Below are 144,179 nucleotides of genomic sequence, written 5' to 3'. Positions count from 1 at the left end.
CAAGAATCAAAATTGAAATAAGTGGTTATTTTAAAAAAAAAAAAATTCATGAGGTAAAACATATGCCATTGTATTGTTTTGAGTGTAATACAGGTCAAAGATTATATGCAAATTATTGCTTTCAGGTTTCATTTCATTTCAGTTTCAACATACTGTCCCAACTGTTTCCAATTTAGGGTTGTACAAGAAAGACAAGCAAACTGCTAAGCTTCAGCTCATTCTTAAAGTATGTTATTTATATATGTAGCAAGGAGAAAATGTGGGAATAAACAAGGTAGTGTCCTAGAATTCAGAGGGGGGCACCATCTGGCAGCCTGGAGGGGAAATGTCCAAACAGGATGTCACAGAATGAAAGGACCAGTGAAACGATGGGTGTTCCTCAATGTCAAGGAAGGATCCTTAATGGCTGAATTTCAAGGCTGCCACATCATCAAATCCTGCCAAAGGACTGTTCCAATGTCTAGGATCCTTTGAATTCTACCAAGGACTGAGTCCTTCATTCAGAGAATTTTTCAGGGATGCCTGTGTGTATCCTCAGTGTCCTTAAAGCATCCACAATCTTATGTGCATGTACAAGGTAGGATCTTTTCAATGAAACACACCTGCATACTCACTAGACTGTTCCATTACAGTATGTGTTCTCTAGGGAGGAGTCTTGCCTAGCCTCTGAAGGACCTGATTTGGAACTACTGTATGTATCCTACTAAAGAAGCATCCTTGACTTTGAAATGTACCGGTGGGATGGAAATGTTCTGTCTTCTAGTTTACAGAGAAATGCATCCAGTCTAATTTAGAGTACCTTCATCATGAAGCAAGACAATGACACAAAATACAGCAAAGGACTTCATCAGGGTTTAAAAAATACCTGGAATTTTTTGGCACATCAGGTAAGGTAGTTCAACGAAACATCAGCACTGAAACAAAGTGATGTCCAGAATGAAAGAGATGGCTTTGGTCAGGCCACAAGTGGACCTACCTGGTGTACGGCCATAATTTCAGAGCAAAGAAAACTGGTTGTTGAGGAGTTGCAGAGGCAGAAAAAGGCAAATAGGATCACAAAGGCTATCTCACTGGCCAAGCAGGGGCAATGGATGCAGTGGGAAAGTGTTGAAAAGAGGAAAATCACTTGGAAGGAGATTTGGGATATGGAGGCCACCAGAATAAGTTTCCTAATTAGAGTCACATATGATGTATTTCCTTCACCAAAAAATCTCCAACAGTAATTTGGCATGGATCTAATCTGTGCTGAATACCCAGCTCAAGTACATTCTGATCAGCTGCAAAAGCAAGCTCACACAAGGCCATTAGCCTTGATACCACAACCAGGTCTTGAAAAGTCTGGCAGAAGCAATAGAGACCAAATGGCTGACAACCAAATCCTTGCCCCCTTTAACAATCAGTGTGCTCAGGCCAATAGCATTCATTTGGAAGGGAGAGAAAGGAACAATAACATGCCCTCCTAAGCCAGAGGCAGAAGATTTAAACCTAACCCATGAATAGAAGATGCTGGTAGATGTCAACAAGCAGCTCATTTTCCCAACAGAGGTTGTTACCGCCAGCCTTAGGCCAGATCTAATTCTTTGGTTCACTTTACTATTAAGGTCTGCTATGTAGAAATGGGATTTGTGGCCACATCTTCCATCAAGCTACTAAGGGAACTAGGGATTCATTGTAAAGTTCTCCAGCAGATCATCAGAGCTGCATTGGAAGCAGCTGAAAGATGTAGTCAGTGGCAATGGATCAGGTGCAAAGACCTATAGTATGCTGGGCCCTAAATAACAAATGACTACTTGTAACACCAGTCAGCACTAGTGAATAGCAGGCATGTAGTTGGTGAACAATGGGCTGCTGAGGGCTGATCATCCTTTGGGTGGACCCATCATCCTGAGGACATTTTGAATGTGCTTTTTGAATATCCCATTCCAGATTTAGTCCACTCTTTTGGGAAGTCTTTCCACTATATTCATACCCAATCAAACCATAAGGTATATCCGCAAATCTTACAGATTTTTAAATTTTTGTCAGGCTTATGGGTGTATTTTAATAGTCTTACAGATTACTAGTGTGGTGAAAAAATAATAAGGCTTGAGTCGAAGGAGAATCAGAATACCATCTCATTATCTCTAGCCGCTTTATCCTGTTCTACAGGGTCGCAGGCAAGCTGGAGCCTATCCCAGCTGACTACGGGCGAAAGGCGGGGTACACCCTGGACAAGTCGCCAGGTCATCACAGGACTGACACATAGACACGGACAACTATTCACACTCACATTCACACCTACAGTCAATTTAGAGTCACCAGTTAACCTAACCTGCATGTCTTTGGACTGTGGGGGAAACTGGAGCACCCGGAAGAAACCCACACAGACATGGGAAGAACATGCAAACTCCACACAGAAAGGCCCTCACCGGCCACGGGGCTCAAACCCGGACCTTCTTGCTGTGAGGCAACAGTGCTAACCATTACACCACCGTGCTGCCCAGAATCAGAATAAATAATATTTATTGGGAGTGTTGTATATGCATACAGAAGACTCGTGTTCTCTGCTAGAAGGTATCCAGTGGAATGCACTAAGGCATTTAGGGAGCGAGAGCTTCCGCTTCTCACTGCCGCCTTATATGGTAGTGTGTGTGTGTGTGTGTGTGTGGCTGTAACACACAAAGACATCTCTTCTTCTGGCATGCAAAAATGAACTATTTTAGCAGAGAGGAGAGCAAAGGCATTTTTTTGTCATATACTTCAACTATGTTTACAAAAAAACCCCACTCTACTAGTCAACAGATTAAACAGTTATACAAACATACTTGGATAAAATGAGGCTATGGTTTAACACAAATGTTAGCATTAATGTTATGATTAATATATTTCCAATACATCTCCCCCCTTTTTATCAATTTTAATAAGCATAAAAGACATGAGGAATGTGGCTCATCCACTTCTGTGCCCCATGTTCTGGTTTAAACAGATGCTCCATTCACTTCTTCATTGAGAAACGATATACTACCTTTGTTTTGTGAGGCATAGACAACTCTGATGTTTACCTCATACAGTGTCTTGCAAAAGTATTCATCCCCCTTGGTGTTTGTCCTGTTTTTGTTGCATTACAAGCTGGAATTAAAATTGATTGGGGGGTTGGCACCATTTGATTTACATAACATGCCTATCACTTTAAAGGTGAAAATTGTTGTTTATTGTGACACAAACAACAATTAAGATGAAATAAAAACAGAAATCTGAAGTGTGCATAGGTATTCACCCCCCAAGTCAATACTTTGTAGAGCCACCTTTTGCTGCAATTACAGCTGCAAGTCTCTTGGGTTATGTCTCTATTAGCTTAGCACATCTAGCCACTGAGATTTTTGCCCATTCCTCAAGGCAAAACTGCTCCAACTCCTTCAAGTTAGATGGGTTGTGTTGGTGTACAGCAATTTTCAAATGATGCCACAGATTCTCAATTGGATTGAGGTCTGGGCTTTGACTGGGCCATTCCAAGACATTTAAATGTTTCCCTTTAAACCACTCCAGTGTAGCTTTAGCAGTATGTTTAGGGTCATTTTCCTGCTGGAATGTGAACTTCGTCCCAGTCTCAAACCTCTGGCCAACTCAAACAGGTTTTCCTCCAGAACTTCCCTCTATTTAGTGCCATCCATCTTTCCTTCAGTCCTGACCAGCTTTCCTGTCTCTGCAGATGAAAAACATCCCCCACAGCATGATGCTGCCACCACCATGCTTCACTGTAGGAATGGTGTTCTCGGGGTGATGGGAAGTGTTGGGTTTGCGCCATACATGGCATTTTCCATGATGGTCAAAAAGGTCAATTTTAGTCTAATCTGACCAGAGAATCTTCTTCCATGTGTTTGGGGAGTCTGCCACATGCTGTTAGGCAAACTCCAAATGTGTTTTCATAAGCAATGGCATTTTTTCTGGCCACTCTTCCATAAAGCCCACTCTGTGGAGTGCACAGTTTAAAGTAGTCCTATGAACAGATACTCCCATCTCCGCTGTGGATCTTTGCAGCTCCTTCAGTGTTATCTTTGGTGTCTTTGTTGCATCTCTGATTAATGCCCTCATTGCCTGGTCTGTGAGTTTTGGTGGATGGGCTTCTCTTGTCAGGTTGGTAGTGGTGCCATATTCTATCCATTTTGCTATAATGGATTTCATGGTGCTCCATGGGATTTTCAAAGTTTGGGATATTTTTTTATACCCCAACCCTGATCTATACTTCTCCACAACTTTGTCTCTGACATGTTTGGAATGCTCCTTGGTTTTCATGTTGCTTGCTTACTAGTGTTGCAGAGTCAGGGTCCTTCCAGAACAGGTTGATTTATACAGACCTGTGACAGATCATGTGACATTTTGATTGCACACAGGTGGATCTTAACTAATTATGTGATTTTTGAAGCAAATTGGTTGGACCAGCTCTTATTTAGGGGTTTCATACAAAAGAGGGTGAATACCTACAGTGCCTTGAAAAAGTATTCATACCCCTTGAACTTTTTCATATTTTTCCACCTTACAACCACAAACTTAAATGTTTTTTATTGAGATTTTATGTGATAGACCAACACAGAGTAGCACATACGGGTAATTGTGACGTGAAATGAAAATAATAAATGGTCTTCAAAATTTTAAACAAATAAAAATCTGAAAAATGTGGTGTGCATTAGTATTCAGCTCCCTGTACTCTGATACCTCTAAATACAATCCAGTGCAATCAATTGCCTTCAGAAGTCATCTAATTAGTTAATAGAGTCCTACTGCGTGTAATTTACTCTCGGCATAAATACACTTGTTCTATGAAGGCCTCAGTGGTTTGTTAGAGAACACTGAAGAACAAACAGCATCATGAAGACCAAAGAACTCCCCAGACAGGTCTGGAGAAGTTTAAAGCAGGGTTAGGTTATGAAAAAATATCCCAAACTCTGAACATCTCAAGAAGCACTGTTCAATCCATCATTCAAAAATGGAAAAAGTATGGCACAACTGCAAACCTACCAAGACATGGCCATCCACCTAAACTGACAGAGCGAGCAAGGAGAGCACTGGTCAGAGAAGCAGCCAAGAGGCCCATGATCACTCTGGAGGAGCTGCAGAAATCCACAGCTCAGGTGGGAGAATCTGTGCACAGGACAACTATAAGTCGTACACTCCACAAATCTGGCTTTTTTGGAAGAGTGGCAAGAAGAAAGCCATTGTTGAAAGACAGGCATAAGAAGCCATGTAGGGGACACAGCAAACATGTGGAAGAAGGTGCTTTGGTCAGATGAGACCAAAGTTGAACTTTTTGGCCTAAATGCAAACGTAGACGCTCTCCATCCAATCTGGCTGAGTTTGAGCTATTTTGCAAAGAAGAATGGGCAAAAATTTCAGTGTCTAGATGTGCAAACCTGCTAGAGACATACCACAAAAGACTTGCAGCTGTAATTGCAGCAAAAGGTGGCTCTACAAAGTATTGATGCAGGGGGGCTGAATACTAATGCACACCACATTTTTCAGATTTTTGTTTAAATTTTTGAAGACCATTTATCATTTTCGTTTCACTTCACAATTATGTGCTACTCTGTGTTGGTCTATCACATAAAATCTCAATAAAAAATGTTTAAGTTCGTGGTTGTAAGGTGGAAAAATGTGAAAAAGTTCAAGGGGTATGAATACTTTTTCAAGGCACTGTATGTACACTTCAGATTTCTGTTTTTCATCTTAATTATCATTTGTGTCACAATAAAACAATAATTTGCAGCTTTAAAGTAGTAGGCATGTTGTGTAAATTAAATGGTGCTAACCCCCAAAAAATCCATTTTAATTCCAGCTTATAATGCGGCAAAACAGGACAAACACAAAGGGGGCTCAATACTTTTGCAAGACACTGTACATATATTCAGACAGAAATGTTAAGCTTTTACTAATGTTTCCCTCGAGTCTTTATACTTCCTCGCAGTTGGCAAAGGGTGGATCATGTTGTTTGTCCGGAGAGAGTGGCCAATCCGGCAGCTCATCTGGATCTATTTTAACTAACTGTTAACCCTGGATCTGTGTGTTGACAGTTCTCATGACCACAGTCTGTAGGCATTGGATGATGCATGGACCTAACAGGCAGAGCAGGGCTAGGACGATCAGCACTGGAATGACCATTAAGGAGTAGGCCGTCCATCTTCCAAACAAGTTGTGCAGCCATCCCCAGGCATCTTCTCCATGTTCGTCCAGATGTAGCTCCCTCGCCACCTCCTGCATCTGTCTGAGGGCAGTCATAATTTTTCCGTGGGCATCATTTGCAGGCACATACTTGCAACAAGCATCTATCATGGCACATACTCCACCTTCCTTTGCTAGTAAAATATCAAGTGCCAAACTGTTCTGAGTTGTCATTGAGGCAACTGCCCTGATACATGTTTGAGTCCCTGAACCATCATATTAACATATGCTATTGCCTGTAGAGTGTCATTCATCTCACTCTCTGTAGATTTAAAGGGAAGGGTTGGTGGGTAGAGCGTGGCAATACTGTATATTGACCGTAGTTGTGAATGTGAGTGTGAATGGTTGTCTGTGTCTATGTGTCAGCCCTGTGATGACCTGGCGACTTGTCCAGGGTGTACCCTGCCTTTCGCCCGTAGTCAGCTGGGATAGGCTCCAGCTTGCCTGCGACCCTGTAGAACAGGATAAAGCGGCTAGAGATGAGATGAATGAGATTGTTCGAGTTCTAGCTTTGTTTGCTCATTTTTTTTGTTTCATCACTTCCAATTCCATATTTTTCAGCTGCAGCAACTTGTCATGGTCCAATTTGATCAATAACAACTCTTTTTGCTGTTCAAATGTCAAAGCCTCAGGGGTGCCTGGAACTGTTATTTCATATCAGACAAAATCCACATTTCCATCAATTTATTTTTCAAGAGATTTTTCACATTATCTTTCAAACATTTATCACTCACCTCAACACCAAAGTGTTCAGCAATTTGTAATAATTGTTCCTTTGTACATTGATCAAATAACTCCAGTGAAGGAGTCTTAAAGTCTTCTATAGCGGAGCTCATATTCAAAATCACTTACCCACCAGTAGAGGACGAAAGCCAAAAATCAACTTGAGAATGGCAAAACTGGAGTTCAAACCCCCAACCTACCTCAACAAAATCTATCTAACTCACCCTAGTCTTTGAGTGGCTAATTGTGGGGGGTACTTATACACTATAAATCAATGGGGTGGGAAGGCAACCAGTTAAGCTAGTGACCCCCCCCCCCCCAAAAAAAAAAAACCATGGTGTTCCCGAGCAGAATGCTCTACCCATGTTCACCACCACACTATGGTTGAAACAGATTCCCTAAACAGAATCCACTGTCTAAAACCTAGCAGGGGGAAAACTGCATAAACAAAACCAAAGCCATTCCTTTTAAGCCAGCACTGCATAAAAAAATTTTAACTACTAGAGACTGACCAAACTCTCTCCCCAAGGCCAAACCCAAATCTGTGTGTATCTCCCACAACAATTTACACTAGTTTAATTTACTAGACTTCACAAAGTAGCACAGAATAAAGCACAATTACCATGTGCCACCACTACAAACAAGGCCAAAAAGCCACTAAACTAATCCAATTAAAATGGACGAGCCCCCATTTTGTCATGAACCAGCTCAAATTCAAGATAAAAATCAGGGAGACCACACAAATAATCAAAGTTAACATATAAACTAAGTTTATTTAACTAATATTAAAACAAACACAAAAGAAATAAAATTATGCAAGTCAAGAAGGTCAGTAGTGTAGTGAGTGTGTGAATGAGAGGAAAAGTACTGTAAACAAGTACTTTAAATAAAGATAAGACAAACCACACCCAAAACAAAACCTAACCCAAATGTCCAGCCTGATGGAAGGAAGGAGAAGGGGGGAGGGAAAGAGAGAGAGAGCATTGACTGCATCAATCTTCTTATATAGTAATCAGGAACTGAGTAGGTGCAGGTGTAACTCCCAATCTCCTGATACCACAGGACCACCTCCTAAAGAGGAAGGAAAAAACAAGGAAAACCAAACAGCAAAAAAGGGGTCATCACAATGGGTAGATTGTAAAACAAACGAGAGTTCTGCACAGTAATGCAACATTTCATCATCACACAGTCTGGTGTCTATTTGTGGTGTGGGTTTTGGACCTATCCCAGTATTAGCTGGTCTGCCAAACTGTACTTCAAAGGGGCTTAATTTCACTTAAGCCCTTACATGCGTCCGCATGCGCAGTAGCACAATTGCCAAGGCCTTAACCCAACTCAGTCCTGTTTCCTCACAACATTTAGCCAATTTGTTTTTCAGTGTGCTGTTCTCCCTTTCTAAAGGTAAACTATGCACATGACTCAGGCCCATAGTTTTTAATCATATATGTACGGTAGTTATAACTCCCAAGTCAGATTTTCATCCATGCAAGTCACAATATCCATCGAGACAAGAAGCAGTGGATGGCATGACATCTGTTTTGCTACAACATCATGGAGGTAAGTTACATCCTGTGGTTCATGGGCAGCATGACTGAGAATGTCCTTCAACTTTGCCATTTCCCAGGTGATACAGCTGTCTTTAGTTTGCTTGCAGATTTCAGGCTTGATCCCACTTAAAAAGGCATTTTTAAGGTGTGCTTCATAAGGTGTCACATTGTTTGCATTGTCCATGTCTGCAGGTTTATCTAGCCCAGAATGAGCATCGTGAACTTCAGTGAGTTTCTGGAGACACTGGAAAACCATCTCTCCAGTCTCTTGCATCTTCACAATTTTCTCCATCATTTCTTGCTGTTGTGCTAGGATTCTACTCCATGCTTCTTTGTCAGGTTCCAGCTTATTCGTCGTGTGTTGAGCTATTGAGTAGTTTCCTGCTCAGCTCCACATGAGATGTTTTCTCTGTGCTCACCGGAGTCGAACTGGTCTGTGTGTGGACAGGTGGTGGGGGTCTTGGAGGAGTGGAGCTGGTTGTATTGGCTGCAGAGGTTGTGGATGGGGCTGATTTTGCACAGGAGGGGGAGGCGGCGGATGCGGGAAGGAGCCGAGGTCAGAGCACAGGTGAAATGACTCTGTGTGTGGCATGCAAATGACAGGAAGAGAAGAAAGTTAGAGCATTATCATCAACCATGCTCTTTTTGCCAGCACCATCTTGGACCATGCCTTTACTCTTGTTAGTGGGATTAGTACACTGATGCTGCACTGATACCTCTGTCTTCCACTTAATAAAAGCATCCTAATTTACTTTTACAGGATATTTCCTTTCCCGCTTCTCATTGTCAATCTCAAATTGCTGAAGTCTTCCTTCCAGCACCTCTATTTGCCTCTGGCTAAAACGACCCTTATCAGAAAACCCACAATCTGTGACCCAAAATGCAAACTGTGCACATGACTCAGGCCCATAGTTTTTAATCATATATTGAACATTTGGAAAAGATGGAAGTGGTACCAATATTTTATTCTCTTTCGACTTAGGCTCTTGTTGACCCATAACACAATACTAACCTTCACAGTTACTATGCACACAACATTATTCATGTGTTCCAAACAAGCGCATATGTATGCTAAATACTCAGACACTTGTCAGTGCCTAGGTAGGGTTCCACAAACCTTACTTAAAAGATCTTACTGTTCTCAAAAGTATTTGGATGACCCTGTTGCTCCAATATTGTGTGACAAATAAAGTGAAGGTATAATGTTCTCACCCAATGTTCTTTGATACCAGTGGCAGCAGGAACTTCCAAACAATTTCACTGGGTGGACAGATCTGTCTCTGGAGAGCTTCTCAGATCACTTCATGCCTTCTTGGGGGGAAAAAAATCCCACTACTCATGGCATCCTATCCTCATTGCCAAGAAATTGTGGTGGAAAAATAATGAGGCCTGAGTCAAAGGAGAATCAGAATAAAGGACATTTATTGTGAGTGTTCAATATGCATACAGAAAATGTGCACTTTGTTATAAGGCATCCGGGGTGCATGCACATTCTGTGTGACTTACTTCCTGTTTTCCGAGTTGTTTGTTTGCAACAAGTCTTTTTTTCATGAGTGTTGGCATTAATTGTACAGATGTTCAGTGTAATAGCACATGTGGTCCATAGGTGGCACCTTTAAGGTGTGTTGAGAAGGTTGAGCAGTGTAGAAGAAGTGTGTGAGTTTGTTTTGTTTTTATGAAGCGCGAGTAAAGGAAGTTGTGTTCAACTTACCTAAAGTCTCTGGAGTCTGCTTTCATGCACATAAACGCTTCTACATGGTGTCAGAAAGAGGCGAACCTACTGTGAGTATAAAGTAGGTGCTAGCGGTGTTAATTGAGTAAAGTTAGTCTGAGATAGTCCAGTAGAGACCGTCACTGTTTACCTGGCCGACGGGGAGGCTGAGCTAAAGCTACACAGAGCCCGGACAGAGATGGGGAAATGGCGGATCATATATTCTCCATCGCACCTCCTGGCAATTTCAGCTTCGAGGAGCCCAGCTCATGGCCGCAATGGATAAGATGATTCAAGAGGTTCAGACTGGCATCAGGATTAGATGGAAAAGAAGACGGTTACCAAGTCAACTCCCTCCTGTATGTAATGGGCGACAAGAGCAATGACATTCTCAGTACATTACCACTAACGGACCAACAGAAGGCAGTTTATGCAGAGGTGACAAAAGCCTTTGGTGAACATTTTGTTGGTAAGCACAATGTCATTTATGAACGTGCTAAGTTTAATAGCAGACAGCAACAACAAGGCGAGTCTGCAGAGAACTTTATCACAGATGTGCATAAACTGGCAGAACACTGCAAATTTGGCACCTTAAAGGAGGAAATGATAAGAGACTGCATAGTGGTCAGGATAAGGGACTCCAAGCTGTCAGAGAGACTTCAGTTAGACCCAGACTTGACGCTGGCAAAAACAATAACCTGGGGGCATCGTGGCTAAGGTGGATAAGGCGCCATACCATAAATCCGGGGACCTGGGTTTGATTCCGACCCGAGGTCATTTCCCGATCCCTCCCCGTCTCTCTCCTGCTCATTTCCTGTCTCTACACTGTCCTATCCAATAAAGGTGAAAAAGCCCAAAAAATATCTTCTAAAAAAAAACAATAACCCAGGTCAGGCAGCAGGAAGAAGTAAAGAAACAACAACAACAACTTCTATGAGGGACACACACAGAAATTAAAGGTGCTGATGTGGATGCCATAAACACAAACAGAGAGAGAACACATTATAGACAAGCTCCCCCACACAGGCCAGAGCAGTCTACGTACAAGCCAAGCACTGTCAAAAAGACATACTACAATGATAAATGTAAAAGATGTGGTAAAACGCCAGGACACCCATGGAAACAGTGCCCAGCCAAAGAGGCCGAGTGTCGTAAATGCAAAAAAAAAAAGGGACATTTCGCTGCGGTCTGCAGATCATCTCAAAGAGTGGAAGCTATTGTGGACAGCGACACAGAAAATGACATAGTTTTCATGGGGACAGTTAACACAGAAGGAACTGAAGAGGAATGGTTAAAAGAAATCAGCCTCAATGGAGAGAAGGTGACATTTAAACTGGACACAGGTGCCTCAGTTACAGCTATTCCATCTTCCATGTACTCAAAAGCACGTGATGGCAGTCGTATGACACCACTTAAAAAGATTAAAGGTCCAGATAACTGTCCTTTACAGGTTTTGGGCATCATGAGAGCACACATTAAAACTGAAAGAAAAGAAACAAGGCAGAATGTATACATGGTGGCAAACCTGGTGATGTCACTAATGGGACTCCCTGCTTTAATAAATTTGAACGTGATTCAACAGATAGCTTCAGTTCAGGAGGAGAAACAAGAGAAGAGCCATCAGTACAGAGCTAAGTTTCCGAAAGTGTTTTCAGGGCTTGGAAAGCTACAAGGAAGCTACAAGATAAAATTGAAAGATGGAACAATTCCTTATGCTCTCTCAGCCAAAGTCCCATTACCTATGAAAGAACAAGTTAAGGAAGAGTTAGATAGGATGGAAGCAATGGGGGCCATAAGAAAAGTTGTGGAGCCAAATGAATGGTGCACGGGAATGGTTGTTGTCCCCAAGCCAAATAAAAAAAACCCGCATATGTGTGGACCTTACCCGGCTTAATGACAGTGTGTGCAGGGAGTGACACATACTGCCCGCAGTTGATGAGATGCTGGCACAGCTGGAGGGGGCAAAAGTCTTCTCAAAATTAGATGCAACATCTGGTTTCTGGCAGGTTCCTCTACACGAAGAATCACAGCCTTTAACAATTTTCATTACCCCCTTCGGAAGATACTGCTTCCAGAGGCTCCCCTTTGGTATATCTTCCGTGCCTGAACATTTTCAGTTGAGAATCTCCCAAATCATCGCGGGGTAAAGGGCGCTCTGTGCCACGCGGATGACATCTTAGTCTATGGAAAAGACAAAACAGAGCATGATGAAAGACTGCAGGAAGTACTTAAAAGGTGTGAAAGAGCGGGCCTCACCCTCAATGAAAAATGTGAATTTGCTGTGGAAAAAGTGAAATTCCTGGGACACAACATAAGCGCAGCAGGAATTGAGGCTGATCCAGACAAAATCAGCGCCATCGAAAACATGCCAGAACCTCGCAATGTGGAAGAGGTCCGCTGGTTCATGGGAATGGTAAATTATGTTGGCAAGTTTTCACCCAGCCTACCAGCTCTCACAAAACCTCTACGTGATCTGTTAAAAAGTGACAGCACATGGACATGGGACACACAACAGAAAACAGCCTTTAAAAAAAATTAAAAAGAGCTGAGTTCTCCCCCAGTCCTAGCACAATACAGTCCCAAGAATGAAACAATGGTATCTGTAGATGTGTCTTCATATGGACTTGGGGCGGTCCTCCTGCAGCGGCAGACGGATGGTAGATGGAGACCGGTTGTGTACATATCACAGAGCCTGACACCCACAGAGGTCCAGTACGTGCAAATAGAAAAAGAAGCACTAGCAGCAACATGGGCCTGTGAGCAACTCAGCTCAAATCTGCTAGGCTTGGAATTTACACTGAGAACTGATCACAAACCTTTAATCTCCCTGCTTGGCTCTCGGTCCTTAGATGATTTACCTCCAAGAATTCTCAAATTTAGGCTAAGACTGATGAGGTTCAACTACAAAATCATGCATGTCCCGGGCAAACAACTTGTCACTGCTGACACTCTCTCAAGAGCCCTCCAAGGACTGGAGGACAGAGAGGCCAATATCAGCTTGCAGAATGAATGCTGTGCCTACATTGATTATATTCTACAGCATCTACCTGCCACTGAAAGTAAATTAGCTCACATCAGGGAAACTCAGAGTACAGACAACATTTGCAAGCAGCTGAGAACATTCACAGAAAAAGGCTGGCCCTCTCATAGGAGAAGTGTCCCTGAGCATCTTCTGCCATTCTGGCCAGAGAGGAATGACAAACACATGGCAGAGGGCCTGCTTCTCAGAGGAAGGAGGATTCTGATCCCTGGATGCATGCAGGGGGAAATGATGGAAAGGTTGCATGAAGGCCATCAGGGAGTGACTAAGTGTGTATCAAGGGCACAAGAATCCCTGTGGTGGCCAGAGATAACAAGGCAGATTAAAGAGATGGTGGAAAGGTGCGAAATCTGTTGTCAGTATTCACAGACAAAGACAGAGCCTTTAATGACCACGCCCCTACCAGCACGACCATAGCAAAAAGTGGCAGCAGATATCTTTCAGTGGAAGAATGGACATTATATTGTGGTGGTGGACTACTACTCCTGATACATTGAAGTAGCAAACCTCCCAACCCTGACAACATCTACAACTGTGGATCGGCTGAAGGTAATCTTTGCAAGATTTGGAGTACCTGAAATCTTAGTGACTGATAATGGCCCTCAGTTTGCTTCCACAGATTTTGCCATTTTTGCCCAGGACTATGGTTTCAGTCACATGACCAGCAGCCCTCACTACCCCCAGAGCAACGGGGAAGCAGAGAGAGCTGTCCGCACAGTTAAACAGCTGCTCAGCAAAAGTCCAGACCCTCAGAAAGCTCTCTTAGCTTACAGAGCTACACCACTGGCTCAGGGGCTGAGTCCAGCACAACTGCTGATGGGGAGGAGGATAAGATCAACAGTTCCTACCACCCCACAAGCATTGAAACCAGCCTGGCCAAACCTCAGAGCTTTCAGGGAAAAAGACAAAGAACTAAAAGCGAAGCAGAGAAAGGCATTCGACCAGAGGCATAAGACAAAGGACTTACCCGTTCTGGTTCCAGGACAGAGAGTGTGGGTTAGAACAGCGCAGACCACAGCTACTGTCCAGGGACCTGCTTCAACACCAAGGTCTTACAATGTGGAAACAGACCAAGGGAGCTTAAGAAGAAACAGGGCTCACCTGACAGTGCTCCCTGAGAGAGGTCTGCCCTCTTCTGATGAAACAGTGACTGACCCAAGGCAGAAAGATTCAGGTGAAACAGTGACCAGGTCGGGAAGAGTTTCCCACCCTCCAGATAGACTGGATTTGTGAACATTCTAGTTGACCGGAGAGTTTCCTCTGGCCTTTGGAAAAATGCATGCACCTTACAGTTTGTTGTTCTAAAACAAAGGGTGATAGGTTGGGTAATGTTATTGATTGAGAGTTGAATATGCTCAGTTAGGAATACCTGATTAAGATTGAAGTAACTATCATTTTGGAATTATTTTACTTTGGAACAGTTAATCTTAAATCTCCAATCTTAAAAGTAAAGAAAAGAGGTTTACAAGCTGGGGGGGGGGGGGGGGGGTACAGATGTTCAGTGTAATAGCACATGTGGTCCATAGGTGGCACCTTTAAGGTGTGTTGAGAAGGTTGAGCAGTGTAGAAGAAGTGTGTGAGTTTGTTTTGTTTTTACGAAGCGCGAGTAAAGGAAGTTGTGTTCAACTTACCTAGTCTCTGGAGTCTGCTTTCATGCACATAAACACTTCTACATTAATCACTAATCTTTTTTATTTTCTCTCCAATTAATTTTCCAGTATCTTTTTTTCATTTTTGATTGTACTTTCACTTTCCTTTTTCTGCATTTTAAATTTTTTCGGAAGAATGCCAAGACCAGAAGTTTTTTTCCTCCCATGCAAAGACCGCAAGCGGAGGCCATCCACATCGGATCTGCTTTAATATCAACAGATCTTCGATTAACATACATAAAGCCATTCATCATGGTACACCCTCAGCTTGTTCAGTGTGCTGAGTGCAGGATGTTTAGTCATTCTTCCTCCGTCACTAGTGATAGCCAGAGGTGGGTAGAGTAGCCAAAAATTGTACTCAAGTAAGAGTATTGTTACTTTAGAATAATATTACTCAAGTAAAAGTAAAAAGTAGTCGTCCAATTAATTACTTGAGTAAGAGTAAAAAGTACTAAGTGAAAAAACTACTCAAGTACTGAGTAACTGCTGTGTAACTTCTTTGTTTATTGATCAGGATGTCATAACAGGCAGAGATTTCATATATATTTCACACAAACTGTGTGTGTGTAGTTCTGTGTATTAACAATAACAACAAGAAGCTGAAGGCAGTCTGAACATAAACCATAACACTGTGTGTGTGTGTGTGTGTGTGTGTGCGTGCATGCGCGCATGTTCACTCCATGAAGTGACTGTTCAGCTTTAACAGCAGCAGGCTCTCAATTTTGCACTGTGAAGCTGTGACCTTTTAGCCGTGCACAGGTGAAAACAATAATAAATTAAATATTTAAGTAACATAACAAAACAATGGGTAGAGGTTACAAAGAAAAAGAAGAAAAAGGCAGTCTGTACATAAACCATAACACTGTGTGTGTGTGTGTGTGTGTGTGTGTGTGTGCGCGCGCATGCATGTTCACTCCGTGAAGTGACTGTTCAGCTTTAACAGCAGCTGAACATCACACGTAATATCTCCTCGTACGAAAAAGACTGGAAATAATCCTGTAAGATGCGATCAACGATGTTAATCCTTTCATCTCCCAAAAAGTTGTTTACTGGATCCATCTCACAGAGGAGTTAGCAAGTGGAAGTAACAAGCAAAAAGGTTGCTAACTAGCTGCCAGTGCCCAGCTTGGCTGGGTGGTGGTGGGGATTGCTAGCAAGTGGTCAAGCTAACAAGCTAATGCCCTTCCTTTTGTGAACAAGCACTTGTAGACAAATAATAAAACAAATCTCACAGAAAAAAAAACACCTAAAGTCTTCACAGATCCCTCTAATCCACAACAAGTACAGTAGCTTGAAAAATGGAGATTTCACAAACGATATGTTACGTGTTTTGTTATTTAGTAAGTTTTCACCAGTCTTCCATTCCCAGTTTTTGACCAGAACCGTGTACAACTGCAACGCTATTGAGGAGCTGACATTAGGCGAGCAACCTTATTTTCATGAGCATTTTTTGGTTTCACATCAATAAAAAGTGATTGTTAGGAAGATTTTTTGTAGTTTTATTTCTTGGTTCTCTGGTGTGTGTGTGTGTGTGTGTGTGTGTTATCTTGCTGTCTGAGGCCGCAGTGCGTCAATACATTTCCACAAAACAATGTATTTTACAGTTATTTATGATGTTACAACAGGGCTAACGTCTGCCTACGAAGACAGCCAAAAGCACACAGCCTACTTACCGCAATGTGTTTCCTCAAATTCGACGTTGAGGTTTTATAAGCTGAAACGTCCACTGGTTTGGGGAGACACGTGACACCGCATAACATAACTATTATTTTTTGTTGTTTGGAGAGTGAACATGGTTTGTATTTGTGGCCAGGGGTGTGCCTCTTCAGCTTGATGAGAAACGCTGGCCGCTGTCTCTGCCATTTTTCTTCTGCTTCCGTGCTCTTTTCCACCTGGACTGGTCTTGCCGTGGGAATTTTGTGTGCGGGCGGGCACGCGTGGCGGCTTGGCTCTGTTTGATTGGCGAAACAGAGTTAAACCATAGCTCCTCCCACTATGGCTCTGGCTGCTACATTTGATCGGTGAGATGCTGTCATGTGACAGAGCCTCTGCTGGAAGTCTCGACAAAACAAACAGACCACGCATCGCACAGATCAATAAAAATAAAGTAGCGAGTAATGAGCAGAATATAGCCCAATGTAATGGAGTAAAAGTACCGCTTCTTCTTCACAAATATACTCAAGTAAAAGTAAAAAGTATGCTGCATTTAAACTACTCTTACAAGTACAATTCATCCAAAAAGTTACTCAAGTAAATGTAACAGAGTAAATGTAGCGCATTACTACCCACCTCTGTTGATAACTTTATTTGTGATAAATGCAGATTAGTTAGTTCTCTGACTGAGAAGATTGCAGCTTTAGAGGTAATACTGAGGTAAAGTTTGGTGTTCCACAAGGTTCTGTCTTCGGCCCACTGCTTTTTTCTTTATATATGTTACCTCTGGGTGATATTATTCGTAGGCATGGTATTAGTTTCCACTGTTATGCTGATGACACACAGTTGTATGTTTCTGCAAAGCCAGATGATTCTATTAAACAGCAGCTTAATAGAATTGAGGAACGTGTAAAAGGACACTAGACACTGGATGCTTATTAACTTCCTTCTGCTTAATTCTGACAAGACAGAACTACTTGTACTAGGACCCCATGCACCTAGAAGTAGGTTTTCTGATTACACAGTAACTCTGGATGGCCTTTCTGTTTCTTCACATGCAGCAGTAAAATACCTCAATGTGATCATTGACTCCAGTCTTTCATTTGAAACTCATATCGATAACATTACCCAGATAGCTTTCTTTCATCTCAGAAATATTGCTAAGATAAGAAATATAATGTTAATACATGATGCAGAAAAAAACTAGTTCATGCTTTTGTTAACTCTAGGTTGGATTATTGTAATGCCTTACTGTCTGGCTGTTCCAATACAGTGCCTTGCAAAAGTATTCATCCCCCCTTGGTGTTTGTCCTGTTTGTTGCATTACAAGCTGGAATTAAAATGGATTTTGGGGGGATTCGCACCATATGATTGACATAACATGCCTACCACTTTAAAGGTGCACATTGTTTTTTTTTTATTGTGACACAAACAGTAATTAAGATGAGAAAACAGAAATCTGGAGTGTGCATAAGTATCCCCCCCAAGTCAATACTTTATAGAGACACCTTTTGCTACAATTACAGCTGCAAGTCTCTTGGGGGATGTCTCTATTAGCTTAGCACATCTAGCCACTGGGATTTTTGCCCATTCCTCGAGGCAAAACTGCTCCAACTCCAAGTTAGATGGGTTGTGTTGGTGTACAGCAATCGTCAAGTTATGCCACAGATTCTCAATTGGATTGAGGTCTGGGCTTTGACTAGGCCATTCCAAGACATTTAAATGTTTCCCTTTAAACCACTCCTGTGTAGCTTTAGCAGTATGTTTAGGGTCATTGTCCTGCTAGACCGTGAACCTTCGTCCCAGTCTCAGACCTGGTGCCTCGTCTCGTCTTCTTCCGCTTATCCGGGGCCGGGTCACGGAGGCAGCAGTCTGAGCATGGAAGCCCAAACTTCCTTTTCCCCAGACACCTTGGCCAGCTCCTCGGGAAGAACACTGAGGCATTCCCAGGCCAGCCGAGAGACATAGTCCCTCCAGTGTGTCCTGGGTCTTCCCTGGGGCCTCCTCCCAGGGGGGCATGCCTGGAACACCTCCCCAGGAAGGCGTTCAGGAGTCTTCTGAAGAGATGCCCGAGCCACCTCAGCTGATTCCTCTCAATGTGGAGAAGCAGTGGCTCTACTCCGAGCTCCTCCCGAGTGACTGTGCTTCTCACCCTATCTCTAAGGAAGCGCCCAGCCACCCTGCGAAGGAAACTCATTTTGGCCACTTGTATCCGCAATCTTGTTCTTTCAGTCATTACCCAAAGCTCATGACCATAGGTGAGAGTCGGAACGTAGATCGACCGGTAAATCGAGAGCTTCGCCTTTTGGCTCGGCTTCTTCTTCACCACGACGGACCGGTAAAGCGACCGCATCACTGTGGAGGCCGCACTGATCCGCCTGTCGATCTCACGCTCTATCCTTCCCTCACTCGTGAACAAGATCCCAAGATACTTAAACTCCTCCACTTGAGGCAGGACTTGTCCACCAACCTGGAGAGGGCAAGCCACCCTTTTCCAGTTGAGAACCATGGCCTCTGACTTGGAGGTGCTGATTCTCATCCCAGCCACTTCATACTCAACTGCAAACCGCCCCAGTGCATGCTGAAGGTCCTGGTTTGAAGAAGCCAACAGGACATCATCATCTGCAAAAAGCAGAGATGAAATCCTGTGGTTCCCAAACAGGATTCCTTCTGGCCCCTGGCTGCACCTAGAAATTCTGTCCATAAAGATTATGAACAGAACCGGTGACAAAGGGCAGCCCTGCTGGAGTCCAACATGCACTGGGAACAGGTCTGACTTACTGCCGGCAATGCGAACCAGACTCCTGCTCCGTTCGTACAGGGACGGGACAGCCCTTAGCAAAGAGCCCCAAACCCCATACCCCCGAAGCACCCCCCACAGAATACCATGAGGGATACGGTCGAATGCCTTCTCCAAATCCACAAAGCACATGTGGACTGGTTGGGCAAACTCCCATGAACCCTCGAGCACCCTATGAAGGGTATAGAGCTGGTCCAGTGTTCCGCGACCAGGACGAAAACCGCATTGTTCCTCCTGGATCCGAGGTTCGACTATTGGCTGAATTCTCCTCTCCAGTATCCTGGAGTAAACCTTCCCTGGGAGGCTGAGAAGTGTGATTCCCCTATAATTGGAGCACACTCTCCGGTCCCCTTTCTTAAAAAGAGGGACCACCACCCCAGTCTGCCACTCCAGAGGCACTGTCACTGACCGTCACGCGATGTTGCAGAGGCGTGTCAGCCAAGACAGCCCCACAACATCCAGAGACTTGAGATACTCGGGGTGGATCTCATCCACCCCCAGTGCCTTGCCACCGAGGAGCTTGCTAACCACCTCAGTAACTTCGGCTTGGGTAATGGATGAGTCCACCTCTGAGTCATCAGCCTCCGCTTCCTCAATGGAAGACGTGACAGTGGGATTGAGGAGATCCTCGAAGTATTCCTTCCACCACCCGACAATGTCCCCAGTCGAGGTCAACAGCTCCCCACCCGCACTGTAAACAGTGTTGGCAGAGTACTGCTTCCCCCTCCTGAGGCACCGAACGGTTTGCCAGAATTTCTTCGAGGCCGACCGATAGTCCTCCTCCATGGCCTCACTGAACTCCCAGTTCTGAGTTTTTGCCTCCGCAACTGCCCGAGCTGCAGCACGTCTGGCCTGCCGATACCCATCAGCTGCCTCAGGAGTCCGGGAGGCCAACCTGGCCCGATAGGACTCCTTCTTCAGCTTGACGGCATCCCTTACTTCCGGTGTCCACCACCGGGTTCGGGGATTGCTGCCATGACAGGCACCACAGACCTTGTGGCCACAGTTCCAAACAGCTGCATCGACAATGGAGGCAGAGAACATGGTCCACTCAGACTCAATGTCCCCCGCCTCCCTCGGAAGCTGGGAGAAACTCTCCCGGAGGTGGGAGTTAAAGACCTCCCCGACAGAGTGCTTGGCCAGATGTTCCCAGCAGACCATCACCATACATTTGAGCCTGCCAGGTCTCTCTGTCTTCCTCCTCCGCCAGCGGATCCAACTCACCACCAGGTGGTGATCAGTTGACAGCTCAGCCCCTCTCTTCACCTGAGTGTCCAAGACATAGGGCCGGAGATCCGATGAAATGACAACAAAGTCAATCATCGACCTCCAACCTAAGGTGTCCTGGTGCCACGTGCACTTATGGACACTCCTATGCTCGAACACGGTGTTCATTATGGACAAACCGTAACTAGCACAGAAGTCCAATAACAAAACACCACTCGGGTTCAGATCAGGGAGGCCGTTCCTCCCAATCACGCCCCTCCAGGTGTCACTGTCGTCACCCACGTGAGTGTTGAAGTCCCCCAGTAGAACAATGGAGTCCCCAGTCTGAGCACCTCTCAGTACCTCTCCTAGGGACTCCAAGAAGGCTGGATACTCTATACTGCTATTCGGCCTGTAGGCACAAACAACAGCAAGAGCCCTCTCCCCAATCCTAAGGTGCAGAGAGGCGACCCTCTCATTCACTGGGGTAAACTCCAACACATGGCGGCTGAGCTGGGGAGCTATAAGCAAGCCCACACCAGCCCGCCGCCGTTCACCATGGGCGACTCCAGAGAAGTGGAGAGTCCAGCCCCTCTCGAGGAGCTGGGTTCCGGAGCCCAAGCTGTGCGTGGAGGTGAGCCCGACTATCTCTAGCCGGTACCTCTCAACCTCCCGCACAAGCTCAGGCTCTTTCCCCCCCCAGCGAAGTGACATTCCATGTCCCAACAGCTAGCCACTGTGTTTGGGGATCAGGTCGTCAAGGCCCCTGCCTTCGACTGCTGCCCAATCCACACTGCACCAGCCCCCTACGGCTACCTCTTTGGGTGGTGAACCCACAGGAGGTTGGGCCCACGTCACCACTTTGGGCTGAGCCCGGCCGGGCCCTGTGGACAAAGGCCCAGCCACCAAGCGCTCACATACGAGCCCCAACCCCGGGCCTGGCTCCAGGGTGGGGCTCCAGCTGCGCCATAACGGGTGACGTCATGGTCCTCGATAGATTGTTACCCATAAGGGGTTTTGGTGAAAACCTGGTGCTCCCTGGGATATTTTTCTGACCCAACCCTGATCTATACTTCTCCACAACTTTGTCTCTGACCTGTTTGGAGTGCTCCATGGTTTTCATTTTGCTTGCTTAGTAGTATAGCAGAGTCAGGGTCCTTCCAGAACAGGTTGATTTATACAAACATTATGTGACAGATCATGTGACACTTTGCACATAGGTGGATCTTAATCAACTAATTATGTGACTTATGAAGTTAATTGTTTCGACCAGCTCTTATTTAGGGGTTTCCTACGAAAGGGGTGAATACTTATGCACACCCCGATTTCTGTTTTGTTCATCTTATTGTTTCTCATACAATAAATAAAAAAGTGCATCTTTAAAATGGTAGACATGTTGAGTAAATCAAATGGTGCTAACCCCCCCAAAAATCAATTTTAATTCCAACTTGTAATGCAACAAAACAGGACAAACACCAAGGGGTTTGTGCCACCTTCGAAAAAGCCAAACCAACATGCAGACAAGCACTCCTCTGAAAATAATCAAGGTGATGGAACACAAGCTAGCCAAAATTATAAGCATGCTACTAGCAACGTGCTGCTAACCCTGGCTGACATGGAGAAACTTCTCAAGTCAGTGGAGGACCGCATTATAGCCAAATTTTCTGACCAACTCTCTGCTGACTGAGCAACTATTGACCGGCATGACCAGACAATTCAACAAATGGAGACGTCACTTAATGACATGGATACCAGACTGGCAACCCTTGAGTCCACCTGCACAGCCCTGTCCAAAGAAAACAATGCCCTCAAACTTAAGATAGACAACCTGGAAAACAGATCGAGGCGCAACAACATCTGTATAACTGGCTTACCTGAAAAAGTTGAGGGCTCGCAACCAACCGCTTTCATGGAGGTATTCCTGAGAGAAAAGTTTGGTCCAGAGGCCTTTCCTACTCCTCCATCTGTCAACAGGGCCCATAGTGTTGCCATCCTCCATAAGAAACAAGATGACCCTCCATGTCCACTCATTGCATGGATTCACCACTACCAGACCAAGGAGCGCATCCTGAAGCTGGCAAGAGAGGCTGGTGGATCCCTTTCATTCTGTGGGTCTGAAATACACATCTACCATGACTATAGTGTTGAGGTCTCCAAGAAAAGAGCAGCATACTCAACGGTCAAGTCACAGCTAAGAAGCGCCGGTCTCGTCTATAGGATGCTCTTCCCCGCTAAGCTCCAAGTCACCGACAAGAACGGACAGAAACTGGTGTTTTTTTCACCCGAAGAAGCTTCCTCTTTTCTTCATAACAGTCGGCCAGCCTCATCTTACACCCTATCTCCTTCATAAAACACTGACTGTTGGAAAGTTGCTCGGGTCCTAATGCAGCCACATTTAAAGGTATCTACCAAATGGGCCTTGTTTCTTCTTATGAATAGATGAACGATGTGACACTGACTATCCATCCATCCATCTTCTACCACTTATCCGGATCTGGGTCGCAGGGGTAGCAGCCTAAGCAGAGCAGCCCAGACTTCCCTTTCCCCGGCCACCTCCACCAAGCTCTTCCGGAGGAATCCCGAGGCATTCACTGCTGATGCTGCCCCGATCCATCTGTCTAACTCCCATTCCCCCTTACCCTCTCTCATGAACAAAACCCCGAGATACTTAAACTCTTCCACTTTAGGTAGCAACTCCCCCCTGACCTGGAGTAGGTACTCCACCCATTTCTGGCTGAGCGCCATGGCCACGGACTTGGAGATGCTGATCCTCATCCTAGCCGCTTCGCACTCAGCTGCAAACCATCCCAGCACATGCTGTAAGTCACAGATCGATGAAGCCAACAGGACCACATCATCTGCAAAAATAAAAATAAAAATCTGGTGGCAGCAGTGATCCTGCTGCCACCAAACCGGACACCCTCCACCGCTTGGCTGAGCCTAGAAATTCTGTCCATAAAAGTTATGAACAGAACCAGTGACAAAGGGCAGCCCTGGCGGAATCCCACATGCATTGGGAATGAGTCCGACTTACTCCCAGCAATGCAAACCATACTCCTGCTCTGGTCATACAGGGTCCGACTGGCCCACAGTAGTGGGCCCTGAATTCCATACTCCTGAAGCACCCTCCACAGGGCACCATGAGGGACACAGTCATAAGCCTTCTCCAGGTCCACAAAACACATGTAGACTGGTTGGGCAAACTCCCATGCACCCTCCAGTACCCTTGCAAGGGTAAAGAGCTTGTCCAGTGTTCTATGACCAGGACAAAAACCGCATTGTTCCTCCTGAATCCGAGGTTCAACTATCGACCGGACTCTCCTCTCCAGTACCCCAGCATAGGCTTTCCCAGGAAAGCTGAGAAGTGCGAGAACCCTATAGTTGGAACACACTCTCCGGACCACCACCCCAGTCTGCCAATCCAGAGGCACTGTCCCCGACCTCCACGCAATGGTGAAGAGGCATGTCAGCCAAGACAGCCCAACAACATCCAGTGCCTTCAGGAACTCAAGACGAATCTCATCCACCCCTGGAGCCTGGCCACTGAGGAGCTTTTTAACCACCTCAGCAACCTCAGCTCCTGTGATGGGTGAGTTCTCCCAAGCACCCTCAGACTCTGTGTCCTCCTTGGACAACATGAAGGTGGGATTGAGGAGATTCTCAAAGTATTCCTTCCACCGTCGACGATGTCCCTAGTTGAGGTCAACAGCACTCCATCCTCGCTGTAAACAGTAGGGACAGAGCACTGCTTCACCTTCCTGAGCCACCGGATGGTTTGCCAGAATCTCTTCAAGGTCAACCGAAAGTCACTTTCCATGGCCTCACTGAACTCCTCCCACACCTGAGTTTTTGCTTCAGTGACCGCCAGAGCCATGTTCCACTTGGCCCGTCAGTATCTGTCAGCTGCTTCTGGAGACCCACAGGCTAACCAAGCCTGATAGGACTCCTTCTTCAGCTTGACAGCTCCCCTCACTGCAGGTATCTACCACCGGGTTCGGAGATTACCGCCACAACAGGCACCAACAACCTTGCAGCCGCAGCTCTGCACGGCCACCTCAGCAATGGAGGTGCGGAACATGGTCCACTCTGACTCAATGTCCCCATCCTCCCCTGGTATGCAGTTGAAGCTCTGCCGGATGTGGCAGTTGAAGATCCGACAGACGAGAGCCTCCACTAGATGTTCCCAGCATACCCTCACTACACGTTTGGGCCTACCAAGTCTGTCCAGCCTCCTCCTCCACCATCTGATCCAGCTCGCCACCAGGTAGTGATCAGCTGACAGCTCTGCTCCTCTCTTCATCCGAGTGTCCAAGACATACAGTCGTAGATCAGGTGAAAGAACTACAAAGTCAATCATCAATCTACAGCCTAGGGTGTCCTCGTGCCACGTGCACTTATGGACACCCTTATGCTCAAACATGGTGTTCATTATGGCCAAACCATGCATGGCACAGAAGTCCAACAACTGAACATCACTTGGGTTCAGATCGGGCAGGCCATTACTCCCAATCACACCCCTCCAGGTCTCACCATCATTGCTCACATGAGCATTGAAGTCCCTCAGTAAAACAATGGAGTCCCCTCATGGTGCACTGTCTAGCACCCCACTCAAGGACTCCAAGAAGGCTGGGTACTCTGAACTACCATTTGGCGCATAAGCACAAATGACAGAGACCATTCCCAGACCCGAAGGCGCAGGGAAACAACCCTCTCATTCACTGGGGAGAACTCTGATGTTAGCGTGCCAAACTGGGGGGCTACCAATAGCCCCACCCCTGCCCAGCACCACTCACCCTTGGCAACTCCAGCATAGAAGAGAGTCCAACCCCTCTCCAGGAAATTGGTTCCAGAGCCCAACTATGCATTGAGGTGAGCCCAACTATATCTAATCAGTACTGCTCAACCTTACACACAAGCTCAGGCTCCTTTCCCACCAGAGAGATGACAGTCCATGTCCCAAAAGCCAGTTTTGTCAGCCGGGGATCAGTACGCCAGGGCGTCCACCTTTGGCTGCCATCTGATTCACAGTGCACCGGACCCTTACGGCACCTCCTGCAGGTGGTGGGTCCACAGGAGAGTGGTTCTGTGTTGCTCATTTGGGCTGGGCCTGGCCGAGCCCCATGGACATAGGAGTTCACCAATGAGCCCCTCCCCCAGGCCTGGCTCCAGGGTGGGGCCCCGGTATCCCTGGTCCGGGCAAGGGTACCTGTTTTTCCTTTCATAAGGGTCATTCTGAACCGCTTTGTCTGACCTCTTATCTAGGACCAGTTTGCCTTGGGATACCCTACCAGGGGCAAATGCTACAACAACATACAGTGCCTTGAAAAAGTATTCATACCCCTTGAACTTTTTCACATTTTTCCACCTTACAACCATGAACTTAAACATTTTTTATTGAGATTTTGTGTGATAGACCAATACAGAGTAGCACATAATTATGAAGTAAAACAAAAATGATAAATGGTCTTCAAAATTTTAAACAAATAAAAATCTGAAAAAATGTGATGTGCATTAGTATTCAGCCCCCTGCATCAATACTTTGTAGAGCCACCTTTTGCTGCAATTACAGCTGCAAGTCTTTTGTGGTATGTCTCTACCAGGTTTGCACATCTAGACACTGAAATTTTTGCCCATTCTTCTTTGCAAAATAGCTCAAGCTCAGCCAGATTGGATGGAGAGCGTCTGTGAACAGCAATTTTCAAGTCTTGCCACAGATGCTCAATGAGATTTAGATCTGGACTTTGACTGGGCCATTGTAACACATGAATATTCTTTGATCTAAACCATTCCATTGTAGCTCTGGCTGTATGTTTAGGGTCATTGTCTTACTGGAAGATGAATCTCCTTCCCAGTCTCAAGTCTTTTGCAGCCTCCAACAGGTTTTCTTCCAGGATTGCCCTGTATTTAGCTCCATCCATCTTCCCATCAACTCTGACCAGCTTCCCTGTCCCTGCTGAAGAAAAGCATCCCCATAGCATGATGCTACCACCACCATGTTTCACAGTGGGGATGGTGTGTGCAGGGTGATGAGCAGTGTTAGTTTTCCGCCACACATAGCGCTTTGCATTTAGGCCAAAAAGTTCAACTTTGGTCTCATCTGACCAAAGCACCTTCTTCCACATGTTTGCTGTGTCCCCTACATGGCTTCTGGCAAACTGCAAATGGGACTTCTTATGCCTGTCTTTCAACAATGGCTTTCTTCTTGCCACTCTTCCAAAAAGGCCCGATTTGTGGAGTGTATAACTTATAGGTGTCCTGTGCACAGATTCTCCCACCTGAGCTGTGGATTTCTGCAGCTCCTCCAAAGTGATAATGGGCCTCTTGGCTGCTTCTCTGACCAGTGCTCTCCTTGCTCGCTCTGTCAGTTTAGGTGGACGGCCATGTCTTGGTAGGTTTGCAGTTGTGCCATACTTTTTCCATTTTTGAATGATAGATTGAACAGTGCTTCTTGAGATGTTCAGAGTTTGGGATATTTTTTATAACCTAACCCTGCTTTAAACTTCTCCAGAACTTTATCCCTGACCTGTCTGATGAGTTCTTTGGTCTTCATGATGCTGTTTGTTCTTCAGTGTTCTCTAACAAACCACTGAGGCCTTCACAGAACAAGTGTATTTATGCTGAGACTAAATTACACACAGTAGGACTCTATTAACCTTCATCCTACCAAGTGGGGTCCATCTGAACCCTGCACCTATATGTTTGTCTGCCATTTTAAAAATATGTGACATACTGCCTTACCGTTTTATGAATTTGTCGGAATTTATGTCTTAATTAAAACACTAAAGCACCAGAAGATCAGCTTTTTGCATTGTGAAGGTATAATTAATTTGTTACTGGGGTCCAACCGGACCCCAGAGTAAAGTTTATCTGTCTTTCATTTTATAATTGAATAGCACACTGAAAGGTAACTTCTTTTATTTATTTTATGTTCCATAATGAAACTACCAAGGCATTCCTTCTTGGGGTCCATGTGGACCCCACTGCTGCAATAAGCACAGGCTGCAAAACAAAAGCCCTAAATTATTTTACAATTACTTTTTTTGTTTTAAATTCTGTAAGAAAAGACCTAAGTTGTAATCCAGAATGTTTTACAGCTGCATGAGCTGCAAAAATCATGTATATAATGCCTTTTTTTTTTTGGCGCTATAATTTGCTACATGTATGCTAGTTATTGCAATATTATTGCAATGTTATTGCATTTATAATACATCATTGATATTCAGCCATAGTGGATTTTGTTCTTCAATAAAGTTATGTCTGTTTGCTGCATTGAATTGGTTCTTACTGCATTGATTTCAAGGTATTCGCTCCTGGGGTCCATACGGACCCCGCCTGGTAGTTTGTGTATGTAAAATTGGCTGGTAGGATGAAGGTTAAGTGTGTTCTTTATGCCTTGGGCCCTTTAGTGTATTGCTGTTATTAATACAAGATGTTCTGAACAAAACTTATCTGGTGATTTTGTCTTTATAAGCTTTAATTTTAAAGAAAAGTATTGGGGTCCAAACAGACCCCACATGGTAAGATTAAGGTGTAAAATAGCATGGTAGGATGAGGGTTAACTAATTAGGTGACTTCTGAAGGCAATTGATTACACTGGATTGTATTTAGAAGTATCAGAGTACCGGGGGCAGAATACTAGTGCACACCACATTTTTCGGATTTTTATTTGTTTAAAATTTTGAAGACCATTTATCATTTTCGTTTCACTTCACAATTATGTGTTACTCTGTGTTGGTCTATCACATAAAATCTCAATAAAAAACTTTTAAGTTCGTGGTTGTAAGGTGGAAAAATGTGAAAAAGTTCAAGGGGTATGAATACTTTTTCAAGGCACTGTAGCTCCTAGAATCCCTGAGGCACTCAAACCCCTCCACCATGTTTAGGTGGCGATTCAAGGAGGGGTTCACACTGACTAAATGCATGCCAAAGCTCTCTTACAGATGAAATTAAAGACGTTTGTTGCATTCGTAATGCATCCATTCTATTGCAACTGCTGTCTTATATACACATCTCTTTTAAGCTCTAACCAGCCAACCAGGCACACCCTCTGGTGTCTATTCATAAAACTCTCAATGTATGTAAATGGGTGCTAGTGAAGAAATGAGAGTAATGTAGGCTGAAGCTTGATGTATCCTGTTCATACACAATACTTCTTCATTGCTATGGCTGTGGCTATTGTATGAAAATATTGTCTATATATGTTTGTGGCAGTGGGGGCGTGGTCAAGCGTCGGTCTGTGACCAGAGGGCGGAGTCAGGGAAGGTAAGTGGCAGAATCACTACACCTGATGTGAATTAACCTGTGTTTGTGTGTCTTCCCAGCAGCCGCGCCCTATTTAAGGAAGAGAGCGAGAGCAGAGCGGGCTCTCTCCCGACCAGAACACATGAGTGTGTGGTGTGTGTGTGTGTGTGTGTGTATATATATATATATATATATATATGAATAAACGTGTAGAAGCTGAAAAGCTGACAATAAAAGAGTTATTGAGAACTCAGTACTGGCCTGCCGTGCTTCTGTGCTCCACCCACCTAGAACGCTTGCTACAGTGGTGCCGAAACCTGGGAATTGGAGCGCCGAAGCAGAACAGCCCCATGGAGTCCTCCCCTTTCGCTGAGCTGGTCCATGCCCTCGCCACGGCCCAGCAAAGCCAGCACAAGGCACTAGTCGCTCTCCGGAAGGAACAGGAACAGCGGTTCGAGGCCCTGGTGCTGGCTCAGCAGGAAGAGCGACAGGCGTTCCGGCACCTCCTCGCATCGGCGGGGTCCACTGCCGCGGGTCGTCCCCCTTCACCCTGCCGAAGATGGGCCTGCAGGACGACCCCGAGGCCTTCCTCACGTTCTTTGAGCAGGTGGCAGAGACCTCGGGGTGGCCGATGGAACAGCGCGCGGCGCGCCTCCTCCCCCTGCTAACGGGAGAGGCGCAGCTGGCCATGCTACAGCTCCCCACCGATCGCCGGCTGGCCTATGCGGACCTTCGCTGGGCCGTCCTCCAGCATGTGGGGCGCACCCCCGAGCAACAACGGCAGCGCTTCCACGCTTTGCGCTTGGAGGAAGTTGGCCAGCCGTTCGCGTTTGGCCAGCAACTCTGGGACGCCTGCGGGTGGTGGTTGAGGGCCGACAACTGCGACGCCGAGGGGATCATCAACCAGGTGGCGCTGGAGCAGTTCATCGCACGCCTACCAGCCGGAGCTGCAGAGTGAGTCCAGTGCCACCGACCGGCGTCGCTGGATCAGGCAATCGAGCTGGCTGAGGACCATTTGGCGGCTGTCCCGATGGCAGGACAGCAGACAACCTCTTCTCCCCTCTCTCTCTCTCCCTCCCTCTCCTCCCGTGTCTCCTCCTCGCCCCGTTCCCCCACTACAGAGGCGGGGGCTGGCCCCACCCCAGCCAGCCCGCCGCACCCGCGGTGCCCTCCCGTTTCTCCCTTCTGTGTCTGTCTCTCCCCCCCCCCCACATGAGTGAGCCCCAGAGCACCAGTGCAAAGAGGAAGCCCAGGCCGGTTTGCTGGCGCTGCGGGGAGCCGGGCCACCTCCAACAGCAGTGCACGGTAATGGAGGTGGGCGCGGTGGTTCGGATCCCCGATGCGCCAGGAGCCGCCCTCGATTGGGCCGGAGCGTATCGCATACCGGTGAGTAGCCAAGGGGATACATATCAGGTGTTGGTGGATTCTGGTTGTAATCAGACCTCAATCCACCAAAGCCTGGTGCAAGACAAGGCATTGGGGGGAGCACAATTGGTGAAGGTGTTGTGTGTGCACGGGGATGTTCACAGCTACCCTTTAGTGTAAGGTCCACATTTTTTTCGAGGGGAAAAATTTATAGTGAAGGCGGCGGTTAATCCTCGCCTTACCCACTCGATAATTTTGGGGACGGATTGGCCGGGATTTGGGGAATTAATGAGGCACCTAGTAAAGAGTGGGTCCTGCCGTAGTTTAATAAGGGGAGGTCCCGGTGTCGCGTTGGCGGGAGCAGCTGTCACAGAGCTGTCTACGTCAGCTCCGTGTCAGAGTGAGGAGCTGCTGGCGCCTCCTCTCTCTCTTGGGGAATCCCTCGCGGATTTTCCATTAGAGCAGTCGCGAGACGAGACTCTGCGGCATGCATTTGACCAAGTGAGAGTAATCGATGGTCAAATGCTCCAGCCAAATGCCACCCCGTCCTTCCTCTACTTTGCGATTATGAAGGATAGATTATACCGAGTGACGCAGGACACTCAAACTAAAGAGCAAGTCACGCTGCTTTTGATTCCGAAAAGCCGCTGGGAATTGGTATTCCAGGCGGCTCACTTTAATCCCATGGCTGGACACTTAGGGTAGGATAAAACACTAACCCAAATAATCGCCCGGTTCTATTGGCCAGGGATTCGCAGCGATGTCCGTAGGTGGTGTATGGCGTGCCGCGAATAGTTAGTTAGTTAGTTAAACCCTTCGCCCCCGTGGGGCATAGGTCACTGACGAGAGAACGCCACTTCATCCTGTCCTGGGCCACCATTTCCAATTGTCCCCACGAATAACCCGCCTGTTGTGCTTCTTGGACAGTTGATCTCCTCCATGTTGTTCTAGGCCTGCCTCGCTTTCTTTTCCCTTGTGGGTTCCACTTCAGGGCTTGGCGTGTGATGTTAGTTACTGGCTTTCTCAAGGTATGACCAAGCCAACCCCACTTTCTCTTTTTGATCTGAAGGTCAACTGGATCTTGCCCGGCTTGCCTTCACAGCTCTTTATTTGTGACTTTGTGGAACCACTTGATATGTAAAATCCTTCTCAAGCATCTGTTGAGGAAAGTCTGTAGCCTTTTTGTGGATGCTTTTGTAGTGCGCCAGGTCTCGCAAGCATACAGGAGGGCCGATTTCACATTTGTGTTGAAGATCTTCAGCTTTGTCTTTATTGGTGCAGTCTGTGAGTTCCACAGTGGGTTTAATGCTTTGAACACCACTGTGGCTTTTCCAATCCTTGTGCAAATATCTTTATCAGTACCACCCTCTTTGTTCACTACACTGCCCAAGTAGGTGAAGTGTTCCACGTCTTCCAAGTCCTCCCCCTTTAGCTTGATAGTGTCACCGCTTTTGTTGTTCATTCTCAGCACCTTTGTTTTTCCTTTACTGAGGTGAAGTCCCAATTTTCCAGCTTCATTTGACATTTCTGTTATCTTTTCCTCAAGGTCGCTGTGGCAGTGTGACAAAAAAGCAATATCATCTGCGAAATCAATATCTTCTAGCTGTTTGAACAGCGACCACTGTATGCCTCTGTTGTGTCCCTCTGTTGTCCTTGTCATGATCCAATCCATGGCGATGAGGAAAAGAAACGGCGATAACAAACACCCCTGTCTAACGCCTGTGACGATGTTGAAAGGCTCTGTGAGGGTCCCATTGTGTATCACCTGGCAGTAGAAGGCTCATAAACTGCTTGGACCATGCTGATGATTTTCTCTGGAATGCCATGGTGTTCCAACAGTTTCCACAGTGTTGTTCTTCGTGCCGCGAATGCCAGTTAGTAAATCCAGTGGCCATTCCAAAAGTGCCTTTGCGCCCTCTCCCATTAATCGAGACCCCGTTCGAAAGAATTAGGATGGATCTCGTCGGGCCATTAGATAGGTCAACATGAGGGTACCACTTTATATTAGTTCTGGTGGACTATGCAACGCGATACCTGGAAGCGGTGCCTCTCCGCAATATCTCAGCACGCAGTATTGCGGAGGCACTCTTCTGCGTTATCACCCGAGTTGGAATCCCAAAAGAGATTCTGACTGATCAAGGCACCTCGTTTATGTCATGTACACTAAATGAACTGTATAGGTTGTTGGGTATTAAGCCAATCCGCACCAGCATGTATCACCCACAAACGGACAGTTTAGTTGAACGGTTCAATCACACCCTCAAGAATATAATTAAAAAATTCGTAAGTGAGGATGCACATAATTGGGATAAGTGGCTCGAACCCTTGTTGTTTTCAGTGCGAGAGGTCCCCCAAGCCTCCATGGGGTTCTCCCCATTTGAATTGTTATACGGGCATAAGCCGTGCGGCATTCTAGATGTGCTGCGGGAAAATTGGGAGGAGGGACCTTCACCAAGTAAAAATGAAATACAATACGTTATTGACCTGCGCGCAAAACTCCACACCCTCACCTACCTAACCCAGGAGAATTTGCAGCAGGCCCAAGAATGACAAACCCGCCTGTACGACAAGGGTACGTGCCTCAGGGAGTTCGCAATGGGAGATAAAGTACTCGTACTGTTGCCGACATCGAGCTCCAAATTAGTCGCCAAGTGGCAAGGACCCTTTGAGGTCACACGGCGAGTCGGGGACGTTGACTATGAGGTGAGGCGAACGGACAGGGGTGGGGCACTACAGGTTTACCACCTCAATCTGCTCAAACTCTGGAATGAGGAGGTCCCCGTGGCGTTGGTGTCAGTGGTTCCGGAGAAGGCAGAGCTGTGGCCGGAGGTTCAAAAGGGAACATTGGCATCACGTACCTCTCCGGTCCCCTGTGGAGACCACCTCTCCCCGACCCAACTCGCAGAGGTTGCCCAGTTGCAGAGCGAGTTTTCAGATGTATTCTCGCCCCTGCCCAGCCGCACCAACCTCATAGAGCACCACATTGAGACGCCCCCGGGGGTGGTAGTGCGTAGCCGCTCTTACAGGCTACCCGAACACAAGAAAAAGTGGTTCAGGAAGAACTCAAGACCATGCTCGAAATGGGCATCATCGAGGAGTCCCACAGTGACTGGAGCAGCCTGGTGGTCTTGGTTCCCAAGGCTGACGGGTCGGTCCGGTTCTGTGTAGACTATAGGAAGGTCAATGCGGTGTCTAAATTCGACGCGTACCCAGTGCCTCGTATTGATGAGTTGCTCGATCGACTAGGCACGGCTCGCTTTTACTCGACACTGGATTTAACAAAGGGTTATTGGCAGATCCCCTAGACTCCATTATCCCGAGAAAAAATGGCCTTTTCCACACCGTTCAGCTTACACAAGTTTGTCACACTTCCTTTTGGGCTGTTTGGGGCGCCCGCTACGTTTCAGCGGCTGATGGATAGGGTCCTTCGCCCCCATGCAGCAGCCTATCTTGACGATATCATCATCTATAGTAATGACTGGCCGAGGCACCTCCAACATCTGAGGGCCGTCCTTAGGTCGCTGAGGTGGGTGGGCCTCACAGCCAAACCGAAGAAGTGTGCGATTGGGCGGGTGGAAGTACGGTATCTGGGCTTCCACTTGGGCAACGGGCAGGTGCATCCCCAAATTAACAAGACAGCGGCAATTGCGGCCTGCCCAAGGCCCAAGACCAAAAAGGGGGTGAAACAGTTCCTGGGGCTGGCTGGCTATTATCGTAGGTTTATACCTAATTATTCGGACGTCACCAGCCCGCTGACTGATCTCACTAAAAAGGGGGCACCAGATCCGGTCCAGTGGACGGAGCAATGCCAGCGGGCTTTTTCTGAGGTAAAGGCTGCACTGTGTGGGGGGCCACTGTTACACTCCCCTGACTTTTCTCTCCCTTTTATATTGCAGACGGACGCGTTGGACAGAGGACTGGGGGCTGTTTTGTCCCAGGAGGTGGAGGGGGAGGATCACCCAGTGCTGTATATAAGTCGAAAGCTGTCAGTGCATGAGGGGCGCTACAGCACCATAGAGAAGGAGTGCCTGGCCATCAAGTGGGCGGTCCTCGCCCTCCGTTAGGGCGCGTAGTCTGAACAGAGGGTGAAAGGGCATCCCAGCCCTTTCACCCTCTGTTCGGACTATGCGCCCCTCCAGTGGCTCCACCACATGAAGGATGCCAACACACGGATCACCCGTTGGTATCTGGCACTCCAACCCTTTAACTTCAATGTAGTCCACAGGCCGGGGGCGCAGATGGTCGTGGCGGACTTCCTCTCCCATCAAGGGGGGTGGGGGAGTTGGCTGTGGGCCGGACGGCTCCCCGCCCTGAGTCGGGCGGTGGGGGTATGTGGCAGTGGGGGTGTGGTCAAGCCTCGCTCTGTGACCAGAGGGCGGAGTCAGGGAAGGTAAGTGGCAGAATCACAACACCTGATGTGAATTAACCTGTGTTTGTGTGTCTTCCCAGCAGCCACGCCCTATTTAAGGAAAAGAGTGAGAGCAGAGCGGGCTCTCTCCCAACCAGAACACGTGTGTGTGGCGTGTGTGTGTGTATATATATATGAATAAACGTGTAGAAGCTGAAAAGCTGACAATAAAAGAGTTATTGAGAACTCAGTACTGGCCTGCCGTGCTTCTGTGCTCCACCCACCTAGAACGCTTGCTACAATGTTCTACTGTTGTAGCTGTAATCCCAGCTACTATTCTCAGTGTTTGCACAGAGTTTCTGGTAAACTCTGTGGGTTTCTTTTTTTCCCTGTCCTTTTTGTGGAAACAGAGTTTGTGTAAGTTAGGTGTTTTCTTTACATGCTAGTAGTTAAGAGCACTGTTCAAGTCCCTTGTTCCCATCTAAATGTCTTCCTTCATGTTATTTTTTATAAACTCTTATTTCATCACTGCAATTTTGTTTGTTTTACTTGTATTAGCCCCCCACACACACACACCTGCCACTCACATCACCAATTCCATTGCTTCTTAAAATATGACAACTACATCTAATTGCAATCAAAACTGGTCCATTCATTTTGTCTCCTTAAATGCTAAAAGGTATGAATAACTGGGGGTGGCACGGTGGTGTAGTGGTTAGCACTGTCACCTCACAGCAAGAAGGTCCTGGGTTTGAACCCAGCACCCGGCGAGGGCCTTTCTGTGTGGAGTTTGTCTGTTCTCCCCGTGTCTGTGTGGGTTTCCTCTGGGTGCTCTGGTTTCCCCCACAGTCCAAAGACATGCAGGTTAGGTTAATTGGTGGCTCTAAATTAACTGTGAGTGTGAATGGTTGTTTGTCTCTGTGTCAGCCCTGTGATAACCTGGCAACTTGTCCAGGGTGTACCCCGCCTCTCACCCATAGTCAGCTGGGATAGGCTTCAGCTTGCCTGCAACCCTGTAGAACAGGATATGTGGCTACAGATAATGGATGGATGGATGAATAATTGGGTGAAAAGACAGAAAATAGTATCCTACCTACAACAATTAAATTCAGACATAACTTTTCTACAGGAAACCCACCTTAAGAATGACCATATCAACTATCTTAAAAAAGGCTGGGTTGGGATGGTATACCACTCATGGTTCGACGCTAAAGCCAGAGGGACAACAATTCTCATACATAGGGACAGTCCATTTCAGGCTAAGGTGGTCATCTCTGATACTAATGGGAGGTTTGTCATTGTTACAGGTTAGTTGTTCACCAGTTTTGTCATTTTGGTCAGTATTTTTGTCATTTTGGTCAGTAAACCATGATGATTGTAACTTTTTTAACAAGCTGTTTTCCACCATATCCACTGATAATAATTACAATTTGATAATAGGAGGTGACTTTAACTGTGTGCTCAACACCGTATTAGACAGATCATCGAACAGGGCCCAATCTCTCACTAAATCTGCCAAAGTTATCGATGAATTCATCACACAGAATGGTGTTTTGGATATTTGTTGATTTAAATTTAATAACAAAAAAGTATTATCCTTCTTCTCCAATGTCCACCATATATGCACTCGCATTGATTACTTTCTTGTTGATAAGAGGTTACTGGGAAATGTTAGCTCTGGCTCATACTACAGCATTACTATATCAGATCATGGAGCCATCTAATTTCTTGTAACATTACTCAACTGCTCCAGGCCTTCTCGCAACTGGAGACTTAACCCCCTCCTTCTAGCTGACGAACAATTTGTCAATCATGTTTCCTCTCAAATTCTTTTTTTTTCTAGAAATTAATGCCTCCCCAGATATTTCCCACTCAACACTATGGGAGACCATCAAGACCTATCTCTGTGGGCAAATAATTGAATACTCCTCCAGGGTTAAAAAAGCAAGAGATTCCAAGTTTAATGACATCTCACGATCCATTGCAGAGATTGACAGCCAATACCCATCGTCCCCCTCCATGGCACTTTATAAAGAAAGACTGCAGCTACAGACAGCATACAACTTACTCTCCACTGACAGAGCCATATACTTACTCACAAAGGATCGATTCAACATTTACGACTCAGGTGATAAGGCCAGCAAATTACTAGCCCAGCAAGTTTGTCAAGCTCAATCCACTCATCTTATTCCTAAAATTCAAGGCACAACAGGTGAAATAGTTACAGACCACATGGAAATCAACAATATTTTCAAACAGTATTACAGCAATCTATACAGCTCAGAATGTAATGATAATTTTTCACAGCTTAAGCACTTCTTTGATAACTTCACTTTGCCTTCTGTTCCAGCAGAACAAAATCTTTACTGAGAAGTTAGATCTCCAGCACAGAAATTCTAGTAGCCATTAAATCTCTGAAATGCAACGAGTCGCCAGGCCCCGATGGCTATATCTTAGAGTTTTATAAAAAAAAAATAAACTTGTTTGATCGAGTTGAATAGCAGTATTTGTTCTTAGCCCTAAAGAAATTTGGTTTTGAGGATTCTTTAATCTCCTGGATAAAATTCCTCTATTCTCAACCTTTAGCAGCTGTAATTACAAACAGACAACAATCTGAGTACTTCTCTTTCGTCAGAGGTACTTGCCAGGGCTGCAATCTATCCCCTCTACTCTTTGCCATCACGATTGAGCCTCTAGCTGTTGCTATTAGACAATCCAATGACTTTCTGGGCATAGAGCAAGGGAGTCTTACATAATATCCTTATACACAGACAACGTTATTTTATATGTTTCAGACCCACTAAAATCCGTTCCTTCTATTCTTAACACTCTTGCCCAATTTGGACAACTGTCAGGCTACAAAATCAATTAAAAAAAAAGTGAAATGTTTCCTCATCGTGAAATTCCTGCATCATGTTTTCCATTTAGAACTGTCAGTAAGGGCTTTAAATATCTTGGGATAGAGATCACACCTACTTTCCCATCACTTTTCACTAAGAACTTTGGCACTCTATTTGAAAAATGTAAAAAAGATGTGACTAGATGGATGAACCTCCCACTGTCTGTAGTTGAATGAGTTAATCTCATTAAAATGATTGTGATACCAAAATTCCTTTACCTTTTCCAAAACATCCCCATCCTGATAAAAAAAAAAATCATTCTTAAATTCACTGGAGATGAACTCATTGGAGCATCGTTCATCTGGAATGGTAAACCATCAAGAATTAAAAGAAGTGCCCTTCAACGACTTAAAAAGCTTGCTGGCCTGGCCCTCCCTAATTTTATTTATTATTATTTGTAGGAATGGGAATTGATAAGAATTTAGCAATTCCGATTCCATTATCGATATCACTTATCGATTCGATTCCTTATCGATTCTCTTATCAATTCTCATTGGGTTAGGAAATAAAATATAGTAGAAATGGGTTTGTTTACATTAAGTCTTTAATGTAAAGTATATCAAAATTAGAATAAAATTAAAACTGGCATGAAAAAATAAGAATTTACAATAATTTTTGCGCAGAAAAATTAGTTTGTTAAGGCTTTACCCCGTTTAAAACAAAACAAAAAACAAACAACAAAGAAAAAAACTCTCATATATACTAACCCTGATTAACCTGTATACCCTGTATGCCCCCACATTTTGTATGCTGCTGAATCTGTCCTTTTTTCAGTAGCTTTGTATAAACAATAACCGCTAAATGTAATGCAATAAGGTGATCGCCTAGGCATTCTCATTGTGAAAAGTAAGTCACATGTACATGGACTGGCATTTAATGTTGTATTTGTTCCTTTCTATTTGTTTTTTGTCTGTTCATATTCTTTTTGGGGGAGTAAAGTCAGTTTAAAAATGACGTTAAATGCATAGGCCTATAGGCCAAGTTTAATGACCTTGAGGTTATCAGAGGTCATATGTCGTTTTACAAATGAAAAATTAATTCAGCACCCAAACATTTAACAAACAAGGCCATTTGCTAACTTCATTAATCATTTTAGTACATTTCATTCCTTAGAAAGCTGAGAAACTGGGTTCAGCTGAGACGTTTACAGGCCCAAAGTTCAATGACCTCTAGAGGTCAACAGAGGTCAGATAGAGCTCGGCATATTGCAGATTTGAATTCGGCACACGCAAATTGACAAAATAAGACTGTTTGCCGACTTTGTCTCAAAAATGCCTTTAACTCCTTAAATAAGCACTTTTTTAATTTTGGTACCAGTCTAATGTGTTTGGACTGTGGAGGAAACCCACACGGACAGGACATGCAAACTCCGCACAGAAAGGCCCTCGCCAGCCACGGGGCTCGAACCCGGACCTTCTTGCTGTGAGGTGATAGCGCTAACCACTACACCACTGTGCTGCCTCACTCCAAACATGTCAGAGACAAAGTTGTGGAGAAGTATAGATTAGGGTTGGGCAATAAAAAAAACAAGAAAACATGTTTGGAGTTTGCCTAACAGCATGTGGCAGACTCCCTAAACACATGGAAGAAGATTCTCTGGTTAAATGAGACTAAAATTTAACATTTTGGCTATTATGGAAGCGCCATGTGTTGTGCAAACCCAACACTTTCCATCACCCTGAGAGCACCATTCCTACAGTGAAGCATGGTGGTGGCAGCATCGTGCTGTGGGGATTTTTTGTTTGTTTTTTTATCTGCAGGGACAGGAAAGCTGGTCAGGACTGAAGGAAAGATGGATGGCACTAAATACAGGGCAATTCTGGAGGAAAACCTGTTTAAGTCAGCCAGAGGTTTGAGACTGGGATGAAGGTTCATGATCCAGCAGGACAATGACCCTAAACATACTGTTAAAGCTACACTGGAGTGGTTTAACCTCCTAGGGCTTAGCGGTCACATGCGTGGACAGCACTTTATGGAAATTCGGAACAAGAATCCACATATGTGGACATACTTTTTCTCTAAAAGTACATCTTATCAAAAGATGATGCTTAGTTTTTATTCTAATCAGGTTCTAATAAGCCCAAATAGCAAAGAGAAATAAAAAAAATGCATGTAAAAAAACAGCTTGGGCCTTAGGAGGTTAAAGGGAAACATTTAAATGTCTTGGAATGGTCCAGTCAAAGCCCAGACCTCAATCTGAGAATCTGTGGTATAACTTGAAGACTGCTGTACACCAACACAACCCATCTAACTTGAAGGAGTTGGAACAGTTTTGCCTTGAGGAATGAGCAAAAATCCCAGTGGCTAGATGTGCTAAGCTAATAGAGACATCCCCCAAGAGACTTACAGCTGTAATTGCAGCAAAATGTGGCTCAACAAAGTATTGGCTTTGGGGGTGAATACTTATTCACAGATTTCTTTTTTTCCATCTTAATTGTTGTTTGTGCCACAAAAAAAATGCACCTTTAAAGTGGTAGGCATGTTGTGTAAATCAAATGGTGCTAACCCCCCCAAAATCCATTTGAATTCCAGCTTGTAATGTGACAAAACAGGACAAACACCAAGGGGGATGAATACTTTTGCAAGATACTGTAACTTTGTTTTTGCAAAGTCTGCTGCTTCTTCTTTCAGCTGCTCCTGTTAGGGGTTGCCATGGCAGATCTGTTCCACATATTTGATTTGGCATAGGTTTTACACCAGATGCCCTTCCTGATGCAACCCTCTCCAATCTATCTGGGCTTGAGACCCGACGCTCAGTTTCCACTGGCTTGTGCAACCCCAGTAGCTGGGTATATTACATAATCTGCATGTCTTTGAACTGTGGGAGGAAACTGGAGCACCCGGAGGAAACTCACACAGACACAGGGAGAACATGCAAACTCCACACAGAAAGGCCCCCATCGGCCATGAGGTTTGAACCTGGAACCTTTTTCAAAGTGCTGAAAAAAAAAAGTCTAGTGTGATCAAGTATAAACCATGTCAATTCTCACCAAAAGCATTTCTGAAGAAGTTTTATTCATCTTTATTCAGCAGTCTCAAGTAGCTCTTGTATCAAACCACTTCAGTTTAGCTATTGTTTAAACCCCAAATGTGAGCAACCATGGAATAATGGGTGCTATATTTCTTTTGCTGATTTGCTATGGTTTATATTACCTATACATTCTTGGAGTGATCCTGTATTCCATCACCTTTTCTTTTAACAACACTCAGTAAGTGGTTGGGAACTGAGGACACTAATTGTTGTAACTTTTAAAGTGAATTTCTTTCCCATTCTTGCTTGAAATATGACTTCATTTGCTCAAAGGTCCTTGGTCTCTGTTGTCGTATTTTGCACTTCATAATATGGCACACATTTTCAATGGGAAGCAGGCAGGTCAGTTTAGCACCTGCACTCTTTTACTACAAAGCTACGCTGTTGTAACATGCAAAATCTGGCTTGGAATTGTCTTACTGGAATAAGCAGGGATGTCCCTAAAAACATTTTGGCTGGATGACAGCATATGTTGTTCCAAAACCTGTATGTACCTTTCAGCATTAATGATGCCTTCATAAATATGCAAGATACCGTACATATGCCATAGGCACTAACACACCCCCATACCATCACAGATGCTGGCTTTGAACTTTGTACTGGTAAAAATCTGGATGGTCCTTTTCCTCTTTACCCTGGAGGACACAATGTCCATGATTTCCAAAAACAATTTTAAATGTGGACTTGTCAGACCACAGCACACTTTTCCACTTTGCATCAGTCTATCTCAGATAAGCTTGGGCCCAGAGAATTCAGTGGTGTTTCAGAATTGATGTTGATCTATGATTTTTGCTTTGCATTTGTAGATGCAGTATTGAACTGTGTTTACCAACAACGGTTTTCCTAAATGTTCCTGAGCCCATGATTTAAACAATCATGTTGGTTTTTAAGGCAGTGCCACCTGAGGGATCTCAGATTACAGAAGTTCAATGCTGGTTTTCTGCCTTGCACCTTTTGTCCAGAGATTTCTCTGGATGCTATGAATCTTTTAATATTAATGGATTGCTGATGGTGAAATCCCTAACTTCCTTGCAATTGTACACTGAGAAAAGTTGTTCTTAAATAGTTGGACAATTCGTAGGGTGACCAGATTTCCCGAGTCTAAAACCAGGACACTTTGCGTGTGACTGTGATACTTGTGCATGCACACGCGTTTTGATGTAAACATGCGCCGGCTCAAACCATGGCTCAGACAGGTGCTTTTATCATTTTGTAGAAGCTCACTTTTATCAACATTTCAGAGAATAATCAAGTATTTATCTACATGTATTTCTATCACAATTCAGTTAAAGAAAATCAGATGACAGATGTGATGATAGGGAATAGGCCAATAGCCTAAATTTCAACTGATTTATTTCACCTTTGTGAAAACGCCAAGAAAATGCATTGTTTGCATATTAACATCAACATTTTATGCGATTAACTTTTTTTTTTTTAAACAATAGGCTATGCATTGTAACAGGAACGAGCGCATGAGCCTAATCGTTGTCACCTCCGAACCTTTACCCAAAATGCCGGCCACTGGGTTCGAACCCGGAACCTTCTTGCTGTGAGGCAACCGTGCTAACCACTACACCACTGTGCCACCCCAGTAAATATATTATTGCATATATTTACATGATGAGTGAATTTGCTCCAGTAGCGCTTTATTGCCCGAGAGCCTGCTGTGAAACTGCGAGCAAGTATTGTCGAAATTGGCCCGGGTAATGAGCAAGGCTTTGACAGTAGGCATGGTCATGCGATTCCTCTCGTCAGTCCAGGTGTTGCTCATGAGTGAAAATATTCACTCAGCTGGAGCATTGGTGCCAGGTAGGCACATGGCAAACTGGCAAAGCTGGCTGACATTGCTGTAAGGAATCTCCCTACTCTTGAAGTGCGCGAACATCTCCGCCCAGCGCTCATCCGTTCGGCATTGTCGTGTAGTAGTTGACAGCCGCTAGCGAAAAAAAATGTTATAACGCGGCCGCTATATTGCAACATTATACAAATAGATACATTGTAAGGTTGATTGCGCACACATGCACATTGATGCTGAATTGCTAGAAGCTTTATTGACATCTCATTGGCTATATATGATCGCTGTAACCTGGACAGTTTGGTGTAAACCAGGACATTTCAGAGTCCCGACGGACCTTTGTCGGGACTGGGGACACGCAACTCAAAATCAGGACTGTCCTGGTCAAACCGGGATGTCTGGTCACGTTAACAATTCTTCCACACAGTTTTTCACAAAATGATGAACCTCACTCTATCCTTGCTAGTGAACAACAGAGCCTTTCCAGTCACCAATTAACCTGTTTGCCTGTAGAATGTTCCAAATGTGGTTTTTGTTGTTGAGCATCCCACAACTTTCCCAGACTTTTGTTGCACCTGTCCCAACTTTTTTTTTTTTTGGAACATATTGCAAGCATCAAATTCAGAATGAATGTATATTTATAACAAACACAAAGTTTATCACTTTAAACATTATTGTCTTTATATTGTATTTAACTGAATATACAGCAAAAATAATTCACAAATCATTGCTTTTTTTTTTTGAATTGCAGTTATATGTAGCTGTCCATGCAGGGTTTTTTTCATATATTTTATTAATGCCACCAACCTGAGAAACTAACAATGTGGCTCAGTCTGAACTGATATTTTTTGAAAAATGTTTTGTATCCGTTTCTGTAGCAAGCTCTTTTGTATGAGCCTACACTGTGTGCACAATTATTAGGCAAGTAAGTATTCTGACCCTACCATTATTTATATGCATATTTTCCAACCCCAAGCTAAATACACTTGAATGCTAATTGGATTTAAGCATTCTCCGGTGGTATTTGTGTAATGAGGGTGAGTGTGGCCTAAAGTCATTAACACCCTATATTAAGGTGTGCATAATTATTAGGCAGCTTCTTTATCTCAGGCAAAATTGGCCAAAAAAAAAAAAGATTTAACAGACAAAGACAAAAATTGTAAAATGCCTATCAGAGGGATTAAACTGGTACCAAAATTCAAAAAAAGTGCTTATTTAAGGAGTTAAAGGCATTTTTGAGACAAAGTCGGCAAACAGTCTTATTTTGTCAATTTGGGTGTGCCGAATTCAAATCTGCAATATGCCGAGCTCTATCTGACCTCTGTTGACCTCTAGAGGTCATTGAACTTTGGGCCTGTAAACGTCTCAGCTGAACCCAGTTTCTCAGCTTTCTAAGGAATGAAATGTACTAAAATGATTAATGAAGTTAGCAAATGGCCTTGTTTGTTAAATGTTTGGGTGCTGAATTCATTTTTCATTTGTAAAAAGGACATATGACCTCTGATAACCTCAAGGTCATTAAACTTGGCCTACTGAGGTATTTCACCTGACGTCACAGGGTCACATGACGCCCCGGTGTCCGCCATTTTGAACATCAAGCTACATACTAATGCTGCAGACAGAGAGGGAGAACCGGCTTAAAAAAAAAACGTGTTACAGACACCTAGAATAGATTAATTTGTCAGTAAGCACTCTATAAATAGCCATGGTGTTTGCTTGTTGTGCTGTGGGCTGCCACAACAAACAGGGACAGCGTGCAGGACGCTCCTTTTACCGGTTTCTAGTGATGGGAATTTCGGCTCTTTTTACTATAAGGAGCTGGCTCTTTCGGCTCCCAAACTCGGCTCCCACCGAAGAGCCGGCTCCCGTCGTTCACTTTAAAGAGCCGGCTCTTTGAACCGGATCGTTCGCGACCGACACATCACTACCGGTTTACTACTGACCCAAACAAGAGGGATTACAGCTGTGAAGAGACAGGATTGGGAGCCAGCAGAGTACTCCAGACTTTGCAGTGATCATTTCATTTCAGGTTAGTTTATCAGTTAGCGCAATTTTGATAAACTATATAGCAAAAAGTAAATGGGTCAGTGTTTGTTAACCCATCTGAGCAGTGAAACAAGGCAGTGTTAATTTGTCTAGGGTTGCATGTAGCAGACATCAGACATAAAACGCAATAACAGAGGCTAGAAAGAAACGGGACACAGAAATAAACAGGGAAATTAAGTAAAAAGAAAGAAAGAGGAAAAAAAAAAGAAAAAAGAGCGCGGATCTCCAAACACATGAGAAGCCTATCTTACGCACATATCACACGGACTCCACACACGCATCGCGTCTGAAGTCATAACTCATCAGGGGAAATCGTGTCCGCATTGGCATGTTCAAAAAACAACCTCGCGTCAACAATGATACCACACGCAAGAAAAAAAAAAAAGTCAGGCTACTCAACAACCAACCTGGCAGCAGCAGTCGTTGTCATGTAAACACAACACTTCGGATATGCAAATGCTTCCCGTTACACACGATTGCCATGTCAATAAACATCATTTTGCCAATATTTTAGAGACCCCTCAACATTTCCCAAATCATGTTTTCAAAGGATCTCATGTCTGTTTCAGGGGATCTCGGATCCCCCGAGTAACAAGACAGTGTTGTGAACATAGCCTACCTTGTACCGTTTCAAACTGCTGGGGTCATCCTTCATCAAACTGTTGACTTCTGTCGACAACCTTGGCTCCATACCAAGGCTGGGTACAGTGTTTGTGATAAAAGACAGATCCAATTTAACACGAATCACAGCTTACTTTCTTGTTAAAATGTGCAAAGGTCTCCACCATCTCATACCGCCTTGCACTGAAGGACTTAAGCATGCCGTCCAAAATGGCTGCATCACGTGACTTGGTCACGTGGGTGAAATACCTCAATAGGCCTATGCATTTAACGGCATTTTTAAACTGACTTTACTCCCCCAAAAAGAATATGAACAGACAAAAAACAAATAGAAAGCAACAAATACAACATTAAATGCCAGTCCATGTGACTTACTTTTCACAATGAGAATGCCTCGGCGATCACCTTACATAACATTGCATTACATCTCATTATCTGTAGCCGCTTTATCCTGTTCTACAGGGTCGCAGGCAAGCTGGAGCCTAGCCCAGCTGACTACGGGCAAAAGGCGGGGTACACCCTGGACAAGTCGCCAGGTCATCACAGGACTGACACATAGACACAGACAACCATTCACACCTACGGTCAATTTAGAGTCACCAGTTAACCTAACCTGCATGTCTTTGGACTGTGGGGGAAACCAGAGCACCCGGAGGAAACCCACGCGGACACAGGGATAACATGCAAACTCCGCACAGAAAGGCCCTCGCTGGCCCTGGGGCTCAAACCCAGGACCTTCTTGCTGTGAGGCGACAGCGCTAACCACTACACCACCGTGCCGCCCGACATTGCATTACATTTAGCGGTTATTGTTTATACAAAGCTACTGAAAAAAGGACAGATTCAGCAGCATACAAAATGTGGGGGCATACAGGGTATACAGGTTAATCAGGGTTAGTATATATGAGAGTTTTTTTCTTTGTTGTTTGTTTTTTGTTTTGTTTTAAACGGGGTAAAGCCTTAACAAAAAACAAACAACAAAGAAAAAAACTCTCATATATACTAACCCTGATTAACCTGTATACCCTGTATGCCCCCACATTTTGTATGCTGCTGAATCTGTCCTTTTTTCAGTAGGTTTGTATAAACTATAACCGCTAAATGTAATTGTAGAGGTCAGAGTAGGTGGGTGGAGCACAGAAGTATGGCAGGACAGAACTGAGTTCCAAAAGCTATTTTATTTTGCTCTTTTCAGTAGCAATATCCACTCTCTCAGCCACATGCATACACACACACACAAGTCATCTGGTGCGGGAGAGAGCTCACTTCCTCTGCTCTCTCTCTCCTTATATAGGGCGTGGTTCCTGGGAAGACACACAAACACAGGTTAATTGCTCTCAGGTGAAGTGATTCTGCCACTTACCTTCCCTGACTCCGCCCTCCTGTCACAGACCGGCGCTTGACCACGCCCCCGCTGCCACATACCCCCACCGCCCGACTCAGGCCGGGCACCTGTCCGGCCTGCAGCCGACTCCCCCCCCCTTGACGGGAGAGGAAGTCCGCCACGACCATCTGCGCCCCCGGCCTGTGGACCACCTTGAAGTTGAAGGGTTGGAGTGCCAGATACCAACGGGTGATCCGCGTGTTGGCATCCTTCATGCGGTGGAGCCACTGGAGGGGCGCGTGGTCTGAACAGAGGGTGAAAGGGCGCCCCAGCAGGTAGTAGCGGAGGGCGAGGACCGCCCACTTGATCACCAGGCACTCCTTCTCAATCGTGCTGTAGCGCCCCTCACGCACTGACAGCTTCCGACTGATGTAAAGGACCGGGCAGTCCTCCCCCTCCACCTGCTGGGACAAAACGGCCCCCAGCCCTCTGTCCGACGCATCCGTCTGTAACGTAAAAGGGAGAGAGAAGTCAGGGGAGTGTAAAAGTGGCCCCCCACACAGTGCAGCCTTTACCTCAGAGAAAGCCCGCTGACACTGCTCCGTCCACTGGACCGGATATGGCGCCCCCTTTTTAGTGAGGTCAGTCAGCGGGCTGGTGACGTCCGAATAATTAGGTATAAACCTACGATAGTAGCCAGCCAGCCCCAGGAACTGTCTCACCCCCTTTTTGGTCTTGGGCCTTGGGCAGGCCGCAATCGCTGCTGTCTTATTAATTTGGGGACGCACCTGCCCGTTGCCCAAGTGGAAGCCCAGATACCATACTTCCACCCACCCAATCGCACACTTCTTTGGGTTGGCAGTGAGTCCTGCCCGCCTCAGCGACCTAAGGACGGCCCTCAGGTGTTGCAGGTGCCGCTGCCAGTCATTACTATAAATGATAATATCATCTAGATACGCGGCCGCATAGGTGGCGTGGGGCCGGAGGACCCTGTCCATCAGCCGCTGAAACGTAGCGGGTGCCCCAAACAGCCCAAACGGAAGTGTGACGAACTGGTGTAAGCCGAACGGTGTGGAAAAGGCCGTTTTCTCCCAGGATAATGGAGTCAAGGGGATCTGCCAATATCCCTTCGTCAAATCCAGTGTCGAGTAAAAGCGAGCCGTGCCTAGTCGATCGAGCAGCTCATCAATACGAGGCATTGGGTACGCGTCGAATTTAGATACCGCGTTGACTTTTCTATAGTCCACACAGAACCGGACCGAGCCGTCGGCCTTGGGAACCAAGACCACCGGGCTGCTCCAGTCACTGTGGGACTCCTCGACGATGCCCATTTCGAGCATGGCCTGAAGTTCTTCCCGAACCACCTTTTTTTTGTGTTCGGGTAGCCTGTAAGGGCGGCTACGCACTACCACCCCCGGGGGCGTCTCTATGTGGTGTTCTATGAGGTTAGTGCGACCGGGCAGGGGCGAGAACACATCCGAAAACTCGGCCTGCAACTGGGCGACCTCCGTGAGTTGGGTCGGGGAGAGGTGGTCTCCACAGGGGACTGGAGAGGTACGTGATGCCAATGTCCCTTTTTGAACCTCCGGCCCCAGCTCCGCCTTCTCTGGAACTACCGACACCAACGCCACGGGGACCTCCTCGTTCCAGAGTTTCAGCAGATTGAGGTGGTAGATCTGTAGCGCCCCACCCCTGTCCGTTCGCCTCACCTCATAGTCGACGTCCCCGACTCACCGTGTGACCTCAAAGGGCCCTTGCCACTTGGCGATCAATTTGGAGCTCAACGTGGGCAACAGTATGAGTACTTTATCTCCCGGTGTGAACTCTCTAAGGCGCGTACCCTTGTTGTACAGGCGGGCTTGCCGTTCCTGGGCCTGCCGCAAATTCTCCTGAGTTAGGTGGGTGAGCGTGTGGAGTTTTGTGCGCAGGTCCATAACGTACTGAATTTCGTTCTTACTTTGTGAAGGTCCCTCCTCCCAATTTTCCCGCAGCACGTCCAGGATGCCGCGCGGCTTACGCCCATATAATAATTAGAACGGGGAGAACCCCGTGGAGGCTTGGGGGACCTCTCGCACTGAGAACAGCAAGGGTTCGAGCCACTTATCCCAATTATGTGCGTCCTCACTTACGAATTTCTTAATAATATTTTTGAGGGTGCGGTTGAACCGTTCCACTAAACCGTCCGTTTGTGGGTGATATACGCTGGTGCGGATCGGCTTAATCCCCAATAACCCATACAGTTCGCGCAGTGTTCGTGACATAAACGTAGTGCCTTGGTCAGTCAGAATCTCTTTCGGGATTCCAACTCGGGAGATGACGCGGAAGAGTGCCTCTGCAATACTGCGTGCTGAGATATTGCGCAGAGGCACTGCTTCCGGGTATCGCGTTGCATAGTCCACCAGAACTAATATAAAGCGGTACCCTCGTGCTGACCGATCTAATGGCCCGACGACATCCATCCCAATTCTCTCAAACGGGGTCTCGATTAACGGTAGAGGGCGCAAAGGCGCTTTTGGAATGGCCGCTGGATTTACTAACTGGCATTAGCGGCATGCCGTACACCACCTACGGACATCTCCGCGAATCCCCGGCCAATAGAATCGGGCCATTATTCGGGCTAGTGTTTTATCCTGCCCTAAGTGTCCAGCCATGGGATTAAAGTGAGCCGCCTGGAATACCAATTCCCGGCGGCTCTTTGGAATCAAAAGCTGCGTGACTTGCTCTTTAGTTTGAGTGTCCTGCGTCACTCGGTATAATCTATCCTTCATAATCGCGAAGTAGGGGAAGGACGGGGTGGCGTTCGGCTGGAGCGTTTGACCATCGATTACTCTCACTTGGTCAAACGCATGCCGCAGAGTCTCGTCTCGCGACTGCTCTAATGGGAAATCCGCGAGGGATTCCCCAATAGAGAGAGGAGGAGCCGGCGGCTCCTCACTCTGACGCGGAGATGACGTAGACGGCTCTGTGACAGCTGCTCCCGCCAAAGCGACACCGGGACCTCTCCCTGTCAACTGGCAGGACCCACTCTCTACTAGGCGCGTCATTAAACCCCGAAATCCCGGCCAATCAGTCCCCAAAATTAAAGAGTGGGTAAGGCGAGGATTAACCGCCGCCTTCACTATAAATTTTTCCCCTCTGAAAATAATGTGGACCGACACCAAAGGGTAGCGGTGAACATCCCCGTGCACACACAACACCCTCACCCCTTGTGCTCCCCCCAGTGGCTCGTTTTGAACCAGGCTTTGGCGAATTGAGGTCTGATTACAACCAGAATCCACCAATGCCTGATGTGTAGCCCCTTGGATACTCACCGGTATGCGATATGCTCCAGCCCGATCGAGGGCGGCCTCTGGCGCGTCGGGGATCCGAACCACCGCGCCCACTTCCATTGTCGTGCACTGCTGTTGAAGGTGGCCCAGCTCCCCGCAGCGCCAGCCAACCGGCCCGGGTTTTCCCTCTGCACCGGTGATCTGGGGTTCACTCACCTGAGGTGGGGGAGAGACAGACACAGAAGGGAGAAATGGGAGGGCACTGCGGGTGCGGCGGGCCGGCTGGGGTGGGGCCGGCCCCCGCCTCTGCGATGGGGGAATGGGGCGAGGACGGGACACAGGACACAGGAGGGGGGGGGGGGGAGAGAGAGAAGAGGAGAGAAGAGAAGATGCCCTCAGCCACTGCCAGCAGGCGTCCCGGAGCTGCTGGCCAAACGCGAACGGCCGGCCGACTTCCTCCAAGCGCAGCGCGCGGAAGCGCTGGCGCTGCTGTTCTGGAGTGCGCCCCACACGCTGGAGGACGGCCCGGCGGAGGTCCGCGTAGGCCAGCCGGCGGTCGGCGGGGAGCTGTAGCGCGGCCAGCTGTGCTTCTTCCGTGAGCAGGGGGAGGAGGCGCGCCGCGCGCTGCTCCATCGGCCACCCCGAGGCTTCGGCGACTTGCTCAAAGAGCGTGATGAACGCCTCGGGGTCATCCTGCGGGCCCATCTTGGTGACAGTGAGGGGAGACGGGCCCGCGGTAGGAGCGCTGGTGGACCCTGCCGACGCGAGGAGGTGCCGGAACGCCTGTCGATCTTCTTGTTGGGCCAACACCAGGGCCTCGAACCGCTCTTCTTGCTCCTTTCGGTGGGTGAGTAGCGCCTGGTGCTGGCTTTGCTGGGCCGTGGCAAGGGCGTGGACCAGTTCAGCAAACGGGGAGGACTCCATGGGGCTGTGAGGCTGCTGTGCTCCAGATCCCAGGTTTCAGCACCACTGTAGAGGTCAGAGCAGGTGGGTGGAGCACAGAAGTACGGCAGGACAGAACTGAGTTCCAAAAGCTATTTTATTTTGCTCTTTTCAGTAGCAATATCCACTCTCTCAGCCACATGCATACACACACACAAGTCATCTGGTGCGGGAGAGAGCTCACTTCCTCTGCTCTCTCTCTCCTTATATAGGGCGTGGTTCCTGGGAAGACACACAAACACAGGTTAATTGCTCTCAGGTGAAGTGATTCTGCCACTTACCTTCCCTGACTCCGCCCTCCTGTCACAGACCGGCGCTTGACCACGCCCCCGCTGCCACAGTAATGCAATGTTATGTAAGGTGATCGCCTAGGCATTCTCATTGTGAAAAGTAAGTCACATGTACATGGACTGGCGTTTAATGTTGTATTTGTTCCTTTCTATTTGTTTTTTGTCTGTTCATATTCTTTTTGGGGGAGTAAAGTCAGTTTAAAAATGCCGTTAAATGCATAGGCCTATAGGCCAAGTTTAATGACCTTGAGGTTATCAGAGGTCATATGTCGTTTTACAAATGAAAAATGAATTCAGCACCCAAACATTTAACAAACAAGGCCATTTGCTAACTTCATTAATCATTTTAGTACATTTCATTCCTTAGAAAGCTGAGAAACTGGGTTCAGCTGAGACGTTTACAGACCCAAAGTTCAATGACCCCTAGAGGTCAACAGAGGTCAGATAGAGCTCGGCATATTGCAGATTTGAATTTGGCACACCCAAATTGACAAAGTAAGACTGTTTGCCGACTTTGTCTCAAAAATGCCTTTGGGTGTCACAATTCTGGATTTTGGTACCAGTCTAGGTGCAGCCTTCTTGAAACAGCTACAGTGGTGCTTGAAAGTTTGTGAACCCTTTTGAATTTTCTATATTTCTGCATAAATATGACCTAAAACATTATCAGATTTTCACACAAGTCCTAAAAGTAGATAAAGAGAACCCAGTTAAACAAATGAGACAAAAATATTATACTTGGTCATTTATTTATTGAGGAAAATGACCCAATATTACATATCTGTGAGTGGCAAAAGTATGTGAACCTCTAGGATTAGCAGTTAATTTGAAGGTGAAATTAAAGTCAGGTGTTTTCAATCAAAGGGATGACAATCAGGTGTGAGTGGGCACCCTGTTTTATTGAAAGAACAGAGATATATCAAAGTCTGATCTTCACAACACAAGTTTGTGGAAGTATATCATGGCATGAACAAAGGAGATTTCTGAGGACCTCAGAAAAAGCATTGTTGATGCTCATCAGGCTGGGAAAGGTTACAAAACCATCTCTAAAGAGTTTGGACTCCACCAATCCACAGTCAGACAGATTGTGTACAAATGGAGGAAATTCAAGACCATTGTTACCTTCCCCAGGAGTGGTCAACCAACAAAGATCACTCCAAGAGCAAGGCCTGTAATAGTCGGTGAGGTCACAAAGGACCCCAGGGTAACTTCTAAGCAACTGAAGGCCTCTCTTACATTGGCTAATTTTCATGAGTCCACCATCAGGATAATACTGAACAACAATGGTGTGCATGGCAGGGTTGCAAGGAGAAAGCCCCTGCTCTCCAAAAATAACATTGCTGCTCATCTGCAGTTTGCTAAAGATCACGTGGACAAACCAGAAGGCTATTGGAAAAATGTTTTGTGGACGGATGAGACCAAAATAGAACTTTTTGGTTTAAATGAGAAGCATTGTGTTCGGAGAAAGGAAAACACTGCATTCCAGCATAAGAACCTTATCCCATCTGTGAAACATGGTGGTGGTAGTATCATGGTTTGGGCCTGTTTTGCTGCATCCGGGCCAGGACAGCTTGCCATAATTGATAGAACAATGAATTCTGAATTATACCAGCGAATTCTAAAGGAAAATGTCAGGACATCTGTCCATGAACTGAATCTCAAGAGAAGGTGGGTCATGCAGCAAGACAATGACCCTAAGCACACAAGTCGTTCTACCAAAGAATGGTTAACGCATATACACAGAACCATGGCCTCACTTTCATTTATAGATGCCTTGAGACCTCAAGAATGGCACAGGAATAGTTTTAAGCATTAAGAATAAATCTAATATAGTCATTTTTATGATAAAAGTGATTTATATAGGTCATGGTCTGAGTGAATGACCTTGACATCCATAACGTCGCAGCAGGAAGTCTATCGGTCTCGTCGGCATTTCCGCTATACTAAAACACAGAGCTGAATGCAACTCCGATCCTCCATTTTGAGCTAATTTATTGCCATGCCACGTAGATGTGTTTTTGGCTGCTGCAGCAACATGACAGAAACTGGATTTGAGCCATTCCACTGAATCGGTGCCATTTCCGTCCCTAGAAAATTATATGTATAAATGCACATAAAAATGTACTTTAAAATACATTTCCTTATTACGCAGAATGTCCTGCACATTGATCTGATTTCAAATTTAAGATATATAATTGTAAGGATTAATAAAAACTACCTAAAACACTGAAAAATAGCATGTGTTACCTGTCTCCGCACTCTAACTTTATACTTAACTATGAAATATTATGATTAAAATCCTTCAGAAACAGTATTTCTTTTGCACTGTTGTGTGACTCCATATCCTATCCATGGTTTAAATACTTTTCATAAGAAGTCCACAATATCTTAGTTAAAATACACATTTTAGTCGTGTCCCTGGGTTTTCACTCAGTCCTGTTGCCCAAACATATTACCCCATCTGACAAATTTGGAACAATCCATAAATCACATGCTCAACAGGAAGTTACATCAGTTGTCTTCTGAAGGCCATGGGAAGACCAAAAGTAAGTAAGTAAGTTAGTTAGTTAGTTAGTTAGTTAGTTAGTTGGGGGTGTTGTGGCTCAGATGGCTAAGGCACCATACTATAAAATCCAGGGACTTGGGTTTGATTCTGACCTGAGGTAATTTCCCGATCCCTCCCTGTCTCTCTACACTGTCCTATCCAAAAAAAAGACCAAAAGTTAGTTCTCTCATTTACTTTTCTGTATATTTGATGATTTTTTAACTTTGACTGATAAGGTCAATGTCAACATACTGTCCTGTTACTTAAATTATTTCTTAGATGATATTTGTTTATTTTAAAAATACAGATTTTTGGTAAATCACTAGAATGTGCTAAGTGTGGTCATGCTATTAGCGATGACGCCATGTGGCTTAATTCCATGTATTAGCTAATCCTAGGCTAAAAACTCAGTTCCTGTTACTTTCAGTCCTGTTACTCATATAAAGAGTATGCAGCCATCTTTGAATTCCAAACCTTGTAAAAAAATAAATAACGTAGCCTGAGGTTGACCAATACACATTTTGAATAGTTAAATGTGTGTTATTATAATCAGTGTTGAAAAGATATAACAAATTAAGTTTAATTTGGGAGTGGTACAACAAGCAAATGGCACCCATTCAGTGGAATGTCCCATTTACATTGCATTCATGGTCCAAGAATGTTCAAACTGCAAAGATTTGGACGTGTTTTGTGAGAAGTTCATGGGCACAGTCCTCCCAGAGTGAGCCGAGGGTTGTTGCTAAAACGCGGGACAGAACAGGACGGGACATATCGCTCGGGCAGTGACCTCCCTGCAGTGGTTGCTAAAACCGGTGACATCCCGTTCCATCCTGGGTTTTAGTAATTGCCTGAGCCCAGCAGTAATGGCGGACTACACCGTATGAAGAAAAGTGAATGAGTGGAGCAGCCGTCTTATTTCTAAACTGGATATTGCTGCCATCTTGCCCTTACGTGGAAGAAGTGAATGAACGGAGAACTGAACGAACAACTGAAAGTCAGATTGTTTCAAAACAATCGGCCTTCAAGAAGCGAGAACACAGACAGGTAAGCTACGACTCTCATTTGGATAAAAAAAACAACAAGTTGTTTACCTGCATTTAGATTAATACATGTAACTTGTATTGTGTGTTAAAGTTACCAGTATGAGATTATTTAATTTGCTTCAGAATGTGATTGTCTCAGTTCATCTGATTATTTAATTAGCCTTTTACGTTTTATCAGTGAAAATGCATGCATGTACATGCATGTTGCATAAGTTATAACACCTATCCTGTTTTAATGAGAGTCAACCCACAATCAATGAAGTCAAATCAGTCTTAGTTGAGCAAGTTGCTAACGGTATTTCTTACTTTCACCATAAATTTTTATTTATATGACTTTGGTCTATAGCTGTCAAAGGCCTCAGCCTTAAAACCGGTTCCTGCTGTGGTATCACGCACGAAGCGCGCAGAAGGTGTTAGTACGCCTGTCATTATAGTGCGGACTTTCCATAGCATAGAAAATCACTACGTTTCAATTTTTTTAACTGAACTTGTTTCATGGCACTGGTCATATAAACCTATGTAAACAGGAAAAATGCGGAAGAGTTTGGTCACATCTAACTACAGCCCCAAAAAATACCGTTGGCCATGCTGAGCCTAGCTACATTGCTAACAGGAGTGACAGCGCGTTGGACTGCGTCTGACTAACTGGGAGGTCGCGCAAAGCTCGGATAGGTACGGAGCAGCTTGTCTCAATTCAGGTAAGAGCATATTTCATTATGGAAATACGGTGGACTGTTCCTTTAACTTCAATACATTTGAAAGGCAAATACTGTACTTTTTACTCCACTACATTTCTCTCAGGGTCCTCGTTACTTGTTACTATGAAGCAGCTTTGAAAGTGGATTTTTCTTTTCTAAAACATGATTGTTTTTTTTTCTGCGGGTGACACTGAGACAGCCCATCAGTAATCACTAGGGTCACATCACGTCCATAGACTGTATAAAATCAAGTTCAATGATTTCTCAGCAGCATTATTTGAACACGATCAGTTGATGGCAGAATGGAAGGAGGTGGTTCTTTTGGGGAATGCATGTGCTCATGAGTATAGCAAGAACCCATGTTTCAGTTTTCTGAAAGGAATAAAGAGTTGTTTTGTTTTAAATGTTTGCTGAAAACAAACCACATCACAGCCTACAAAAACTTGCCATCCAACCTGTGGAAGCATATTGAGGTATGTAAATGTTTTATTCCAAGAGAACACTTGCAAAGCTGTTGTCTATGCTTTTAGATCTAGCGATAACGTTGCAATAGCTATGCAGTCTGGTTAGTCAAAGGACTTTCTATGGATTTGCCCACCAAGTTGCCATAGCCTTGTCCATGGCTAACAATAACAAATAGCTAGTTAACTTGGACACTGTTAGTTAGCATGTAAAAATGGAGTTACACCAACATGAATAACGTTAACTCATCTGAAGTCCTTTCAGAAATGTTTTAGCATAATCTTGCCAAATAAACAGAACGTAGAAATCTTTCTTTTCTAGTAGCATTAACTACCCAATATGATTTCGAGTTTGAAGTGTTTGCTTGCATGTCAGGCGGAGTTTCACTGACTAGCTAGCTTAAAGTGCATATCACGGGTAAATTCAGAAGCAAGATCAATGTAATTCTCCTATTTTATATTAAACTTTGGTCAAATATCTGTCACATTTTACATTTTGTGCAATTTTTTTTACCTTGCGCAATACCAGAAAAATTCAGTTGAAATTAAGCCATTTGAGGCGAATTGGTCCGCCTCTGAAAAAATTTGGCAATTGGATTTCCCAGGAAACACTGATTTTCATGACATCATGTGCAGGACGCCTCCCTCTGAATCCTACATCAGCGTTGGTTTGTTTATGAGAAAATGACCTGGTGGTTTTCTGCAAATTTCCTCAACGTTATCACGTAATTATTAAAATGGTTAACAGATGTATCGTAGGAGGGTGTAGCAACATTACATTCTTCATCCAAAGGTGAAGTAACATTGTGCTCAGGTGACAATTCCATATTTCAATGCAAAATCACTAGCTGCTAAACTTGGTCTACACAGGCTGTGCACTGAAACCGTGCAAGCTCTCGCAGCCTGCTGGCGCTTCCACAGGTGATGTCACAATCTGGCTCCAGACTCTCTTGGGATTTTTTCAGACGCGTTTTGTTATTTTATTTTTTTCTGCTGTAGACAGATGGCCTTGTGCAAAATTACCCTTCTGGATGAGTGTGTAAAAGGACATTCATAAAAAAAAAAATTTGGTCCAGGATATGCACTTTAATGTTAAACCACCATGGTGGCACAGCATGCATTCATTTTGTGAATTCACATGTCTTTGGTCACGGCATTAGGTTTTGTAAGTGTTATGGCAATAACACAACAATCCGTTGACAGAAAATGTACTTTTAATACTTGAGTATTTTTAAAAGCAAGTACTTCAGTACTCTGACTCAAGTAAAAAAAAAAAATTGCCTGTACAACTTTCACTTGTATTGGAGTAACATTTGACTAGCAGGATCTGTACTTTGTCTTAAGTAATGAAGTTGGGTACTTTGTCCACCTCTGAATGAGAGTGACTCTTGATGGACCAGATGGATGGGCCTGTGGCTGGATAACTAACAGACACACAGCACCACTTCAACTCAGATGCCAGCAAGGTGGAGGAGAGGTACTGGTATGAGCTGCTATTATTAAGGATGAGCTAGTTGGACCATTTTGGGTTGAAGATGGACTTGAAATCAACTCCCAAACTTACTGCCAGTTTCTAGAAGATACATTCTTCAAAAACAGTGGTACAGGAAAAAGTCTGTATCATTCAAGGAGGCCATGATTTTATGCAGGACAATGCACCATCACATGCATCCAAGTACTTCACTGCTTGGCTAGCCAGCAAAGGCCTTAAAGATGACCATAATGACATGGCCCCCTTCCTCACCTGACTTAAACCCTATTGAGAACTTGTGGGCCCTTCTTAAACGGGAGATTTGCAGTGAAGGAAGACATCACTCTGAACAGCATTTGGGAGGCCATGGCTGCTGCTGCACAATAAGTTGATCGTCGGGGGGGGGGGGACTCCATGGATGGAAGACTTATGGCAGTTATTGAAAAGAAAGGTGGCTATATTGGTCACTGAATATTTTGAAAATGCCAAAAGTGTTTATTTGTTAATTCTGAGTTGTTTGTTACACTTTAAAAATTACTCTAAAAATTAAAATAAACAAATGAGATGGGAAAATTTTAGCTTTTCATTTAGTTGCATAATAATTCTGCACACTAAATGTTGTCTAATAATTGGGCACACTTGTATATTCCCCTGAGAAAACCTAAAGTCTCTTTTCCTTTGTTAAACATTTGAGTTTTAGGTTTATTAACAAATTGGATTGGCTGAGGGCACTGTATTTGTTCAGCAAATAAAATTAATCCTCAGGAATACAACTTACCTAATAGTTGTGCAGTGTAGATACACCTCTTGCCAACCAATCAGAAAGCCCCATAAGCTGTCTACTGATCAAGCAGTTAGTGCGTGACCACCATGAAATTACCTTTGCTAATTTACTTATGCCAGTGTTCTCAAAATAACTCAAACTTAAAACATTGTGCCATTGTACAATTCTCAACTAATCATGTGCACTCAAATTCGAATTACAAACATTGCAATGGTGAATTGTTAATTAAAAAAAAAAAAAAAAAAAACTTAGCTACACTATATGGCCAAATTTTGGGAACACCTGACCAGGACACCCATATGAGGGTCTTTCCCAAACTTTCACCACACGCTTACAGTATATAGGATGTGTGTCTATATGCTATAAAATTGCAGTTACCCTTCACTGGAACAAAAAGGCCCAAACCTATTCCAGCAATGTGTGTCCTTGTACACAAAGTGAGCTTCACGAAGACATGACTTGCCAAAGATGGAATGGAAGAACCCAAGTGTCCTGCACAGAGCCCTGACCTCAGCCCCACTGAACACCTTTGGTTGAATTGGAATGCTGACTGCACACCAGGCCTTCTCACTCAACACCAGTGCCTGACCTCACTAATGCTCTTGTGGCTGAATGGGAAAGTCCCCACAGCTATGTTCCAAAACCTAGTGGAAACAGCAAGAGAGGACCAAGTCCGGAATGGGATGTTCAACAAGCATATATTGAGTGTGATGGTCAGGTGAACACAAACATTTAGCCACATAGTGTATTTATTTGCAGCAACCCAAGTACATTCAATAATTATACTCTGCAAATAAGAGCACTTGGTCACTAATTCACAGATACAATCAAACATTAACAGTAGATTTAGGGGAGAAAATCAGAGTGCATTCAACACGCCCCAACTCAAACTACATGCACTGTAACCTACAAATCAATAATATGCATGCACATGTGTATCCATGCATGAAGTGTTAATTTTCTACAACAGTCGGATTGACAGTCAAACACGTTTATATTAATATTTTATATTAATTAACATTAACTGCTGAAAAGAAAAATGACAATTGTTGGCAAATTGCTGTGGTATAAGAATAAAACACTTCAATATTTGGGATTCCCCAGTGGTTACCACACAAGCATCTCGGTTCCATGAGATGTGCAATGAGAAAATACTTCAGAAATGTGTTTCTTGTACAATATTTATTTTAACTTTGTTGTGACTTCAATTTAAATATATAAATGTTTATACACTTTATGTATACTTATGCATATACTGAATACTTAATACATATTAACCCCTTAAATTCCCAAGACATTGTCTGGACCTGCAGGAGACAACATTCACTATTGTAACTACCTCACTTTCCTCTTAGTTTTACTGAAATTACTAAGCAATTCATGGCAGTTGCTACATAGTGTACTTTAAGATGAATTACAGAGTAATACTCCAGGAATTTAAGGGGTTACATACTATTCAACATGATCAAGTCATTAAGAAAAAAAAAAAAAGACTACAAAACAGACAAAACCCTCAATATTTTCATGGCGATGATATCTGTAAGAACACCACGAGCCTACACCTGTGACTTAAAAAAAATATTAATACATATTAGGAAAAGCATAACACGTGTGCCATTAGGTCGAAAAATAGGCAGCATTTCTGGGCTACCTGGAGGAGCCTTTATTTAAAACCAATCTGGTCCTAGGGCCTTGGTTACCCATTTCACACTTTAAAACACCATATAGTGTGATCACAAACCATGATAAAAGTGTTGGGCAATTGTTAGAATATGAAGATTTATCATCAGTATATGATCAGATGAAGTCTAGAAAAATCTGGTTGGAGGTTAACACACATCAGTTAACATAAGTCATTATTTTGTAACATTACATTATTGTGTAGCTCTGCATTAAATTTACAAAGCAGCAATTTCCTGAAAATGTATGCATTAGGAGCGCACACAGTTGTGTATATTTCAAATGTTGGGTCAAAACCAAATGATCTCTCTCTCTCACACACACACACACACACACACACACAGAAGACAAAGATAAATAAATGATAAAGAAAAAATTAAATAAGGAGAAAAAAACAAGAAAAATCAAGAAAAAAAAGACAAACGCTAGAGAAATAAAATGAGAGAAATACAAACTTGATGCTATACCCCCAATTCCCACTAAATCACCTGAACAGTAGGTGCATGGCTGAGTGGGAGTGTCCATTTATGTGTCAATTAGAAGCTGGTCTCGTTCATATGTGGTTTAGGACTAGTTGGTGGTGGTGAAGAAGGGCTTTCTAGCTTAGGCCCTGCATCAGGGGGAGTGGCTTCGCCTACAGGCAATGTGGGTCCTCGTCGTGGAGATGTGGGCGTCTGTGATCTGACTGGGCTCAAATTTGATGAGGAGGCATGGCTTGGGATAGAGGGGGCAGGCCTCCTGGATGATGATGGTGGTAAATGAGGTCTGAGGCCGAGACGAGCTTCTGTTCCTGCAAGGTCTGAGATTTTGGCTCGTTCCTGACATCGTTCTACAAAGCTGCCTCTCCGAGGAGCAAAAAGACCATCTCTGTCTCTCTCTCGGTCCTGGTGTCGCTCCCTCTCTCGTTCACTCATGTTGCTGTTCAGAGAACTCATGCTGAGGCCAAGATGAGGAGGAATATCACGTACTCTTATAAACGCTTGCTGAGGTCTTGGAAGAGTTACACCACGAACACCAAACCCACCAACACGAGCACTCTCACTCAACTGGGACTGCAAACTATAGGACAGCAGAAAGGAAAAAGAGTGAAACAATTTCAACATTGTATTGTCTATATAACGGGGGGGGGGGGACACGACCCTCTCATGCCCACCCATAAACCAAAAGGAGTGAAAACCATGAAGAAATAAAAGGAAGGAAATGCAAAGAAAATAAAGCAAAAAAAAAAAAGCTGCCAGAAAGAATAAAAGAAAAAGAGAGGTAAGAAAACCAAAAATTAAGGAAAAGCAAACAAGAAAAAATTTTTAAGTCAAACAAAACCCAAAAATAAACACTGTTTGCCTATCACGGCAAGTGCCCTAATGTGCTCTCTGCAAGTTTAAATTAAAAATAAAATGTAATAACAATGTATCCATTTTAAAAGTTATGATACTGCTAAAAAATAGGCTTCATGGCTGCAACCATTTGCACTGAAACCAGATATCCGGCTGTGCCATTAGTGGCACCCTAGAACACTGCTTACCTTCATTACACAGAACCATCAAATAAAGGCTTCCAATTCTTAAAAAAAAAAAAATTCATCAAATCGCTGGCTGTCTTTGTCCTGTGTTTTTTCACTGCTTCAGATGGGTTAAAATCAGAGACAGAATTTCACTGTGCTGTAATGTACAGTATATGTGACAAATAAAGGCTTCTGATTTTAAAAATAGAATAGTAATAATAATAATAAATTCCGTAACAATGTGATTTTTACTGGCAACAAATCCATGAAATCAACAGACTTCACTTTAATGAAGTTTAAATCTAACTCGGCTAAATAACGCATGCACAGTACTGACACAGATACTCGTATACCATCTAAAAAGATTGCTTTTCTCAGTGCATAAAAAAAACAAAAGCATGTCACATAAAATGATCAATGACCAGGCTTATTTTTACACCCCAACACTTGACGGTGCTGCAGTGGAGAGGGTGAGCAGCACCAAGTTTCTGGGTGTACACGTCACTGAAGACCTGTCCTGGAGCAACAACACCGCATCACTGGCCAAAAAAGCCCAACAGCATCTGTACTTCCTCCACAAACTGAGGAGAGCAAGAGCCCCGGCCCCCATCATGCACACTTTCTACAGAGGCACCATCGAGAACATCCTGACCAGCTGCATCACCATGTGGTACAGCATCTGCACCGTGTCCTCCTGCAAGACTCTGCAGCGCATTGTGAGAGCAGCTGAGAGGATCATTGGTGTCTCTCTCCCTTCTCTAATGGATATTTATAACTCCCGCCTCACCTGCAAAGCCATCAGGATTGCAGGTGACCCCACCCACCCATCTCACAACCTCTTCAGTCTGCTGCCGTCGGGGAGGAGACTGCGGAGTCTCCGGGTCAAAACCAGCAGGCTCAAGAACAGTTTCTTTCACCAGGCGGTCAGGAGGCTCAACTCCCTCCCTGTTCTGCCCCTCCTCCCCCCCCACCCCAGATTCTGCTCACACACACCCCTGCCCCCCCTTCAGCATCTGATGTGTCATCCTCACAGTCCCCCCCCCCCCAAAACACACATACATACGGTACATCTCATCGTTCATTAACACACTGAACTCAGGGACCGCACATCTCACTTTACCTCGCTCATTTGCACTATTCCACACTACTTCACCTTGTTTATACTGCTTATTTCATGTTTACCTGCTATACCTCAAGTGCTCTTGACTGTTTGTTTATTTGCACCAATTTACGTATATATATATATATATATATATATATATATATATATATGTGTGTGTGTTTAGTCTACTTCTAGTTCTTATCTAGAGTGTTTATACTGTTTATATTGTTTGTTTTTTCAATTTTTTTATTTATTGCATTGCCTGTTTGCACCGTGGATCAGAGAGGACTGAAATTTCATCTGTGCTGCATGTCGAGCATGTATAGCATATTTGACAATAAAGTTGACTTGACTTGACGCTTGGGCATCTTTAGGGTTCATCTCATCTCATTATCTCTAGCCGCTTTATCCTTCTACAGGGTCGCAGGCAAGCTGGAGCCTATCCCAGCTGACTATGGGCGAAAGGCGGGGTACACCCTGGACAAGTCACCAGGTCATCACAGGGCTGACACATAGACACAGACAACCATTCACACCTACGGTCAATTTAGAGTCACCAGTTAACCTAACCTGCATGTCTTTGGACTGTGGGGGAAACCGGAGCACCCGGAGGAAACCCACACGGACACGGGGAGAACATGCAAACTCCACACAGAAAGGCCCTCGCCGGCCCCGGGGCTCGAACCCAGGACCTTCTTGCTGTGAGGCGACAGCGCTAACCACTACACCACCGTGCCGCCCATCTTTAGGGTTGTTTACGACAATTTATAAGTGATATATCCATGAGCTCCACTAGCCTTGGTAAGGCATGTAGGGTGTAGGTAACGTCACGATTTGTACTCGGAGCACGGTATTTGAACCTTGGAGAGGGTAAGATGGCAGCACACAGGGACAATGTTTTTCTTTTAAAATAAAATCTGTACACAGTATACAGATATAAATATGAACAAGTGAACACTAGTGCCTTGTATGGAAATTATCTGTCAGTATAAAGGAGTTTTATTTTTGGGCTTTGTTTGGCTTTAAGGAAGGGCAAGCTTTGGATGGATGGATGGATGGATGGATGGATGGATGGATGGAAAAGAAAAGGTTAGAAATAGGAGAATGATTAGAATGACTGAAGAAATGAAAGAAGAAAGGAATAAAAAAAAGAATATGAGAAAATAAAAATGAATAACTTATTTTAAATTAAGAGAGAAACCAGGACTTCCTCTCTAGTCCAATAGGGCCCTCTGGTGAGATTTTCTGTCTGGCCAATCATTAATGAGCTTGTAATCATTTTATTTATTTATTTGTATTTCAGGAAGCTCATCTACAAAGCCGTACACAGACTAACTGTAAATGTGTATGTAGATGCATTTCCTAAAAAGTTCCTACCAGTATCACTTTACACTGGGAGCTCAGTTTATTTCATTTAAAAAAAAAAGTAAAAACAAATTGTGTGGATATGAACAAACACTTCAACTCCTCCTCACATGGTGAGACACATAATATATAGATTTAGGCACTGCCTAAAAGCGGAGCTCCCATCTGTTTCTGGGTTGTAGAATTTTCTTATATCATAGCCAGCCTCTTTTGTTTTATTTTTCTACAGTTATAGTTACTATACTGTTTCCTTATGTTGCACAAAATGTCAGGCGACAACAGTGACAAGTTACTCACTACTATACTGTCCTGACTACTACTCTACTTCACTAGTTGTTGGGTTTCCTGTGGTGGCAGGCACACCCACACAGAACCAAAACCATCAGAAAACAACTCGATGAGTTACTCACTACTCAGCTGTTGGGTTTCCTGGGGTGGCAGGCGCGCGCGCGCACACACACAGGACCGAAACCATCAGAAAACAACTCGACGGGTTATTCACTACTCAGCTGTTGGGTTTCCTGGGGTGGCAGGCACACCCACACACAGGACCGAAGCCATCAGAAAACAAGTCGATGGGTTTCTTTATGTATCCACACTCTATGCCTATGGGGCTCCACTCACGTGGGCCAAAGGAGCTCCACTAATATGAAGATTTTACATTTAATTACAGATAGGAGTGTGGTTCAGTTAAAGGTTAAACTGATTTCCATGGTGAGTAAATACTGATATAGCTAGTTTTGGTGTGGGGATGTTCTAAAGCAGTCTGCAAAGCATGTAATCTAGAATGACGAATACGCACAACTTGCAGTTGCTGCTCTCTAATAGCTCCAATACAGCTAGTCAGCCGTTTGACACAGAACACAGCACATCGGGAGTTGTCATTTTCATCTTTGGCACTATGTCCATCTTAGAAAATCACTGTGCTAGCAAGATAATTTGCTATCTGACATTATTTCTGTGGACTGAGCGTGACAGAAACCACCCCTCCCCCATCCAGTTTTTTCCTCTGCTCTACACCAAAATCATAGGTGACATACTTTCTTATTTTGAACACAGAATGGCAAATTTCGCCGAAAAGTAAGGAAAATATATACAACCCTGATTCCAAAAAAGTTGGGACAAAATACGAGTACAAATTGTAAATAAAAACGGAATGCAATGATGTGGAAGTTTCAAAATTCCATATTTTATTCAGAATAGAACATAGATGACATATCAAATGTTTAAACTGAGAAAATGTATCATTTAAAGAGAAAAATTAGGTGATTTTAAATTTCATGACAACACCACATCTCAAAAAAGTTGGGACAAGGCCATGTTTACCATTGTGAGACATCCCTTTTTCTCTTTACAACAGTCTGTAAATGTCTGGGGACTGAGGAGACAAGTTGCTCAAGTTTAGGGATAGGAATGTTAACCCATTCTTGTCTAATGTAGGATTCTAGTTGCTCAACTGCCTTAGGTCTTTTTTGTCGTATCTTCCGTTTTATGATGCGCCAAATGTTTTCTATGGGTGAAAGATCTGGACTGCAGGCTGGCCAGTTCAGTACCCGGACCCTTCTTCTACGCAGCCATGATGCTGTAATTGATGCAGTATGTGGTTTGGCATTGTCATGTTGGAAAATGCAAGGTCTTCCCTGAAAGAGATGTCGTCTGGATGGGAGCATATGTTGCTCTAGAACCTGGATATACCTTTCAGCATTGATGGTGTCTTTCCAGATGTATAAGCTGCCCATGCCACACGCACTAATGCAACCCCATACCATCAGAGATGCAGGCTTCTGAACTGAGCACTGATAACAACTTGGGTCGTCCTTCTCCTCTTTAGTCCGAATGACACGGCGTCCCTGATTTCCATAAAGAACTTCAAATTTTGATTCGTCTGACCACAGAACAGTTTTCCACTTTGCCACAGTCCATTTTAAATGAGCCTTGGCCCAGAGAAGATGTCTGCGCTTCTGGATCATGTTTAGATATGGCTTCTTTGAACTATAGAGAGTTTTAGCTGGCAACGGCGGATGGCACGGTGAATTGTGTTCACAGATAATATTCTCTGGAAATATTCCTGAGCCCATTTTGTGATTTCCAATACAGAAGCATGCCTGTATGTGATGCAGTGCCGTCTAAGGGCCCGAAGATCACGGGCACCCGGTATGGTTTTCCAGCCTTGACCCTTATGCACAGAGATTCTTCCAGATTCTCTGAATCTTTTGATGATATTATGCACTGTAGATGATGATATGTTCAAACTCTTTGCAATTTTACACTGTCGAACTCCTTTCTGATATTGCTCCACTATTTGTCGGCGCAGAATTAGGGGGATTGGTGATCCTCTTCCCATCTTTACTTCTGAGAGTCGCTGCCACTCCAAGATGCTCTTTTTATACCCAGTCATGTTAATGACCTATTGCCAATTGACCTAATGAGTTGCAATTTGGTCCTCCAGCTGTTCCTTTTTTGTACCTTTAACTTTTCCAGCCTCTTATTGCCCCATCCCAACTTTTTTGAGATGTGTTGCTGTCATGAAATTTCAAATGAGCCAGTATTTGGCATGAAATTTCAAAATGTCTCACTTTCGACATTTGATATGTTGTCTATGTTCTATTGTGAATACAATATCAGTTTTTGAGATTTGTAAATTATTGTATTCCGTTTTTAGTTACAATTTGTACTTTGTCCCAACTTTTTTGGAATCGGGGTTGTAAAAGTTCTCAAGGTCTTTGGTTGAAATTTTTACCCTCATGGGCCAAGTTGCAACAGGAGCTAATATTAAAGCTAAGCTAATGGAGCTCACACAGTGCGCAGGCAGCCTTTTGCCATGACTTTACCATCAGCTGACCTGTCGCTAGTGTATTGCTATTTTATTTCCTTGTCCATACCGTTTGAATTGATCAGTATAACTGGTTTCATAAGCCATGCTCGTCATTAATCACTGTTTGCCATAACTTCATTTTCATGCATTTAACTTTGCTGTGTGGAGTGCAGGGAAAGGCCTAGCGGCATTTTTGGATACCAAATGTTTGTCATGTCTCGTTCAAAATGCTCATTTGAGGGGCGCTAGTAAACCGCAATGGAGTAAGACGCACTTTTGTGAGCTCCTGCAGAATCTCAACTATTAACATATATGACATCTACGCTCGAAAATATAAACTAAATGTGATAACTGTGTAATTAACACCACTCGGCGAGGTCAGAGGGTTGCAAAACCGGCGCTGATGGCAGCAAATCTCCGAAAATACAAATACGAAGGTTAGTCTAACACAAGGCCTAAAACCTCCTCAGCTAAAAGTCCAGACAAATTCGACCTGACCCCACCTGTACCTGAAGTAAGCACAAGCACGGACACCGCAACAATCAAAGCTGGCATCCTCTCCTCATTGAGAGAAGATATATCGTCAGTTATTAGAGAATTGAAGAGCGCACTGGTGAAGGATTTTGAATCGCTGAAGAAGGAAATAAAAGACATGAAAACTAAGATAGCTAACAACACAACCGTTATCCGCGCAGAGGTTGAGCATATGAAAGCTAATGTGAAGGCTGTCGAGGCCTGACTGTCAGTGTGGTCCGATGAAGTTGTATCGGTGCAAACTACAGTAATGGACCTCAAGAAGCAAGTCAAAGATTTAAAAGAAAAAAGTGTGAGGACATGGAGGGCAGAATGAGGAGAGGAAACATTCGGGTGTAGCTGAAGAGCTGGGGTCAAGCTTTCCCACCGCGGTCTCCAAACTCCTCAAAGAAGTGTTACACCTGGACGGAGAGGTATTAATCCAACGCTCACACTGCAGCCTGACACAAAGACCTGGAGACAAGCCCCATGTAATTATTGTGAAGCTACACAACGAGGGAAATGCCATGGACATTCTGAGGAAAGCCAGAGACCGGGGCGGCCAACTCAACTACAATGGAAACCCAATCGCTATATTCCCGGACTACACTGCTAATGTCACCAGAGCCAGGGCAGCATTTACGGCCACCAGAAAGATGCTTTGAGGGAAACCTGGGGTCCGCTACATCCAGCCAGGCTCCGCATCAACAATAATGACGAGCCAAGTCAAGTCATTTGTAGAGCGCTTTTAACAATAAACATTGTCGCAAAGCAGCTTTACAGAATTTGAACGACTTAAAACATGAGCTAATTTTATCCCTAATCCTGGTCTGGTGGACATTTGGAGAAGCAAACACCCTAAAGGCAGAGACTTTACCTTTTTTTTGCATAGGCATTTTTCATACTCCAAAATAGACCTCTTTTTCACTCCTAAGGCAGAATCTTATAGAGTAGTTGACATAAAGATCCTCCCAATTACACTATCCGATCACGCTCCTCTTGTATTATCATGGAACATTGGTAACAAGCCATCAACTAAACAATGGCGATTAAATGAGTCGCTCCTTAATGATAGAGAATTCATTGCATTTATAAAAACTGAACTAAAAAATTATCTTGATACTAATACCTCGCCTGAAATATCACCCCTTACTCTATGGGACTGTGCAAAAGGCATATATTAGAGGCCGAATCATTTCCTTTACAAGCGCCAGAAAAAGAAAAAGGGAAGAAAAACAGCGAGAGCTAGAAGACAAAATAAGGCAGCTTGAGCAGCAATACAAAAGAAACCCAACCTCAAGCTTATTGAATAATCTTAAAGAGGCGCGCAGGGACCTAAACAGCTTAATTAATGAAAAAAATAGAGGGCAATTTAAGGTTTACTAACCAAAAATACTACAAAAATGGTAATAGGGCGAGCAGATTACTAGCATTAAGACTTAAAAAACAACAATCATCTAATATAGTACAGAAATTAAAGGATAATTCAACTCTCACAAAACCAGATGAAATATCACAGTCCTTTGCAGAATTTTACAAGACCCTGTACAAAAAATACAGATGCTTGCACAAATGATGAGGAATTGGCACAATTTTTAAAAGACATCAAATTAAAAGAGCTACCTGAATCTATGGCAAAAATATAGATGCTTGCACAAATGATGAGGAATTGGGACAATTTTTAAGAGACATCAAATTAAAAGAGCTACCTGAATCTATGGCACAAATGAGCGACTCTTTAAGATTATTATCTGACGTATTTCCAGGTTCGTGATTGGACGAACCAATCACGAACCTGGAAATACGTCAGATAATCTCCACACTGAAAAACAATAAAAGCCCTGGCCCAGACGAGTATATTAATGAATTTTATAAAGCTTTTATAGAGATTATATTTATTACTACACGCTTACCATCATGCATTACAATCTGGAACCATGGCCCCCTCTTGGAGAGAGGCTACTATAGTGGTAATACATAAAGATGGCAAAGATCCCACCAAATGCCAATCATACAGGCCAATCTCGTTATTGAATACAGATTTATGAATTTTAACAGCTATTCTGGCGAAACGTGTCAATAAAATTACTACAGAAATTATCCATCCCGATCAGACAGGGTTCATAAAGGGAAGATACTATGGGGACAACATCAGAAGGTTGTTAAATTTAATGACACACCCAAAAGTTAAAGAAGAGGAGTTAATGATACTATCCTTAGATGCCATGAAAGCATTCGATCAAGTATCCTGGCAATACCTATTTCAAACTCTGAAACGATTCCAATTTGGCCCAAACTTCATCAAATGGATACAAACCTTATATTCGAATCCACAATCTGCAGTTAAGGTGAACAGGTTTCTCTCAGACCGCTTCACCCTAGAACGTGGGTGTAGACAAGGTCGCTCACTATCTCCTTTGTTATTTGATATCAGTATCGAACCACTAGAACAGCTGATTAGGGATGACGATAATATAAAGGGGGTTATGATAAATGGAGAACAGCATAAAATTTCAATGTATGCAGATGACATACTGCTGTATCTTACAAAACCTATAACAACAATACTATACTTAAAGGACATCATTTTCACGTATGGATACTTCTCAGGCTACAAGTTAAACATGGACAAAACAATGGCCATGGATATAGGTGGCAACATCTCAGATACAACTAAATTGCAGAGTGGGTTCAAATGTCCAGTAGATGGCATTAAATATCTGGGCATTCATATACCACCTTCATTAGAAAAACTGTACAATTTCAATTACAAAAGTTTAATCCAAAACATTAGTAAGGACTTGGACCAATGGTCAATACTGCCCCTCTCTCTACTGGGCCGCATCGAGAGTGTCCGTATGAATGTGCTGTCTACTGTATCTGTTTCAAATGTTACCTATTGACATCCCCAAAACTATATTTGATAAATTGGACAAACTAATCTCAATACTTATCTGGCAGAGAAGGCGACCAAGAATCAGACTAAAAATGTTACAGTTACCTAAAGCAAAGGGAGGGCTCAAACTACCTAATTTGAGATATTACCTCTGGGCTGCACAACTAAAACCATTAATAATATGGATTCAGGACCTATCATATACACGTTGGCTCGATATTGAAGACAGTGTATGTGAAAGACCTTTATAGACCTTGCCATTCCTAGATGTCCATTCAAGTAAAATAAATATGGGAGAATGGACCAAAATCACGTTAAAAATATGGAAGACAATAAAATCTACATTTGGCCTGTCTAAAACAATTTCAGCACTTTCAAATATTGGATATATAAATGATTTTGTGCCCTCTAAATCAGATAAAGGTTTCAGAAAATGGTCAAAGTATGGACTCACCAACTTACATCAACTCCACGATGCTGGCAACTTTAAATCATTTGCACAGCTATTGGAGGAATTTAAGCTACCAAGCACAGATTTCTTCAGGTACTTACAGTTAAGGGATTTCTTATTAAAACACAAAGACTGGGTCAAAGTTGCTAAAGCAACGCTAATTGAATTATTGATGAAAGTACAAACAAGAAAGTGGGATAAGAAATTAATAAGCTACTGCTACCTTGGCTATTCTTGGGCATGAATTTGAATAATACTACACAGATTAAAGAGAGATGGGAAATTGAAATTAACTCCAACATATTACATGATATGTGGGAAGAAATGTGTACTGAAGTACATCTGGTAACTAATTCGAATGTATGGAGGGAATTTAAATGGAAGGTAATCATGAGGTTCTTTCAGACACCTGAAATTATGGCTACATTTAGCACTACACACTCAAATAAATGCTGGAGAAACTGTGGCCCACACATTGGCAATCAGATCCACATACTTTGGTTATGCCCGAAACTGGAAATGTTTTTGGGAGGAAGTGTTTGAAACACTTAATAAAGTATTTGGTGGAAATATTACAATGGACCCAATGGTGGCTCTACTAGGTCTATTACCAAGAGGCATCGAAGGAAGAGCCAAAAAATATCTTTTATAGATACTGCTAGCAACAGCAATTAAATGCATTACAGAAAGGTGGTTGAAGCCTGACCCTCCCAACATACAATATGTGGACTGGAAAAATAAAGGAAATATATCAAATGGAACAAAACATTCCCTGAGACTTCAAAAAGATATATTCACTAGAAGGTGGAGCCCTGTCATGGGTATACTGTTATAGTGACGAACCCATACAATATGAATCCGATCTATATTAGTAATCTGATTTTTTTTTAATTCTATTTCTTTTATCTTATGTTTTATTCTATTTTGTTTTATATTTTTCTTTCAGTCATTATAGTCTCCGTCTCCTCTGTTGTATAATTGTTACCATGTGTATTTAAAAACTTGAAAAACAGCAGTTATGATGAATACGAGTCTGTATATATGATTTTGAATGAAACTGAAATAAAAACTAAGTTAAAAAAATGCTCATTTCATGCTCATTGTCATTTACATATCTCATCTGTGTTAACGTTGTCTAATATCAAGAAATGCAAATGTACACACAGGCTGTGAAAAACATTTATTGGGTAAAACTTTGTGATTACATTTCCATATTCACTTTACTCACCGGCATTCAAACTCCGGTACTTCCTGTTTTATGTGGGGAACCCGAGGGACTGTACCACTTGGGTAAGCTAGAGGGGTTTCGTGGGTGGAGGGTGGGTTGAACCATTTTGACAGGGGTGGGATTTATAGCAAAATGTTTTGAAAACAAAAGATACACAATTCATGAAAACACTGACTGGATTCAGGTCAACTTGTCGGATCCCGAAGGATTTTGCAGTGATTTCAGAATCAACATCACTATTTAGAATTAAATTCCTACAACTCATCGTTTCTATTCATTCATTTTTTACACGTTTTCTTTTTCTTTCAGCTTGTCGCTTAACTTGTGAAAGATTTCTTTGCCTTTCTCTCGCTCTTTCACATCTTTCCTTTTCTTCCTCTGTCAAAACTCTCTTTCTCTTCCCGGTTTTGACTTCATCTTTCTCTCCTTGGTTAACTTGTTCTGACATCTTTTTAAAGTTTGTAAAAATGATTATTATTTTGTTGCGCTGTTTGAGTTGTTGTTGGTGGAAAAACCCGATAAACATGAAATTATCTGGAGACAAAAATAAGTTACGTAGGCGCGCTCGCACTTCTAGTTCCCGCCAAAATCAAACAGGCAATCAGAATCGCGAGGGGCACGGACGGATGGACGTACACGGCTGGGATCCCTGTGTGTCCATGAAAAATCAACTCGATAGGTTACCATAGTTTCTTAAGTATGGAGCTCCGCTATTAACAGTTAGAAATCGTTAGATTTTTTTTCCCCCCCAAGTGGCTCTTGGTAGTTACTCATAAGCTACTCAGGAACATGGGAGAAAAAGTCTAATCCATCTTGGGAAGCAGCTTCTCTTAAAATCTAATGACCATCACTATCTTTGATGCAATTTAACTAATATAATACATAGTTAGAGCTAACTAGTTAAGTGTTAGCTAGTAAGGTACAAGCTGGTTTGGAGTTAACTAGGAGTTATTTAGCTAGTTAGACACTGGCAAGCATAAGGTACAGTAGGAATCTACCTGATCTGATAAGGAGCCTTTGGCAAGCATTCATCTCCCTCTTTACATATACACACACACACATATATATATATATATATATATATATATATATATATATATATATGTGTGTATGTATGTATGTATGTATGTATGTATGTGTGTGTGTGTGTGTGTGTGTGTGTGTGTGTGTGTGTATGTATACCTGCAGGTAGAGTTACGAGAAGAGTGTGTGAGCGATGCAGCAGGACTCATGTCTGGTGTCCTGGTCAATGCTAAGTCACACTGATCCAACAACTCCAACAGCTCCTCCTCAGTCGGGCCTCCTAGTGCTACACACAGACAACCATGATTTTAAATATTAGAATAAAGTTTGGAACATTTGCCTTGATATGCACTAATGGAATATTGATGCATTTTAAATTTCCTTTATTTCCTTTGTCCATTTGGTGAGTACTTTTTTCTTTCTTCCTTCCTTCCATCCCTCTTTCTGCTCCATAACTTATTCAATCTAAAAGAAGCACAATTTTTTTTTTTTACAATGTAACTTTTTTTTTTTTACACCTTAATCTTTCTTTCCTTCCACAATCAAACCTTTGAAGACACATGATTTCTCCAGGAGGTACACATCTGAAGAATAATTCACATGCCTTTTATGTCCACCTTGGCTGCGATCTCCATTGCTGTTGTCAGGTCCCACATCTGAATGCTGCCATTGCCATGGCCACTGAACAGGAAGCGGCGTGGCCGTGACCCGATGCGGCTTGACCCCTCACACTCGTGAACCACAAAAGCTGTGATAGAGGTTCCATCCACAGAGCGCACCTCACACACTCTGCATGCACACAAAAACACATACTGTATACACAATTTTTAATTTGATAATGTGCATTGTGCGATCCCTCAACAGATTTTGTTTGTGTTAATATTGTCATTTCCCCGTGTTTTCTCCGAATATCCTAGCCCACACAGCTTATAGCACAAACTCTATTTTCTAGATAATTTTATCAAGGAGAACTGGTGAATTTTTATAACTTCCTATCCCCCTGCTTTCTGTTTTTCTCTCTTCTCTTTCCAATTCAATAGAAAAAGATGGATGGAAATAGTAAAAAGGTCTTTCCTACCTTTTGCCATTAGAGGACAGCCGTACATAGAGTTTATCAGTGTCAGGAACGACGCGCTGAATAAACACCTGCTGCTCATCTCTCTCTCCATATGGACCTGACAAACATGAGCAGGAAACAAATCTCAACACAAGAGTTCCACTTAGAGATTTGGCAGAACGGACACTAAAGTTAAAGGAGCAGTTTCGTCAAAATTTAAATGTAAACAATGCTGTCCTTATCCTTGATATCAAAGGTTCATGTTTGATGTCTGATGTTATTTAGTTTGGCACCGGAGCTCTGATGCTCATGTAACTAATATATTGTGGTTTCTGATACTACAGTATAGGGCACTGTTGTCCATAAAAATAGACTAAAGGAATTTGGAAAGCTAAGACAGTAGTACTGACCAGGGTTGTAGTTGAGTCACTAAAACTCGAGTCCGAGTCCAGTCTAGTCTCAAGTCCCCAGTGTTCAAGTCCGAATCAAGTCCAAGTCATTAAAAAAAAATTCGAGTCGAATCCATTATTGATCCGAGTCGAGTCCGAGAACACCACTCCAACTGCACCATTTGACGGTGGCTGTTTTAGCGCCATTAACATTAGTTTGTTCCTAAACACGACATACGTATGAACAGGTGAAGGTACATCCTCTTTTTCAGGGAGTACGAAGTATTGTCAGAGATGGTTGGGAGACAGAAGTAAGTGCAGAAGGTGTGTTTATTAAAAAGTGTATGTAATGCCTCTAAACCCCACTTTTTTTCCTTGTACAAAGCAACAGTCATTATGTTGACTGACCATGTATTTGAACATCCAAACACAACACAGCGCTTTCCTATTGTTATTTTTGTAAGATTCCTACACAATATCCAATTTCAGTGAATAAACAAGCTCGGAGTCAAATGAACCGAAATGACCCAGATAACCGGGGTTCCATGTGTGACCTCATGCGAGGCTAGCCCTGGGATAAGGCTGCCTTTTTCCAGGATCCAGAAGCTGCAATTTATCGATAGTTTTGTGCTTGATGATAAAATAATTTATATTAATTTCCCCCCTGCTTTATTAATTCATTTTGGTAATTACTAATGATGCATATTCATTTTAAAGCATTACAATAAGGCATTGCATACACTTTAATACAAGTAAAGACAGGTGAACAATCCAGAACGGCAGGCAAAATCGTAAAACAGGCAATAGGTCGAACGAGGCACGAACTGGCAGAATCAAAGACGAGAAACAGGAAATCAGGGATCAGGAAACCAAACAAGGAAATAAGGCTTGGTAATGTTTTCATAGTTTTTATACAGACACGCTGATTCTGCCTTAATCTTGTGCAGGTGCGAGACGTTTACAGCGCACATGAGAATCCACTTGGCGCATGGGCTGTCCAGAGCATGCCTGAGAGTCTATCTGATGCACATACTGTACCAAGGTGTGCAAGTGTGACACTCTTGCACGAAATTAGTACAAAAAGTAATGTAGATATAAAGATCTTATGCCAAATTATTATGGAGTGCTACAAAAAATAAAGAAAAAAAATCTGAGTCCTCGTGTCCAATTTATGAGTCCTAATGTAGTTAATGCACAAGTCCGAGTCATCAGTGCTCAAGTTCAAGTCGAGTCACGAGTCCTTAAAATTAAGGCACAAGTTTTTAAGACAAAACTGCACATCAGGAGTGATTCAAATCATAATATAGTTCCTATTTTTGGGAGTTTTGCAATATATGATTCTATTTTTTCTTTCTTTTTATGAAAGAATGCACGATTATGAGTGATTGGGCGTGCATTTGCACAATGATAAATTCGTGTCTATGTGCTTCTTTTTCTTATGAGATATATTAGACAGACTTGTCTTGGCTGATTGACTACTTTTGGGGTAAGGGCAACATCAGGTGCCTTTCCCTTTTGTAGAGCTGCTTACCAATCTCAGTGCCAGCACTGCAGCCTGCATGTCCATCAATATCATCCAGTGAGAGTATTTTAAATGAGCTGAGAGGGGTGGAGCCTGGTTGGGTGGAGATCATTCCTCTGAACCGTGTTACAGTCCAGGTACGCACATGGTTATTATCTGCACACACTACAAACATGCAAAAACACAGTTTATTAAAACACCGTGTCTTGCAAAAGTATTCATCCCCCTTGGTGTTTGTCCTGTTCTGTCACATTACAAGCTGGAATTAAAATGGATTTTCGGGGGGTTAACACCATTTGATTTACACAACATGCTTACCACTTTGAAAACTGTTGTTTTATTGATACACAAACAACAATTAAGATGAAAAAACCCCAGAAATCTGGAGCGTGCATAGGTATTCACCCCTCAAAGTCAATATTTTGTAGAGCCACCTTTTGCTGCAATTACAGCTGCAAGTCTCTTGGGGTATGTCTCTATTAGCTTAGCACATCTAGCCACTGGGATTTTTGCCCATTCCTCGAGGCAAAACTGCTCCAACTCCAACTTAAATGGGTTGCGTTGCTGTACACCAATCTTCAAGTGATGCCACAGATTCTCAATTGGATTGAGGTATGGGCTTTGACTAGGCCATTCCAAGACATTTAAATGTTTCCCCATTTAAACCACCCCAGTGTAGCTTTAACAGTATGTTTAGGGTCATTGCCCTGCTGGAACGTGAACCTTCATCCCAGTCTCAAACCTCTGGCTGACTCAAACAGGTTTTCCTCCACAACTGTCCTGTATTTATCGCCATCCATCTTTCCTTCAATCCTGACCAGCTTTCATGTCCCTGCAGATGAAAAATATCCCCCACAGCATGCTGCTGTCACCACCATGCTTCACTGTAGGAATGGTGTTCTCAGGGTGTTGGGTTTGCGCCACACGTGGCATTTCCCATGATTGCCAAAAAGATCAATTTTAGTCTCATTTGACCAGAGAATCTTCTTCCATGTGTTTGGGGAGTCTGCCACATGCTGTTGGGCAAACTCCAAATGTGTTTTCTTAAGCAATTATATTTTCTTGGCCAGTCTTCCATAAAGCCCCACTCTCTGGAGTGTACGGCTTACAGTGCATATCCTGGACCAATTTCGGGGTTTTTTTTTATATGAAAGTATTTCCCTTTACACACTCACCCAGAAGGGTAATTTTGCACAAGGCCATCTGTCTACAGCAGAAAAAGATAAAATAACAAAATGCGTCTGGAAAAATCCCAAGGGAGTCTGGAGCCAGATTCATGACGTCACCTGCGGAACCGCCAGCAGGCTGCGAGAACTTGCACGGTGTCAGTGCACAGCTTGCATAGACCAAGTTTAGCAGCTAGCGATTTTGCATTGAAATATGGAATTGTCACCTGAGTGCAATGTTACTTCACCTTTGGATGAAGAATATAATGAGATGTCAGAATTGGGGCTTATCTGTTTGGATTTGATGATGATTTAAGTAGTGAAGACGACGGAGACAATACCGAGGATGTAAATAATACGGTCGTTTTCTCATAAACAAACCAGCCCTGACGTAGGATTCAGAAGGTGGTGTCCCGCACGTGACGTCATGAAAATCAATGTTTGCTGGGAAATCCAAATGGCAAGTTTTTTCAGAGGCGGACAAATTCGCCTCAAATGGCTTGATTTCAACTGAATTTTTCTGGTATTACGCAAGGTAAAAAAAAATTGCACAAAATGCAAAACGTAACAGATATTTGACCAAAAAGTTTAATATAAAATAGGAGAATTACATTGATCTTGCTCCTGGATTTGCCCGTGATATGCACTTTAAAGTGGTCCTATGGACAGATACTCCCATCCTCGCTGTGGATCTTTGCAGCTCCTTCAGTGTTATCTTTGGTGTCTTTGTTGCATCTCTGAGTAATGCCCTCCTTGCCTGGTCTGCGAGTTTTGGTGGGCGGCCTTCTCGTCAGGTTTGTAGTGGTGCCATATTCTTTCCATTTTGCTAAAATGGGTTTAATGGTGCTCCCTGGGATATTTTTTTTTTAACCCAACCCTGATCTATACTTCTCCACAACTTTGTCTCTGACCTGTTTGGAGGCTCCTTGGTTATCATGTTGCTTGCTTCATAGTGTTGCAGAGTCAGGGTCCTTCCAGAACAGGTTAATTTATACAGACATCATGTAACAGATGATGTGACACTTTGATTGCACACAGGTGGATCTTAATCAACTAATTATATGACTTATGAAGAGAATTGGTTGGACCAGCTCTTATTTAGGGGTTTCATACAAAAGGGGGTGAATATCTACGCACACTCCAGATTTCTGTTTTTTCATCTTAATTATTGTTTGTGCCACAATAAAACAATTTGCACCTTTAAAGTGGTAGACGTTGTGTAAATCAAATGGTGCTCACCCCCCAAAAATCTATTTTATATTGTAATTCCATCTTGCAATGCAACAAAACAGGACAAACACCAAGGGGGATGAATACTTTGGAAGACACTGTACATTTTAGAAACCACCATTAGAACAAACAAAGGAGAATTAACCATGCATGTTTAGGGACAAAAGTTTCTGTTGAGTGTCTGAGCTTTCTCAACGTGAAGCAGAATAAGATACAAGTGCACACGAGCACATGAGTATTGACAAATGCTGTTACTGGTGCTCATTTCATAAATAAATTATGCTTTGGTTAGAGTCTAATAGTGCACTTTAATGCACCACTTTTTCTGAGTTTGTGGCTGTGGCTGAAACAAAATCTGGGCTGAATATTGGTGTGACCGAATTATTTCTAGATTTTGCAGAATATTGTAATGAAAGTTAATACAATTGGAATATAGTGTGGTGATTATCTTCTATAAACTGATATATTTAACAGCTTTGTTCTATTGTTCAGAAATAACAACAGCTCATGCCTCAACTGACCAGTCGGAATCAAGTTGTGCAAAGTGTCATGATGTAATACTAAAAGGACGCACAGTTGTGCTTTTATTTTATTTTAACCTATCCCCTGTCTCCTACATCTATAGTTATCTCTCTGGGATCTGAGGGCATTTTCTGGCATGAATGATTTTGGCATGCTCTGATGTTGACAGTTTCAACAAATCTAAGCAGTATTTTCAGTCATCTGACTTTTTTGTATTCAGCACAAGTTCAGCTACAATAATATCTATGTAGTATGTACATCACGATTGTACTTTAAAATAAATAAATAAATAAATAAATAAATACATTCAGTAAAAAAAATAAATAATGAAGATGTTGTAAAAAGCAGTTTTAGAACTGTGTTGGAATGTGTGTAAAAACATGACCTTACTCATTGTGACGAACCGTTTTGGTCACTTGAGGTTCCATTCAGTCTTAGGAATACAGGGAGTGCAGAATTATTAGGCAAGTTGTATTTTTGAGGATTAGTTTTATTATTGAAAAACAACTATGTTCTTGATGAACCCAAAAGACTCATAAATATCAAAGCTGAGTATTTTTGGAAGTTGGAGTAGGGCTTTCTTAGTTTTAGCTATCTTAGGAGGATATCTGTGTGTGCAGGTGACTATAACTGTGCATAATTATTAGGCAACTTAACAAAAAACAAACATATACCCATTTCACTCATTTATTTTCACCAGGGAAACCAATATAACAACTCAACATTCACTAATATACATTGCTGGCATTCAAAAAAAAAAACAAATCAGTGACTAATATAGCCGCCTTTCTTTACAAGGACACTCAAAAGCCTGCCATCCATGGATTCGGTCAGTGTTTTGATCTGTTTGCGATCAACATTGCGTGCAGCAGCAACCACAGCCTCCCAGACACTGTTCAGAGATGTGTACTGTTTCCCCTCCTTGTAGATCTCACATTTGATGAGGGACCACAGGTTTTCTATGGGGTTCAGATCAGGTGAACAAGGAGGCCACGTCATTTAATCTTTCTTCCTTTAGACCCTTTCTGGCCAGCCATGCTGTGGAGTACTTGGATGCGTGTGATGGAGCATTGTCCTGCATGAAAATCATGTTTTTCTTGAAGGATGCTGACTTCTTCCTGTACCACTGCTTGAAGAAGGTGTCTTCCAAAAACTGACAATAGGACTGGGAGTTGAGCTTGACGCCATCCTCAACCCGAAAAGGTCCCACAAGCTCATCTTTGATGATACCAGCCCATACCAATACCCCACCTCCACCTTGTTGGCGTCTGAGTCGGACTGGAGCTCTCTGCCCTTTGCTGATCCAGCCACGAGCCCATCCATCTGGCCCATCAAGACTCACTCTCATTTCATCTGTCCATAAGACCTTAGAAAAATCAGTCTTGTGATACTTCTTGGCCCAGTCTTGACGTTTCATCTTGTGTGTCTTGTTCAGTGGTGGTCGTTTTTCAGCCTTTGTTACCTTGGCCGTGTCCCTGAGTATTGCACACCTTGTGCTTTTTGACACTCCAGTGATGTTGCAGCTCTGAAATATGGCAAAACTGGTGGCGAGTGGCATCTTGGCAGCTTCACGCTTGACTTTCCTCAGTTCACGGGCAGTTAGTTTGCGCCTTTTTTTTTCAACGCGCTTCTTGCGACCCTGTTGACTATTTTGAATGAAGCGCTTGATTGTTCGATGGTCACGCTTCAAAAGCTGGGCAATTTTAAGAGTGCTCCATCCCTTTGCAATATATGTCACTATTTTTGACTTTTCTGAGTCCGTCAAATCCCTCTTCTGACCCTTTTTGCCAAAGGAAAGGAAGTTGCCTAATAATTTTGCACACCTGATATAGGGTGTTGATGTCATTAGACCACACCCCTTTTCATTACAGAGATGCACATCACCTGGTATGCTTAATTGGTAGGAGGCTTTCAAGCCTATGCAGCTTGGAGTAGGCCAACATGCATAGAGAGGGTAATGTGGTCAACATACTCATTTGCCTAATAATTCTGCACTCCCTGTATATCAAGCACAAAAACTTAAATCTGTTCCATTGATTTGGACAATTAATTGGCCATCAAAAAATGTATGTCCTATTGTTTTGGGATAAAAGGGTTGGCAGTGGTATTCGATGAGAAGAGTAAAAAATTCCATTCCATTCAATGAGAAGAGTGAAAACCCCTCCCACTGCCAACTCTTCATCCCATCAGGTCAAATGATCAAAACGGTTTATCACAATGGGTAAGATTATGTTTTTTCACACATTCCAACACAGTTCTAAAACTGCTTTCTACAACATCTTCATTTATCTCCCTTTTTTTAAGTACAATTATGATATACATACTACATAGATATTTTGTAGCTAAACTTGTGCTTAATACAGAAAATTCATATGACTTGCTTAGATTTGTTGAAATTGACATCAGAACATGCCAAAATCATTAGCGTGCCAGAAAAAAATGAAGGAAAAATAAGAGCAAACAAGCGCCAGTGCACATTTTGTTTACTCAAGAAGCACACAAAGATTACACAGGAAATTTACCTGAGTAAAATTTACTCAAATTGAAGAAAACTTTACGCCAGACAACATTTGGTCCCTCTCTAAAAAGAGGAAAAATTTACTCTTCTGATAGAGCTGTTTTTCCAGAGTCAATTCTCTTCCGTTCAGTGTTAATATTTTACTCTTTGCGGTGGTACTTGACTCTATTCAGTGTCTTGAAATGAACTCTTTTGTACTATTTCACTCAGTTTAGAGCCACAACCAACTCTGTTACACACTCTAATTTTGCTCCCACTCCAACTTTTACTCTCTAAACTCAAAACAGAGCAAAATTAACTATTTTTGAGGAAAATACTTTTAACTCTGGAAAAATTGCTCAGTCATTTTTCCTGTGTATGCACGACAGCACACGCATATCAACCGATCTGCTCATAATAACGAACACTTACTCGAGTTGATCTTCAGCTGGATCAACTCAAAGTTCAAAATGACACTGCTCATCATCAGTGTCACAGTTCAAGATTGAATTGAATCGCTGTCCTGAATCACCCGAAGCACCTCTTGAGCATCAAACCCACATGCCATCTCGCAACAAGTTATACCTCCAAGTAGGTAGCCTAAACTATGGCTGATACATTTTATTCTGTTTATGGTGGGCGTTCCCACCACAAAAGAGAAACCAATTGAAACTGAAAGAGTGAAAGCGATCATCATGCTGTTACCACGTGAATAGTCTTTTATGAATAAGTGGGCGCTCAGCACTCTGACTCTGGTGTGACTGAGTAAGGTCACAAGTTTTATGTTTCATGTAATTTACGTAATTTAAAAAATATAATATTTGGCAGTGGGCACACAGGAAAGTGTAAAGTATAAAGTTTCTGTCAATATGTTTGTCATGCTTGTATGATAAAAACGCAAAGATATTTATCTAAATACAGTACATGACCTACTCATTCTAAACCTGAATGACCTTCACCGACAAAGCTCTCGACCCCAGAGGGTTAAATACGATTACCACGTAGATATCTCATCATATTCTATAACCTGAAATGATATTATTACATATTTTTAACATAAATTAAATTGAAAAGAAAGCAAAAGAAAAGCGTGTGCACTGTGCACCCCTGTACCTGAGATAAGGTGTTTCTCTGACAGCATTATTTTGCTAACAGGACTCCGATGAACGCTGAAAGTCTGAAAGAGTTGTGGCCCTGAGCCCACTGTCTCGGGGTGCTGAACAATCACACGCACTGCTCCTGAGCTGGTGCCATACGCAATCTCAATCCAGTTCCCACTGTCACCTGTAAGCAAAACACACACCATCATTAGCTTTAAAAAAAAAAACCCAGCAAACCCCCAAAACCTAGGGCTACAAATATTTATTTAATAAAAATTAAATAAAACACACCACAATACATTTTTGACAAAATCCTTTTCCAAATTCCTTGTCTAATGTCCCTGAAACTTGGGGAAACAATTAAATGTTTCCACACAGACAAAGGGGAAAATAGCAGCATAATTCTAAAGGTAACTGATGTTAACTTTATATTTCTGTAATGTTAGCCAAAATAGACATGCACTGATTGATTTTATTTCACATTACTTAACTCAAAATATCTGGATGCAAAGCAAAATGCACCACATATTTCAAGCAACAAAATCGTGTTGAAATAAGAACCCTGGCCAAAACATTACTATTATGAGATGGAATAAAGGAGGCAGAGTATTTTTTAGCCTGAACTCATACCAGTGTTTTAGACTTCACATACAGTGAGACCTCCATAGCCACTGAATTGGTAACCATGGTTTCAGATATCCGTGGTTTACCTCAGGCCAAGACCATTAAGAATTCCGTTCATTTGAGAGGGAGACCATATTTACGTAACTTTTATTACAGTATACAGTTATAATTGTTTCATTTTATTATTAGTTACTATTGTTGAGGTCTTTGTTGGCCTAGTGGTTAGTGTGTCCACCTATCAACCGGGAGATCGTGAGTTCTACTCCCAGTCGGGTCATACCAAAGACCATCATATAAAATGGTACCTACTACCATCTGGCAAGGCACGCTACAATACAGATGTCAGTAGGGAGTCAAACTCTCGCAGTTACCAGAGGACCAGCCCCCCACTGTAACTCTAGCTATGTAAATCAGGGAGAGGCCAAGGGCTATTGAGGTATTTCACCTGACGTCACAGGGTCATGTGACGCCCCGGTGTCCGCCATTTTGAACGTCAAGCTACATACTAACGCTGCAGACAGAGAGGGAGAACCGGCTTGAAAAAAAAAAAAACGTGTTACAGACACCTAGAATAGATTAATTTGTCAGTAAGCACTCTATAAATAACCATGGTGTTTGCTTTTTGTGCTGTGGGCTGCCACAACAGACAGGGACAGCGTGCAGAATGCTCCTTTTACCGGTTTCTAGTGATGGGAATTTCGGCTCTTTTTCGGGAGCCGACTCTTTTGGCTCTTCTTACTATAAGGAGCCGGCTCTTTCGGCTCCCAAACGGCTCCTGAGATTTTATTTTTGATTTAATTGCTGCAATTAACTAGTTAATTAATTACATTATTTATATTTTATCAATAGGATGTTTTCCATTTTATTTTTTAGTTTTTGTAGCCATTGTAAAGCTTTGTAAAGTATAGCAGTGTAACAATGTTCTAGCTATAGAAATAAAACTTACCAATTAATAAATTATTTTCTCACAAACATAATGCAAAACTGTGTTATATTACCAATATAAAATACACAGCTGATTTTCCCCTCCTCAGGTGCCTCACAGACTCCTCTCCCCTGCGCTCCACAGCTTTAAGCATTACACCAATTTTCGTATTTTCGCAGCTGTGAATGACATCAACCAAAAAAGTAGGCATACACCATGCTACTTTTTTTCCTTTGAATGGTAATAGACAACACAAAGACGCAATCGGACAGCAACTTTTTTTGTGAAAGTCTCTCTCTCTGAGGCACCTAAGGACAAAAAAAATAATTCGGCTCCCCAACTCGGCTCCCACCGAAGAGCCGGCTCCCGTCGTTCACTTCAGACGCGATGCGTGTGTGGAGTCCGCGTGATATGTGCGTAAGATAGGCTTCTCATGTGTTTGGAGATCCGCGCTCTTTTTTTTTTTCTTTTTTTTCTCTTTCTTTCTTTGAACCGGATCGTTCGCGACCGACACATCACTACCGGTTTACTACTGACCCAGACAAGAGGGATTACAGCTGTGAAAAGACAGGATTGGGAGCCAACAGAGTACTCCAGACTTTGCAGTGATCATTTCATTTCAGGTTAGTTTATCAGTTAACGCAATTTTGATAAACTATATAGCAAAAAGTAAATGGGTCAGTGTTTGTTAACCCATCTGAGCAGTGAAACAAGGCAGTGTTAATTTGTCTAGGGTTGCATGTAGCAGACATCAGACATAAAACGCAATAACAGAGGCTAGAAAGAAATGGGACACAGAAATAAACAGGGAAATTAAGTAAAAAGAAAGAAAGAGAAAAAAAAAAAAAAGAGCGCGGATCTCCAAACACATGAGAAGCCTATCTTACGCACATATCACGCGGACTCCACACACGCATCGCGTCTGAAGTCATAACTCATCAGGGGAAATCGTGTCCGCATTGGCATGTTCAAAAAACAACCTCGCGTCAACAATGATACCACACGCAAGAAAAAAAAAGTCAGGCTACTCAACAACCAACCTGGCAGCAAAAGTCGTTGTCATGTAAACACAACACTTCGGATATGCAAATGCTTCCCGTTACACACTATTGCTATGTCAATAAACATCATTTTGCCAATATTTTAGAGACCCCCCAACATTTCCCAAATCATGTTTTCAAAGGATCTCATGTCTGTTTCAGGGGATCTCGGATCCCCCGAGTAACAAGACAGTGTTGTGAACATAGCCTACTTTGTACCGTTTCAAACTGCTGGGGTCATCCTTCATCAAACTGTTGACTTCTGTCGACAACCTTGGCTCCATATCAAGGCTGGGTACAGTGTTTGTGATAAAAGACAGATCCAATTTAACACGAATCACAGCTTACTTTCTTGTTAAAATGTGCAAAGGTCTCCACCATCTCATACTGCCTTGCACTGAAGGACTTAAGCGCTTAAGCGTGCCGTCCAAAATGGCTGCATCACGTGACTTGGTCACGTGGGTGAAATACCTCAATAGAACGGAGCTCGGCGCCGCACCCATGTGCCTCAAAGAGCTGAGTAGTATTGGGACAGGAGACTGCCTGGGAAGACCAGATCCTGGCATGGGAGGGACTTAGACTTTGATTGTTGAGGTCATCTTGTGTGTGATTTATTGATTACATTTTATCATAGGTATGTACATATGTATACAAAAACAAAGCTTTTATTATTGCAATTTGGGTTGCAATTATCCACTGTCTCTGCTATCAGTGTAAGATCTCGGAACATATCCCCCACCGATACAGTAGTCCCACTGTATTACTGTAGTCTTTTTCAAGTGAGAGCCCATTGTATTAGAATTTATAAACCAACAATAGCATCATAGAGTTAAGTGTTGTCAACACTTTTGACTGTGTAAAGTACAATAACGTGTTATTATATAGTGAAGTAAGAGCTGATAAGGGTAACCTACACTACACCACACACTTCCAAACTTACAAAAAATTATTCCACATTTTTATATTGTTAATCTAAAATTGAAAGTTTGTACTGGGATGCTTGTATCACTGCACCACTCTTCATAACCAACGTCTTGTGTAGGGTATAATGCTTCTTTTTGTGTGCATGTGTCTCTCTTACTCGTTTTAGGTGTAAGATAGACGCTAAGTGCTGTGATGGCGTCTTCGCTGGGATCTCGGTACAACTCTGTCACCAGTAAATCATTATCCTTCATCCTTAATGGAAACTTCTGCACGTCTGTGATAAAGACAAACCAATTACACATATGGAAACTTAGACATATTGTGGACATGTCAAAATATGGCACAATAAATCCATATCACAATAACTAAAACTTATGTCAAATACTGTCGCTACGCATACGTTGTGAACATTTTTGGCAGTGTCTGTGGTCATAAATTTGTCCTATACAGAGGGAGCAGAAGAACAGTACTTCTCTAAGATTCCATTTTAATTGATTCATCTGTTGTGTTTTAATAAATTGACATACTTGTTCACAACTGAGGCAATTATGTAAAGCAGTGTATATGAAATGCATAAAAATGCAGTCCACAAAGTGCAATACAGGGGGCCACGGTGCAAACGTTTACAACACAATACAGCTCTGACAAAGCACTAGTACACGGGAGACGACTGACCAGCTTCATCTCATCTCATTATCTCTAGCCGCTTTATCCTTCTACAGGGTCGCAGGCAAGCTGGAGCCTATCCCAGCTGACTACGGGCGAAAGGCGGGGTACACCCTGGACAAGTCGCCAGGTCATCACAGGGCTGACACATAGACACAGACAACCATTCACACTCACATTCACACCTACGGTCAATTTAGAGTCACCAGTCAACCTAACCTGCATGTCTTTGGACTGTGGGGGAAACCGGAGCACCCGGAGGAAACCCACGCGGACACGGGGAGAACATGCAAACTCCGCACAGAAAGGCCCTCGCCGGCCCCGGGGCTCGAACCCAGGACCTTCTTGCTGTGAGGCAACAGCGCTAACCACTACACCACCGTGCCGCCCCTGACCAGCTTTATTAGTGTAAATGTGCATAAGAACACATGGCACAAAAGCATAATGAGCAAAACCTGTGGAAGACTTTTTTTTCCTGTTTACTGATTTCTTTCCCATAGATCTAAATGCATGCCACTTTAGTCACTGTTCCTAATGAAATCAGCTGAGCAATCTTGGTAACCGAAGCTCCTGATATCCAGTTCCAACACGGAGCCTTCTTTCAGAGTCACTTTGATCTTCCCTCATGATCCAAAAGCCAGGTCAACTGAGCCTATTCAGCATGCATATATTACACACACACACACACACACACACACACACACACACACACACACACACACTAGTGCATCTCAAAAAATGAGAATATTGTGAAAAAGTTCAATATTTTTCCATCAGTTATTTAAGAAAGTGAAAATGACTCATTATTATAGACTCATTACACATAAACTAAAATGTTTCAAGCATTTTTCTATTTTAATTTTAATCAGTATGGCATACAGTACAAAAACAAAAAAACCCATCTCAAAATATTAGAATATTTCATTTCGAGTTTGAGTAAAACAGTATGAACACAGTGTATCTCTCGGTCTAGTTCAGTACACACAACCACAATCATGGGGAAGACTGCTGACTTGACTGTTGTCCAGAAGATGATCACTGATACCCTCCACAAGGAGGGTAAGCCACAAAAGGTCACTGCTGAAAAGGGTGGCTGGAAAAGGTGCACAAGCAACAGGGATGGCCGCAGTCTTGAGAGGATTTTCAAGAAAAGTCAATTCAAGAACTTGGGAGAGCTTCACAAGGAGTGGACTGAGGCTGGTGTCAGTGTATCAACACCCATCACGAACAGACATCTTCAAGAAAGGGGATACAACTTTCGCATTCCTAATATCAAGCTACTCCTGAGCAAGAGACAATGTCAGAAGTGTCTTATCTGGGATAAGGAGAGAAAGAAATGGACTGTTGCTCAGTGGTCCAAAGTCCTCTTTTCAGATGAAAGTACATTTTGCATTTAATTTGGAAATCATGGTTCTAGAGTCTGGAGGAAGAGTGGAGAGGCACAGAATCCAAGGTGTTTGAAGCCCAGTGTGAAGTTTCCACAGTCTGTGATGATTTGGGGTGCCATGTCATCTGCTGGTGTTGGTCCACTGTATTTTATCAAGTCCAAAGTCAACACAGCCATCTACCAGGAGATTTTAGAGCACTTCATGCTTCCATCTGCTGATGAGCTTTTTGGAGATGCTGATTTCCTTTTCCAGCAGGACTTAGCACCTACCCACAGTGCCAAAACTACTACCAAATGGTTTGCTGACCATGATATTACTGTTTGATTGGCCAGCCAACTTGCCTGACCTGAACCCCATAGAGAATCTATGGGGTATTGTCAAGAGGAAGATGAGAAAACACCCGACCCAAAAATACAGATACGCTGAAGGCCACTATCAAAGCAACCTGGGCTTCAATAACACCTCAGCAGTGCCACAGACTGATCACCTCCATGCCACACCGCATTGATACAGTAATTCATGGTAAAGGAGCCTCAACCAAGTATTGAGTGTATAAATGAATATACTTTTCAGAAGTTGGATGTTTCTGTATTGTAAGTCCTTTTTTTGATTGAGCTTAGGGAATATTCTAATAATTTGAGATACTGGATTTCTGATTTTCATGAGCTATAAGCCATAATCATCAAAATTAAAACAAAAAAGGCTTTAAATATTTCACTTTACATGTAATGAATATAGAATATATGAAAGTTTACCTTTTTGAATTAAATTATGAAAAAAAAAAGAACTTTTTCATGGTATTCTAATTTTTTGAGATGCACTAGTACAGGGGTTTTCAAAGTGTGGGAGAGTCAGCCCCCCCTCAGAGAGCAAATAAACAACAGCGCCCCCCCTCACAATTTTTGTTGTTGCTATACTTAATGTTCCATTTGTATTTAAAAAAAAAAAATGGTTGTTGTACACATTTTTTTCTTTTACACATTTTAAACATCTGTGCTTTTTAAAACATCTTGTTTTACACATTTTAAACATCTCATAGCATCGTTAGCTAGCACCTCTTGGCAGACAACACACTGTGGCAGTGGAGCATCTTCAGATCCAGTCCATGAAAATCCAAACTTTAAATAATCGTGGTCATACTTCCTTCTTTTTTCAGTCCCCCCAGGATTCCGCGGGCCTTTTTTGTGATTGTTGTGGGCTAAAATGTCTGATGTTGCGGGGGAGGGTTTCCAAAAAATTGCGATGAAAGTTGTGGTGTTTTTTAGGTTTTTGTTGCGATTACATTGCGGGAGGAAGTGAAAGTTGCAAGAAATTGTTGCGATTTTCTCTTTTTGTGATTAAAATTGAGTGATATGTTAAATATTAAGTTATTACCGAAAAACTATTGATTAAAAAAAACAAAGACACTGAGAAATGGTCCTATAAACAACTTTACCAATATAAAAGATTACCAGGACTACAAAAATGCAGAAAAATAGGCTTTACTTATCCAAATGCACCTGTTGGTTCAAAAGTTAAAGTGCATAGAACCTTACAGCACAACATGAAGTTACCTTAAAATATAATATAAATGCCTCAGCTTTCATGTAAGAAAAAAAAAACTATTAATACTAGTACTGTATGCAGGCAGTCTCTCCTGAAGACTAAATTAAACAATAATTATAAACTAATAAAATAAATGGCTCAGGCTTCATAGAAGAAAAAAAACAATTTGAACAGAATCTCACAGTATGATGCTGAAGCTGCTTAAACAATGGAAAATAAAATACCATTTTGGCAAAAATGTTGGCATCCATTAATTTTTGTATTAAGTAAAAAAATAAAGTGCACACAGTCCTTCACTGTAAACATAACACACTTTCAGTAACAGAATTTAAGCCTATATAAACATTGTCTCGCACATGCAGTGTTGCCAGATACTGCTGACGTTTTCCATCCCAAAATATGTTCAAAACCCGCCAAAATGCACTTAAAACCGCCCAATCTGACAACACTGCACGCATGCTGCTTCTCTTGAACATATACACGGAAGTAAGGCGGAAGGTAGTTTGTCGACGTCACCTCAAGACGACGCCAACGATTGGTCAAATTTGCGGGAAGGTTGCGGTGATTGGATATAATTGCAACACCGCCCTGAATTCGCAGGGATTGGTTGAATTTGCAAATCGCAACATCGCAAAATCCTGGAGGGTCTGGTTTTTTGCTTGGCCCAGACTCTGTCTCCTCACTCACTGTAGCTTTAGGTACTAAAAATCGATCCATTTTGTCTCTGGCAAAGGCTAGCTGAAGTTCGCTAAATGTCCGCAATAGTAACTTATTCTGGTTTATGTTTCCTCACGTTGCGCCCCCCCGAAGAACTCTGGCACGCCCCACACTTTGAAAAGCCCTGCACTAGTATATTTGTATGGCTCGACTTCGAAAAACGAAAATTTATGAAGGGGGACGTCCACGTCGGCTGCAGGCGCACTGATGGCTGACGAGGCCTATCCAGGATAGACAGACTCCGCTACAGTGGCTGCAGTTGAAGGTCTGGGTAGGGTCAGAGACAGTGGACGACGGGTTTTTTTGTCTGCTCCTTTTTTCTTCCAAGTCAGCTCTATGGGGGTCTTCAAAAGACTTGACTGCTGAGTTGATCGATCTACGCCAGCTGTTCCTGTCAGAGGCCAGGGTTGACCAGTGGGAGGGGCTGATGTTGCAAGCATTTAGGGAGGACTTCAGTAGGTCCTTGTACCACTTTTTAGGGGCCCCTCTGTTGCTTTGGCTGGAGGACAACTCACCGTACAGAACTACCTTAGGTAGGCAGTAGTCTTCCATTCTGGAGACGTGTCCTGCCCAGCGAAGTTGTGATTTGAGTAGCATGGCTTCGATCCTGGGGAGCTCTGCCTGCTGGAGGACCTCAACGTTGGTCACGAAGTCACTCCAGTGGATCTTGAGGATGGAATGGAGGCAGCGCTGGTGGAAACGCTCAAGCAGTTGCAGGTGTCGCTTGTAGGTGACCCATGATTCAGATCCATACAACAGCACGGACAGCACAACAGCTCTGTTGGTACGATGGCAAGATTTTGCTGCTCCACACCCTCTTGTGAAGTCTGCCGAAGGCACTGTTGGCTTTTGCTAGCCTGTTGTCAATCTCTTTGCTGATCTTGGCACCATTGGTGATGGTGCAGCCTAGGTAGGTAACCTGCTGCATGGAGTTGAGTTCAGACTGGTTGATAGTGATGTGGGGTGGGTGGAAAGGCTGGTCTGGTGCGGGCTGATTAAGAACTTCGGTCTTCTTTAGGCTGATTTCCAGGCCAAAGAGTTGGGCAGCCTCAGCGAAGCAAGTCACGATGTGCTGCATGGCTGGCTCTGTGTGGGCAACAAGAGCAGCATCGTCGGCAAACAAGAGTTCACGAATGAGTTGCTCCATCGTCTTGGTGCGTGCTTGCAGGAGCCTTAGGTTGAACAAGCTGCCGGTAGTGCGATAGAAAATGTATATGCCATCCTCTTCGCCCAAAGATTCCATGGCCTGACACAGCATCATGCTGAAGAAAATGGAAAACAGCGTTGGCGCAAGAACACAGCCGTGTTTGATGCCATTCAGGATAGGAAAGGGCTTGGAGAGCTCACTGTTGTTCCTCACCTGTCCCATCTGTCCCTCGTGGAGCTGCATGATCATCCTCAAGAATTTTGGGGGGCAGCCTAGACATTCCAGGATCTGCCAGAGTCCCTGCCTGCTCACGGTGTCGAAGGCTTTAGTCAGGTCCACAAAGGTCACGTACAGGCCCTTGTTCTGCTCGCGACACTTTTCCTGGAGCTGCCTGAGGACGAACACCATGTCAGTCGTGCCCCTGTTTGCTCTGAAGCCGCACTGACTTTCTGGTAGATTTTCTTTGGCAATGGATGAGACCAATCTGTTGAGAAGGATCCTTGCTAGGATTTTGCATGCAATGGAGAGCAAGGTGATCCCCCTGTAGTTTGAACAGTCAGACTTTTCACCTTTGTTCTTGTACAATGTAATGATAACTGGTTTTTCCTTTGTGAGAAACCTAGGATGTTTTTGGAGGCCTGTAGGATAGCATTTTTAAATGTGCGACCACTGCTCTTCAAGTGGGGTGTCCGGAGAGAAGGAGGAATCTGCTAGTGTAGTCTCTAGAGTAGTTTGAAATTTGGTTTTGATTTCTTCTGACTGAAGATTGCTGACTTTGAATTTATATTGTTGTGTTCCTCTTTTCTTCTGCTTTGGTTTAAACTTGAGGTCAAGTTTAACCAAAGGTGGTGATCGGTATGGCATTCGGCACTGGGCATCACCCTGGTGTGCAAGATGTCTCCGTCTCCTCGCTGACACATTAGGATGTAGTCTAGGAGGTGCCAGTGTTTGGACTGGGGGTGCATTCAGGTCGTCTTCAGCCTGTCCTTCTGCTGGAAAATGGTGTTAGTGATGACAAGATGTTGTTCAGCACAGAATTCCAGCAACAGGTGCCTGCTGTCGTTGCAACTGCCCACGCCATGCCTGCCTAGTACTCCTTTCCAGATTTCTAAGTCACGCCCCACCCTGGCGTTAAAGTCGCCGAGAATGACGACCTTGTCGTCAGCAGGGGCTTGCTGCAGAGCGCTGCACAGTTCTGAGTAGAACCTGTCTTTGTTGACTTGCTCTGCTTGGAGGGTTGGAGCATATATGCTGAAAAGGGTGAGGTTTTGCTCATTTCCAACTGGAAGACACAAGGAGATGATGCGATCTGAGCGACCCCTTGGCAGTTCAACTGGTTTAAAAACAATGGAATTCTTAATCATGAATCCAACGTCGGAGAGACACGTCTCTGTTTCGTTTTCCCTGACCAGAAGAGGATATAGCCAGCGCCATGTTCGATTAAACTGCCTTCGCTGGCGAAGCGGACTTCACAGACTGCAGCGATGTCAATGTCCAGCCTCTTGAACTTGTGAGCCACAAGTGCAGAATGACGCTCTGGGTGGTTGCTGTCGCCTGAGTCTTGCATGGTTCTGACGTTCCAGCAAATGAGTTTGAGTTTTTCTCCACTACTTGTGCCAAGTGGAGAAAACCTATTCTTTTTGGTACCATTTCGACCGCACTGAAGATGCCCGTTGACAGCGGTAAGACAACTGGGTTTGAGGAGACGAGCTTTGATTAGGCCACATTTTCTAGGCCCCTCCCCCTCTGGGGCAAGCAGTGCTGACCCTAAACAGGGCTGACCCTAAACAGGGCTGCTTGGTCACTCGGTGCTGCCGAAAGACGTCGTTGCCTCCGGGTCGGCGAACAAGCGGCCAAAACCCTGAGCCACCTGCATGGAGTTTTGAGACTGCAGCTGCCAGTGACTTCTTTCATCTGCCGTTTTCACCTCTCCCCAAACGTTGCAGGACTTGAGTTGGACGTGGAAAATTCCTTCATGCCATGCGCAAAGGGGCTTTATGGTGGAGTGCAGTGTGCGCAGAACTGGCCCCACCTTTTAAACCTGAGGCTCGTCCACCATGGCCTAGCAAGCTGGGATGATGACAGCGAATCCCTAGGTCATAGGGAGCTGCTGGAGAACAACATCAGACCACCTGCGGGACCCCCAACTCCGGATTTGTCCTCAGGGTTTACTCCCAAAGCCTTTCCCATGAATGGGTATAGCCACAAGGCAGCGGAGGTTTGAAATCAGAGTTTTCCTCTCCTAGATGAGCAGCTGTCCAAGGCTAGCGAGCCCCATCTGCCTGAAGCATGCTGGTTTAGGCGCCAGCAGCCCACTGTCGCCCCTTCTCCTGTCAGTAGAAACAGTTCCGCCAGGCTCAGAGGCTGAGCCACTCGTGAAGGCCAGGAGCTGGACTGGTTTGTCAGAGGCTGTTAGAGACGCACACCATAGGAGCACTTAACAGATAGTGGGAGCTTATCACTACCACCCCCGGCTATGACAATTGGCATAGTGTGTGTGTGGTATGTACTATATATAAAATATACATATATGCATACCTGCCAACCTTGAAAAAATTTTATGAGTACAATTTTACAATTTCATGAGTACCCCCCCCGCGTCAACCTCACCCCAACCCGGCGCGCATGCGCCCCCACAGACCACAACCAGCAGACCAAAAACACACTTTCAATCCAGTTTTATTGATTGACCTTGGGAACATAGTCCAGTTTTGTAAAACATTCTTACTGATAGACTTTGGGAAACTGTTATTGATGGCTCTTGGGAACTTCCTTCCGTTTTGAAAAGCACAACAAACATTAAATACATGTGCAAATGAAAAGAAATTAAACCAGAGCCACTCATTCAAAATAAATAACAACACATTAAATTAATACAGTATGTAAAAAGGGCACTTTCAATACAAAACATGGTATGCACAAACTTCCCATGCAATAGGTTTAGACTTTTGCATTTTTTAACATGTTGGAAGTATACTGCATTATACAGTAAAAATAGTGCATTATACAGTACACTGCAGTATTTTGTAGTATGCCTTTTTCATGTGCAAACTATTGCATTTGCATTTGAAATATTGCATTTACTGCAGTAATACTGTATAAAAAAAGCATTTGATACTGCAGTACCACGCAGGTTTTTTCATAAGAGGGATGACCAATTTCCGACTTCACATCATCTGCAAACATTCTAGGCTACCATTGACAGAAGTTACCGACTGCCCTTAAGATATACAACACGCTATGTTTTGTTGAGCACATCAATAAAGTGGTACTTATCATAGTGATTCAATGAGAGAGCGAGAGGAATTGTAATCAGGTTGCGTTGGTTACCGCATCGAATATGCAACCTCAAGTGACGGCTTCTAAGTTAAATAATAATAATAATAATAATAATAATAATAATAATAATAAGTTGTTCAACTTATATAGCGCCTTTCAAGAAACCCAAGGACGCTTTACAATTATAGACAAAGAAAAAAACAACAATAAAAAAATAATAAATAAATAAATAAATAATAAAAAGTCCACCAAGTAGGAGTCAGGATGTAATTCCAGTGGTGTAGCAGCCACAGTCCCACCAAAAGGCGCATGAAAACGAGTCCCACATCTCCAGCACAGCTGCCGTGACGCCGTCAGCCACATGGCTCAAACACCACGCCGTAGATCCACAAAGCGAGCAGAGAAGCTCCGCCACGCAGAGAGCTGGTGTGTCCCAAACCGCCTGCACAGCCGCCGCGACGCCACCGAGCAACATCGCTCGGAACATCACGCCAAGTGTTAAAGCGCAGAGCACTGGACAACCACGAATGTTAAATGAGCAACGAGCTCACTGCAGTCCACAGCTGGGAGCGCAGGCATCACCCACAGCGAACCAAGGCCTGGAGGGAACCAACGCCCAAAACTGGGTCCAGAGCTACACCACAACCGGCGGACAAAACACTCAAACAAACATCAAACTATACAAACACACAGAAAAAAAATAAATAAAATGAAAATTGAAAAGAAAAAAAAAAGCTCTAAATGAAGAACTAGCCTATACTGTTGGTGTTGTAAATGCACAAAATAACAGCTAGGAAGCTCGAGTACACGTGAAACAACCGTTTCTGTTACAAATATAAAAACGACGTCTCTAACCGACGTTTCAATCCCCGACTCGCTCTAGCCACCTGGCTGCACCGCTGCACTCAAGTCAGAGGCGCGAAGGAGGAAGGGGAGGGGCTGAAGAGGGCAGAGCGTTCCATTCTGGCTTTGAGTTTTCTCACCGATCAGCGGTATCAACTTCAGCGAGAACTTGACTGAAATGCGAGTTCAGACGATATGCGTACTTTTAATGTGAAAACGTACAGTCGTACAATGAGGTAAAAATTTGTAGCGGCTACGCAAGATGCGTACAGGTTGGCAGGTATGTATATGCCACAAAGCAGGATTAGACATTAACTGCTTGTTAATTGCGCCATAATCAACCATCGTTGGACACTTAATATGTTGCTTATGATACAAATATTATTTGACACTTCATAGCAGGGCTGTTCATACTGCCACATGCTTATTTCCCTCTCTATCTCCTTTTTTTCTTACAGTCAAACTGTAAGTAGTTTACAGAGGTAATAACAGACACCACTAATGAACAGTGCTGGGAGCATAGTTAGTGTTGTATTGTGTTACCACTTAAAAGAAATACCATATATGGGTAGGTGAACAAGATTTTAATATAAAATAATTAATAATACGCACCAATGTAATAAATGGATCCGTTATTACAGCCAAGGATGAGGAAGGACCCTGCTGTGTCATAACTGTTTATGGGAACCACATCCTGATTCTATAGACATGTACACACACAAAAAACATTCCCCTTTAGAGAAAAAAGTAAAAAATAAATACGAAATAAGCAGAAATCCACAAAGTGTCCAACATGCTATTGAATAAAAATACCGAATTTCTTTGGAATTACAGTCACATTCAAGCAGAAGTCACACCAGATGCAAATAAAATCTGTCTGGCAAAAAATGGGGGAAAAAAATTGGAAGGCACAGAGCTGGTCTTTCTGAAGGAATTTTGTACATTTCAAAACTGTAAGAATTTTTTCCCCCCTGCATTATGTTAATGTCTATTCACTCATTAACAACAAATCAGCTGTTTATTGAACCACTAATTCCCTATAGAAAACATGTCACACCAGGACTGCTTTTTTCTTTAGCATTTACCTTTAGTCTACAGTATTTCTGGCAAATAATGATTTGAAGAACATGGGAGAGTAGAAAATGGGGCTATGGGAAACCTACATCATATGATTTTAACCTCAAGTTGATTTGCCCATTGTGAAAATTAATGCAGTAACAGAGGTAGTGAAAGAAACAGCAGCATATTTGGTTTGCCCTTCATTCAACACTTCAGTGCATACAGATCTGGAAAGCAAACCAGTGAAGAAAATGTTTTTCTGAGAATGCAATTATTAAAGTCTTCTGTTATATTATTAAGTCTCCTCAGTATTATAGAAATGTTATGAAACAAAAAAAAGTGCCTGTTTCAGAGTCCTAGTGAGAGATTGAGGCAAATGTAATTAGACAGCCGCCAAGCCCGAAAAACGCCAGTTCTAAAATCCCCTGAAAAGCCTTTTAAGCTCTTTTTTTAACCCAAATACTATTACACTACATCTCTACTTTGATCTAAATAGAAAGCGGACCAACCTGCCAGTGTTTGGTTACAGCGTTCCACACACCAACTTTCCCTGTGTGGCTTGTGGCAATGAGCTGATTCCCCACAAAGAATAGAGCCTCCACCGGCACACTTAAGCTAAAGACACCTGTTTAAAAAAAAAAAAAAAAAAACCCTTTTTTTTTTAAAAATCAGCAATAAATATTCATTGTAATATTCTTAGTACTTACTATTTTACTATTTATAATACTTAATATAGGTATTCTCACTGGAGTGGGAATGAGGGAACATGAGCAAATTTAACTTCCTGATACAGAGAAGCAACTTTTCTGTGGATCAGAATCCATTGTGGTGGAGTGTCTAATATTGAACATCATTCTCTGCCTAACTGTTGTACGCCACTCTGGATAAGAACGTCTGCTAAATGCCTGTAATGTAATGTAAAAAGCACTTACTAAAGTACATCAGAAGTGGGATGGCACCATTCAAAAAGCAACATCATCATCAACTGTGCACAGTAATGAAAAAAACTCAGACTCCACATCCAGTGTGCTGCTGTGTTTTTGTCATGTGCTGACAGTCTGCATCACTTCTATTTTACACAGTAGTCATGGTTTGTGCACTGAGTTGGGAATGCTAAACAGGATCTCATACAGCAACTGTGGAATTCTCACTTTAATTCTCAGCCATAAAAAGGAAATGTTACCAATCTCATTTCCATTTCCATCAGGACACACTGCCCATAATATGATCTCTGTCCCAGACGCCACTGCAACCATCTTGTCATTGTCTCCGAGTGATCCGCCCATGACTTTAGCATTGAGTGCTACTCGATCGATTATCCAGTCCAGTCTGGGGCTCGAAAACACTTGCTGCCAGCCTGTCGACTCCTTAACCCTAAAAATGGAAAGAAAGAGGGACAAGAGGAATTTTTGCTTAATTCTGACTGTTTTCTTTCATTTGTAATTATGTTTTACTATCCACACTTCTTATCTGCTACTGTTAATATTTTTAGCTCATCTGGCCACAGGCCAGGCCAGATGAGCTTATGCAATCATACATCATCTGTCCTTCGTTGTCCGTCCACAATTTACAAAAACTGCTACTCCTCATACAGGATTGATTGAATTTCAATCAAACTCACATACAATGTTCCCCAGGTGGGTATGCATAAAAGTGGTCAAGATGGTGGTGCCAGCTGTCATATTTAAGATTTTATGGGCATCTTGGCCGGTATGAGCTACAGCCTCATTGAAGCTACCATATTTTTCTAATCATTAAAAACAATGTGGCTTTTTTAACAGTGCAGCTGCCCAAAAAAAAAAAAAGAAAAAAAAAATTTTTTTTTTTTTGGGGGGGGGGGGGGGGGGGGGGGGGTATAAAACATCCTCATTATAGTTGCTCAGCCAAGACATGTTGTGTGACCAGAGTTTTCTCCTTACTGTTGTACTGGAGCTATGCAATTGACAAAGTCTAACGTACCCAATATCTATATTACCATATGATCTTGTGTTATTACACACTGCCTGGCCAAAAAAAGTCACCATTTGAAATTAAATAAGCAAAGACTTAAGAGCCTTTGATTGGATAATTGCTGCAGTGATAAACATCACAGCTGGCAACAATTCTTTTAACCCTAACTGATGCAGTGAGTAGCTTCTCATTTCTTTAAGAAGCATGTCGGAAGACGTATCGTATGCTCGTGGAAAAGATGGTGCTGTATTTCAGATGGGTCAAATCTGGGTACTAATGAACCATCAACTTTATAGAATAAACGTGATTGGAAAAAATAAAATCCTGACTGACAATAATCAGACATCACTTAAATACTCGGTGAAGTTCAATCATTTAAAAAAATAAATGAATAAAAAAATAAAAAGACAGTACAATTCACAGCTATGTTTAATAGTGAGAGTAAGAGCATTTACACACACACACACACACACCAAATCTGATGAGAATTCAGAGGATTGGGACTAAACAGTTATGTGGCCATAAGAAAACCACTTGTTAGTGAAGCTAATCAGAAAAAAAATGCTTTAAATTTCTAGGGAACATAAAGATTGAACTCTGGAACGATGGAAAAAGGTCATGTGGTCCGATGAGTCCAGAGTTACGACAGAGTCCTGACCTTAGACCCCATTGAAAGTCTTTGGGATGTGCTGGTCGATTCTCCAGTCATCAAGACAAGATCTCAACGAAATTTTAATTGTGGATGGAAATAAATCCTGTCATGTTGCCTAAGGTTGCCGAAAGAATGCCACGCTGAATGCATGCCATAATCAAAGCTAAAGGTGGTCCAACGGAATATCAGAGTATGTGACTTTTTGTATGTTTGTTTAGTATGTTTTCGGGTTGTCCGTGCGTCCGTCCGTCCCAAAACCTTGTGAACACGATCTCAAAGGCTAATGAAAGGAATTTCACCAAACTTTCACCATTTGTGCACTTTGGGACAAACATGAACTGATTAGATTTTGAGGTTAAAAGGTCACAGGTCAAGATTACTGTGAGGTCAAATGTCCATCCCCAAAACTTGTGAACGCCATCTCTCAAAGACTAATGAAAGGAATTTCACCAAACTTTCACCATTTGTGCACTTTGGGACAAAGACGAAATGATTAGATTTTGAGATCAAAAGGTATAAGGTCAAGGTCACTGTGAGGTCAAATCTCTGTCCGAAAACCTTGTGAACACAATATTTCCAAGGCAAATGAAAGGAATTTCACCAAACTTTCACCATTTGTGCATTTGGGGACAAACATTAACTGATTAGATTTTGAGGTTAAAAGGTCACAGGTCAAGATTACTGAGGTCAAATGTCCATCCCCAAATCACAACTTAAGGCGTGTAGTCTACCAGGCGGAGGCATCCCCATCGACGCCGTTGGCGTCGAGTTCTATCTAGTTTTCCCCTTTTTTGGCTGGGCAGTATATTATCTTACATTAACTACTATAAATATTATAGACATTATTTTAGTATTAAATATTACTATAAATATAAAAACATTCTATAAATCAGATCCTCAGTAAGTGTGGGCAATATGACAAATCCCATATCACAATACCTAGAGACATTGACAATATACGACATGCATCACACTACAGAATAGTTGTATTTGAGGGAAAAAAATAAAAATAAAAAGCCTATTAATATATATAAAAATTTAATATCTACAAAATTAACTATTTAGACACTGAAAATGAGGTGAAATTATAATTCTGTACAAAACTGACATTTAACCCTCTGGGGTCTGAGGGTATTTTCTGGCACTCTAATGATTTTGGCATGCTCTGATTTTGCTGTCAATTTCAACAAATCTAAGCAGTATTTTCAAAGTCATATGACTTTTTTGTATTCAGCACAAGTTGAGCTGCTGAACTCCAAATCCAAACTTCCATTTATAACTTGAACATTTCCTAATTCCACAGGTCACTTTATACTATTGCACTTTATAATATTTTTACTGCTGCATAATTTAAATTTAATACACTTCATATTTAATTCTGTGCTGAGCCAAATTGCAATTAAATTTCGTTCGGTGTACACTTGTTGCATACTGAATGATAATGAAGGTTGTCCAAGTCTAATAATATCTATGTAGTGTGTATCATGATTGTACTTAAAGATAAATAAAGTTGTAAAAAGCAGTTTTAGAACTGTGTTGGAATGGGGGGGGAACATGACCTTACCCACTGTGACAAACCGTTTTCATCACTTGAGGTGATTCTGTTCAGTATTAGGAATGTATCAAGCACAAAAACTTAAATCTGTTCCATTGATTTGGACAATTAACATTCAATGAAGAGAGTGAAAACCCCTCCCACTGCCACCTCTTATTCCCATCAGGTCAAGTCACAATGGGAAAGGTATTTTTTTTTTCCCAGACATTCCAACACAGTTCTAAAACTGCTTTTCACAACAGCTTCATTTATCTGGTATTTGACTCTTTGCAGTGTGTCTTGAAATTAACTCTTGTATTGTTTTACTCTCCCCTCCTAGAACTGCCATCTTATTGTGGTGGAGGAGTTTGTGTGCTTGAATGATCCTAGGAGCTATGTTGTCGGGGCATTACGCCCCTGTTAGGGTCTCCCAAGGCAAACAGGTCCTAGGTGACAGGCCAGACCAAGAGCAGTTCACCAAACCCCTTATGGAAATTAATAAAACAAGGACCGTGACGTCGCCTGGTATGGCGCAGCCGGGGCCCCACTCTGGAGCCAGGCCCGGGGTTGGAGCTCGTATGCGAGCGCCTGGTGGCCGGGCCTTTGCCCACTGGGCCCGGCCAGGCTCATCCCGAAGCGGTGACGTGGGTCTGACCTCCTGTGGGTTCACCACCCACAGAGGCAGTAGTAGGGGGCTGGTGCAGCGGGCAGCAGTCGAAGGCAGGGGCCTTGACGACCTGATCCCCAAACACAGTGGCTAGCTGTTGCGACATGGAATGTCACTTCGCTTGGGGGGGGGGGGGGGGGGGAGCCTGAGCTTGTGCGGGAGGTTGAGAGGTACTGGCTAGAGATAGTCAGGCTCACCTCCACACACAGCTTGGGCTCCGGAACCCAGCTCCTCGAGAGGGGCTGGACTCTCCACTTCTCTGGAGTCGCCCATGGTAAGCGGCAGTGAGCTGGTGTGGGCTTGCTTATAGCTCCACAGCTCAGCCGCCATGTGTTGGAGTTTACCCCAGTGAACAAGAGGGTTGCCTCTCTGCGACTTCGGGTCGGGGAGAGGGCTCTTGCTGTTGTTTGTGCCTATGGGCCGAATAGCAGTGTAGAGTATTCGGCCTTCTTGGAGTCCCTGGGAGAGGTACTGAGAGGTGCTCAGACTGGGGACTCCATTGTTCTACTGGGGGACTTCAACACTCACATGGGTGACGACAGTGACACCTGGAGGGGCGTGATTGGGAGGAACAGCCTCCCCGATCTGAACAAGAGTGGTGTTTTGTTATTGGACTTCTGTGCTAGTCACGGTTTGTCCATAACGAACACCATGTTCGAGCATAGGGGTGTCCATAAGTGCATGTGGCACCAGGACACCTTAGGTCAGAGGTCGATGATCGACTTTGTCGTTTCATCTGATCTCCAGCCCTATGTCTTGGACACTCGGGTGAAGAGAGGGGCTGAGCTGTCAACTGATCACCACCTGGTGGTGAGTTGGATCTGCTGGCGGAGGAGGAAGCCAGACAGACCTGGTAGGCCCAAACGTATGGTGAGGGTCTGCTGGGAACGTCTGGCCGAGCACTCTGTCGGGGAGGTCTTTAACTCCCACCTCCGGGAGAGCTTCTCCCAGCTCCCGAGGGAGGCGGGGGACATTGAGTCTGAGTGGACCATGTTCTCTGCCTCCATTGTTGACGCGGCTGTTCGGAGCTGTGGCCGCAAGGTCTCCGGTGCGTGTTGTGGTGGCAATCCCCAAACCCGGTGGCGGACACTGGAAGTAAGGGATGCCGTCAAGCTGAAGGAGTCCTATTGGGCCATGTTGGCCTCTGGGACTCCTGAGGCAGCTGACGGGTATCGGCAGGCCAGGCGTGCCGCAGCTCGGGCAGTTGCAGAGGCAAAAACTCGGAACTGGGAGGAGTGGCCATGGAGGAGGACTATCAGTCAACCTCGAAGAAATTCTGGCAAAACGTCTGACGCCTCAGGAGGGGGAAGCAGTACTCTGCCAACACTGTTTACAGTGCGGGTGGGGAGCTGTTGACCTCGACTGGGGATACTGTCGGGCGGTGGAAGGAATACTTCGAGGATCTCCTCAATCCCACCGTCATCTTCCATTGAGGAAGCAGAGGCTGATGACTCAGAGGTGGACTTGTCCATTACCTAAGTCACTGAGGTGGTTTGCAAGCTCCTCGGTGGCAAGGCACCGGGGGTGGATGAGATCTGCCCCGAGTATCTCAAGTCTCTGGATGTTGTGGAGCTGTCTTGGCTGACACGCCTCTGCAACATTGCGTGGCGGTTGGGGACAGTGCCTCTGGAGTGGCAGACTGGGATGGTGGTCCCTCTTTTCAAGAAAGGGGACTGGAGAGTGTGCACCAATTATAGGGAAAAATCACACTTCTCAGCCTCCCCAGGAAGGTTTACTCCAGGGTACTGGAGAGGAAAATTCGGCCGATAATCGAACCTCGGATCCAAGAGGAACAATGCGGTTTTCGTCCTGGTCGTGGAACACTGGACCAACTCTATACCCTTCATAGGGTGATCGAGGGTTCATGGGAGTTTGCCCAACCAGTCCACATGTGCTTTGTGGATCTGGAGAAGGCATTCGACCGTGTCCCTCATGGTATTCTGTGGGGGGTGCTTCGGGAGTGTGGGGTTCGGGGCTCTTTGCCAAGGGCTGTCCAGTCCCTGTATGAACGGAGCAGGAGTCTGGTTCGCATTGCTGGCAGTAAGTCAGACCTGTTCCCAGTGCATGTTGGACTCCGGCAGGGCTGCCTTGGGTCACCAGTTCTGTTCATAATTTTTATGGACAGAATTTCTAGGCACAGCCAGGGGCCAGAGGGAGTCCTGTTTGGGAACCACAGGATTTCGTCTCTGCTTTTTGTGGATGATGCTGTCCTGTTGGCTTCTTCAAACCAGGACCTTCAGCATGCACTGGGGCGGTTTGCAGCTGAGTGTGAAGCGGCTGGGATAAGAATCAGCACCTCCAAGTCCGAGGCCATGGTTCTCGACCGGAAAAGGGTGGCTTGCCCTCTCCAGGTTGGTGGAGAAGTCCTGCCTCAAGTGGAGAAGTTTAAGTATCTCGGGATCTTGTTCACGAGTGAGGGAAGGATGGAGCATGAGATCGACAGGCGGATCGATGCAGCCTCTGCAGTGATGCGGTCACTTTACCGGTCCGTCGTGGTGAAGGAGCTGAGCCAAAAGGCGAAGCTCTCAATTTACCGGTCGATCTACGTTCCGACTCTCACCTATGGTCATGAGCTTTAGGTAATGACTGAAAGAACAAGATCACAGATACAAGCTGCCGAAATGAGTTTCCTTCGCAGGGTGGCTGGGCGCTCCCTTAGAGATAGGGTGAGAAGCACAATCACTCGGGAGGAGCTCGGAGTAGAGCCGCTGCTCCTCCACATCGAGAGGAATCAGCTGAGGTGGCTCGGGCATCTCTTTCGGATGCCTCCTGGATGCCTCCCTGGGGAGGTGTTCCAGGCATGTCCCCCCGGGAAGACCCAGGACACGCTGGAGGGACCATGTCTCTTGGCTGGCCTGGGAATGCCTCGGTGTTCTTCCCGAGGAGCTGGCCAAGGTGTCTGGGGAGAGGGAAGTTTGGGCTTCCATGCTCAGACTGCTGCCTCCGCGACCCGGCTCCGGATAAGCAGATGAAGATGAGATGAGATTGTTTTACTCAATTCAGAGCCACAATCAACTCTGTTACTCAATTACTCTGATTTTGCTCCCACTCCAACTCCCAATTTTATTCTCTAAATTCCAAGTAGAGCAAAATTAACTATTTTTGAGGAAAATACTTTTAACTCTGGAAAAAAATTGCTCAGTCATTTTTCCTGTGTGCGCACTATAGTGCACACACATCAACCGATCTGCTCATAAGAAATATTTACACATACTCAAGTTGATCTTTGGCTGGATCGGGTCAAAACAAACAAAATAAATAAAAGCACTGCTCATCTTCAGTGTTGCAGTTCTCAAGAGTGAATTGAATTGCTGTCCTGAATCATGAAATGAATCATGAATTGAATTGCTGTCCTGAATCATCCAAAGCATATAAAATCTGCGTGCCATCTCACAACAAGTTTTACCTCCAAATAGTCTAAACTATGTCTGACAGAGTTTATCCTGTTTATGGTGGGCGTTCCCACCACAAAAGAGAAATCAATTGAAACCAAAAGAGTGAAAGTGATTATCATGCCATTACCATGTGAATAGTCTTTTATGAATGTGTAAGTGGGCGCTCAGCACTCCGACTCCAGTGTGACTGAGTAAGGTGACAAGTTTTATGTTTCATCTATTTTAGGTCTTTTAAAAAAATATTATTTGGCAGTGGGCACATAGGAAAGTGTAATGTATACATTTTCTGTCCATATGTTTATCATGCTTGTATGATGAAAAACTCAAAGATATTTCTCAATACATGACCTACTCATTCTAAACCTGTTGAGCTTCGTTGGCAAAGCTCTCGACCCCAGAGTGTTAATACATTTAAAGATTCAATACAAAATTAGAAGACATCTAAATCATCTGCTTCCAATCAGTTTACAACTGTTACAAAAAATATCCAGATGTCCTTGATATAACAGAAAAATGCATCAAGACATACACTGATCAGCCATAACATTAAAACCACCTGCCTAATATTGTGTAGGTTCCCCTTGTGCTATCAAACCAGCTCTGACTCAGCTAGGCTTGGACTCCACAAGACCTCTGAAGGTATGCGGTGGTACCTGGCACCAAACCATTATCAGCAGATCCTTTAAATCCTGCAAGTTGTGAGGTGGGGCCTCCACGGATCAGACTTGTTTGTTTAGCACATCCTACAGATACTCAATCAGACTGAAATCCGGGGAATTTGGAGGCCAAGTTAACACCATGAACTCTTCACCTGTCAGTGATTTTAAAGTTATGGCTGATTGGTGCAAGACATCATAATAATATATTGTCATACTACCCAGCCCTAGTCTTTGGTAATGTCACACAGACTTGTTCATGTGATTTAGGACACAAATATAACTTGACTCCAGCCTATAAAAATTAAATTCACCATGCAGAGGAACATGAACAGTATGGGGTCATTTATCTTGGAGAACAAGATTTGTAAGTGGAATACTTTAGATATCTGACATAGCCTGACTGAGCTACATTAGATAAAAGGAGAACATATTTTCACTGTTCAATTTTAAGCTATTTAAAGGATATACGCAGAACCATGGCCTCACGTTTTGTTTATAAATGCCTTGAGACCTCAAGAATGGCACAGGAATAGTTTTAAGCATTAACAATAAATCTAATATCGTCAATTTTATGATTAAAGTGATTTATATAGGTAGCGGTCTGAGTGAATAACCTTGACGTCACCGCAGGAAGGCTATCTGTCTCGTCACCATTTTCGCTATACTAAAACACAGAGCTGACTGCAACTCCGATCCTCCATTTTGAGCTAATTTATTGCCATACCACATAGATGTGTTGCTGGCCGGTGCAGCAACACAACAGAAGGTGGATTTACGTTGCATTCATGGCCCAAGACTGTTCAAACTGCAAAGATTCAGATGCGTTTTGCGAGAAGTTCATGGGCACATTGGGCGCCTACGAAGTGGTCTCTCCTCTGCTCTGCACATTTTACTGAAGACTCATATGAGGCCTCTGATCTGTTGAGGAGCGTTGGCTATAAGCTTGTCATGGGTTTCCCCAAAGCGTTTTAGCGTATCGGGCCCGATATGCTTGCTCTGCCTGCCGATACGCTTAGTCGCTTTAGTTAAAATCCGATACGCTTAGATTTATACCGATACGTTAAAATTTCCTACCGACAAGTAACTAGATACATAGGAGAGTAAATAACAGATCCATTTACATACTGATTGATAGTGTTAAACAAGCAGTCTTTTTTTCCAATGTTTGTGTTGATTCTGTCAAAGTAATATGTCCGCGTGGTATGATGTAAACAAACTAATCTGTTGGCTACGTCAAGATCACGTGTTCAAACCGTCCAATAAAAATATCGAAAGAAAACGTCAAACATCCCGGAAGTTTCCGATTCGTTATAAGCGATCTCATTGGCTGCCGATGTTGTCCCCCACCAGACGGACAAAGCCGACTGACTTTAATAAACGAGGAGACGACTCGCTGGACAATTTGATCCACATCAGCATGGATGACAGCGAGATGGACTATGAGAGGGCTGCCCAACATTGGGCCAAGCAAAAGCCAAGGAAAATTAATCTGCTTTAAAGGAGTAGAAAACTTAATTCATTAGTTTGGGTTTGCAGAAAGATTATGTACTTATAAACACTCTCACGAAGTGAAGTTGTCCAAACGTGTCAAATATAGCATAATTTCAAATAATCATCATAAGCATTTTTGGCAGTGTGATGTCCCTGGGATCCATTTAACAAAAGAAGGCTCCGGATTATTCTTTTGTTAAAGGGTCACAGTGACATCACACTGCCAAATATGCTTATCATTATTATTCGAAATTATGCTACATTTGACACTTATTAACACAACCTCTTCATGAATGTTTTTATAAATACATAATCTTTCTGCAAACTTAAATGTAGGAATTAAGTTTTCTTTTCCTTTAAATATGTTTTAATCTTAATCTAGTCCATTTAATAAAGTGCCAAAATGTAAACTTTATAATATGCACTTGCCTTACTTTTCTTTTCAGTGCATCTTAGTTATACATATATTATGGTAATTGCATCAGAAACATTCTAAATCATTACAGTTATAGTACTACAGCAACTTATTTTAAGGTGGCAGTTCTTAGGTTCAGATCCCTTTGTGATCAACAGGAGGTCATGATGATCGAGTCTCTTCAGTGGATTGCATAAGATGGAGCAAACCACTGTTCATATTTTCATGCACATTTTTGTTACAACACTACTTGATCATAGATAATTAAGTGCAAGGTATCCCTGTAGATTTTCAAATCTATCGTATACCTAAGTAATCTATAACAAAACAGTTTAACTTGCATGTTGAACTTTAAGGTGAAATTTCAAATGTGTTTACATTAATACTATTTAGGTCAGAAATCATTGAAGCACTGTTAAAATCTATCCTATAATCATGTATCTAAAACCTCTCAGAGACCCTGAAAATGCACCTGAGAGCATCTATTTTCAAAAAACTTTCCGGGGGGCATGCCCCCGGACCCCCCTAGTTTCACTTCGCGCCGTTGACACTCAATTGTCTGTGTTTTACCATGCCCAAATTTAGGGCTTTAATTTTTTTCTAGGGAAAACACTGCTTGTATTGAAAGAGGATACAGTACCAACAATTAAAGGAAAAAAACTACAAGAAAAGGAAAGTTTTTTTTGTTTATTTTTTTTTTAAAAAAGGAAAGCAAGTTCAGTTGCACCAGTTCTCCCGGAGCATGAGCCGAGTGACGTTGATAAATCCCGGGACGGAACAGGATGCGACATATCACTTGGGCAGTGACGTCCCCGCGGTTGTTGCTAAAACTGGTGACGTCCCGTCCTGGGTTTTAGTAATTGTCTGAGCCAAGCAGTAATGGAGTACTCAGGATGGAGAAAATGGAGAATGAGTGGACCAGCCGTCTGATTTCTCCGCTGGATATGCTTGCCTCAGCAGCAATAGCTCACCCTTACGTGGAAGAAGCGAATGAACGGAGAACTAAACGAACAACTGAAAGTCAGACTGTTTCAAAACAATCAGCCTTCAAGAAGCAAGAACACAGATGGGTAAGACACGACTCTCATTTGGATACAAAAACAACAACACTCGTTTACTTGCATTTAGATGAATACATGTAATCAGTGGAATGAGTTGTATTGTGTTTTTAAGTTACCGGTATGAGATTATTTAATTTGCTTCAGAATGTGATTGTCTCAGTTCATCTGATTATTCAATTAGCCTTTCACGTTTTATCAGTGAAAATGCATGCATGTACATGTCTGTTGCATAAGTTCTAACACCTACAGTATCCTGTTTTAATGAGAGTCAACCCACAATCAATGAAGTCAAATCAGTCTTAGTTGAGCAAGTCGGTAACGGTATTTCTTATGGTCACCATAAATTTTTATTTATATGACTAGTCTCTAGCTATTAAAGGCCTTGGCCTTAAAACCGGTTCCTGCTGTGACGTCACACACTCAGGGCTGGCTGGCTCAGCGGGGCAGCTTGAATGACAACTTTGCAGTTGATTTTAACTCTCAAAAATATATATATATTTTTTTATTCCCATTTATGCAGCATACAAGAGAGTCAAGGATGGAGATACTATCCACTCAGAAATGTACTTAAAAATAAAGGTTCTGCATCTCTCCTTTAAACATTTCAGCTTGTCCTTTAATAATGGGGTAATTACTACATAGTTTCTGTCCAGATTTTTCTGTCAGAAACATTTTTGATCTGAAACAATAACCAAAACCGTTACAGCAAAACATGGAGAATTTACACCCTTTCGTGCAATAGTACAAAAAAGTGAGCATTAAATATTTACTAATTATATTTGTTTACCTGTAACACACCACAAACTGTGCATAAGCGACTGCAATCCAGTTATGATGGCCACATATGATCCGTACCATTCCTGGATCTGAGCCCTGACCTGAAAAACAGAGAAAGGGAGTTTTGCACTGTGAACGTGTACTCTAGGTCACTCTACATTAAAAATTAACACACTCAAACTCAACAGCATCAGTCCTCTATGGACATCAATCAACCCACAATTTTATTAAAACATGCTTCATAAGCACCACCACAAACATCTCACAATCAGCAGCTCACAGTTCAAAGTCACAAATCACACAGCCTATTCACTATATAGCTCACATAAACATCACACAAATGCCTGACTGTTATACAGGGTGTTTCAAAAAATCTTTTTGAATTTAGAAATTTCACTTTGCCAATTCTCGTTCAATTGACCTCAAATTTTAACAGCATGTGTGGAAACAGGTCAAAATTTTATGCTTATTTTTTTTGTTTGTTTTTTAAAATCTTTTTAGGTATAGAAATGTCATTCGCTGGTAAAGAAAAGGCGTTTTGTGTTTTAGAGTATGCTCAAACACAGTCAGTTCTCTAAAAGTGCACCAACTGCAACAGATTTGGACATGGCACAAAAAGTTCAAAGAGGAAGGCTGTCTGTGCAGGGCCAAAGGATATGGACGACCACCAGCGGGTTCATGAATATTGAAAATTTGTGAAATCGTTCATGGAATCCACATTCCTTTGAATTTCTCATTCAAATTTTGAAGACTAAATCTTACACTGTTCAACATTAAACCTCTTCAGTTTCATTTGCCTAGACCATGTAGTTCCTGGGATATTTACATCTCAAAGAATATACTTAAAAAAAAAAAAAAAAAAAAACACCCTGTAAGATCACACTATCAAACTTCATCATGTACTATGGGTATTCATGCCCTAAATGGAGATGTTACATTGATAAGTCATTCTGGGCTTTTTATTACTAGTCCAGCGAGTAATATCTATTATGCTGCTGAACAAGATAAAATGAAGTACCAAAACAGCACCCCATGTGGTGACTAATTTGTGGTTTTGGGCATGCTTCAGAGATGCCTACCCCAAATTTTGAATTTCAGTATTCTTGAAAACATTTTTCAGTATTTTGGAATGACTTTCAGTAACATTAATTTATGCACATTTCCATTATAAAGAGGTATTATATACCAATATGTTTAACATTTAAATTATTAAAAAGAACTGTTTTGTGTGAATTGAATAAACAAAACGCGAGCAGCCATCTCAACTGAATTTCCACTCAACAAATTTCTAGAGCATACAATATATCACATTTTTATAAATACAATAGTGTTCCCTGTTTGCAGACATTACGGTTGACTACCAATCATTGGTATTGAATGTAACTCCTCAAAAGTATTATATTATATTGCCTGGCAAAATGTTCTACCTGTTAACGGATTCTAATAAAATTTAAAAAAAAAAAATTTCTTATTTCATGCCAAAGAGAGTCCGACATTGTTATCTTAATGTCCCAATATATAAATACTTCAGCATAATGCTTCAGAAGAGACATTGAATAAAATGACATTTATAATTGTATTTAAAACAGTGGAATGATCAATTTTTTGCCACAATCCCAACAGCACTAATCATAAAATTCTGTTTTTGATCATACCACATGTACATTTGCACTTGCAACACTGAAAAGACTTTGAATTAAAGAAGTACAGCCAGTGTTTGATATTTCAGTGAATAAAAATCATACATGTAAAAAGAAACTGAATAAGTTTAACTCACATTTCATGGCACTAATTGGCAAGTTCAACTCCAAGCATAGGTCAACCATCACCGCTTCAGCATGTGTCACGTTCCATGTTTTTTCATCCACAGATTTCGTAAAAAACTGCTGGATACCCCCAGATTTACTTTCCGCCTGACTCGCCATTTCAGCATACTCCATATGTTTTTTTTGTAGTTGACATGCCGCGTGCAGTCATCGCGACCACCATGAGTGATGTTAATGTCAGTTCTACACAGTTTGCAGTGCGCGTATCCATTGCCCTTTTGACTGGGTGTAATGCACGGCCATTCTACCATATCGAAAATAGCGCGAACAAATGTGCAGAATCTGCGCACGTCACACACAGCATGTGCGGAATCTGCGCACGTCACACACAGCATGTGCGGAATCTGCGCACGTCACACACAGCATGTGCGGAATCTGCGCACGTCACACACAGCATGTGCGGAATCTGCGCACGTCACACTCAGCATGTGCGGAATCTGCGCACGTCACACACAGCATGTGCGGAATCTGCGCACGTCACACACAGCATGTGCGGAATCTGCGCACGTCACACACAGCATGTGCGGCATCTGCGCACGTTAGGGTTGGGCGGTATTACGGTAAGAAGGTATCCCGAGGTATCCAAAAGTACCAACGGTATCGGTCTCATTACCGTCATTTTAAAAAAATATATAATATCTAAATAAATATGGAGTACATGAGGTCATAATATAAAATAATAAATTGAAGATCAGCCCGAATAACTGTGTGATCGTATTTTCACTAATTCTATCAATTTCCTAAAGAAGTTCTCATCGCGTGCAGGGTTGTTTATGTCGTTACCATGGCAACCCTGCGTGACATTTGGAGTCTGACAGAAAGCTTCGCAAGAGACTGAGACCGCGGTTGAAAGATGGCAAGTCAAGATAACGAGTTAGTGGCAAAAAAAAAAATAAAAATACAACATCGGCAGTGTGGCAGTATTTTGGTTTCAAACCAAACGAAAAGGAAGAGCCAGCAATAATGTAAATGACCGCGCAAAATCGAAAAAAATCTAATATGTCCCCTAAGGCACACCATAGCCTGGGGTACTCCACTTCCACGAGATCTCTCCAATGAGTTGTGTTTTGAGTAGGTTACATGAGTAACAACAAGGTAAAATAATATAACGTATGACATTTGGGATGTGGGTAATAAACGTTTGAAATGTCCTCTACTGAAGAAACGGAAGAAAACATCGTAGCGTAAACTGTTAGGTTTCTGGTGGGAATTAGCAATGCGCTTGCTATCTTTGTTGGGTGTGTTAAACCGTATGGATTTACGTAAGTGGAATAATTGTAAGGAGTTATGTGATCAAGACAACGTTAAGCAAGGTAAGGCCATTTGATTATTAATTTCCCTGCCATGGCATGACGTGGGCCCATATGATTTTGCCTTGTGCAGCTATCACGCATTTGAATTGCCTCATTTGCGCTGAAGAATATGGTTTATCGCGCAGTCTAAACGGACTTGGGTGTTGGTTGATTCTTTTTCTTTTCTTTTTTTATTTCCCATGCTTGAAAGGGTATGATCCTGCTCATCGTGTACTTTTTTTGATGGAGTAGGTGAAATAGTGCTGCAAATGGCGTTTCAACGCACACATGTGTAAACGACAGTTGAATGCTATTTTCAAGATGAAGGAAGAGTTGCGTGATGCTTTGAAATATCTCTTAATCCATTCATCAATGCACAAAATTCGCTTTGCTGCTTAATCCATACCACAATGCACATAATTCGCTATGCTGCTTTTAAATAGTACATTTGAGGCATAGGCGCAGGTCTGGACAAGGTCCGCCGGTATAGGCGCACGTTACACAGTAGGCCGAAACAAAAATATTTTTTTCTCGGTAATACCGTATACCCCGGGAAAACACAGACAGTTTAAAGGTATCAAAATTTGGATACCGCCCAACCCTAGCGCACGTCACACACAGCATGTGCGGAATCCGCGCACGTCACACACAGCATGTGCGGAATCCGCGCACGTCACACACAGCATGTGCGGAATCCGCGCACGTCACACACAGCATGTGCGGAATCCGCGCACGTCACACACAGCATGTGCGGAATCCGCGCACGTCACACACAGCATGTGCGGAATCCGCGCACGTCACACACAGCATGTGCGGAATCCGCGCACGTCACACACAGCATGTGCGGAATCCGCGCACGTCACACACAGCATGTGCGGAATCCGCGCACGTCACACACAGCATGTGCGGAATCCGCGCACGTCACACACAGCATGTGCGGAATCCGCGCACGTCACACACAGCATGTGCGGAATCCGCGCACGTCACACACAGCATGTGCGGAATCTGCGCACGTCACACACAGCATGTACGGAATCTGCGCATGTCACACACAGCATGTGTGGTTGTCGTAAAAATAAATAGCCTAGCCGTGAATCGCGCATGGATTGAAAAAGTCGCTTGGACATTTAAAAACAACTCACTGGAATTTAAGACTTTATAATAATTCCGTACAGAATAACACTGTTTGCCGTAACATCGTATTTACATAACTTTTCCGTACAAAATACAACCAATCCGTACTAGTAGGCATCTCTGATGCTTGTATAAAGAAAGGAAAAATACCTGACATTTTCTCTTCTGTTGCAGTAGTTTTTGCCAGCATGCCTGCATTGCCCAGGTTGGGTGGCATTGTGTTGCTGCGTCGGACCGTGGCTCTCTCAAGAGGGACAGCTCGGCCAGCCATGAACTGAGAGCCAGCAACGCTGTGTCTGTTCCTGCGCTTCACAGGATACACTGATATACAAACACACGGCAGTGAGTTATACACATGAACACTAAAAAGTGAATACCTGTGACTTTTCAGGTACTATTCTGTAAAATTTAAGATACATGATATACAGTACCAGTCACAAATTTGGACACGCCTACTCATTCATACGTTTTTCTGTATTCTATTTTCTACACTTGAGAACAATACTGAAGACACCAACACTATTAAATAACACATGGAACATATATGGAATTATGTGGTAAACAAAAAAGGTAAAAGTGTTAAAAAAAAAGCTTCATATTTTAAATTCTTCAAAGTAGCCACCATTTACCTTGACGCTTTGCACACTATTGGCATTATCTTAACCAGCTTCATGAGGTAGTCACCTGGAATGCTTTTCAATTAACAGGTGTGCCGCATCAAAAGTTAATTAGTGCAATTTGAGATCAAACGGTAAATAATAATAAAAACACAGTCAATAGCGCTATTCCACAAATCTAGTCATCTATATTACAGTTGTGGTCAGAAGTTTACATACAGTGACATGAATGTCATGGCAATATTTGGGTTTTCAGTAATTTCTTTGAACTGTTCTTTTTCTGTGGCAGAATGTACAGCAGACATCTTTAATTTAAAGAAAAAAAATACTAGGATTTGGTACAGAAGTTTTAATTTTCATTGGGTTTTCTGAAATCAACACAGGGTCAAAATTCTACATACAGGGTCAAAAATTTACATACGCTCACTTAGATTATTAATTCAGAAGTGCTGAAATTTCCAAAATGTCTCTTATCTTGCCAAGGCCTCTTAACTTCCTGTTAGTGATCAGGATTGACTACAGCTGGTAGCTTCTCTGTGCCTTCATAAAAAGGGTTTGTTTACAGCACTCACTGGATAAACTAGGGCTGTGCGATATATCGAATATACTTGATATATCGCCGAAAATTCTGTGTGCGATACATAAAATTATTATATCGTAACTATCGAGTATTTTATGGTCATCTTCCGACTTGTGTTTGTTTAAAACATTTTCCGGTGGTTTTCTCCCTGTCCCTCAGGCAGTAACGTGAGAGGCTGCCTAAGGGTAAAGAAAACAATAACGTCACACACTCGCCAACCAATCCCGGGCGACATCTCGGTGCTGAAAGGAACTTCCGGGAAGATTTTCTAGTTTCGGTTGTGTTGCCAGATTGGGCGGTTTCCCGCCCAATTGGGCAGTTTTAAGTGCGTTTTGGCGGGTTTTGAACATTTTGGGCTGGAAAACATCAGCAGTATCTGGCAACACTGCTTGCGGGAAGATTTCCTAGTTCCGGTTTACAGCGCTGACTCAGTTCATGCAATCGTTGGTGTTGCATAGGCTACCGTGTAAGCTCTGTCAATTTCAGCGACAAATTAAAAATGGAAGCGGACGAATTGGTTCCTAAAAGAACTAGTAAGGGGTCAGTCATCCGGCATTTTTTTGGATATCGCGAGGAGGACGTGGAACAGCAAATGCCAGTTTGTAAAGTGTGCAAAAAAACCCTGTCATCACGAAAGGCAGCACCACTACAAATACGTTCCATCACCTGAAAACTCACCCGGTACAGTATGAAGAGTCTCTTAAACTCCGAACTTGCCCACAAGCTAAACCCCCCCCACAAGCTAAACAAATGACCATAGCGGCCTCGTTCTCCAAAGCCACCCCATATGAGAAAACGAGTCAGAGATGAAGAGCTATAATGGATGCAATCACTAACTTCATTGCTGAAGACATGATCCCAATTGGGCGGCACGGTGGTGTAGTGGTTAGCGCTGTGGCCTCACAGCAAGAAGGTCTGGGTTCAAGCCCCGTGGCTGACGAGGGCCTTTCTGTGTGGAGTTTGCATGTTCTCCCCGTGTCCGCGTGGGTTTCCTCCGGGTGCTCCGGTTTCCCCCACAGTCCAAAGACATGCAGGTTAGGTTAACTGGTGACTCTAAATTGACCGTAGGTGTGAATGTGAATGGTTGTCTATGTGTCAGCCCTTGATGACCTGGCGACTTGTCCAGGGTGTACCCCGCCTTTCGCCCGTAGTCAGCTGGGATAGGCTCCAGCTTGCCTGCGACCCTGTAGAACAGGATAAAGCGGCTAGAGATAAATGAGATGAGATGATCCCAATTAGTAAAGTGGAAAAACCAGGCTTCCAAAAATTACTAAACACACTCGATCCCAAATATGAGTTGCCTGGTCAGGCAGAGCCAGAAAACATTCAGTTTGAAAGTGTGCAAAGAGAAAAATTATGTTTTGCAGATCTCTCTCTTCTCTCCCTCAATCTCTCTATTGTGAATGTTCCAGTGGTTCTCAGTAGTCAGGTTAATAGCTTGGAGATCTATTTTTTTTAATAATTTAATGAATGAGCACTTTTCTTATTTAGGATAAATGTCTCTCTCATTGTTAAGCTTGCACTGATTTGATTTGATATTGATTTGAACTCTGAGCAGCTCTGTACTGTCTTGCCCCTTTGTTGCAATTTTCAAGATTGTTTTTGCAGTTTGTGCCACATCTTTGTTGAATAAAAATAGTCTTATTTCAATTCAATTGTGATTAAATCACTAACATGAAGGAGGCGGCCTCCGAGGGAGGCGGGGGACATTGAGTCTGAGTGGACCATGTTCTCTACCTCCATTGTGGACGCAGCTGTTCAGAGCTGTGGCCGCAAGGTCTCCGGTGCCTGTCGTGGCGGCAATCCCCGAACCCGGTGGTGGACACCAGAAGTAAGGGATGCCGTCAAGCTGAAGAAGGAGTCCTATCGGGCCATGTTAACCTCCAGGACTCCCGAGGCAGCTGACGGGTATCGGCAGGCCAGGCGTGCTGCAGCTCGGGCAGTTGCGGAGGCAAAAACTCGGAACTGGGAGGAGTTCGGGGAGGCCATGGAGAAGGACTATCGGTCGGCCTCGAAGAAATTCTGGCAAACCGTCCGGCGCCTCAGGAGGGGGAAGCAGTACTCTGCCAACACTGTTTACAGTGCGGGTGGGGAGCTGTTGACCTCGACTGGGGACATTGTCGGGCGGTGGAAGGAATACTTTGAGGATCTCCTCAATCCCACCGTCATGTCTTCCACTGAGGAGACTGAGGCTGATGACTCAGAGGTGGACTCGTCCATTACCCAAGCCGAAGTCACTGAGGTGGTTTGCAAGCTCCTCGGTGGCAAGGCACCGGGGGTGGATGAGATCCGCCCTGAGTATCTCAAGTCTCTGGATGTTGTGGGGCTGTCTTGGTTGACACGCCTCTGCAACATCGCGTGGCGGTCAGGGACAGTGCCTCTGGAGTGGCAGACTGGGGTGGTGGTCCCTCTTTTTAAGAAAGGGGACCGGAGAGTGTGCCCCAATTATAGGGGAATCACACTTCTCAGCCTCCCAGGGAAGGTTTACTCCAGGGTACTGGAGAGGAGAATTCGACCAATAGTCGAACCTCGGATCCAGGAGGAACAATGCGGTTTTCGTCCTGGTCGCGGAACACTGGACCAGCTCTATACCCTTCATAGGGTGCTCGAGGGTTCATGGGAGTTTGCCCAACCAGTCCACATGTGCTTTGTGGATCTGGAGAAGGCATTCGACCGTGTCCCCCGTAGTATTCTGTGGGGGGTGCTTCGGGAGTATGGGGTTCGGGGCTCTTTGCTAAGGGCTGTCCGGTCCCTGTACGAACGGAGCAGGAGTCTGGTTCGCATTGCCGGCAGTAAGTCAGACCTGTTCCCAGTGCATGTTGGACTCCGGCAGGGCTGCCCTTTGTCACCGGTTCTGTTCATAATTTTTATGGACAGAATTTCTAGGCGCAGCCAGGGGCCAGAAGGAATCCTGTTTGGGAACCACAGGATTTCATCTCTGCTTTTTGCGGATGATGTTGTCCTGTTGGCTTCTTCAAACCAGGACCTTCAGCATGCACTGGGGCGGTTTGCAGTCGAGTGTGAAGCGGCTGGGATGAGAATCAGCACCTCCAAGTCCGAGGCCATGGTTCTCGACCGGAAAAGGGTGGCTTGCCCTCTCCAGGTTGGTGGAGAAGTTCTGCCTCAAGTGGAGGAGTTTAAGTATCTCGGGATCTTGTTCACGAGTGAGGGAAGGATGGAGCGTGAGATCGACAGGCGGATCGGTGCAGCCTCCGCAGTGATGCGGTCGCTTTACCGGTCCGTTGTGGTGAAGAAGGAGCTGAGCCAAAAGGCGAAGCTCTCAATTTACCGGTCGATCTACGTTCCGACTCTCACCTATGGTCATGAGCTTTGGGTAATGACCGAAAGGACAAGATCGCGGATACAAGCGGCCGAAATGAGTTTCCTTCGCAGGGTGGCTGGGCGCTCCCTTAGAGATAGGGTGAGAAGCACAGTCACTCGGGAGGAGCTCGGAGTAGAACCGCTGCTGCTCCACATCGAGAGGAATCAGCTGAGGTGGCTCGGGCATCTTTTTCGGATGCCTCCTGGACGCCTCCCTGGGGAGGTGTTCCAGGCATGTCCCCCCGGGAGGAGGCCCCGGGGAAGACCCAGGACACGCTGGAGGGACTATGTCTCTCGGCTGGCCTGGGAACGCCTCGGTGTTCTTCCCGAGGAGCTGGCCGAGGTGTCTGGGGAAAGGGAAGTTTGGGCTTCCCTGCTTAGACTGCTGCCTCCGCGACCCGGTCCCGGATAAAGCGGAAGAAGACGAGACGAGACGAGACACTAACATGAAAATTTAAAATGTGTTGTTGAAAACCACCTGTAAAGTTAACCAAGAATGTTATTTAATCTGCAGGGATTGTAGTGAAAACAGTAAAGAGTAAAAGTTAGATTTCATGGGGTCCTTTAGAGGAGATTTAAATATATCGAGATATATATCATATATCGTGAAATGGAGAAAATGTATCGGGATATTCATTTTTTCCCATATCGCACAGCCCTAGGATAAACCAACACACAGTAAAATGAAAAAGTCCAAGGAGCTCAGTGCAGATCTGAGAAAGAGGATCACAGATATACACAACTCTGGAATGTCTCTTGGAGCAATTTCTAAACAACTGCAAATTCCAAGATCAGTTCAAACAATTGTATCCAAGTTATTGTGAGGTGTAGTCACTTTGCCAAGCCACTTTGCTTCAAGAAAACCCAAACCGTTACCCTCAGCTAAAAGGAAGTTGGTTTGGATAGTTAAGAACAACCTGGGAACCACCATGGCACAGCCCTGCCATGAACTGGAAGCTGATGGATCACTGTCTACAATTCAGATCACCATGGACTAAGAGGCTGCTATCCAAGAAATAACCCCCACTCCAAAACTGACACCTTCAAGCTTAACTAAAGTTTGAAGCTGACCACATGGTCAAAGAAAAAGCCTTCTGAAAGATAGCTGTATGGTCAGATGAGACACAGCTTGAGTTGTTTGGCCACAATGACCACCATGTACAGAGAGACACTGTACCAACTGGTGGTGTTGGTAGGATCATCATGCTCTGCGGCTGTTTTGCTGCCAGTGGAACGGTTCATTACACAAAGTGGATGGAATAATGAAGGAGGACTACCTCAGAAGTCTTCAGCATAAACCATCAGAAACTTGAACACAACTTGGGACTTACAACAGGACAATGAGCCCAAACACGTATCAGAGCTGGTTGTGGAGGTTAAAGGAGGTGAACATTAAGCTTAAAACAAGCCCTGACTTCAACCCTATTGAAAATATATGGACCGTGCTTTTAAGTCCAGTCCATGCCAAGGGAAAAATAAATAAATAAATTGATTGAACTCTATCAATTCTACCATGAAGAGTCGTGAAATATCCAACCAGAATTCTGCCAGAAGACTGTTCATGGTAAACAAAAATCTTTGATCAAGGTGAATCATGCAAAGAGACATTTTACCCAAATATTAGGTGTGCTGCATGTATATTTTTGACCCTGTATGTATAATTTTGACCCTGTGTTGATTTCAGAAAACCCAAAGAAAATTAAAAACTTGTGCACCAACTTCGTTTTTTTAATTAAAGATGTATGCTGTACATTGTCACAGAAAAAGAACAGTTCAAAGAAATTACTGAAAACCCAAATATTGCCATGACATTCATATCCAAGATGATATTCATGTCACTGTGTGTAAACTTCTGATCACAACTGTATGTCAAGAACCACTCAACTAAGTAAAGAGAAACGACTTTTACTTTAAGACATGAGTCTTTTAATTAATTAAAATAAAAGAAAAAACACTGAATTAGGTGTGTCCACACTTTTGACTGGTACTGTATGTGTGGTGGTCTGGGAAAACCTCATATCACCGTTTCTGAATTCTGGAAAACAGCCAAAAATCTATTTCTTCCCTGCCAATATCATACTATAAACTCTCTGCTTTAAGAAAACAGACATATTTTTTAACATGATGAAATACTTTTACTTGGGCTACTTTCTAAGCTTGCTTTGACTGCCTGTCTGCACTGATCACAACAAACAGTGGTTTCTGGATAGCTGCATATCACAGTGCAATGGACTTCATTCTGTTTGTAATCTTGTACAGGCTGTTGAAATGTCCACAGTGCTCCTGCTCCATTACATCATTATCAAAACAGAGAAGAGTGCTTGTAAACACACGCCATACAGACGACAGTGAACCAAATTTTAAAATGTTTAGATGACCAAATTAAAAGACATTGACAAGGTATTTAGTCAAAACAACAAAACTGAGTGAATTAAACAGCCAATATTTCCCCACCGATGTTAGTGTGAACAGAGATAAGTCAAATGAAGAACTGACGATGAGGCTCAAGTTTAAATGCTGCGAGTGGCTTTTACCTTAGGTGATGAAACCTAGGCTGATGTGGATGATGCTGATAATTAGAGCGATATGCCATTTCCAATAATTCTTTAAAATGTGTTAGCAAGGAGGTGTGGTTATAAATTTAAATAGCTAGCTTACTAACCATGGGATAGACCAAGTCTGGTCTAACAGTTTCTACACTGAAGTAATAAACAACACAAAGCAGCAGCTACAATTATTATTATTATTATCATCATCAACACCTTTTCAGATTTACCAATTAAAAATTTTTTTACAAAGGTGAGTTTCAGTTACAACAGTTATTATTGGTTAATCAATGAACCAGAAGACCCCCCTCGGCCTTTGATCTTGTCGTCTGATGACGCAGCTCGTTACCTGAGATGGATTTTTTTTTTTTAGCATGATCAGCAATTTGAGGAAAACCCAGACATCATCGCAGGTAAGCATGGTGGAAGGATCATGGACGTGTTTTTAATTATCAAATTCACAGATATTTCATAATATCCTTGTCGAAACCTACAACCCCGATTCCAAAAAAGTTGGGACAAAGTACAAATTGTAAATAAAAACGGAATGCAATGATGTGGAAGTTTCAAAATTCCATATTTTATTCAGAATAGAACATAGATGACATATCAAATGTTTAAACTGAGAAAATGTATCATTTAAAGAGAAAAATTAGGTGATTTTAAATTTCATGACAACAACACATCTCAAAAAAGTTGGGACAAGGCCATGTTTACCACTGTGAGACATCCCCTTTTCTCTTTACAACAGTCTGTAAATGTCTGGGGACTGAGGAGACAAGTTGCTCAAGTTTAGGGATAGGAATGTTAACCCATTCTGGTCTAATGTAGGATTCTAGTTGCTCAACTGCCTTAGGTCTTTTTTGTCATATCTTCTATTTTATGATGCGCCAAATGTTTTCTATGGGTGAAAGATCTGGACTGCAGGCTGGCCAGTTCAGTACCCGGACCCTTCTTCTACGCAGCCATGATGCTGTAATTGATGCAGTATGTGGTTTGGCATTGTCATGTTGGAAAATGCAAGGTCTTCCCTGAAGGAGACGTCGTCTGGATGGGAGCATATGTTGCTCTAGAACCTGGATATACCTTTCAGCATTGATGGTGTCTTTCCAGATGTATAAGCTGCCCATGCCACACGCACTAATGCAACCCCATACCATCAGAGATGCAGGCTTCTGAACTGAGCGCTGATAACAACTTGGGTCGTCCTTCCCCTCTTTAGTCCGAATGACACGGCGTCCCTGATTTCCATAAAGAACTTCAAATTTTGATTCGTCTGACCATAGAACAGTTTTCCACTTTGCCACAGTCCATTTTAAATGAGCCTTGGCCCAGAGAAGACGTCTGCGCTTCTGGATCACGTTTAGATACGGCTTCTTCTTTGAACTATAGAGTTTTAGCTGGCAACAGTGGATGGCACGGTGAATTGTATTCACAGATAATGTTCTCTGGAAATATTCCTGAGCCCATTTTGTGATTTCCAATACAGAAGCATGCCTGCATGTGATGCAGTGCCGTCTAAGGGCCCGAAAATCACGGGCACCCGGTATGGTTTTCCGGCCTTGACCCTTACGCACAGAGATTCTTCCAGATTCTCTGAATCTTTTGATATTATGCACTGTAGATGATGATATGTTCAAACTCTGCAATTTTACACTGTTGAACTCCTTTCTGATATTGCTCCACTATTTGTCGGTGCAGAATTAGGGGGATTGGTGATCCTCTTCCCATCTTTACTTCTGAGAGCCGCTGCCACACAAAGATGCTCTTTTTATAATCAGTCATGTTAATGACCGATTGCCAATTGACCTAATGAGTTGTAATTTGGTCCTCCAGCTGTTCCTTTTTTGTACCTTTAACTTTTCCAGCCTCTTATTGCCCCTGTCCCAACTTTTTTGAGATGTGTTGCTGTCATGAAATTTCAAATGAGCCAATATTTGGCATGAAATTTCAAAATGTCTCACTTTCAACATTTGATATGTTGTTTATGTTCTATTGTGAATATAATATCAGTTTTTGAGATTTGTAAATTAATGCATTCCGTTTTTATTTACAATTTGTACTTTGTCTCAACTTTTTTGGAATCGGGGTTGTACTTTGTTTCTTACTTTTTCATTTGACAGTCGCCATTTTGTATCTAAACGTGCGTTTGAGAAGTCATGCAAGGTGTCAATAATAGTGATCACTTTCACTGGTGTCCACCATTATCAACACCCTGTGGCATTAAGTGACATTTACAACTATGTATCGATCTTTGTGTAGCATTTTTGAAGTAGATAAAGTACTTTAAAAAAAAAAAAAAAAAGTGCTGTGATTTATAACCATTTTTTCTGATTCCTAACCAAATGGAATGCTTATAGAGTATTTGGAATCCTATTGGAATAAATAGAATTAGACCAGAATTAAATTCCTAGCATATATTAAAAAAATTTATATATCACATGCTTGAAATATTCTGATTTTTCTTTTCCATTCAGAACATTTCTTTTTGCAGTTTATTTTAAATATCTACCACATATTACAATATCAGTAGACATTTTATATTTTGGTTTGAGGAACGATATGTGACCTTTGACCTAGATTTTCATGTGGTTACTAATGTTAATTGCCTGTTGACATTTATTAGTAAACTACAAAACTAGAAATTAATACAAAACAATGAATGATTAACAAAATGTGATCTACAGAAATACTTAGAAAGTGGGTAGAAAGTGGAACAAAAATATTTTCTGACACAGGTTCAATATTATCAGTTCATTTGTTTACAAACATTAGAATTACTTCCTCATTTACGTAAGCACCAGCATCAATATATTTATATAAAATATATTTTGTACTAAATACAAGTCTATGTAAAACAAATTTTAAATAAAAACTGTTTTGTTAATTTACTACCACATACTGATTTAAAAAAAAAAAATCAATCATCTGGATGTTGATAATTGTGGAACGGTGTCACATGATCTAATACGCTAAGTAATCGAGAATAATTTCTTTTCTTTTTTTCCAGTGGAAGTTTGAGTAATTATTTCTGCACAATTTACGTATTGAAAGTCTTTTCTACTTTTGCAATGGCCAAAACATCGTTAAGGTGTCGATAATTGTAGCCGCTGCTCTAGTTGCAGTTTTATTCCTGGAAAAAGCACCGTGTGTGTGTGTGTCAGTTACCTGGAGGAGGAAGATAGCCATTAAACAGCACTGTGCCACATGATGAACGATCTAGCTCATCACACAGCTGCAGTTTACGCACTAAAACAAACAAAAAATTATATTACATTTCAGACATTTTGCAGATGCTCTTATCCAGAGCAACATACAACATACCCAGAGAAGCGTGTGGAGCAGTTGGGGATTAGGTGCCTTGCTCAAGGGGATTTCAGTCGTTCCTGCTGTTCCAGGGACTCAAACTGACAACCTTTTAGTCCCAAAGCTACTTTAAGGCCCACCTATTCATACTTGTAACGAGTCAGGGCCCATTGAAAAAAGATCCCCAATTATTTTGGCTCATCAATTCTATTAGAATCTAATAATCTATTGTTAAGTATATTAATGGAATGCAGCATCACTTCCTGTCACAGATGGGAGCCCAGGAATTAAATAAATGCAATAAAAACAAACTATTTTTAATTGTAGGTATTGTATTTAAAACTGTATGGATGTGCCAGAAGCCAACATAAAACCATGCATGCAGGGCATTCTCACTCAAAAGGGATTAATGATCCAAAAGTAGAGTCTGGTCCATTAACACAAGAACTTATTGCCATGTTTGTGTACAGCAAACAAGCAAGTTATTAAAACCAACAAGTTCACTCAAAAGAAGTGGATATAGAAACCACTCACATGAGATAGACCCTAACACATTAACAAAGAAGGATTTTTCCTACGAGTTGGAAAATTATCCATCCACTGAGTTCACCAACATCTCAAACTACCTGGTGCTGCAGACATCGTTTTACATGAACACACAGATGAAAATCTGGAAGAGCATGGAGACGTACAACTTTTTATATGTGGCTGGGTTAAAGATCTGGGGATCAAGACACTACAAGATAAATCTTGTATTGTTTATGGCCTGGTAAGGAGGCATTTCTGGGCTTTCTGTACACGCATTTGCGATGATTGCTAGGACGCTACAAGTTTTAGTATCAGGTGTAAACAAACCACAGCCACTTGATTCTCAAACCTCCCTGTTCTTCTCTTCCAGCTAAATAATTCACAAAGACCCAGATCCACAGAAACACCTTCAAAGACCTGAGTATTATGCAGATTACATATGCGTTGGTTTACAATGTGACCACGTTCAAAGAGTAAACAAAAACACATCTGAGGACTTAAAGGAACAGTCCACCGTACTTCCATAATGAAATATGCTCTTATCTGAATTGAGGCGAGCTGCTCCGTACCTGTCCGAGCTTTGCGTGACCTCCCAGTCAGTCAGACGCACTTTCACTCCTGTTAGCAATGTAGCTAGGCTCAGCATGACCAATGGTATTTTTTGGGGCTGTAGTTAGATGCGACCAAACTCTTCCGCGTTTTTCCTGTTTACATAGGTTTATATGACCAGTGATATGAAACAAGTTCAGTGACACAAATTGAAACGTAGTGATTTTCTATGCTATGGAAAGTCCGCACTATAATGACAGGCGTACTAACACCTTCTGTGTGCTTCGGCAGCGCATTGATACGGAGCTCAGATATCAATGCACTGCCGAAGCGCGCAGAAGGTGTTAGTACGCCTGTCATTATAGTGTGGACTTTCCATAGCATAGAAAATCGCTACGTTTCAATTTGTGTAACTGAACTTGTTTCATATCACTGGTCATATAAACCTATGTAAACAGGAAAAACGTGGAAGAGTTTGGTCGCATCTAACTACAGCCCCAAACAATACCATTGGCCATGCTGAGCCTAGCTACATTGCTAACAGGAGTGACAGCGCGTCTGACTGCGTCTGACTGACTGGGAGGTCGCGCAAAGCTCGGACAGGTACGGAGCAGCTCGTCTCAATTCAGATAAGAGCATATTTCATTATGGAAGTACGGTGGACTGTCCCTTTAAGTGTCTCCTGAACTTCAAAATATCATGAAATAATGGAAAAATGGTGAGAAAAGTGATTTGCGAATACAAATGAAATGAATTGGAGAAATTTACAAATCTTTCACAAAGTGATCACTGCCAACTCGAGCATTCTTCGACTTGGCTCTCTTCCACCACAGCGAAAGGTTCAAGAGCCACCTTTCTCATCATCTTTTGGGAAAATCCTTTGCCCTTTCACCCTTTTTTTAAATCACTTCACGGGGAACCCAGAAGAAACTTTTATCAGTTTCATGGTTTGTTCGATTCGAGCAGCCCAAAACAGGGCTCGACATTAAGAGTAGTCTGACTGTCCAGGATGACCAAATGTTTGGTCCGAACAGGTCAAATCTGCATCGGCCTGTCTGACGGGACAAGCTGAATTATTCCCAACTTTTCCAGAAGTTCCAGGAGTCTCTCGCATAGCTGCTCCCTGATGCCCGCAAATTAAATACAATATCCTGGACTCTAGAGCAAGCATGCAGAGAGAGAGAGAGAGAGAGAGAGAGAGAGAGAGAGAGAGAAGCATCCTGATTGCTCTGTCTTGCTAAGTAGAACAATCAGTTTTCTGTGTGGGCGGGCTTAACATCTTCTCTCCTGGACTGAGACTTCATCATTTCAGTGCATCCAGGAGCGTCATGGCAGAGTGCCCCAAAAAATGAAAATACAAAACCCACTTCACCTCAGGCTACATGAAAGTGTAGTCTGTGTCTTTAAAAAATAATGATGGTGTTGCGGGCTGGACTGTTTGTAACAGTGACTTTAGCATTGTCCATGGCAGGGTAAATGATTGTAAAAGACATGTTGGGGTGAGTTGAACAGTGTCATTTGTTCATGTGCAGATAATTTATATGAGCTGGCTTGCTACTAAGGCTACATGATGAGGCCAAACTCCTTGAAGACTTGCTTCAAGTTGCAATAGAATATTAAAAAAGTTAATTAATAGTAATAAGCAGTTCACAAATAGTATAAGTAGTCTACAGATTTTATCACATTTTCTACACAAAGGCTGATCTAATTTGGTTTACTGCATAGAGAAAATCCCTCAACAGAGTATCACATATAACCAACCTAGACAATATAGTAACAATACCTTATACTTTTATATCTTTTAGGGATTATTGAAAATTGCCATTTTTAATAGCAATTATTCAAGAGTTACATCAATAAAGTCCCAACAAAACTAGTTCAATCCCCTCAGTGATCTCGCCATGTTATTGTTTATGAAATTCCGGGGAAGTCAAGTACAGCAAGTGTGTGTGTGTGTGTGTGTAAAAATAACCACATTGCAATATCCAATTATAGATTATTAGACTTTGAATTCATCGAAATCGGAGAACTGACGATCATATACCTCAATTAAATAAATATCTGTGGTGAATCTTCATTTCCTTTGGAAATTCATTGCATTTTTTGTATGGTACACATTAACCATCACAAATGTCAAAATATTTTGTGTGAATTTTACGACAATGCCAAACTCACTTACGGTTTGTTTTCATTCACAACGTGATTATTGCCCTCATCATGTCCAACTTGTTTTCTTTCAGTTTTATTTCTTTAATTTATACATCATGTTTTACTGGATTAATCAAGACGTAACTTTATTTCCTCCAGAAGCTTTGAATTTGTGTGAGTCTAACTCTTAAAACTGCAGATCAGGTAATGGGTTAGAACAACACATGCACCATCATGGGGCTTTGGATAGTTTTTGTTTATAGTTACAGTTTTATTGAAAAACTAAAAATAATTAAAGCATAATGATCATCATAACTATACCTGCTTTTTGATTACAAAGTTTATCACTTTCCTTTCAATGAACTAGTAAATGCATAGTAATAATAAGGTTATGGTCAGGACAAGTGAAAAACCTTGCTACTTGTCTGACTGGACAAATGGATTAAAAAAGTTAAAGGCGTCGTGCGGTAATTTCAGCAATCAGGCTATATCATGTGTCAAAATGTCGGGTTTGGTGGGTTATTCAAGCCCCTCGGTTTCCCGCGATCTCAGTGTCACGATGCGCCCGCTACAAGCATTTAAAGTTGACGCGCACAGCCAAATTTAGGCAGCCAGCCGTTAACTAGGTCAACTTATGTGTGACGTCGTACCAGTAACCTCCCTTGGGTGATGCTGGCCTGTCGCCATGTTTTCTCTATAGCGTGCGTTTACTAGAGTTGTTTACATTGCGGATTTTGTGGATTTATTCAGTTTGTGGATAGTTTTGAACACTCAAAACACTATGAAATGATGTATTAATATTCTGTGATACAAAATGCCTAATCGGTGTATTGTGTTTGGCTGTAACAACGAACACTGAACACTATTTGTGACTGTTGTTATCAATGGATCTGATTTCAAGGTCATGGCTAGGTATTGATGGAAAAAAATATTTTTTTAAAAACACGTTTTAAGTGTTTCTATGTATCAATCATTAATTGTACAAAATGATTTTCATACATTTATGTATTTGTCATATCTTTCTTTGTCACATGAAGTGTTGTCTTGATAACATATGTGGCACATAATTTTAGCAAATGGATGACAGAAGATTAATTGAAAGATTTATGCCACAGAGCTGCCTTTAACTAATAATTATCACTTATTACTGACGATTGTACGTTTACTAAACAATACAATACAAAGCTCAATACTCCCAGCCTATAACATACTGAATATCAAGTTAAAATCAACCGCAATAAAAGGAAAATGATGAAAACTGGAATATCAAGGGGTCTACTGTATCAGAAGGCCCACTGCATTTCGTGAGATCGCAAGCTGTCAAGTTGCTAGAATTCAATCTTTCTAGCTATACTTTCACCCCCTACAGCTATCAGTATTACGCATAATCATAGATTAATCACACAGCATTCTAATTCAAGTGAAAATGGTCTTTAAAAATACATACAAGTAGTGATTTAGTCAGAGAAACCAACCAAAACAAGTCTTCAAGTCGCCGGTCTTCTTCATTCTCGTCTTTGTTTCTGTTGTCGTCAGAACTGTCCTCATTTTCTTCTGAAGATGAGCGCTCGGGTTCAAATCTGTAAGGCTGGATACCACCAGGACATTCAGCTGTCAAAATCTCTACTTGTGGGCCATTTTCTTCTTCTGTATCGGTAAAATCAAAGCTAATTTCCTCAGCATCGCTTCTATTTTCTGGTGTGTCCGCCATTGCAACTGCACCGAGTGGTTACTGGTATGACGTCACGCAGCTGTTCCATTGACCGAGAGGGGGGCGCTGCGAACGCGGGAAATTTCAAGTGATGGGCATGACCAAATAAGGACCGATTACAACCGCGGGAAGCTTTTGAAAAATCGACGGTCAATTTATTTTGAATCTCGAAAGCATTCTGGTGCAGAATAATGCGACTTTTATCGCCACTGCATGACGCCTTTAATGTCGAGCTCTGCCAAAACAACACAAGCACAGGGCACTTTAACAACTAGCAAGGCGCCCCAGCGATAGTAACGCTTTGTGAACAGTGAGCTTAGCTGACCATCACTTCCTGTCTTGCATATCTAATGAATCAGATATGATGTCGGATGCAACCCTTACTGTGCCCTCCTAAAAATTAGCTTCAACTTGGGGGGTGTAAATCATGGACCAGTGGTTGAGAAACACTGCATTTGGCCATGGTTTCCCAAAAATAATACAGATGAACATTAAAAATGACCAGATTAATATACTATTAGGCATATAAGAATCAGCCAATATTAGAGAACAATAAAGTCTCTTTAAACCTTCTACTGGACAGCAAAATTCATAAACGTGATGCTATTTTGAGCAACCAACAACAACGCTTGAGATGCTCGTAAACACTAATTTCTCACAAAGAGGTGTGTGTAAGTTAGAAGGCTGTAGATTATTAAAAATGATTTAAGGTTTTGAGAGTTTGTGTTTAATTTTAATATTTGATTATTAATAAGAGTTAATGAATGGGCACTTGGTTAACCACTAGGATTTTAAAAAAGTGTACTTAAGATCACAATTAAATATTTTCCATAGTAATGAAACATTTGTCCTGTTGGTGCTATACATGTTTTTGATAAAAAAACATTTTACTAAATGTTAGCTCAGTATTTTACCCTGTAGCCCTGCTGTAGAAGCCCAGGCTCTAATGTTCTTTAAAACTGAAACTTTATGCCACCAAGTGAAAATCTAAACCTAAGATGTTTAACGGAAGAATGTTATTGAAAATGTATTATCTCGCTTTTGCCCCACAAGCTTCATATCTGACTTCCTGTTTCCGCCTGTATGAAAATAAAACTTGACAGGTCGAGAGACTTAAAAAAAATATATATATTTTTTAATCTCTCTCTAACATGTACAGGACAACATTGCTGCTTTCTAAAGCAAATTATTTCTATATGCATATTTTGTTTTTTAGGTCTTCACTGACTTCATATGGATCATGAGTAGAACGACCAGCACAGGGTGATTTCTGTTTTCAAATACTGATGTCTCAAATGGTTAACCTGGTATTTAAATCCATCCACTATGGATGTGTAAATCCATAGTACCAGCAACAATTTCCACACTGGTCGGGTCCTAATACTGAGGAATTTATTTTTCATCATTGAAAGAGATAGTTTGATTGTTAACTGAAATTTCTAGATATCCTGTTCAGACACTGCTCATTTTTTTCTGAAAATACATATACATACTTTGTTGGCATTTTTCCCTTATTCAAACCCAACTGTATCCCAAAATGGTTCCCAATCCCTAGCCACTGTCTAGGATCTTAATATGTGATGACAGGGCAAACACTTCGACCACTGCACCACTTAAGACACCCTCAAAGCAGAGCTCCCTGCGCACAAAGAGAAGCTCCGTACTTAAGAGAATATGGTAAACCTGATTTTTGATAGGTTTTGCGACCATACGACGTCCATGTACCACCACAGGGAACCCAATCGTAAGTGCAAGGTAACGCACCTCAAACACTTGACCACCAGACAATGAAATTTGAATCTTTATTTACATAAGATTTTTAATCCAGTGCTGATTTTTAATTTGCTTTTTAAAAAATAGCATGGGATTATTTACCAACACATTTCACAGAAAATATTCGACAGTTTCAGATAAAACTAGCTAAAAGTTTTATAAGTCCACTAGCTTATTGGACAATTGACCGTTGAATCCAGACAACTGTTTGACATTAGTTTGAAATACCAAGATTGCAGGTCTGACCCTCAGAGCTCATACGTTACATTCAATCAGGGAGTATGTTTTCCAGTAGGGTTTTTTTTTCCCCCTGAAGGTTTTTATTCGACTGTGGGGTTTTTTTTCCCCCATAACGGGCAATGTGTCTTTGCATTGTATGCTTTTTTTTTTTTGCCTGAATGATTTCTTACTTTGGATACTCATGTAAATGTAATTATTGTGTAGTTCAATAGCAATTATGAGAATCTTTCCGTAGTTTTAAATACAATCTAAAACTACCGTGGATCGATATTGATTAGTTCTTATGTCCGATAATATTTGATCATAACTATATAGCAATGATGTAAAGAGAAAGCGCTGGTTCACTGATGTCCACCAGGCACCCAGCAGAGTCACACCATAATAAATGTCATGATGCTGTGTCTGGCGCATGGCAGGCAGTGTCAAAGAAAGGAACAAATATGTCTTCGTAATTATGAATGAATGAATGAATGAATGAATGAATGAAGGCTTTATTTCAAACATATCAAAGTAGTACAAAACAGAAGAGAAGAAAAAAAAGAATAAAAACACTTAATTCAATTAAAAACAATAGAAACAATATTAACATTTGAAAAGGAGTAGGAAGAAGCATTAGCTTATTTAATCCTACCCCTTTTCCAATTAATTAATAATACTATTTACTACATATATATATATATATATATCAGCTGGATAGTACACTCACTGGTAATGCTCACTGACTATGATGCGGGAGATCGGGGTTCAAATCCCGGTCGGGGCAAAACATCATCCAGTAAGGGTCCTTAGGTCCCCTCATGATACATCAGCCTACCTCAGGAATGAGTGAAGATAGAGTGAACTGATAGAGTCATACCGGCTCAGACGTCGCCCGGGTCAACAAGGTCTGCGTCAGTTGCTAGGGAACCAGGGCAAACTGATGAGAAATGGGCTACTGGAACAAGACATCGATGGACAAGGACAGAAAATACGGATTTGCTGGAATGCTACTATACAAGGAATCCCAGAGAGAGGGGATACATGCAGCGAATGTGGGACCATTGGAAACTTTGAAAGGGGGAGCCAGGAAGACAGGTCAGCGGGGAGATATCATCATCCCCACAACCAGAGATTGGGTACCAAGCCCCAACAGCTAACAGCCTCAACACAAGAGCTGACCTGAGAAGGAAACCTGGAGCCCCCGATGAATACCGAAGCTGAGTTGCCAAGTACCTTCAGAAGATCTACGAGTAGATGTGAATGCTGCTCTGAAGACAATCTCCACAAGAACCATCACTGGGACCAACAAGCTGATACACAGTACAGCAACAGTAATCATGGAGATGCTTGGACACAAGGTGGGCTCGGGACATAACAAACAGTATCCACCATGGAAGAGACGATTAGAGGCCAAGATAAAGCTAGCTGAACTACAGAAAGGGAACATGGTGAATAAAGGGGCACCCAGGAAGTACAACTCACTCTCCATACCAGAGGCACTCGAAACAGCTCGACTAACAGCTCTGGCCACCCGGTTGAAGAGATACACCAAGGAGGGAGAGGCCAGGAGAATAAACAAGCTGTTCTCCACTGAACCAGCCAAGGTGTACTTATCAATGGCAGTACTCTCAGTGGCAGGGGAACAACAACCGGTCAGACCCACCAAGAGCTGAGGTGGAAAAATACGATGCTCAATGGTTAGTGGACCTAAGAGCTGACCACAGCAACCCAGAACAAGAACCAGTAACCATCTCAATGGCAGACGTCCAAGAAAGAGTGTCAAGGATGAAGAGCTGGACAGCACCAGGCCCCGATATGATCCATACGTACTGGCTGAAGAAGCTAACTGCACTCCATGAACGCCTAGCAGCACAGATGAACCAGCTGCTGAGGGATGGGACCCACCCAGAATGGCTAACCCAAGGCAGGACAGTCCTAATCATGAAGGACCCCCAGAAGGGACCCATCCCATCCAACTACCGGCCAATTACCTGTCTCTGCACAACATGGAAGGCCCTGTCAGGCATCATTGCGGCAAAAATGAGTAAGCATGTGGCTCGATACATGAGCGAGGCACAGAAAGGAATTGGCAGTAACACCAGAGGAGCCAAGCACCAGCGACTGGTCGATAGAACAGTCGCCCGCCCGAGACTGTAAGAAGAGACAGACCAACCTGTGCACTGCCTGGATTGACTACAAGAAAGCCTACGACTCAATGCCACACACATGGATACTGGAATGTCTGGAACTGTATAAGATCAACAGGAACCTAAGGACCTTCATCCAGAACTCAATGGAAATGTGGAAGACAACCCTAGAGGCCAACTCAAAACCCATTGCCCAAGTCAACATCAAGTGTGGCATATACCAAGGAAATGCGCTATCACCACTGCTGTTCTGCATAGGCCTGAACCCCCTCAGTCAGATCATCACGAAGAGCGGCTACGGGTACCGATTCCGTAGTGGGGCAACAATCAGCCACCTGCTCTACATGGATGACATCAAGCTGTATGCCAGGAACGAGCGAGAAATAGACTCGCTGATCCACACCACCCGGATCTACAGCGATGACATAGGGATGTCATTCGGATTGGACAAGTGTGGCCGGATGGTCTCAAAGAGAGGCAAGATGGTCCGGACTGAGGGGATTGACCTACCAGAGGGCAACATAGGTGATATCCAAGACAGCTACAAGTACCTTGGCATCCCACAGGCTAATGGAAACCATGAAGAGGCCACAAGGAAGTCAACCACAGCCAAATACCTCCAGAGAGTAAGGCAGGTCCCGAAAAGTCAGCTGAATGGTAAGAACAAGGTCCGAGCCATCAACATGTATGCACTATCAGATACCCCGCTGGTATCATAAACTGGCCAAAGGAGGAGATAGAAGCCACAGATATCAAGACTAGAAAGCTCCTCACCATGCATGGAGGGTTCCACCCCAAGTCCAGCACCCTGAGACTATACACTAAGCGGAAAGAGGGAGGCCGAGGGCTAGTGAGCATCAAGACCACGGTCCAGGATGAAACATCGAAAATCCAAGAGTACATCAGAAAGATGGCCCCAAAGGATGAACTGCTAAGTGAATGTCTCAGGCAGCAGAACCCTGATGAGAGTGCAGAGGAGGAGGAGGAACAGACAACCTGGAGGGACAAACCTCTACATGGCATGTACCACCGTCAGATAGAGGAAGTGGCTGATATCAAGAAATCCTACCAGTGGCTGGATAATGCAGGACTGACAGACAGCACAGAGGCACTAATCATGGCAGCACAAGAACAGGCCATAAGCACAAGAGCCATAGAGGCCAGGATCTACCAGAGTAGATCAGACCCAAGATGCAGACTGTGCAAAGAAGCCCCTGAAACAGTCCAGCACATAGTAGCAGGGTGTAAGATGCTAGCTGGATCAGCGTACATGGAGAGGCACAACCAAGTGGCTGGGATAGTATACAGGAACATCTGCAACCAGTATGGAATAGAAGTACCCAAGTCCCAATGGGCCATACCACAGAAGGTGGCTGAGAACAACAGGGCCAAGGTTCTGTGGGACTTCAGCTTCCAGACTGACTAACAGATCCTGGCTAACCAACCGGACATAGTGGTGGTGGACAAAGAGCAGAAGAGGGTGGTGGTGATAGATGTGGCGATCCCAGCTGACGCCAACATCAGGAAGAAGGAACATGAGAAACTTGAGAAGTATCAAGGGATGAAAGAGCAGCTGGAACGGATGTGGAAGGTCAAGGGCTGCGTGGTCCCCGTGGTAGTGGGGGCACTTGGGGCAGTAACCCCCAAACTGGGAGAGTGGCTCCAGCAAATCCCAGGAACAACATCTGAAGCCTCAGTCCAGAAGAGCGCAGTCCTAGGAACATCGAAGATACTGCGCAGAACCCTCAAACTCCCAGGCCTCTGGTAGAGGACCCGAGCTTTTATATATATATATATATATATATATATATATATATATATATATATATATATATTTTTAATTAATTTATTTTTATTGTTATTTTTATTTACCATTTTTAAATCACATACTCCTAAACACAAGTAATTAAACATGTTTACCTGTACCAACAAAATAAACAAAGTTAATAAAAATATGTGCAAAAAACCCTAGTGCTTGTCCCACCCTTCTTCCTCCCTGTACCTAGTGAATACCATGTGTTTGTACCGCTGTTTGAATATACTCATGCTTGGACATTGCTTCAGCCCCCCCAACAGTCTGTTCCACAATTTCACTCCACATACTGAGATGCAATGTGTTTTTAAGGTTGTGCGAGCAAAAAGATGTTTAAAGTTCATTTTCCCCCTCAAATTATATCCCCCCCTCTTTCTGAAAAAACAGTTTTTGAATGTTAACTGGAAATAGATTGTGTATTATTCTATACATGATTTGTGCTGTTTGAAAATGAACCAGATCTGTGAGTTTTAGTATTTTTGATTTTAAGAATAAAGGATTAGTATGTTCTCTGTAACCAGTATTATGAATTGTCCTTATGGCTCTTTTCTGCAGTATAATCAATGGTTGTAATGTACATTTATAAGTATTACCCCAAATCTCTACACAATAATTTAAGTATGGTAATGTTAGTGAGTTGTAAAGAAAGTGGAGTGATTTGTAGTCCAGAAAGTGTTTTGCCTTACTCAGTACTGAAATGCTCCGTGACAGTTTGGTTTGTACATGTTTTATGTGAGATTTCCATGCAATTTTATCATCCACAATTACACCAAGAAATTTATTTTCATATACCCTTACAATATCAACCCCATCTACCTGTATTAGTGCTTGAGTATTCCTTTTACAATTCCCGAATAACATGAATTTAGTTTTGTTAAGGTTTAAAGATAATTTGTTCCTGTCAAACCACTTCTTTAATTTAGACAGTTCTGCGGTGATCATCCCCAGAAGATCCTGTAAATTCCACCCTAAACAAAAAATATTTGTGTCGTCTGCAAATAAAACTAATTTTAATAACTTAGAAACTTTGCAGATATCATTTACGTAGAGAATGAACAGTTTTGTACCCAATACTGACCCCTGGGGGACACCACAAACAATGTCCATGCATGAGGAAGTGTAATCTCCCAACTTCACAAACTGTCTCCTATCCCTTAAATAACTTTTCACCCAGTGCAAAACTATCCCCCTGATCCCATACCGTTCCAGTTTATTAATTAAAATATCATGCTTGATTGTATCGAAAGCTTTCTTGAGGTTGATGAATATTCCAATTGCGTACTGTTTGTGATCTATAGCGTTAGTGATTTCCTCAACTGATTCCATTAATGCCAGTGATGTTGAACTGTTTGATCTAAATCCGTATTGACGGTCAGAGAGTAATTTATGCTTATCCAGGAATTTGTCTAATCTGTTGTTGAATATTTTTTCTAGAATTTTTGAGAATTGTGGTAATAAAGAAACAGGCCTATAGTTTGTGTAGTGGTGTCTATCCCCAGTTTTATACAGCGGCACAACTTTAGCTATTTTCATTTTGTTTGGAAATTTGCCAGTTTGGAATGATAAGTTACAGATGAAAGTTAATGGTTTTGAAATTCTCAATAACCCTTTTCACAATTTTCATATCAATGTTATCATAATCAGTAGAAGTTTTATGTTTACAGTTTTTTTTACAATATCAATTATTTCTTTTTCTTCCACTGCTGTGAGAAACATTGAGCTTTGATTTCTATCTATAAGGTTATCATTCCAATCCTGCGATGACAATGGATCAGGGATTTTTTTCTGCCAGGTTTGGTCCAACACTTACAAAAAAAATAATTAAAACTACAACCCCGATTCCAAAAAAGTTGGGACAAAGTAGAAATTGTAAATAAAAAGGGAATGCAATAATTTACAAATCTCAAAAACTGATATTGTATTCACAATAGAACATAGACAACATATCAAATGTCGAAAGTGAGACATTTTGAAATTTCATGCCAAATATTGGCTTATTTGAAATTTCATGACAGCAACACATCTCAAAAAAGTTGGGACAGGGGCAATAAGAGGCTGGAAAAGTTAAAGGTACAGAAAAGGAACAGCTGGAGGACCAAATTGCAACTCATTAGGTCGATTGGCAATAGGTCATTAACATGACTGGGTATAAAAAGAGCATCTTGGAGTGGCAGTGGCTCTCAGAAGTAAAGATGGGAAGAGGATCACCAATCCCCCTAATTCTGCGCCAACAAATAGTGGAGCAATATCAGAAAAGAGTTCGACAGTGTAAAATTGCAAAGAGTTTGAACATATCATCTACAGTGCATAATATCATCAAAAGATTCATTGAATCTGGAAGAATCTCTGTGCGTAAGGGTCAAGGCCAGAAAACCATACTGGGCGCCCGTGATCTTCGGGCCCTTAGACGGCACTGCATCACATACAGGCATGCTTCTGTATTGGAAATCACAAAATGGGCTCAGGAATATTTCCAGAGAACATTATCTGTGAACACAATTCACCGTGCCATCCGCCTTTGCCAGCTAAAACTCTATAGTTCAAAGAAGAAGCCGTATCTAAACATGATCCAGAAGCGCAGACGTCTTCTCTGGGCCAAGGTTCATTTAAAATGGACTGCAACAAAGTGGAAAACTGTTCTGCGGTCAGACGAATCAAAATTTGAAGTTCTTATGGAAATCAGGGATGCCGTGTCATTCGGACTAAAGAGGAGAAGGACGACCCAAGTTGTTATCAGTGCTCAGTTCAGAAGCCTGCATCTCTGATGGTATGGGGTTGCATTAGTGCGTGTGGCATGGGCAGCTTACACATCTGGAAAGACACCATCAATGCTGAAAGGTATAGACATGTTCTATGTAATATGTTCTACAGCAACATATGCTCCCATCCAGACGACGTCTCTTTCAGGGAAGACCTTGCATTTTCCAACATGACAATGCCAAACCACATACTGCATCAATTACAGCATCATGGCTGCGTAGAAGAAGGGTCCGGGTACTGAACTGGCCAGCCTGCAGTCCAGATCTTTCACCCATAGAAAACATTTGGCGCATCATAAAACAGAAGATACGACAAAAAAGACCCAAGACAGTTGAGCAACTAGAATCCTACGTTAGACAAGAATGGGTTAACATTCCTATCCCTAAACTTGAGCAACTTGTCTCCTCAGTCCCCAGACGTTTACAGACTGTTGTAAAGAGAAAAGGGGATGTCTCACAGTGGTAAACATGGCCTTGTCCCAACTTTTTTGAAATGTGTTGTCATGAAATTTAAAATCACCTAATTTTTCTCTTTAAATGATACATTTTCTCAGTTTAAACATGTGATATGTCATCTATGTTCTATTCTGAATAAAATATGGAATTTTGAAACTTCCACATCATTGCATTCCGTTTTTATTTACAATTTGTACTTTGTCCCAACTTTTTTGGAATCGGGGTTGTATTAACTATATCATCTATATTGTCTACCTTAATGTTGTTATCTATAAAGTACTGAGGGTAACATTGTCTAGAGCCATTTTTGATTATATTATTTAATAAATCCCATATTCCTTTAATATTGTTTTATTTTTATTTAATATTTCATGATAGTATTCCTTTCTGCTAGCTCTAATAATATTAGTTAACTTATTTTTATATTTTTTATATTTATTCTCTGCCTCATTAGTTTTCTGTTTTATGAATTCTCTATACAGCGTATTTTTCTTTTTACAGGCATTTTGTAATCCCTTGGTGATCCATGGTCGATCCGTGTATTTATGTTTCCTGCTATATTGTTTAATTGGACAATTTGTTATATAGTGATGCAAATATCCTCAAAAATGTTTCATATGCATTGTCAATATCATTATTCTTGTATATCGCGTCCCAGTTTTGCACTAGCAAGTCTCATCCTCTCATCTCATTTATCTCTAGCCGCTTTATCCTGTTCTACAGGGTCGCAGGCAAGCTGGAGCCTATCCCAGCTGACTACGGGCAAAAGGCGGGTTACACCCTGGACAAGTCGGCAGGTTATCGCAGGGCTGACACAGAGAGACACAACCATTCACACTCACATTCACACCTACGGTCAATTTGGAGCCACCAATTAGCCTAACCTGCATGTCTTTGGACTGTGGGGGAAACCGGAGCACCCAGAGGAAACCCACGTGGACACGGGGAGAACATGCAAACTCCGCACAGAAAGGCCCTCGTCGGCCACGAACCCGGACCTTCTTGCTGCGAGGCGACAGCGCTAACCACTACACCACCGTGCCGCCCACTAGCAAGTCAGTCATTCTTAAATGCATTCATGTTTTCCTCTATCCTCAATCGTCTATATATTGGTCTTGTATCTGGATGATTTCCTTTAAAACTGCCGTCATAAACTGTAAAAACTGGTAGGTGGTCACTGATGTCAATGATAAGTAATCCGCTCACAGTATTGTTTTCAATGTCATTAGTGAATATGTTGTCAATTAATGTGGAACTATATGATGTGATTCTGCTGGGTTTGTTGATTTTTGGATAAAGACATACTATACATTGTATTAATGAATTCGTCAGTCATTTTATGCTTCTTAGGATTTGAAAGGTCAATATTAAGATCACCACAGATGAAAATAACTTTCTGATTCATCCTCGAAAAAGATGCCTCAACCCAGTCTTTAAATAAATCCATACTAGGACCTGGTGTTCTATATATACACAGTATGATACACTATGATGTGTACCTCAATACTGGTATCACTGTCACAAGACAATGCAGCAATTTACTGATGTGAAATACACTACATAATTCAATGGCTCATATGCTATATTATTATTATTATTATTATTATTATTATTCTATTCAGGTTGATTTTGTTCCCTTGCAAATATGTTTGCTCATACACTCATCAGGAGCGCCACTTTATTTATTTATTTATTAAATAAGTGTGTGTTTGAAAAATACTGCTTGACAAATCTGTTATACAATGCACCATGAAGTACTTATAATATTCTTACCTAGGGGTGCGTGATAAAACCGATATACAGGTTTTTATCGATACAAAATTCAAATCAATACGCATCACGATACACTGAACGAAAACCGGTATACTGACATGCGTTCAGAAAGCTTTGTTTAACATTCTGATAACTTCATTTACTTCCGTCATTGCACCGGACGTCATGCGTGCGTGCATGGAAAACAAAAACGGCGACGGCAGATTTCACTGTCGTGCCGAACATGCGAGCTAAGTCAAGTGTATGGCAGCATTTTAGACTAAAGAAATTAACCAGCGATGGGAGTGTGGAGAGAAATTTAGCAGTCTGCAAACTTTGTAGCACAGAGGTAAAACTCTCAAGAGGAACATCAAATCTGACAAGTCACATGCGGAGACATCAACCGATGTTACTGTCAGAAACAAAATTCTCAATGTAAAAAAGTCAGTGCATCCACAGTCAAAGTCACCTGAAAAACTTCGTCAGTCATGACCAGAGGAAGAAAACACACATCAAGGAGATCGACTTGCACCAATGGGGTACTCTGGCGGAAAATACAAATCCAACTCTGCACGGGCACAGTACTTGACTAACAAAGTTGCTAGGTTTATCATTAAAGATTTTCAGCCTTACAGGATCATTGACTGTTGATTTTCGAAGCCTCGTCAATACACTGGATTGTAAATATCAAATGCCAAGCAGGAAACAATTCTCAGAAGTTATAACACCACATACGTACTGCGAGACCAAGATGGACGTCATCACAAATTTCAAATCTGCTGAACAGGTTGATCTTGAAAAAGGATTCTCAGTTTCACTGCCTTTTATGTAATTAACAAGTAGCTAGTTAGCTACAGATTACTGACTTATGTTGATTCACAAGTTGATAGATTGATAATCTGTGAAACTGTCAAATTTAAGCAGTATTACTAGTATTTTAATATTTACAGTTGTGTTCTGCTCTCAACTTTACTTGTTCCAGGTTGCCAAAGTGGTATTACTTGTACTGTTGTCAGTGTTGTGATTTCAATATTTTTATTTACAAACCATTTTTAAGAAATTAACAAAAGGTTCCTTTATTGGGTTTCAAACCTGTTGGAACCTGGAAGTAGTTCAGGAGAGGTTGCATATTACTGTGTGCCAGGATTCTCAGTCTCACTGCCTTTTATGTGATTTACAAGTAGTTAGTTAGCTACAGATTACTGACTTATGTTGATTCACAACATGCAAAGTTTATTTTTACTCTCAATATTTTGAGTGTTTTTCATTAAATTTGAAAAAAAAATCACCATTGTTTGACAGGTTAATCATAAAAAGTAAAACAAAACACCACATGCTTTTCCTTCACTGTCTCAGTTTTTCTGTGGATGTAATGTAAAAACAGGAATCTTGCAACATATTGCAACACGTATCGCAATACACAACAAAGTATCGCAACACGAAAACTCTCTGCAATACCCAACTCTATTCTTACCTAATGGTGTAATTCCATAGAACTCAGCTTCATGCATCAGTAAATTCACATCTGTAGACCTGTAAAAGATGCAGGCATTGATTTAAAAATGCATGCATGTGCAGGACAAAGCCTTAAAAAGACTGACACTCTTAAGAGCACAAAGTAGACATAACTAAATGTACAACAGTGCCAAATTCATTGCTGCTTACTGGCCATACAGACTGAATGTGCAAAAATCACCTGGGATGCAGTTCTTTTGTGCGCAGGAAATTCAGAATCGGAGCAAAAAGTGAAGGATCACGATCGATGAAAATCTAAAAGCAAGAAATATTACAAGAAAGGTGAACCTACATATTGCTTTCAACAGTTTATTTGAAGAAAAGCAAACATACCGCTCCCGTTTCATCTTTTAAGGTGGATATCCGGCCACTCAACAGGCTAACAAAGAAAAAATAATATTCTGTTATAGCCTACTGTATTTATTTCAAATAAGCTCATAAATCACTTTTAAACATGGTTCTAATATCCTTTAATAAATAGTGTAATTAGACCAACCTTGAGAAAAAGGAGTCAGGTACCCATGTCAAAGTCTGCCTGGAGGTACTGAACCTAAAATTATTTATAATTTATTAATAACGACACAGATATAAAGATGTTAATGTTGTTTGAGCCTAGAGGATTCTTGCACCAGAAGAAACTAAACAGTGTTCATGGGGTTCGTTTATTAAATTTGATACTTTGAGTTACATATGCATCCTGTTTCATAGATAGATAGATAGATAGATAGATAGATATTTTCACTAATCTTTGTAACTAGCTTAAGAGCTTAATATGCTTCTGCTCATAGTCATCTTGTAATATTAGTAAACAACAGAAAGATTAGAGTTCTTTATACCGTTTATAGGAAGTCAAACACTACGAAATAAGTCACAATACACGGAATTTAAATAGTAAACATACAATTTCACAGAGGACAGTCAGGAAATGCAGGTTTAGCTAACTTGCCTCTTTCCTCCGACGTTTAAATGAATAATATCTCCAGCCACTCGCGCCATGACAGCGTCCAGTTCAGACAAAAGGCATAGTTAAAAACAATGTCTTACACATTAACGGCTCTCCATGACATGCAATAAAACCCAAAAAATATTTATAATTTAAAAATAATAACTCCAGCCATGTCAAATACCTCAAGAGCCAACTTCCGGTTTTATTTTAAACTTCCGCTTCCCTCGTGCCTTTTCGTTCAACACTGACACCCAATGGTCATTTAGTAAAACAACAACCAAATAATCAGAACCTGCAGAAATGTTTGTTTCCTGCTCTAATCTGATACAGCCCTGTTTTTATGGAATCAATGTTGTGCCAAAATGTTCATACAATACTTTTGAAATATCAAACAAAAACGACAAATCAAAAAACAAAAAAGGTCAAATTTTTTAGACTGGCAAACAAATTATTCGTGTAATCGTGCAAAATATCAGTCTATTACTCTTCAGAAACCTTTTATTTTTGTTCTGCGTCTTTCTCAGTTCTGTTTGACGTAATTTATTTTGGTTGCGATTCCAGCTTTCTCGTTTGCGCTCCCTGACTTTTTGCTTGCAGTTTTGGCACAAACTTCACGTGTGGGTGGGCTGTCCAGGAATGCATTCCCATTGGCTAACTTGTGTTTGACTGACAGCTACGCTCAGCGATTCCCCGGAGGCTGTTGCGGCCATTTCCTACTCGGATTCTGGCGGACTGTTTGACGAGTGACCGATCCATTGACGGTAAACAAGGATCGAGTGGACTTCAGTGGCGACTATGATATTGAATTAATTCAACAAAGTGTAAGTGCGGGACAAATGTGTTGTGTGTTGCAGTAGTGCACATTATGCAGGTGTTTCATGGCAAGTCAAATGTTAGCCTTAGCTCCACTACCCAATATAATAGCTGTCTTGCTAACGTTAAACACGCCTGCATAATGTGTACTACTGCAACACATACAACACATTTGTCCCGTACTTACACTTTGTTGAATTAATTCAATATCATAGTCGCCACTGAAGTCCACTCGATCCTTGTTTACCGTCAATGGATCGGTCACTCGTCAAACAGTCCGCCAGACTCCGAGTAGGGAATGGCTGAGCGTAGCTGTCAGTCAAACACAAGTTAGCCAATAGGAATGCATTCCTGGACAGCCCACCCACACGTGAAGTTTGTGCCAAAACTGCAAGCAAAAAGTCAGGGAGCGCAAACGAGAAAGCTGGAATCGCAACCAAAATAAATTACGTCAAACAGAACTGAGAAAGACGCAGAACAAAAATAAAAGGTTTCTGAAGAGTAATAGACTGATATTTTGCACGATTACACGAATAATTTGTTTGCCAGTCTAAAAAAATTGACCTTTTTTTGATTTGTCGTTTTTGTTTGATATTTCAAAAGTATTGTATGAACATTTTGGCACAAAATTGATTCCATATGTTTTCAGAAGGGTTGTTTATCCATCCATTATCTGTACCGCTTATCCATCAGGGTGGGGAAACTGGAGTCAGTCCCAGCTGACTTTGGGCGAGAGACAGGGTGCCAATCTATCACAAGGAGAAGGTTTAAACTAAAGGTTCTGACTGCAATGTTGAATTCTGGGCAAAATCTTCTATGTCTATAGTTGTTGGAGTTTTGAGATATTGCAACGCTGCACACACTGTGTGCCTTATGTGGAATGTTTTGCCAAGAAGGTAGACTGCCTTTCAGATTTTTCAAGTTTAGGTCATTCCCTGACACCCAATTAGTGGACTGAAAGCTACTGAATTCAAATCACAGACTTCCAATTTTATTATTTTTTTATTTTATTTTTTAAATAGAACAATTAATGAATTTCTCTGCTATTTTTTCTTGCTTCACCATGACCCAATTCAAGATACTACGTCATGCATCACATGGTGGGCTTTCCCCGTTCGCGCAAGGCATTGTGGGATACAAATTTGAAACAGTAGCGCAAAATGGAGGACGTGAATGAAACGTGAAAGACCGACTACAGTAATGGAAAGTGAGAAGAAAAGATGTTATGTTGCAAGGGAAAGGAAATGCAGGACCAAACTAATAAATATCGGCGGTCAGCGAGCACATTGGTGTGATCAGCTGTTCGTTTAGTGACAGAATGATGTAACTGTCAGTGCACAGTCAAGGTAAACCTATAGATGACAGTAATGCAATACTGTGGATGCCAGCTGCCGTAAAACCCAAAAGAAGAAGAAGAGGGTAAACCTGCACATGCACACGCTGGACCTCTTCTGTCTGCTTGACTGCGCAAAACGAGCAATTTCATGCACATTATTTGCTCGGGAATCCCCTCAAATTAAATAACTTCCCAGCCACAGAATGGCCTGGTGGTTTTTTTTGTTTGTTTTTGAGATATTACAGAAATAAACATATCACAATGACCAAATTTCAGAGGAAACAAAATTTTACCAATATTATGAAATCAAAAGGCTGTCTAGCTTTAATCAAAGCAAGTCAGCATGGGCAAACATGGTGGACTCGGCTCTCCTGCCAACTAAAATCTAAAACCAGCTAAAAGCCAGCAGAAAAGAAAATGAAAACCTGTCTTGTAAGTGCAACTGCAAGATAGAGCAAGGTTAGATGATGTCATTTTTCTGAACAGATAACTAAATTATCCTCGCTAGTGCTAAGCTATCTTAGCCTTAGAATGCATGGGCTCGACTCCACGGTCACGAATATGGAGTGATAGGGGCCTTTCACA

At 42.7% G+C, this 144,179-nt stretch overlaps 1 protein-coding gene across 1 annotated transcript; it reads right to left on the bottom strand.

Annotated features, from left to right (window-relative positions):
* Positions 1-58,423: 58,423 nt before the first annotated feature.
* shkbp1 (SH3KBP1 binding protein 1) lies at positions 58,424-141,686 on the bottom strand. The gene is made up of 18 exons (XM_060923575.1): positions 141,446-141,686; positions 140,996-141,049; positions 140,833-140,878; positions 140,681-140,754; positions 140,459-140,517; positions 122,992-123,072; positions 112,910-113,080; positions 108,518-108,608; positions 97,090-97,280; positions 96,416-96,531; positions 95,460-95,547; positions 85,420-85,536; positions 81,763-81,933; positions 75,244-75,399; positions 73,345-73,441; positions 72,871-73,055; positions 72,426-72,552; positions 58,424-60,431 (listed from the first exon to the last, which is right to left on the bottom strand). The coding sequence occupies exons 1-18, from the start codon at positions 141,493-141,495 to the stop codon at positions 59,909-59,911; spliced, it is 2,397 nt and encodes a 798-aa protein (XP_060779558.1). The 5' UTR covers positions 141,496-141,686; the 3' UTR covers positions 58,424-59,908.
* Between the last annotated feature and the right edge of the window lie 2,493 nt (positions 141,687-144,179).

The sequence above is a fragment of the Neoarius graeffei genome, chromosome 6 (assembly GCF_027579695.1).
Source record: "Neoarius graeffei isolate fNeoGra1 chromosome 6, fNeoGra1.pri, whole genome shotgun sequence".
In the NCBI taxonomy this organism is placed as follows: domain Eukaryota; kingdom Metazoa; phylum Chordata; class Actinopteri; order Siluriformes; family Ariidae; genus Neoarius; species Neoarius graeffei.
Note: the sequence above shows the minus strand (reverse complement) of the source record. Positions and strands in the feature narration are given on the sequence as shown.

What these genes read in the sequence shown, in the direction of transcription:
- shkbp1 (XM_060923575.1), bottom strand. Translation starts at nt 141,495, where the DNA reads ATGGCGCGAGTGGCTGGAGATATTATTCATTTAAACGTCGGAGGAAAG. An exon ending in CTGTAACCAAACACTGGCAG is followed by an intron (nt 95,548 to 96,415) that starts GTTGGTCCGCTT and finishes ACATGTCTATAG; the next exon opens with AATCAGGATGTGGTTCCCAT. An exon ending in CGGATCCATTTATTACATTG is followed by an intron (nt 85,537 to 95,459) that starts GTGCGTATTATT and finishes TCTTTATCACAG; the next exon opens with ACGTGCAGAAGTTTCCATTA.